This window comes from Melanerpes formicivorus, unplaced genomic scaffold, assembly GCF_026170545.1.
Source record: "Melanerpes formicivorus ecotype bairdi unplaced genomic scaffold, bMelFor1.0.p_v2 SCAF_39, whole genome shotgun sequence".
NCBI lineage: Eukaryota > Metazoa > Chordata > Aves > Piciformes > Picidae > Melanerpes > Melanerpes formicivorus.
Window position 1 is genome coordinate 6,016,046 of NW_027142391.1, and position 102,855 is coordinate 6,118,900.

Below are 102,855 nucleotides of genomic sequence, written 5' to 3' on the forward strand. Positions count from 1 at the left end.
GACACACACTTAGGTAGTCAGACTTAAAACTTCTGAGGTAGGCAAACACTGGAAATATCTGCTTGGCAGGTCAGGGTGCACCTGGGAATTATGCAGCTTGCCCCGGGTCACACAGGACATCTATGGAAAAGCCTGAAATTCAAGTCAGGAGCCCTCAGTTCACTCCTTTAACCACAGGGCCTTCCTTGAGAGGCTTCATTCCGGCATCCTCCAGTTGGCTTTGCTACTTTCCTGTGCTGCAATTACATCAATTCCTCTTTTAGCAGTGCTCCAGTACGTCTCGACTCCATTACTGTGCCTAGTGCCGCACACTGCATCTGGCACAGGAATGCAGTGCTGCTCTTTCTAGGCTGTCAAAGAGAATATATCATTACAAAAATAAATAATGTCTATCTGCTGCTGGCATTTCAGTCCAAGCAGTATTTAGCACTTTGGGCTGATCAGTGCCTGATTCAACGTCCCTAAAAAACAAGGGGTACATTCCCAGTTGAATTCAACGTGCATTTAATCAGGTCTCAGCAAACTGTGCTTCCAAACTTCACATTTCATGAGTGCTACAGTACTGTCTTTTCTATTTTTAGAGCATTATTCCCCTTACTTCACTGTGCACATTGATACAATGGATTTTCATCTGCATGGATTATGTCAGTGGATATGTTTGTACAAGCAGGCTCCAGTTTTAGTTCTAGATTTAGTTCATTCCCAATGTGGCGCTGCCTACGTGCATGGCAATCTGGGATTAATGCTAAAAATATAGATATATTTTATCAGAAATGAACAAAAATATTCAGAAAGACAATTAAATGTCATGCATGAGTTCAGTGATAGAATCTCCCTCTGTTCCAACTGCCTGCTCTTCTGACCGAGCACTCCTCTGCAGGTGAAATAAGACAGACAGCTTTCTTGGGCCCAGCACAGAACTTCCAGACAGAAGTCCTGGGTGGCCTTTAACAATAAAACACTGCTCCACAGCTTGCTCCTTCCCTCATGCAAGTTGGGAACAACTTCAGCAAGGGATGTAAAGTGAAGAAAGGGAAGAAAGCTTCCATTAAATGTCCATAACTTTTAGTTCTTCGAAGTATATTTAGGTTCCCCATTCAAGAAGCTGAAATTAAACCAGTAGCAGTCTGTGATTGCAGCTCCTCAGAAGAGAGGGGACAAAGTATGTCCAGGGTGTGATGTGCTGCCTCTCAGCTGAGACAGCCTACAGACACTTGGGAAACAAAAATTACATCTTAAAACTATGAGTAGATTTAACAGTTGAACTCTAAAGAATTAAACATCATATATAAACATTTCACACTTCTTGTTTTCTTTCCAAGGGTCCATAGTCTAGTCATTCAATCCTGTGCAAAGGTCATGTTACTATGGATATGACCTGCAAGAAATGTGTTGCCTCAGAGCAGTGCAAGTCACATGAACAGGCTAAAAGCCAAGCCTGCTGATTCACAGTCTTGTCAGGATTTCATGCTTGTGTTGGTTTCACTGAAGAATAGTCCTCGTACCACCAAGTCTATGTTCGTCCTTTAAAAGTGTTCATGCAGGTGTAGCTCCCAGAAAACTTGTGGATTTCTTCAAGTGCTGCTTGAGGGAGAATGCTGCAGGAGAAGCAGAAAGAAAATAAGCAGAGAAGACAAACCTCTTAGTCTGTTCCAATAAGAGGATGTGTAAATACACATTTATCTACACACAGACACATGCACACTGTCTCCAAAATGAGCTAGGGAGAGTGCACAGACAAAAGGTGTCAGAATCCTGCTGTCAGTAAGCCTCAAGAGGGAGAAAGTTACATCCAGTCACTCCTTCTCTGCAGAAATATTTATCCAAGAAGGTCTGTAAAACTGTAACTGAGAAGACACCATCATGTTTTCTTCCTCCCCAAGACTGTGCAGAATCTGAAATACCCAAATTTAAGCTGAGTTCTCTGGTTAATTTGCCATCTATTTGTGCTAAGTGTGTGACCTCCTTATCATAAGGTATGGCTATAAATCTGATCTCCTGACAGCTACTGTAATGGAAAAGGAATTATTCATCCTTACAGCAGAGGAGAAGAAGAGGAGCCCTTTTCCAGGCTGTAAAATTTCTGGGAACCTTTGAAAGTATCCCGACTTTCCCAGTCAGAGCAAAGTATTAATCATGAATTGTTTGTCCTTGTCTGAAATGCAGTATTGTAATTCTTTTCCACAGAAATCTCATGGCCTTGTTTCAGTTCCTGGCTGAAGCAGGTTTGCCAAAGCTTTAGTGCAAACTCTGAAGGACACATGATTTTCAATGTTCTTTCTCTTTGTTGTTTCAGGATATGAAGCTATGGCTTCCCTTCCTCAGGGACTTTAAAATTCCTGTCCTAATCATACACACAAATATTTTGGAAACAGTTTCATTGCTTTCCCAGAAGCAGTGCTCTCTAAATACAGCTGGGCTGTACACACCTTATTGTAAAGAAATCCCTTACAACATAAAGCCCTGAGTCCAAAGAGTGGCTTACTAAAGAAAAATAAACTATGTTCATATGTCATTTCCTAGACATTTCCTAGATACAAACACCAGTTCTGACCTCAGGAATCCATGTTTTGGGAGCAAAAGTGGTTTCATAAAGGTGTTATAGCCAGAGAACACATCTGCAAAGGGAATCTCAATGTTTTCTCCCTTTTGCTCCTGTGAGTGGCTTTCAGGAGGAGATGAACCAATGTGATCCTGGACACTGGGTTACACTCAAGCTGAGGTTTGCCTTGGTGGACAGACACAGAGCCCCATAAGCCAATCCTGCCTAACTGACCAGGCTGTTGCTGGGCAAAGGAGATATTTACCTTTTTAGGATGACAAGAACATGCATTGTCCATGGAAGGAGCAGGAAGGCTTGATTCATCTGAACTGCTTCTACTGTCCTCCTAGCCACTGTCTCTGGCTTGAGAGGAGGAAAAAGATTAGGGAACCTGAATAAATAAAGTAAAAAAACAAATAAATTATTTGTTAACCAAACTCCTTTAAGGTATCACTGTCCAAATGCTGTTACTCACTAAGCTATTGCTGGTTACCGGCATTCCAACATGCCCCAAAGCACATTTCAGTTCCAGCCAGAAAACTGGAAAGCAGAAAGCCCAGTTCCAACCAGCACTACTGGGTTAGCTAAATGGTTAAGAATGTACATGCTGGTGCCTTCAGGGAGAATGGCAAAGTACATTCAGAACCTTGATTGGGGGATTTTCTTAAACCATATGCAAACCAGTACCACAATGCTGTCTCTTCAGTGTTGTGTTTTTCCCTCTTCTTCACTGTTGCACTTTGCTTGATTCAAATTCCTGACAGGTGAAAGACAAATATTTCCCCCTGTTGCTTTAGATAGCAAACAAAGCTTTTCTCAGCTCCAGCAATAGCTTGAGGCTGCATATTTTCTGGGCTAAGAGAACAGGAACTATATTCATACATTATTTTGTCTGTTGTAAAAGATTAATTTGGTCAGCCATTAGTCTTTGAATTTAGCCTGTTCTCTTAGAGATGTAAAAAGGAGGTAAGTGGCTGTCATTCCTTTCAGTGGGAAATAATTAAGTGTTTCAGTGAATAAAGAAGGAATTTGTACTGTTAATTCTCAAGTAATTCGTAGACTGCTCCTTTTGAATGGCCTCCATTTTCAGACTGCCTCCCCTCCCTCTCTGGTGGCTGCATATGGCCCAAATACACTCAGGGAAAAACAGCATTCCCTTTTCTCTGGAGAAGCAAATGTCTCCTCCAGTACAGGCAGGCTGCATGAATATGCCAGCAACTGAGGGAACCAGTCTGATGAGTCCTGGGTGGCCTAGAGTGACCCTCTGTTCCCAGGCAGCCAAATGAGACATCAAATTCTCTTAACTAAATGAAGCATTAATTAGGAGTGTATTCTGATGATTCATTTAAAATGAGATGCTTTATTCTAGTTCCCCTGGACTGACCTGATTCTCATGCCCTGAAACATCTCTGTGCTGGTGTGGAAGGGCAGGACTGTTGTGGCATTCACTCCCGGACAGTCCAGCAGCCCCAGGGTCAGGCTCTCCATAAAGGCAAAGGACGAGGCTTTGGAGGTGCAATAGTCAATGGCACCAGGGATGGCTGACAAGGCCAGCACAGAGTTCAGGCAAACAATGTGTCCTTTCTGCAACTCCAGCATCCTTGGCAGGAATGCTTTGGTGGTCTGAAGGAAAAAAAAAAGGAAAAAAGAAAAGGTTTGCTTAGCAGAGATACAAGAAAAACAATAGTTACTGAGAAAAATAAGGTGACATGGAGCCAGGGAGCCAAGGGAGAGCACCTTATGGCTTTGGCATCTCCTGAAAGACTCTAGGCAGACAAAGTTTCTGTGGAAACAAAGCAAAAATCTTTCCTAGCGTGCAAGTAAGCAGCACCCACAGATAAAGGCCATGAACAGGATGCTTTGTGTGTTTAAGAACTCCTACAAGATAAAGTATTCAAAGTGATGAAATCATATGAAGCTCTTTTTTTATGCTAACATCTGATACAAAATGGAACGAGTTTCACACCAGCTTCCTTCCCTGAGCAACGCAGTCTCATGATCCTCTGATGTATCATACACATCACAGTACAGAAAACTCTCCTCTGTCAGCTCAGGCTTTCTCAAAAGAAACCAAATGTTCTGCTGGAAATCAGAGAATGGGGATACAAGAGCATCAAATACTGTGTTGCTACTGGAAAAACTAAATGGCTTTTAGACTTCTTCCCTCTGGCCTTTGCCCCTCACATTGCTTTTTCTGTCTCCTTTTCAGTTAGACTGATTTTACACAGCATCCTTTAGAAAAACCTAGTAGCAGCCAAGTGTTTACTGGCTGTAATCTGTCACTCTCATTCCCAGTTCTGAATGTGTGTGATACAAGATCTTATCTTACCCAGAACTGCCCCAGGGTGTTTATGTGCTGTGATTTGAGCAGTGCATCATCATCACTGTCCATCAGGCTCTTTCCATGGACCACAGCAGCATTGTTCACCAGGATAGTGATATCACCCACCTGCAAAAAACCCCAAAGTCTTGTTACAAGCAATATCTCTCCCTGTGAATCAGCAGCCACCACTACATCTGAACATCTAATGTTGCCTGAATACATTATTGTTTTCATAGCTTTTGGCATTCTTACCTATAGGCCTTGTGATCACAGGACAACATAGAATCACAGAGCAGTTTGGGTTGGAAGGGACTTTATAGATCATCTAGTCCAACTCCCCTGCCATGGGAGGGACACCTCCTATTAGACCAGGCTGCTCACCTCTCTTTTTTCCCACTTTGCCAACAAATTTGATTTGTTTCTCATTAAGCATGGGCTGTTCCTAACTCCTGCCCACAAAGTGTTTCCACAGCCACTAACCTTTTCCCGCACGGCTTTCGCTTGCCGGTAGACCTCCTCTCGATTTCCTACATCACAGATGAAATAATGACATTCTGTCCCCATCATCCTGATTTCCTCTGTGGTCTCCTTCAGGCATTTCTCAGTTCGACCCCACAGGATGATCTGCAGCAAGAAACATTGGTTAGATTCAAACTGCTTCTGCTTCAGATCCAAAATAATTAAAGTATGCTTCCAACTTCCCCAGGCTGATGATTATCTTTGATGTGTTTTCACTGCCAGCCTCTTTGCATTGTTTCATTTAAAGCTAAGAATGATTTTCCATTACATGGGGATGGGACTTGAGTATCCTGGTGGTAGCTGTATCACAGTATCACAGTATAACTTAGGTTGGAAAGGACCTCGAGGATCCTCGAGTCCAACCTATCAACACCGACCCCATGACTAGACCATGGCACCAAGTGCCACATCCAATCTCCTCTTGAACGCCTCCAGGGTCGATGACTCAACCACCTCCCTGGGCAGCACATTCCAATGATGAACGACTTGCTCGGTGAAGAACTTCCTCCTCACCTCGAGTCTAAACCTCCCCTGGCACAGCTTGAGACTGTGTCCCCTTGTTCTGGTGCTGGTTGCCTGGGAGAAGAGACCAACCCCTTCCCAGCCACAACCACCCCTCGGGTAGTTGTAGAGGGCAATGAGGTCACCCCTGAGCCTCCTCTTCTCCAGGCTAAACAATCCCAGCTCCCTCAGCCTCTCCTCATAGGGCTTGTGTTCAAGGCCTCTCCCCAGCCTTGTTGCCCTTCTCTGGACACGCTCAAGTGTTTCGATGTCCTTCTTAAACTGAGGGGCCCAGAACTGGACACAGGACTCAAGGTGCGGCCTAACCAAAGCAGAGCACAGGGCACAAGGACTTCCCTGCTCCTGCTGGCCACACTATTCCTAATGCAGGCCAGGATGCCATTGGCCCTCTTGGCCACCTGGGCACACTGCTGGCTCATATTCAGGTGGCTGTCAATCAGCACCCCCAGGTCCCTCTCTGTTTGGGAGCTCTCCAGCCACTCCGACCCCACTGCCCTCGCTACTCCATGTACAGGTTCTCTGCCAGCAACACGAGAGCTAACACAAAAAATCAGATCTTTAGCCTGACATGACAGATAGATGAAACACTTGGCAAACTTCCTGTGTCATGAGATTTCAAACCTATCCCTGCTTTTGCTACAGACCAAGATAAATTTATTCTAAAATCACAGACTTCCTGCATATCTGCTATGTTGACTGCTTCTTGTCCTACATCTGGACATAGTTTCTGCTCTGCAGCCAAACGTTTTTCAGCATATCAAGCGTAACTATCTGCCATGCTGTTTGCAGGCTGCTGTCCTAGGTGCATTTCAAAACAGAGGTTCATCCTAATACAGACATTGGAAGTGAGAAATTCTAAGCATCAATTTAGTCTGCAACTAATGTTATGAGTGGTGAGTTTCTTGTCATTCTGCAAAAAAATGACTCTACTGACTGGAGTGTGCTACTGACAACAGCTGACTGCTCCATGAGCCAAGCAACGAGCTCCAAGAGGGTACTTGGTGCCATGGGTTAGCTGTTTGGGTGGGTTGGTTGATGGGTTGGACGCGATGATCTTGAAGGTCTCTTCCAACCTGGTTTGGTTTATTCTAAATAAGGTTTATTCTAAAAAATAAGAGGGAAAGAAGGAAAGGTTCTCACTGCTCTCAATTTGTGTTGATAATGCAAACTTACTGTTTAGCACTAAGCAATAAATGAGGACATGCACACAGTCAAATGCAGCTTTACTCTAAGCAGGGAACTGGGAAAATTGGCTTTGAAGATGGAAGCAGCTTTGTTCTCTCAGAAGGGTGCTGTTCCCAAGCAGCGGTCCAGGATTACAGCTGCCTCCCATACCACTGTGTATCAAGGATGGATCTGACTGGGATATTGATTTTTTTACTGGTTAACTATAAGCACACTTAAAGACACAAGAACCTTCGAGCTTTCCAAAAGCTGAAAGAGCAGGAGGGGAAAAGTCCAAATTGTATTGACTGAATTAACTCAGTAACTGCAAGACAAACATAAAAATTTAGGACCTGCAGTATTCCCTCTCCACAACAAATCTCTTGCAGGGAGCTTAAACACGATTATTTTTAAGGACTAGTTAAGCTTATCTCATAACTGCTACTAAAACTAATCTCTGGGAGGGTCAAAGAGCTCTTCCAGTGTGACTAAGCAAGACTTAAATGCAGAACTACCTGAGTCCTCAACCATTTCCTAAGTGAGCTACAGTCACAATTAATCCCAGTGGCACATCTGGAACCCGCCCAACCTTATACTCTCCAAACCACCAAAGGACTAACGAGTTGGTTAACCAGAAGCTTCAGAGCATTTATAAACTCACCAGAGATTTCATGGGAAATCTCGTCTCAGGGGAACCAATTTTCAAGGAAAAAGCTGTGATCAGCCTTAAAAACTGGAAGAAAGCATATGGCTAAAAAAGGGCCTTGTGTATTGGCCTGTCTTTGAATGTCTCAGCACATCACCCTTGGCCATCAGGCTTTGGCATCTTACAAAGCTTGTAAAGCTGATGGATATTCACTTGCTTCTGAACTCAGGGCTAGACTGGATGATATTTCTTATGGATGATATTTCTTATGTCAGCTCTGCAGATTCAGAGGGAAATCAAGAACATGTGAGAAATTTCATAAGCTTTCAGGAAATGTTTACCAAATACTGTTCAACTATAAGCATACACACTTACTTGCCCTCTCTCTCACAACCTACAGCTCTGTGGAAAAAAAAAACCAAAACACTACCAAATGTCAGCTGTAAGCATCAAATTTGATACCCACAGTTTGCATCAGTGTGAACTTCAGCCTCTGAGCAGGATTGGACCAGTCAAGTGCAGCTGACAAGCTGAAGAGTGATGGAAGGTGGGAGAGGAAGAGAGGAAGAGAAATAAGGTGTCAGACAAGAGGAGTAAGCAAGAAACTCGACATCTCCTACCCAGAACTCCAGGGTTTCACACTGCTATTGCAAAAGTAGATTCCTCACTCTTCGCTTTAATCTGTTTCAAACATCCATACACAGCCTCCCATTCCCAAGAGCTGCCACTGATGCATTGAATGTCAGGAAATATACATGGAAGAGCAGTTAAGCAAAGGATGACCTGTCAAAGGAACATCTGTCTGTGATGCAACTCTTGGACATAACATTTTTTATGCCCCAACAGTTACTTTGGGACCTTCAATATCCCACAGGCAAGTTTTGCAAGGTGACCCCATTAAAATCTGGGCCATCTGGGGAAGACAGAATTTGCTGGTTATCCTGCTGACAGCATCAGCTTCAGGACTGATTTTTTTTCCATGGGAAGTTTTAAGTCTTTGATACTGCTCACACTCAGGTGAAGGCTTCAGCCTGTGTAAGAGAAAAGCAGTAAATAAAAGACCATTCTTTCGTCAAGGTGAAAGTTCCCTGACGACACAGCGGGAGGCAAGGGGTCCTGCCGGCATTCCTGCTGCTCCTTACTGACTGATAAAACTCAAAACTCAATACAACATGCTTGGGGTCCACATTCAAGCTTGACTGCTCCTGGAGGATCATATGAGACTTTCAATTTCTCTCTTACATCTGGCCAAATTAAATTGGCACAGGCCTCCCTCTGGCCTCCCAGGATATCAGATCTTTCAGAGACAAGACTTTCACTTGCTGCATGAGCCTCATAGTTGAGACTTCTGTTGCTCCTCCTTTACAGAGGGCTTTGGTTTAGTGTTTCTGTGTAGGCAACGCTTTTCTTGCTTGCAGCAGTTTCACCAGTATTGTTCCAAGTCTAAGTTTACCCTGTTGACTCCTGAGATCTACAAACCTACTCATCAGTTTTTGCTCTCCTGGATTCAACTCCTGCAAAATCTACCATGTGACAGTGTGCTGCTTGGCACTCATGAGGTTGTGTTACTGGTAACCTTCTCACTGAACCATTCAACTAGACAGCTCAGGAGTCAGGCATAACCATGCATGTTCTCGATGCTCCTGGGAAAACCTTTTGCTCACTGTTGCACTGGTGAACAACTGAGGGCCTGAGCCTGTGTTTTGCTGATGCTCCATGAGCTCTGGGTAGCCTAAAGCTGTGCAGCTGGCACTTCCCATTACATGCAAGCAAGCATGTAAGGAACCCTCATATGATTCTTTGCTCAGTCACTGTCATTTAGCTTTGTCCTGTCCTAGTTAGGATTTGAGGGCTCTGCATTTGTCAAGAATCTAGATCTGCAGTTTAGGAAATGGTCCATTTTATTAGGAAGCACAATGTTCAAAATGTAGCCATGGGGCTCAGAGTCTGCTCTCCATCTTCTCGCCTTTTTAAGTTTAATTCTAAATTGGCAATGAGCGTTTCCCAACTGGAGGCCAGGTCCTAGAGAGACTGGAGGCTAAGTCCTGGAAAGAATGACTCTTGCAGACACAGAAGTTCCTGTCTGGGACAGAGGAATAAAGGGGAAGACAGACGTGGTGTTCCGTATTACACAGCCTGTCAGGATGTTGCACAGCCACCCCTTCACGGTAATTTAATGATGGACAGAGGAATATTTAATCTGTGGTTTGGATATGTTCTTGGACAGACAGTTTTCCGTCCTGGAAAGAATCCAGCCCCTAATTCTTCTCCCCCTCCACCTCTCGTCATCCCTCCGCTGCCCCTCCCTGCGGCACCAGACACGCTCCTTTCACAGAGTTACTGACCAGAAAATTGCCGAGGGCAGGAGCCCAGCGAGGCGGTTAATCCCCGCTGGCTGCCCGCTCCTGGAGGCTTCCTGCCCCGGCCTTACCTCTGGGTGACCCCAGGGCTGGCAGGCAGGAGGCAGGTGGAATGTTAAAGCAATCGCTTGTGCTGGAAGAGGCGCGGAGCCCGCAGCAGCCGGGCAGGAGCCTTCCTCGCCCTGGCCATGCGAGAGGCTGGATTTATGGTAGCAGAGGAACCTCTCCCGCCCTCCCCGGAACGAGCTGTGAAGCAGGCAGAGGCGGTGACATCACGGCTCGGGGCAGATTTTCCCAGGGTTTATTCATGAGCAGAGTTTTGCAAAACAGACCTTATCTCGAGATCTTCTGCCTTCTGGCAAGTGACCCACCTCCTTATCTGGCCCTAGGAAAACCATTTCAGCTGGAGGCAGCAGACCCTGCACCCTCTGCTCCTAGGGGACTCGTTAACTCCGGCCTTAATCTGCTAATGAGACCTGCCCTGAGGGCGGGGGGACAGCAGCGAGGGCTGAGCACCAAGGCAGGACTTTAACGGAGTCTGCACTGGCGGCTTGCTCAAAGCCCCACACCCGAGCACAGGTCCAATCCTGATTTTCACCCTAGCACAGCTAGGAGTTATGCTTTTGACCACCACAAAATCAGATAAAGCCGCTAATTTATATAAACTGCCCTAGACTGGAGCTGCTATCAACCACAATATACAAACACTTAAGCCCAGAGATTTAAGTATGTTATTGGTGTAGGAGATGAGGTCAGAGCTAATTTTCCATCATTTACAAGGCTATTTAACTTGTTTGGTCCGATTTTATTGCCAGCATAGCTCAAGAGCAGCAGTTAAGGAGCTGTGTCAAACCTGCTGTGACAGACTTTATCCCTCCAGTGAACTAGACTAGAATGGGAAGGGTGTCCCACAATAAAAGCATTTCTGGACTGAAGATGTGCTATTTCTTGATCCTCCCCTTGGATTATCTGAGTTGTTTTTTTTTTTCTAGCACATTGTGGTCAGTAGACAAAACTCCTATTGCAAAAGTTTCTGCATTTTACGATTCATGAAGCAATTCTCTGTATCAGTTTGTAGACACTGAAAGATTCAAGTGTTGCAGATCAGGCCCTTCCTGCCTGATCTCATTATTGCTGCCTCCACAAATCAACCACAACTCCTCACCACAGATCAGCAGAGATAGGAAGTAGTTGGTAGGTCAAGACATTTCATTCCCCTTTCCAACCTCCTTCCCAGTCCGGTGAAACAAAAGTTGCTCTGTTTGAGTTGATACCTGTCATTGCACAGACTGCTACCTTTGTTCAAACAGTGAAAGCCTTTCTGCACCCAACACTGAAAGTTTCTGCATACTTTTAGGAAGTACAAAGTGTAGATAATCCACTGAAGTATGTCACTCTTATCCCCATATATTTACAAAGCCTGCTAGCACCAACTCACAGTTGGTCTTCCGAAGAAAAGCATTCCAGTGTATCCCATAATACCGGCAGAGTTTTGCATATCATGAGAACAAGAGGCTAAATCCCACAGCCTCAAAAGTGTTCATGTATTTTGCCTGTCAATGGCACAAGGGTTTTCTCCTCCAGCCCTTCCCCTCTCTTGCCCCCAGGGCAAAGTCAGACAAGTTCTTTCAGGAGCTCTCCATGGGAGAGGCCCGCTAAAGACAGATTACTGGAAGAGTGAAAGGTGTGGCCCTTCAGTGTGAAAAGCCAATCTTTGCTTTAGAAAGGAAAAAAAAAAGAACCTTTTGATGCCTGAAGTAGGTCAAAATACTTAACCCAGCCCCTTAGTGACACTTGTATAAAAGTAAGCAAACAAAGCCGGCCAGTGGCAAAATTTCCCCAATTCCCACAGTTGGAAAGTGAATATCAAAGCTGCAAGAGATGGGAAGAAGAATGATTACAGACAAGCATGGTGGAGTCCACGGAGTAAGTCCATTTACCAATTTTGCACACAAGCTTTTCCAAGGTAGTATTTAGAAGTTGTCAAGACGTGAGACTATAAGAATTTCATTTACATGTAATCCTGCCACCGTGGTGAACACAAAACACAGACTTTGTTATACACTGGTTCGAGTTAAGGGCAGGAGTAATGTACAGTAATGAGATTAGAAGTTAGGTCGAAAGAGACTTCAGGAGGAGATTTACAAGAGGGAATTGCAATGCCTTTAGTCTAGAGACAGAACTTCTATTACTTTATATGTTGACTTAGCACTCAATGGGATTAACGTTATTCACCTAAACCACAGTCATTTCCAACTCTATCTCAGTCATCCCTTGTATTCTCTGAAAGAAACAAAGCAGCACCTACAAAATCATAGAGAGTATGTAAACACCTGTCTCCTATTCAACAGAGGCTTCTTTGGGAAGAAAATTGGTAATTTTCTGTCTGCATACAGGCATTTAAGACCAGCTCCCTCTAAAGAAGTGAACAAATGCCTACTGTTCTCAGTCAGGACTATTTAAGGACAGGTGGCCCCACGCTGACTTTTTTCCAGTGGTTTTTCCAATTGCTTTCGTCTGCAACATGAACTGCGACTCCAGACTGCCTTGGGAGCAACACTTTTCAGCTCTGTTGTACAGAACGGTTGAGGAAGGGGAAGGGTGAGGGTTGTTTGCAAGAAGAGGTCACGCAGGAGTCAGCCTTTACAATCCTATTAACGCTGGGACAGGGTCAAATGGAGTGCACGTTCCAACAAAAGCACCAAGTGGCCACAAGCTGTCAACCTGCGAAGGTTCAGGGAAGCATTTGGGGGTGGAGGGGAACCGACAGATTTTTAATGGTGAATGTCTGCCACACCATGTGTTAGAACCGGCCTCTGCTCCAGGGAACCAAAGCACACAAAGAACTATCCAGCAATAAAATCCTCTGGCTGCAAAGCAGAAAGCGGTGTACCTGGGGGGGTGCGGAGAGGGGTAAAGTTTTCAAGGGATGTATTTGAGGTAAGGCTTTGTAGATATCTACCAACAGAAATATCATACTGCATCCTGTGAAAAATAACGAGGGCTCTGCCGCCTCCACGCCTTGGCATGCCATCCCTGGGAGCCAGGCTCACATAAAAATGTCCACAGAGATCTGAGGAAATTGTGGGGAGAGTAAATATGCAGGTGCAGAAAGCCCTTCTGTACTGCAAGCCCAGCAGACAGGATGAAGGGATAGAAAGTCTGTAAATAACATTTCGGGGGGAGGGGAGAGGGAGGGGTGGAATTAAAGAAAATGGCTGGATCTGCTTGACAGCAATGTTGTGGCCCAACAGAGCAACATAGCTGAAGGTTTGCTGTGTGCACATTTTCCTTCCAAAAGGCTTCATTATTATTTTTACTTATTACACAGACCTCGCAGGGTAAAGGGTTCTTAGCATGTGGCAGGTTAAATGTTCCTGTAATATAGTTAAACAGTTACCATGATAGAAAGTCATGGTGACCCTGAACTGCAGGAGTGTTTGGGTTTGGAAAGCTAAACCCAAAGCTTTAGATTACAGGGCAGTGTTAGAAGTAAAGGACCTGTGAAATTAAGAACGTGGATCCAACGCAGTGTTGTTTCCATCACCTGACTGGCTCAAAGTAACTCCTAAAATTGCCTGGTTGAACCAACAGTTAGCTGAAAAGTCACCTGCTTTGTGGCTAACAATGTGGAAACCTCAGACCTAACGTAGATGTATGGGAAAGAAGGATTAAAAAGACACAAGGTGGGTGCCAAGAGAGCAGTGCTCTTTTTTTCCCCCAGTGTGTGTCTGTATGAGATGAATGAACAGTGCCTAATCTGGAAATGCTGAGGGGTTTTCACTGCATCACCACCTTGCAGACAGCATGCACAGACTCCTAGGGCTAAGTTCCTTCCATTCCTTCCAAACGGATCAATTATGCTGGGTTACCAGGTAAGAGCAAAAAATTGTCAGCTTTGATTCAAGCATCTTTAGTTTTGCTTTAAGCTAAATCCTTCTAAGTACTTCATCAGCACTTTATTTATTTGAGGGAATATATATTAAATTCCACTACAAGCTCTATTAACAGAGTTAAAACATTTCTCAGTCAGATGCTATACTCAAAAGGTAACTTAATTAGCTTCTGCTGCTGGGTCTGTTCTGAGCTCTGTCAGTAATCCATGACCTGTGAAGTGCAGCTAAGTTTGCTCCACATTGTCATGTAGATCTGGGATATATCACTGCAGTGCTGTTACCAGCCACGGCGACTTTGCATCTTGCTGTGCTGTCACATTCACAGAATGGAAAAATAAGCTGGACAAAATGGGAAGTTTATTATCAGAAGCTCTGAAAAATGAGGAAAGCCACAAGGAATGTTTACAAGCCAGAGGAGGACACAGGCAGACAGACAACCCCAGCTCTTGTAGGAATATCATAGAAGGCGACTGGGGGAAGTGTTTAAATGTAGTAAACTACAAGAAGGCTTCCTACAAAACCAGACATGGAAACATAAGGACTAATAACATTTCTAACACTGTCATTATAAACCACTCTCCAGAAAGGCCTAAAATATGTTCCAGACCAGCCATGTGCATAATATGGTTGCAGTTCTTGACTGAAAAAATGCTTTCTCCCATGAGGCTGCTGAAGAAGTCTTGAGTTAAAACAGCCTACATTAAATTCGGAGCTGAACTGCACACTAGCAACAGCTCCAGGCAAGCTCCTCTACAAGCCTCCTTGGTATTCCTCCAGAAACACAAAAAAGAGAATGGCTACCATTTTCAAGCTATCTGAAAGGTGTCAAAAGGTGCTTTTCTTGTATGTATTTTAGTGAAACAAATCAAGGATGTGGCTTAGAAAAAAGCCCCAATATTTAAATGCCTAACGGCTCTCCTGCCTCTGTATGTACATTTCCAACTGCTCGGTTTTGATGGTGGCTGTTGCTATGCAACAGGGCAGCATTTCTAAAATCTCTTCATCTGTTGCACAAATGAGAGTTTTCAGGACATATTTAACTCTCTCAGCCTATCCATTCAAAGAAGGAGGATGGGAATTGGAGGGCTGTAAGCTCCCAGAGCATCCCCAAAGGGGTACAGCATGGCCAAAAAGGGTCTTTCACTGACTATAACATGAGATAAGCTTTACTTCCCTGTATTGAGTAATGTGGTCAGTACCTGAGATTTAGCTGAGGGGCAGTAATATAATATTGAGTACTTAACATGTTCAAAGTGGGTAACAAACCCACCATGAGAGTGGTGAAACCCTGGAATGTGTTGTCCAGGGAGGTGGTCGAGGCCCCGTCCCTGGGGGTGTTTAAGAGCAGGCTGGATGAGGCTCTGTCCAGCCTGATCTAGTGTGGGGTGTCCCTGCCCATGGCAGGGGGGTTGGAACTAAATGATCCTTGTGGTCCCTTCCAACCCTGAATGAAACTATGAAACACAGCTCTGTGCCATGAGGGTTTTCTACCTACCCAAAGACTGCAGAGCACTGGGGACCTGTAAATTGCTTCTGTGAAGTGTGTGAAATTGAGCCCTAAAAACCAGCCCATTTGTGGCTGACTCACATTCACTGCAGAACAGCCTTTAGTTCCTCTGGAAAATCTGTACAGGTACACAAAAAGCCAAACCCAACTGCAGTAACTGACGTGATCTGCATCAGTGGAAATTCTCTTGTCATCAGTGAAACTGCACTTAGAGCCTAGATCCTGAAACACTGTGGACTTAGAGGATTGTTTGGGTTGGAAAAGGTCTCTAAGATCATCAAGATCACCAACACACCACCACCATGGCCATTAAACCATGTCCCAAAGTGCCATGTCCACACATTTCTTGAACACCTCCAGGGATGGGGACTCCACCACCTCCATGGGCAGACTGTTCCAATCCCTGACCTGAAATTTTCCCCAATATCCAATCAAAACCTCCCCTGGTACAATTTCAGGCCATTTTCTCTCATCCTGACTCTAGAGAGGCCTAAATCCGTGATGCAAAAGCAAATCAAAAGTATTTTAACTGTTTTTTACTGATTCCAGTGGCTGAAGAAGCCATTGGGATGGACTGCCCTTACTATTCTTACTATTTCAATGGGATTTTCTACCATTTATTGTCCCTATTAACTCAGGGAAAGAAACTAGTATCACTTCACAGGAGTAAGATGCGTTGCTAAATGTCTGATTTTGCGAATGTTCTGGACCGAAATAAGACAATGAGAGTGGTCAAACCCAGCAGCATAGCACTTCCTCTGTGTGAGCAGTAAACAAGTGTAATGATGTCATTAGGAGCTGGCTGACCCACTGATGAACTCTGGGCTGTAAAGGAGATGTGAGGTGCCAGATCACCAGGCACACACACACACACTTATCCCCACACATACACACACTGTGCACACGCTGGTTCTTCCAGCCTGAAAGGTGTCACAGAGCAATCTACAGCCATGGGACAACACCACCTAGGGAAATGAAACCCTGGAGACCCCCTTTGATGGCTAAACGTTTTGCTTTTAAAGAGGTGAACCTCCATAAAGCACACATTCAAATATAAACACAACACAGACAATGGTCTCTAAGGGGCCTGGATTAAAATCAAATAACAAGCAACACAAAGAACACTACAACATTGCACAATCAGCCTATCTCAGCCCCCCAAATCAAACAGCTCGCTTCAGTGAGACAGGGCTCCTGTCTCTCCCAAGAGCCTTGGAAATGTTCTTACATCATTTCTGACAGCTCACTGTAGTCAGAGCCAGCCCTGTTCTATGACCACTTTGGGAAAAAGAAGTACTTGTACCAGCTGGATGTCTTTAATATTCCACTTGGAAGCGTGACCTCTTCTCTTTAAGGCAGCAGAGCTGAGTTTTGTCCTTACTGGCAAGGGATTTTTCAGGACCTAGGGCACAGGGAATTTGAGTCTGTAGACAACATAAAGCCAAGCTGCTGAAAGTGAATGTCAGGATTTCCCATTCCTTCTCCACATTGCTATGACCACGTCTTGCCCTGATCAGAGACAAGGAGTCTCTGTTTACTGCTAGCAAGGAGATTAAAATGACAGATCTAAGACAAACACCAATTCAATCTTCATGTAGAAAATATCTGATTATCCACTGTTATTGTTGATCCATTCTTTTTAAGGGCACAGAAAGGTGACCTGTACAATCTTTGCAACAATATCTCCCACTCCCATTCATTTATTTTAAGTCTAATATATCTGAGGCTGTTCTTAAGGTCCAGCACCCAGAGTTAAAAGATTATCCGCTGCCGTCAGTTAAAGTGGGACAAGTTTGTCCACTCCTTAGTTATGGAGAGAATCTTGGAAATATAATGTGGGTGTCCTCAGTGATTTGAAGGGCAAAACCTAAATCCACAATTCCAATTACTTAAAATATCTTGCCTTTTGTTTTGTCTTGCATAGTAACTCCTGATTTCTTCTCATAGGCCTAGCTACACAAGAGACATTTGCTGCTCAGCGAAGCTGATAAGAAACCCTGAAGTAAGATTCTGTTCAGTGTTTGAAGTTTTCACCTTCTGATAGAAGTCAGCACCCAAGGAACTCTAGCAGTGTCAGTCCAGGACTTCCTGGCAAAGAGAATGCTCCTAAAAGACAAACAGTACCTATGGATACAGCTGGTGCAAGCTGATATCTACACTGACTATGAGAAGGAACATGAATTGAAGGAGAAGTCAAACCTATTTGAAATGGCTGCTTCATTTAGATAAGGGATGAAATACATTAGTCAGCTCATACCAACTGCCACCCCATTTGATACAGACTCTTTCTAACCTCTGGCTAAAAATATGCCCTACTACATGACAATCACAGCCCAGAAAATTTCCAGGTATCATTTTTATGCTACCTGAAAGTATGTATAATTTTGTGCCTTTAAGTGTACTCCACTGATTGCCTACTGAGAGGCAGATTTCTCTCACAGCCACATAGCTAAAGCATAACTGGTTTCAGCAGAGCTGCATTTGTGCTTTCAAGCACAGTTTTATGTCCTTAAGTGGAGCACTGACACGTTTGCTCAGGCAGTGTCCCTATGTTAATCAAAACAAGCTCTGTAGCACTGGATTCAATAAATTGTAATTAAGAAGGTGGCAACATAAGGGTGGCTGTCCACAAAATCCTTTGGTAATTATGCATAGTTTATGGCTAAGCTAATAGGATGAACAATTTAAATTAGTTACAAACTCTGCCAAGGTACCCATCTATTCCCAAGTCTATTAATTAGAATCAATTTAATCCCCACTGGGATAGAGGTCAAACAACATGCATTTGACCCTCTTCTACTGGCGTCAGTGTTATCAGCCAATGGATCTGGCAGCGCCTGGGTCTGACTTGTTCTCCTCTTCAGCATGTTGACATGATGCTTTGAAGAACAGAGGCTGGGCCCAGCTAAAAAGATCTCTCTAATAATTCCTGCTTTATATTCCTGATAAGCACACAGGTTTCACAATCCCAGTTTGCTCTCTCTCTCTCTCTCTCGGTGGGCTGCAGTTCTCCGTCGTTCAGATTGCTCATTTTCAGCCTCTGTGCAGGGCCTATGGCCAATCTTAAAGCAAACTGCTGTGCCAGACTAATTAGACCTTAGCTCAAGAGCATGTTTAATTCATTTTAAAATGCAGTAAAAAATACCTATATGTCAATGCTTCAGATAGAAATAGTTCTGCTAATCTGAGACAACTTTTTCCTAGCCTGCGCCAGACTCACGACACAAAAGCAAACAGAAGTACACAGCAGCAGCTTTTACAAGTCACTGTAGGTGCTGAAACCACACAAATAAATATGGAGATGAATCACTTCAGGTAGGTAGGGTGAAACATCATAGACCAAAACCATCTTGTGAATCATGACATTCAGAAAAGCAGTCTTTTTCCTTTCTTTGCTACATCTAAGACTAAGATCCCAGAATCATAGAATGGTTGAGGCTGGATGGAACTGCTGGAGGTCATCTGGTCCAACCCCCCTGCTCAAGATCATAGCCCTCATCTACAGCTTTGAGCAGGTCAACTCTCCTTCTGAATTTCACTGCCTCCTCTTCAAACTTTCCAGATCTGAGCCTCTGTATTCACTTTGAAGGCCACTATCCCCATGTCACCACTCACCTTGCAGTTAGCATCAGACCACCTACTGCAGCCTTTATGTCCCAGCACTGATTTTTCAAAAGCCTTTGGGTTTTGTACCATCCCTCTGTAGACATTCTCTAAAGCTCTTTAGTGTTGCTCTCCAAATCTCACCTTAAAACTTCCATTGCTGTGATGCCTTTCTAGAAACTTAGAAACTGAGTAGATGAGTGGTGCTGAAATCACTTATTTCACAACCCCCATCAGTGTAGCCTGCTGTTGTGTTTTGGTTTGCATCTATGTTGTAACCCCTGACCTAGACAGCCTCTTTTCTCTTGTCTTCATACAGCACATTCAGCATCTTTATGCTAAATAATTTCTGGTGCATGAGTAGCTTTCTAGGCACTGTAACAACATTTATAACCTCATCTTTCAAACTTCCTTCAGCCTGCTCTATCTGTGGATGTCCCTGCTTACTGCATTGGGGTTGTACTTAATGACCTTTAAAGGTCCCTTCCAGCCTTGTGTATTCTATGATTCATTCCATGGTTTTATGGTTTCCTACAGCACTGACCCAATCCTTCTATTTTGTGGGAAGCTCATTTAACTGCCTCGGTGCCAGTCCTTAAGTGATTTAAAAAGTGCTAGATTTTGGTGTGCCAACACACCACAGTCTCACTGGGGCAGTATTTTCACATGACATCAGTGTATCCTGACGTGAGATGACAAGCCTGTTCCACTTCTTGTTAACATTATTTATTCTCCTTACAACATCCCCAGTAACAAAAGACAGGTATGTTCTGAATTATAAGCGAAAGCGGCTCCAGCCGGAACGCTGCTGCACAGACATCAACAGATCTGATATCTGATAAATCCTGGCTGTGCCTGCCAACCAGAGACACTTACTCAGCATGTTATTCCATCTGCTGCCCTTGGCACTAGCACACAGAACAGGCTTAATGCCATCTAAGCCTGGGACTCGAAACAAGGGTTCTTCGGCCCATCCTTAAATTCAACCAACAAGGAAGCCAACTGCCAACAGGAAGCCATTAAACAAAGTTGCTGTCAGTATATAATCTTTAGAGAGAGAGGGGGGAAGGAAAGCCTTTCCAGAGACCATAAAGCAGCTCAGGCAGATCTCTGTGCTCTCACAATTTGCCAAAAGTCCTAAATTCATATATTATTTGGTGTGACATGGAAAAACATTCCCTCCCCAATTCTTTTCACATCCTTCTTGTTACTGCCGAGTTCTGACATGCTCTAATAGTTTGCTGTAAGATTAAGTGCTTAAATATAATTAAGATTAAAGTAACCATCATTAAAAAGATGCCTGAAACTCTTCAGTTTCTATGTGGGAACTGAACAGTTCGTTTTTCCAATGCACAGCAGGAGAGATTAATTACCTAGAAGCTGATATTTGCACTCTGGGTAAATATTCTCGTCACACAGCAATAGCTGCAACATGGAAAACGCCAAAGTTCCTTCCCACTTTGAGCCCTGTCAGACTGACTTTCCAGAATGTTTAATTACTCATTTGCATTTGAACATTACTACAGAGATATCCATGGACTCAATGTCGTTCTGGCATCTCCACAGGGCACAAAAAGTGTTCAGGATGTGGACAGATGCTCTCTTAGTACTGGAATCTAAAAAGACAGATGCAAGTTTTACACTGAGCCAGGCCAACTCCACATCTGGTTGAGCTGTGCTTTTGCATACTGCATTTGCATTGGGTGAAGCACATCAGAACTTCAAGCTCTTTCATAAACACAATTTTAAAGGCTTTATGATTTCACTAGGTTAGATCATGGTGCCTGTTAAAAACAAGTACTTGGTGATTAATCATATTGTATGGAAAACCAGTTCTCTCAGTGCTGAAATGATGTAATTTAAAATCAGCTCCTTTCCTTCTATCAGAACTAATCTCCTCTGGGGTGGCCAGATCAGGTCTATTCATGTTCTGAACTCAAGGAGGAGTTGCAAAATACAGTTTCAGAAATCAGTTATTACTTCTGGATGACTGGCCCAGCTGCCAGTAAGGGGTCTGGAGCACAAATTCTGTGAGGAGAAGCTGAGGGAACTGGGGTTGTTCAGCCTGGAGAAAAGGAGGCTGAGGGGAAGCATTCCTCCTTTCTACAACTCCCTGAAAGGAGGGTGGAGGAAGGTGGGTGGTGGCATCTTGTAAGTACTAAGTGACAGGACAAGAGGAAACAGCCTCAAGTTGCACCAGGGGAGGATTAGGTTGGATATTAGGAAAAATATCTTCCTTGAAAGAGTTGTCAAGCCCTGGAGCAGGCTGTCCAGTGCAGTGGTGGAGTCCCCATCCCTGGAGGGGTTTAAAAGATGTGGAGATGTGGTTCTGAGGCCATGGTTTAGCAGTCAGCTTGGTAGTGTTAGGTTAATGGTTGGACAAAATGATCTTAAAGGTCTCTTCTACAATTCTATGCTGTAAAATCTGACAAGCAACAGGCAGGACTTACTGAGTTTACTTCAGATATGCTGTCTCATCCCTTCCCCAGTCCTCCAGCACATTATCAGCAATGGCACAACTCTTTACATGACAATGTTTTTTAGGTTTAGAACACTACAGCTCTTCTGGGTGGAACTCTGTGGCAGATTAAAACTCCTGTGTTAAGAATTTGATGTCAGGGTCTTCTTTAGAGAGGAGCTAACTTCAAATACAGTTTAGTAAGAGTATTCTGCAGGTTCTGAAAGTGAAATCAGAGATGAATGTTGGAGAATGTGTTCTTTGAGTTTAAGAGCTCTTACTGAAATCCATACAAGATACTGAGAGCTTTTGTCCTTTCTACACCTTAAAAAAGGTCACAGCCCTGAATGACTCAGCATCAGCTTCAGTGTTTTGCCCTCACTCCAGGAGAGGAGTATTCATTTCATTTCCAGCTCTAAGTACAAAACAGTTAATCCTGTATCATATAGCATTGGCATATGTTATAAAGAAGTGTTTAAAAGGTTTGTACTAATTCATACAGCCCAGGACAATCATATCTCACCAAAAGTCATGAAGACCAAAGTTTCCTAGAACTACAGAGGCAGTTTGTGGAGCTGATGTGGGAGGAGCATGCCATTGTGAAAACTCATTTCAAAACTTGCCAAATTTTCCATTACTGGGAATGCAAGGCTAAATTCTAAGACCTGAGACCATTTTTTTACATAACCTCTCTGCAGTACTCTCATCCTAGACACAATTTATAGCCTGAAATCTCATGCAGCTAAAACTCTCTAAATTATACAAGGCTCTTTGGCACCTGAAATTCCTCTGAGGTTTTCAGTTCTGTTGAATTTAGTGGAAAATAAGGGAAACTGGTTCCAGGTTTCAGCAGCAGTGTGGATTTTCACAGCTCCCATCCCTTCCTTGGTGCTCCTTCCTCCACTGGCTTCTTACCACCATCCTAATTATAATTGAACTGAAAGAGGAGAGCATGCTCAAGAGAAAAAGACATCTTCCTGAATGAAGACATTAAGGTCTGACTTTGAAAATGTTGGGAAATAATGATGGAAAGAGCAGCTGAGATGTCAGGTTTGAAGTTCCTTTCTTTGCAGCCTGAATAAACCAGGAGCCATATAAGCAAAATACAACCCAACACAAGAACAAGCAAAAATCTCTGATTGGTTTTCAAAGCAAAAGTTTTCAAGGAGTGCACTATCCCATAATAATCACTGTATTCCTGCCTTTGTGGCATTCTACAGCTGCCCATTATGTTGCCAGCCTGTTCCAAGTACCTTGCAGACAGAATTGTCTAGACTCCAGTGCTGACAGAGGGAGGTCATGGCTATCAAGTGGTGCATTCCATGCAGCAGTGAGGTTTCCGTTTCTTGTTTGTCTTGGTGATCCTTGCTCCTTGCCATCTAGGGAAGGCTCCTGTCTGTCCTGGTGTTCCAGACTGCTTACCTCACCCTCAGCACAAGCATGTGAACCTCTGAGTTGCAGAGTCTGCTGCAATCCAGGAAGTGAATGTCCAGAGGACACATCAGTGAAAGGAGAGATGTTTTGGTGGATTTCTGAGGTCATTTGCACAGTGATGAATGTGAAGAATTCTCCACAAGGTTAATGGGAACTGTTCAACTCTCCTCTGCAGTGCTGTCACACTAACACAAGGCCAGGGCTGCCCCTAACCCATTTGGTATTTTGGAGACATCTCTCATGCCAAAACACTCCTGATTCCCTAGAAGCCCTCTTGGTCATTCATCAATAGCTACAGTTACCAAAAAGGCAAACATACCACAGCTGGAGGGAGGCAGGGGAACAAGCAAAACAGGAGGGCAAAATATACATACTTTGAAAGAAACTGAGGTCACAGAAATTATCACAAAGCAGCACTAGAAAAGCACTGCTGTACAAGTTCCCTATAGCTATGCTACTGAAGATCCCTGTTGCTGATTTCTAAGCCCAGAGAACTCAATGTAAATAGAAAACCTAATGAAAATCAATGGCTTTCGAACCAATCTCCCAACGGGAAAGGCCTAAGAAACAGTTCCCAAGTCACTGCCAGATAACCCTGAATACTGAAATGCATAGTACAGGCAGAGAATCTGTTTCTATCCTGTAACTGTATCCTTTTCAGTTACTTTCATTAGGTTTTGGTGACATTTAATAATTCAGAATGTCTAAGAATCAATCATCTCTTTCCCGTCAATCAGACTTCAGCTAAACAATCTGAGAACAAAGTGAATTTCAATCACAGGGAAAAAATGTAGACATGAAGGAAATGCCCTGTAAGGAAACCTACCAAAGAGCAAGACATACAAATGACATATGAATTGCTGGGGATCATCAAAACCAGAGCTGACAACTCTCTGGCAAGGGCACTATGATAGAAGATGTTGTAGGAAAAGCAAATGGCTTCAAGAAAACCAAAAGCATTTTCTAACACTAACCACCAGTGAATGAACCCATTCAGCCCCTACATGCCCCTGACCACTCACATATGTAAAGGGTTGTTCTTTCACACAAGAAATATTGTTCAAGGGGCCCAGTTTTCCCAGTATTAGCTTGATTATACAGTATACTCTTTGCAAAACACCATCAGACTTTGGAAGTCGTAGGCATTAAATCATAAACTCATAAAAATCTCTCCTTCTCCTGTTTCATTAACACAGATACACTCTGCCAGTTTGGCTAACCACAGAACATCAAAAGCCTTAACAAAGCTACCAGTGTGTGAGACTGAGGCAGAGGTGATGCTTTACTGGTCAAATACTTTCAAGGTCTAGCCAAAATTCTCAAGAGTTAAAGCCAACAACAGCGAAAACTTTGACTTTTGCAAGCAGCTAAGAGGAACCCCAAGCACAAAGGCACATTTCCCTGGCAATTCAGCAGCAGCAAAGTAACTCCTCAGCTGCCACTTCAGAATCTGGACACATCTCTGAGGAACAGCAAGAAAGTTGGGTTACAATACTTGAGTACTCCCAGAGAAAATGCAGTGCTATTCATCCCTCATCGTAACCCTAGCGTGTCCAGTATCAGCTGTAAACCACTCTTCTCTGCACGCAGCACACTGAGATGTTTTGGGGTTTTCTGGAAGTGCTGCAGGAGCCACTGAAACCCAGAGGCAGCAAGTAGTTTTGGAAAAGTTCCACCTGAAAGCATGGATTCTTTGACCTCTCAGTGTACACCTGAACAGATGGATGATCTATTGATTTTTCCCCAGTACATGACACTTGTGAGACTGCACCCTGAGTACTGGGTTCAGTTTTGGGCCCCTCATTCCGAGAAGGACATTGAGGTGCTGAAACAGGTCCAGAGAAAGTCAAGGAAGATGGTGAAGGGTATAGAGAACAGGGCTGGGGAGAAGCAGCTGAGGTGGTTCAGTCTGGAGAAAAGAAGGCTCAGAGGAGAACTTCTAGTTCTCTACAACTGCCTGAAAGGAGGTTGGAGCCAGGTGGGAGCTCCAACTAGTGAGTAATAGGAAGAGAGGAAATGGCCTCAAGTTGCATTGGGGAAGGTTTAGGTTGGATATTAGGACAAGTTTCTTTGCTGCTTTAGGCTTGTCAAGCCCTGGAACAGCCTGCCCAGGGGAGTGGTTGAATCATCCTTCCTGGAGGTATTTAAAAGACATGTAGATGTGATGCTGAGGGACATGGTTTAGCAGTGGACTTGGTAGCGGTTGGACTCGATCTTAAAGGTCTTTTTCAGCCTAAACAATTCTGTGGTTATATGATTGAAGTCTCTCATTGTCTAAAAGTCCCTGGTGGTCCTAACTGGAAACCTCAGAAGATACACACTTGTGTAACTGAAAATACAACTGATGCCACTTTGTCCCCTTACTGGTCATTTCATCAGAAAGGCCAACAAACAACCATGAGAAAAGAAACATCACCTTAGAAGAAAATGTTTCCTGGACATTTATCTGTCCAGCTCATGTCTGATGGACAGTAGCAGAGCATGGACTTAGAGGAGTGGAGGAAGAGAATGGGAATCAGGACGGATTTATGCCATCACGCCCAAGAGACTTCTGCTGGATTGAGAATTTCAGTCTCCAGGCTCACCTATGAAGCAGAAGACACCACATTTCCATTTGCATAAACCCTCTTTTGATTTATTTCTTGCCATGTTCCTAGCTTTAAATGCAAGATCGAATTGTACAGTGAAAAAGTTGCAGATGTGACAATCTGTAACCTCACTGAGATGCAACACTTGTCATCTCACGGGGAAGCTGCGCAGACACATCTCATTTTGTGACTCACACAACCAGCCCCTGAAAATAAAGATGAAGTGTAAGATGAGATCCAACCCAGTGTAATTATCAGAGGAAATTTCCTGTACCACCAGCCTCAACTAACCTATCTTGGAGAAGATTCTAATCTCAAAAATATGGTTATATATCGCCGCCTACCTCCAAAACTCCGCCACTATGTCTGTGTGCGCAGGCGCTCTGGTGACTCTCCCAAGATATACACTGCACACCCACTAGACATGTCACTATAGGTTTCCATTCACCTCTGTGGAACACTCTGCTCAGCCTCAGAATGTCAGGCCTCTGGTGAAAGTGTCTCTCTAAACTTGGAGTATCGCCACCTGCTAAGCAGAATCTGCTCTGAATTATTCATTCTGATCAATACTTCAAGCTTCGCACATAATGGTTAAGACAATTAACTAAGGAAGACAACAGGGAAACAGAAGAGTTGTTTTTCACAAACCTTACTGCAAGATGACTTGCTAGTCACTTGAAACATTTGTTTTATCCTTTTTGATTGTCTAAGGAAAAGCAGAGAATCAAAGAGCAGTGCCAAGCAGAGGTCTTGCATTCTGTGTGGAGGCTGCATTGAATTCTCAAAGTTAGGGTTGAGCAGAGAAGGCAGGAAAGAAAGAACATCTTACAGCAAAGGGAATGGAAACTACCACATCTAGGTAGCAATTCTGCAATTAAAAATGTTAAGGAAGAACAGAATAAGCCTACTGTAGTGTTGCAAGGAAAATGTGCCACTACCAGAGAGGATGCAAACTTGCTGAGTGCCATCTTTGACCTACTGCACAGCCATGAGAGAACTGAAAGGAGAATCCAGTTCAGATTCACTAAAAGCAAAAACTGAAACACCTTGATGACAGACATGAAAAAAAGCCAAACCCACAAGGCAAAACTCTCCAAAGTTCTAAACAATAACTAGGAACCACACAGGATTTCCAAATGTCATGTGAGTCCAGTACAAAGGTTCACAGCAATCATTCTCATTTATTCTTCCCTTTTCAGATATGTAGAGATTTGGTAGATAAGACACACAAATGAGCTAGAGGCTGTGACTGTTTACAGTCATTTCATCCTCAGCTCTACCTCTTAGGCAGCTCCCTCTCCTTGTGGCCCATGTCACCTGGTTCATTCGGGCTGGCTGCCATTGTTCGGCTTCCAGCTCAACTGCAGCTCAGCAGCTCTTGAATTAGCTGTAGAAATGGTGGCACTTCAATAGCAGAGCTCAGCATAGCAACCAAGGACGAAATAAATAAATAATGCAGCAGGGTATTCTAGCAGATAACATAAATACACTTTCAGCCAATTGCTTGGGTCCAAAGGGCAGTCAATTTGTTTGCTCTGTTTCCAAGAATTTGTAAATCTCAACAGGGTGTTTCAACACAAGCATATACAAACATCAAAGTTCAGTGCTGGCATATTTTACACCTCCAAGTTGTGTGCCAGCATAGCTCTATACCACACATGAAAACTGCAATGCATGTGTAAGGAAGTGACAAAATACTACCCCAAACTAAATGCAAATTCTTCCTTAAATATCCTTTCATTCCGTGTCTTTCTTCTTTCTTCTCTGTTTACTCCCATTCATCCTCTCTCACACGGAGATTTATGGAGCTGTCTGATTTCATGATTCCTCCCTTTCATTACTCATAAAGGGGGAGAGGAAACTTTAAATCTCAAGCCACATCCCAAATGTGGGGGGTTTGTATTCCTGACTGATTTACTCATATGGAGACACCTGTACTTAGGAAAACCCAACCTTGCAAGGTAAACCACCAGTTCCTGAATTTGAGAATGGGCACACCAGCTGCACTGGCATTTCTAGGCTGCTGTGCAGACAGACCAGTCTCTCAGCCTCTCTCCCCTTCCCTCTTTCCTAATGGGAAGGTGCAAACAGTCTCCCAGCTCCTACTCATGTTGTGCTTTTCTTCTTTGCTGAGCTCTCATTTATCTTACCTTTGAACAGTATAGGGCTGGCCAAAAGCAAATACAAGGGACTTCAGAAAGCACAAGAAATCAATGTGTGAATGGCAAATCACCGGGGTGGAGCTGGACTCTCCTCCCTACTTCCCCGACAGAATGCATTACTACGACCGAGATCCAGAGCCCTCCTGCACGCAGCACTCGCCCCTTTCCCAACCGAGCCCCTCTCCTCTGGGGTGACACTTGTGACAGAGGCAGGCTGGCTGTGCCTAAGGAGAGCTGGAGATGTGCTCAGCCTGAAGAGCTGGAGCCAGCAGCCAGCTGCCCCTCTTGTTTGTACACAGTCCCAGCAACCAGCGCTGCCAGGAAGCAGCCTCGTAAACAGAAATGCAAGTGAGCGCTAGCTTCACGCTGGGAAGCACACAGCTCTCCTCTCCCTGCCACAGGAAACCTCGGCTGGAGCGTAAACCTCTCCTTTGTCACCAGAGGAGACTTCCCGAGGGGCCCCTTTCTCACCTTCACGTTTTCTTGGATGAGATGGGGAGAGACAGGACGCAGGGAAGGAAGAATGGGCAACTTCGGACATTAAGTCAAGGTAATGGCTCAGCACGGCAGAGATTTTCCAAATGAGTGCCCCTTCTCCCCTTCCCGAAGCGATCCCATCAATCCCACCCAGAGGGGAGGGCAGAGGCTTTTCAGTCCCGAGCCGGAGCGCTCTCCTGTGCAGCAGCAGCAGGTGGGAGCTTTCTCCCCCTCCCCGTCACGCCGGTGCTCACCTTTCGGGCTCCTCGTTTAGCAAACTCCCTGGCCAGATGACGACCGATGCCTCTGCCCCCGCCGGTGACCAGGACGTTGTCCCCGGACAGGTCTCGGAGCTTGGACGGCAGCACCATGCACACAGCAGCTTTCACCACCAGATAAACCATCTGCACGGGGAAGAGCAACAAAGCGCCCAGCCACTTCCAAATCATCCTCTTGTTCCAGGCAAGTCAGGAAGGCAAAATTCTCTTCCAACCTTTCACAAAACCAAGTTAACAGAGACAAAAAAAGCCAATTCCCTTCATGCACCCCCAGATGGGTGACAAGTCTTCAACCCCCTTCCAGAACTTGGGGGCCAGCGATCCTTGGACTGGAAAAATCCTTCTTCCCCCCTAAGAAAAATCGGGGTAGGAGTAAAGTAGTGCAGAAGACCAAGTCACTCCCCTGCTTCTTGCTCGGTGTCCTCTGGGATTGTCACATGCAGGTAAAACGGTTTCCTTGCTTTTTAACTGGAAGGCAGGTTTTTTTTTTTTAATTAAAAGAGAGAGGGGGGAAAAAAAAAGTCAAAATTAAAAGCAACCATACATCCCTCTGCTTCAAAGGCCGACAGAAAAATCCAGTATCCAAATGGAAGGATTTTATACTTGGAAAAATAAAATCAAGCAGCCTATGTCTCCAAATTTCAGCCTGCAGTGCCTTCCAGGCAGCTCATTGCTATTCTTAGACTCAGGAAATTGCTTAAATAAGACAGAATTGCCAGGACCTTCTTTTTAAGAAAGGCTCTATTCAGGGCAAGATTGTTGGGTTTTTTTTGTTTTAATATCTATAAATATCTATAGACGTTCTGTCCTGAGCCGGCTGCAGAGGCTGAGCTGATAATCGCCTCTCTCTCCCCCTCTCCTGTTTTTTTTTCACTTGGAGTGCCTGTGATCACAGAGCAGGAATGATGCCGTGCACTATTTCAGCTCTGGCTCTTACTCATTTCTGCCTATTGCTCCCTCTGCCTATCACAGCCGCGGCGCTGGGGAGTTTTTATACCCCATTAAGCCTGATTGACAGTTAAAGTGTTGGGGAGATTTCAACTACTGTTTCTGTGAGTGGCTGGCGCTGCTCTCCCCTCCCCCAGGGCGCTCTGGGAGCCGCCGCAAACACACACAGCACACAGCACACAGCGACAGTCACACTCTCACACACACACCAGTGACACACACAGAGAGCACACAGCGACAGTCACACTCACACACACACACACCAGTGACACACACACACAGCGACAGTCACGCTGACACACAGAGAGCACACACTGACACACACCAGTGACACACAGAGCACACAGTGAGTCTCACGCACACACCAGTGACACGCACACAGAGCACACAGTGGCAGTCAGTCTCTCTCACACACAGGGCACACACTGGCACACACATCACACGTGTGCACCACACACTGACACCATCATACACTGACCCTCCCTCCCCCCAGACACACTCAGTGTCAATCACACACACACTCATACAGTCACACCCAATCACTCACACGCATTCACACACACAGACGTGCACACATGCTCTCACTCACACACATGCACACTCTCTCACGCACTCACACACACTCCTCTCACAGAATCACACAATCACTCACTCCCACACTCCCACTTGCAAGGCTGAGGCTGTGCTTTCCCTGTGCTGCAGGCTGGGGCTCGCTCTGGGCCTGCAGCTGGAGCTGAGGGCAATGGGAGCAGCCAGGCAGCCCCTGCTCCTGCCCAGCACACCCACAGCAGAGAGCAGGGGCTGTGGTCTGCCCTGAGCCCAGGAGGAAGCAGTTCCAGGAACAGTCAGGGTTAAGGCTGAGTTCAAGGAGCCAGCTCTGCCTCTTGGGGCTCTGGCAGAGAACTGCTTGCCCAAGATAAGCTGCTGTGGAAGGCAAAACTTCTGTCAGTCCTAGATTGCTGGGTTGGATCTAGCCTGGGCTGATAATCACCAAAATCCATTACCATTGGAACAATTTTTATAGACAATATGACAAGTCATGGATTTCCCAAGCTGGAAGACACATGCATTGCTGCAAACTGGTGATTTAATGGTGGGGCAATAAAGCAGGCAGGAGGACAGCTCTCACAACAAAGGCTTGGGTTTTCCCTCTCCTTTTCCAAGACATTTTTTCCCTGTTATGAGGGCAGAGTGGCAGCACAAGGTGGTCTTCATAGCATGTTAAACTATGGCACTTTAAACTATGTTGTAACAGGAGAAAGGGCAAAGTGTATTGCCAACTAGGTCCCCTTAGTCGTTGTTTGCACTGTTAGCCATTAGGTAGGTAAGTTCTCTTTGCAGTTCCACTGATGAAGCATTTCTGAGGAAGATCCAACTGCACCTTGGACTGAGAGCTGTTCATGCACAGTTAGCTGTGGCAGCAAGCAGAAATATACTAATATGCAAAGCCTCGAGGTTGTTAGAAGATACTCAGGGACATCAAACCTCACATTGCTGTCTTCTCAGCTGAGCTGGGAAGACCCTTGGCTTTACGCCTATAGGTATCATCAAGAAGTGCCAAAACGACTCCAAGCCCACGTTAACGCCGGAGGCCTGGAGCTGTATCCACTATCCTGGGAAGCCATCTAGTGGTGCAAACCAGAATGGCCGAGAAATCACAAACTCAACACCGCCGACTTCTTCACCCCTCGATTTACTAAAAGCACCGCTGCAATGGAAGTGTACGAGTCCAGGCATCTGTACGCAGGCAGCCAAGCTATCCTGCACACCCAGTGTTAGTGAGTTAGGAAGCTGGATCCCTTTGAAAACTAATTCCATGTTATGCTTTGGGAGCAAACAGGTATTTTTTACAACAGGTGTTGGTCCAAGCAGCCACATGGTTAACAGTGTTCAGGGGTCATTTGGTTGCAAAAAAGAAGAGCAAGTGAGTTTCTGCTGCCACCTACTTCTAAACCCTCTATCACAGAATTTTTTCAACACTAAATATGAACAATGTCTCAGTCCTTGAACTTCAGATCTGGTAAAAGTTTCACAAAACTTAGCAAGAAACCTGCAGAGTTCTTACCTTTAAATGCCAGGTTCCCTCACATGAAATAAGCCACATGACTCTCACTGCATCATCACAGAGGATCAGAAGAAAGCTTTTTCAAGAGAAGAAGTGAAGTGTTCTAACCAGAAACGGTAAGTCCAAACACAGTGTTGGAATCAGGTGGTATTCCCTTAGCATAGCTGCATCTGAAGGCACCAGGGCTCAGAGAATTTCCATTCCTGCCTGGCAGCATTTAGCACCTCTGTGTGTTTTTACAGTAATACCTTTAGAAATGGAGCTAGGGGAGCCACCTGGCAGTACAATTTCCCTCTCAGTCCAAAAAGTCTGTCGGGGAGACAGAAATTACACAGAGAGCTCAGTGTCTGGTTTGAACAAGAATGACTCAAGTGTCTGGACTGGGAACAAACATAACAACTTTCTGGTGTGGAAATAAGGAGCAGTGTTAAAAATCTATGAAGTTCATCAAAATAAATTTGATTTTTGTGTGTGTGTGTGTGTGTGTGTTTTGTTTGTTCCTGAGTTTAGTCTCTTTATGCCTAAATCATCACAGACACATCTAAAATAGAAAGGTCAGCGATATTACAGGTCCCTTCCAATATGCAGCATGCTGGGGTTCTGGCATTCTGTAACAAGTAGTACCTCATTCAGTCTTGGCCTCCACTTATCTCTTTAAATTCCTGGATTTGTATTTCTTACCAAAAGTGCAATATATCTTTATGTCTATTCTGAATGGATAGGTTTAAATGTAGACTGTCCCTGAATGACCCATTCCGGGGACCCCAGTCAAAAGATGTGTTTATGGTCTCTGAATATTCAACCACAATAGTGCCTAACTGTGGTAGTCCAGCTTAAAACTAAATCTGTTGCTCATATTTAGGTGCAGCCTCCCTGGGCAACCTATTCCAGAGTCTCACCACCCTCACACTGAAGGCTCAAGTTAAGTTTCTAAATGCTTAGATCTTGAAGTTGCACCTACATCTATTGGCAGAACACAAAATTTGTTTGCAGCCAACTTCCAGCAAACTTGCAACTCTGTTCATGCAAATGAAGTTGCTAAGTTGCAAGAACTTCTGAAAGGAAAAGGAGCTGGAGATTAGAACTGTTCTCAAGGCATATCTGAAGGCTGTTTTGGCAAACAATTCTGTATTTTCAACTTAAAAAAACCCACCACCACCCAAAGATATGCAGTATATTGGTAAGCAAATGTGAAAAACCTGGGAACTCAGAGCAGCACTGTTACACAATGGCAAGTCTGTGTTACTGGAGCCTGGAGTAAACCCACTTTTTTACTTCAGTGCAGGGTTCTTGACCATGGACAATCTATCACAAGCACAGATTAAAACTAAACCCCCTTTAGAAAAAGCAACCCTTTTGCCAAGCTGATCTGGTTATTGTTACACAAAGTACTGCTGTCAGATTTGGATAAATCAAGAGCTAAATTTTTGTGCTTCTTGATTTCATTCTTCCCTTGAGTTCCCATTTTCCATTTGAAAGGATTCCCAGGGGTTCTATGATTTCACACTGCCCTTCTATATACTATTAAGTCTAGTCTGATACTGTTGCCCTATAAGTGGAGTTTTGCCATGGACTAGGCTCAAAGGGACCAGGTTTCTGTTTAACTTCCAGCCTTGACAGAAAACAGTCTGTGTCCAGCCTTGTCTGAGAAGCTACACTTGGATGTCTTACTGTTTTCCCAGGACCTCACAATGAATCAGTATCATGAATAAAGACAGAACAAAGGTCCTACTAAGTCAAAATTCTAGATGGGACCCATCTCTAGATTCAGTATGTGCAAAAATAATTGTCTTTCTAAGCAGAAGTGCAGTGTTGTCAAAGTGCTACCTGGAATTCAGACAAAGGGATGCAACATTCAGCATGTGGCACTTCCCGCGAATGCTTTGTCATTTAGTGTTAGTCTGACACTTGTACCAGCTGCCCTTCCTTATCCTCACCTAGCTTTAATCACAAGCCAAATCTGTCTCAATCTGTTAGCCTGCTTCTTCATCTGGAAGAGAGAACAATGACACAATACCACATGTAAACGGGAATGGAGTGACTACCTTTTGTCACACTGGCTCATCTTACATTGTCTTTAGTACCTTTTCCTCACTTTTATGCCAGTCAATATTTACCATTCCTTCTGACTAATTACTTGGTCCTGACAGAATGTCATAGACACACCAGGAACTAGGGAGGCAGAAGCAGTAAGCCTGTAAGGCCCTCAAAATAAGAGAGGCTTATTGTTACAAGAGTCTAAACTGAAATCCTACTAAACCAATGTGACAGGGATTTCAACAGAAACAGAACAGTAGGCTAAAGCCTGTATTAAGTTTGCACTGGAAGCTTGTGAACTAGCTCAGGGAAAGCCCTCTAGATGTGTTCCCTGAATCCTCTCTACCAATGCCTTTTTGAAGAACTCAGTGCATGCAGCTAAAATTTCTTTGCAGAGTTATTGGTTCACTAGCACATAGAGGCAAAATTCCTCTAACTGTCATAAATTTCCTCAACTTATGTTCTAAGGAATCAAAAAAGAGGAGGAATGGTAGGAAGAGAATGTTGCTGTCAGAGGCAAGCTTTTCTAGCTGGAAGGCAAGGGTGGATCAGCTTTAAGTATATGAATTGATGTGGAGGAGATCACATAAACTGGTGATGGAAAGGCAAGACCTCTGGAGAGATTCAGCTGAGCTAAGAGGAGGTGCAGAGGGATGCTGGGTTCTTCATTCAAACAGAACCCACCACATTTTTGATGATGGTCAGTGTGAGGCTAAGGTTTGGATTGCTAATAATTGATCTTGGTATTTCTAGAACTTGACCCACTGTAGCAGAAGAGACACAAACTGATGCATTAGCTTCATGTAGAGATAATTCCTTGAGATGAAGCATTTCAGCTGGTGCTGGCAGGTGCTGAATCACTTGCCATTACCCTAGATATTGGTATCACTAATCTTTCAAGGGAAGAGCAGTTCTGGAGGAGGAAAAGGACAAGCAGGAGCAAGAAGATGAACAGGAGAACAGCAGGAGAAAAAGGAAGACAAACAGGAAAGAGGCTTCCAAAGGCCAGCTGATTCTTAACTCATTTATGGGGACTGCTGCCTTTTAAAAAGGTATTTTATCTTTCCTGGCAGGTACAATGGCACAGGGCAGTGAAGATCGGCTCATTTCTTTGGAGGAAGAAAGGTCTGTTATAACTATAGCATCCAGATGTTTCCTAGAAGCTAGCCTGTAAAATAGATGAGATGCTTTCTCATAACACTCATCCCTCTCCCCCAATTAAATTTGTCCAACATTATTTGATAAAAATAAAATCCCCTAAACCAACCAACCATAAAGGCCAAGAACCTCTCTTCCCAGGATTACCTCCCCTCCAGCCTCTCATTAGATGCTTGGGTTCTGGTCTGAAAGTCTTAACATCACATCTTAACTGTGTCTATTGGGAGCTCCCAAGTGGAGCACTTAAATCCACCACAAAGAGAATTAAAAATTAATAAAGAAGAAATCTCTTTGAACTTTGATTTGTCACACTCAAAAGTATATTTATCTGGGGACATTCAGAACTTAAAACCTATTAATTTGAGGATGGATTAGTAAAAATCATTAAACCTCAAGCAGGTTCTGCTCCTCAGAACACAAAAGTAGCTTTGCTTTAATTTATGTTGGAATTTCAAAATCATTCAGGATGATGTACAGGGCCCCAAAAGTCTGGATGAAGAGGTTGGGAGGGGCTCAGTTACGTGTCCTGCACCTCACAGTGATGAAAGAGATCAATTATTCCCCAGCTTAGTCAAATAATTTGAGTCAGTATTGGAAAGATGCCTAAGATGATCACAAGCTCCAGGCCTGCTGAGTTAAGCTCAGAGTTCCATGTTATAACTTATGTGCATTTCATGGTTTTCTTAACCTTAACATCTATTTCTTTCTTTGTTTATTTATTTCCTTTAACCCACATAATTCAATCAGTTGTTCTGGCTGACTTCCACTGAAGTTAATTCCGTGATGAATCCAGCCTGCCCACTCTTACCATCCGGTACTTTATCTCCTATGACTCACGTTGTTTACTCTCATTCCACACAGCTAAGTATTTGTTTACCCTATTGATAGTTGTTTATCCTATTGATATTTGTTTACCCTATTGATTAACTCTCATTAGGGTTTCTATCTCTGTCCTGTAATGCTTATCTTGCATAAAAGGGATTTTTGTAAGCAGATGTAATTCATAGTTCATCTGCTTCTTTAGAAGTATAAGAAGAGCTAGAAAGGACTCACCTTATTCTAGTCAAGATCCTGCTTTCCAAGGGAATGTCACTGCAGGTTTCTTAGCCAAAGGCAGAATCTTATGGTTCAAAACAAGAAGTATTTCTCTTCTGTGACCACAATTGCAGCTTTTATATGGGGTTTAAAAAGGGATATCTGGGAGATTAGTGGGGATAAAGAAATATTTCAGAGTGTTCAGGGGATAAGCATAGGTTTCACTGATTACATGAAGCTGAGCTGAGGTTTGTTCCCATTTTACTTTTCCCCAAAGAAGTTTTGCCCAGTCAAACAGTGGAGAGAAATCATGGTGTTGTACCTGCTCACTCACTCCTGTACTATCACCACATCTACTGGTACAAGTCATAAGGTCTAATCACAGCCTAGATTGCAACAAAGGATAATGTAGAGTTATCGTGGGGGGAAAACCAGCAAATTATGACATTGCACAGACATCAAAATCCTTTCTCTTGTATGAATCAGAATAGATGGTTAGGACCAAAGATGTCCAAGTTTCCCTCTGATATCACTGGCCAGAGACCCTTTCTGCACACTCAGGTAGGGAGCTTCCAGGTAAAGTGATAACTCTGAGAATCTTTAAAAGCAAAATTCCTTTAGATGTGCTTCAGAACGTATGTTCTAACTGCTTGGGACAGCTGTCTGCCTCAGCAACACAGCAGGGCAAAAAGAGATCAGCACTAAGCAAAAAGCCTTTGAACTGTACTTCAGACCTATTCCATGAGCAGAACCATTAGAGCTGCTGAACACAGAAGCTGGAGTTCAGCGCCACCAATCTTCCATGGGTTCTTAAGCAGAGGGAATATCTTTCATTCCACCAACTAGTACACTTGCTAAAAACCACACATGGCTTTTCAGGCCCACAAAGCAGAACAGAATTAAACCAGATTAAAGGTCATCTGCAATTTTGGAGTATCTAAAATAATGACATGGCCTGGATGTGAGTCTCCTATGTATTAACTTTGCTAGCGCTACGTAAAGCTGTAATCACCGGATGTTTGTCTGCTTCCAGCATCTGGCAGCCTCATCTGTAGGAGGAGGGTGGAGGAACTTTGATATGCAAATTACTTCTCTGTGGAGTCACTCTGGAGCATATAAATACTGACAAAATCATATCACAGTTCTCTAAGAAATTATCCCCACCAAAGGAAAATGGAATCCTTTTATGGCATGGCTTTAATAGCAGGAGCCCTGGTTACTTTTGTACTACTGGGTTTAATTGCAATTTATCATAATTCCTTCAAGGCAGAGATTCCTCCTGATGTTGACCAGCCTCCAAAGCTCCGCCTATATCATTGCATATATGTTCTGATGGAAATCCTGGTGAGTTTATCATGCTCTGTGATACTGTGAATGTCAGGAAAACTTTCAAAACCCTCTAGACATCTGCTGGTACTTTTGGTTCTCTAGGTTAATGTTCACCTCTAGGTTAATGTTCACCTCTAGGTTAATGTTCATCTCTAGGTTAATGCTCATACTTACAAAGTAGCCCTCACAGTGAGGACTTCTCAGGTGCATGATGCTTTGTGCATTGCACAGCTGGACTGAACATAACCTGCTCATTCTGATGAATGCTGCTCTTCTTGTGCCAGTGCTGTGCCTGTTTGTACTGCATGATGCAGTAAAGACCTCTTCTTTTTTTGCAGTACTGGACAATCTTTTCCTCTTTTCTTCCACCTGACTTGCTATCTTAGAAAAGCTGCACCAGCAGGTAACTGTTACCTTCTACAGCATGGGTGTCACGCATACAGCGCTCCTGCTGCACCTCGCCATGTACTCTGTCACAAAGAAGTCAATGACAATCCCACATGGAAGAGACAAAAGAAAGTCTCCAAGCCCACATCCTAGCTGTTGTTTTAATCTGTTCATACAGGTCTTCATTTAGACAAACTGTGCATATTGCACTGGGAGGGAAAGCTTTGATAATGATTATTTCAGCTGGCAAAACATAACACACCCAAGTGGCAGACAGAAAGACTGGCTAATGTAGCCTTAAAGACCACGAAGCTCAAATGGAGTGGCTTTTTGGATAGTTGGTGTGTCATTCCATAATTATTTTAAAAGTGAAAACCTGGTCCCCACACAAAAAGCCACTTTGAGCCAGAATTTAGGTGTTCCAGCAAATAGTTTGTCAAAGACTCTATTTCACAAGAAAAAGTATGCTGGCATACTGACCTGACTCCTTTTCCTCTTTCACATAATCACATTTTAGACACTGGTTTATGTTTCACTTATGAACACTGATCACATCTGCCTAGGAATAGTCAGACCCTCTATTTATTGACTGCACTGCTATTGGTTCTGAAGTATTTTGTAATTATTGATCAAGAAGTTTTTCAACAGAACACCTACCAAATTCCTCGTTCTTCTTCATGACTGCTTTCCCTCTGTGATGCCAGGAGCTTCTAAGATAAGGAAGGGAAAGGGGATATTTACACAGAATGCTGAGGTATAGCTTATCATGTATATTACTATCTGTTATCTGAAAGCTCAGTGAAAACTCAGGGCAGTTAGGAAGCAGAGGTGAGATTAACTAAACACAGTATGGCAATTCTGGCAACTGCAACCATCCCAAAGCATAACTCTTGACAATAAAACCTGACTTAAGTCATGAGAGTTTTGGAAACCTGCTGTGTGGGGAAAGTTATACTGATCCTGTGCTTTCTGCCATGGTTGCCTTGGCTCTTGTATTCATTTTCCCCTTTATCATGATACTTAAACGTGGGTATTTTCAACTATATAGCAAGAACCAGATCTATCCATTTGTCTGTAGGAACTGGGACTTAAACCCCCCAAGCACTGCTGGCAGTTGTGGCATAGAGTGTAATGAAAAAAACTCCAGATCATCTCTGAGTTCAGATCTTTGTTTCTAAATGACTTTCTCTCTCCTCCATGGCCCATGGCGGCTTCTTTTATTATTTCTCACCCAGCTTATTTATTGCAGCCTGGTCTGGCTTATTGGGAAGAGAGAATCTATGTTGTTTGAGAAAGGCCTTGGTGAGGAACTGGATGATGTGACACTCTTGAACTATTTAGTTTCATGTGTAGGTCATAGCTGGGATCATGCCCTAAGAAAGTTCTACCTCTGTCTTACTCTGACATTCTTTCACAGCAAAATTACTGTTTAAGGCCAATATTTGAGTTGTATCTGAGCCAGATAGAGCAGATCTAAATTAAAGCCCAGATGCAGAAGGCTGGAAAGGACAACACACAAAAGCATAGCTGGCCATTAGTTGCTAAGGCATTGAGAGCTGTGTACATGGAGCCTTCTGTTGCTCAGAGGAGAGCAACACAATTTGCAAATTGCTTGTGATGATTATCATCAGTCCAGAAGAATGAATAACAGCAGTCTGTAAGGGCAATTAACTCACCATTTAATAGGAAAGGAAATGCTGTCCCTAGCAGGAAATGCCTCTGTTACACCACGTGCTCAAAAGAAAGCAGGATTCCAGTGTGCACTTGGCTGTCTTCACTATCAGCAGCTGAATGGCCTTGGAGAAGATCACAGAATTGTCAGGGTTGGAAGTGATCCCAAAAATCATCTAGTTTCAAGCCCCTGCCATGGGCAGGGACACCCTCCACTGGATCAGGTTTTGACACATGTAACAAACCTCCCCTGTCTCCAGAAAATGTATTTTCCCTGATTAGATGGAGGAAGCTGACTGCAGAGCCATTTCATGGGTACCTGTGAGATCTGGATAAAGGCAAGAGTTTCACTGGTGGTGGAGGAGCTAAGATTCAGATCCATTTTAATCAGTACTCAGTTAGGCCAGCAGCCCTTCATTATTAATTACAGGCACTAATAATTTTCTTAAAGCTTGCTCTTACTTCCCCTGTGGAATGGAGGTGACCCAAGTCCAGTAAGTCACCAAATTTTTCACACAAACTGGTGTAAGTTTTCTGCTCCCAGTGTACTGAATGCTATCATGCTAGGGACATTTGTATCTCACTGAAATACTTTGATTGAGGCATCTGGAATATACAGCCTCCCTTTATAACCCGTGGAGATGTGAAGAGAGATCTCCAGAGCATGATTTAACACACCTGAAATTGGAACCATCCAAGAAATGCCTCTTTCTCTCCACTGATTAGAAAAGGAGCCTCAGGCCTCATGACTCCTCCCTTCCAACCCGAAGAAAGTGCCTGATGTTACTTGTGGCAAAGCCAGATCACAGACATTAGAAGGTATTTATATTTTATGTGTATGTTTATATATAATACACTCCATGGAACAAGTATTGCAACATTCCTCCAGAAGCAATGGGACCTCAGATCACAGAGATGTGCACTTTCATAACTGAAATCACAAAGTCACTGGAGCTATTTGTGCTAATCCTATGAGGCAGCAACCAACCAACACAGTTATCCTAAATATAGCATAGAAAAAGGTAGCTCATGGCATTTCCAGACTGGGAAGACCTGAATTCCCTATGCTGATGTCTCATTTTTTCCTCTTCTATCTATGTAGGCAAAGAACTTACAAAGTCTGGGCATCTTAGAGGATCACAGACTTCTGAGGTTGATTTTTGATGGGCTCCCAGCATTCAGGGATTCAAAGCTCTTCATAAAGGATCTGCATTTTGATGAGGTGCCAGTGAGGATTTACCTCCCAAGGGAACCATCTGCAAGCAAACGGAGAGGAGTCATCTTCTTCCATGGAGGATGTGGGATCTTTGGAAGCATCAGTAAGGAGCTGGAAAAGAAAATCTTGTTCTTTAGGACTGATAACTATGTATTATTGAAATCTCTCCTGAACTTAAAAAGTGACTGAAGCTTAGTTTGAGAGATAGAGATAGAGATATAGAGATAGAGATAGAGATAGAAAGCTCTTCATGGGGTTTTTTACTTTTTAAATTTCCTAATCCTGCCCTTGTTTAATAGCTAAATCATTTTGCTAGGACACAGCACTCTTTATGGAATATGTATTCCTTACAGTAAGTGGCTGTAGAGAGACTTTTCATAAGGGTGTCTAGCAACAGGACAAGGGGATTGGTTTGAAGCTGAAAGAGAGTAGGTTTAGAATGGATCTTAGGAAGTTCCTCAGCGTGAGGGTGAGACTCTGGAGTAGGTTGCCCCGGGAGGTTGGGGATGAAACTAAATGAAACCAAATCTAAATCTCCTCCCTGGGTGTGCTCAAGGCCAGGTTGGATGAGGCCTTGAGGAGCCAAGTCTGGTTGAGAGGCACCCTGCCCATAGTGGGGAGGTTGGAGTAGATGCTCTCTAAGGTGCCTTCCAACCCAAGTCTAAGACTCCTCATGTCCAACCTAAACCCCCACTGGCACATCCTGAGGCCATTCCCTCTTGTCACTTGCTACCTGGGTGAGGAGACCAACCCCCACCTCACCCCAACCTCCTTTCAGGTAGCTATTTCTAAGCTACAATGTTAATTATATTAATGATATTTATTCTTCAGGAAGCCATGAAAGGATCTGCAGGGCTATAGCCAGCAAATCTGATTCAGTGGTTGTGTCTGTTGGGTAAGTGAGCTGCATCCGGAACGAGACAGTTCTGCTGCTGTATCCCCTGCTTCCCTCACTCCCCTGAACGATGCCAACTCTCTGCTTGCATTTCTTTGAATATGAGAACAGAAACTGAGTTCTGATGTTGTTGATAAATGTAAGAAAATATGTGCCATGAAAGAATGAGAAGTACATGACAGAGGTTTAGAAAGTTACAAAAGTAATATGTATGCCAGCTATTTCCAGAAGAACAAAGAGATTTGGTCACTTTTACATGACTCTCTTCACAGAGAGCATTGCCTTGGTTCAATAAGAAGGGATCATAAGAGGTTTTCCCAGTTTCAGGTTTTAACATTTAGGGGCTTTGGGGATGATCTTGGTAACTCATGATGTATTTAAAGTGAGTCTGAAGTAAGATACTGAGATCATTTTATTCCCTGGTTATTAGGATGTTTACTTTACAAATGCATGGAATTAATTTCACAGCCTGGTGTTAAAACCAGGAAAGCAGAAGCAGTGTGTCTGAGCCAACAGCAAAGGGTTAAATACGCAGTCCTGGGCTTGGTGAGGTTTTCAAATGCCTGGGATGGATTTGAGATGCATTTAAGATGACAGACTCAAGCAATTTATACACCATGTGTCTCTAATAACAGCTGCCCTTGTACCTGGCAGGTATGTGTTATCTCCTGAGCACAAGTACCCAGCCCAGATCCTGGACTGTCTCACTGCCACCCTGCACTTCCTGAAGGCTGCAGAAAACTACGGGGTGGATCCCGAGCGGGTGATAGTCTGTGGGGATAGTGCAGGGGGCACCTTTGCTGCCAGTGTTTGCCAAAACCTAGTGAACAGAAGAGAGGTCCCAAAGATATGTGCCCAGGTACTGATCTATCCCTTTGTCCAAGCACTGAACTTTAATCTGCCATCTTACCAGCAAAATGCTTTCGTTCCCTTCTTGTCCCGAGAGCGCACAGTACATTTCATTCTGAAGTACCTGCAGAAGGATTACTCTCTGAAGGAAGCCATCCTGGCAGGTTCTCACACTCCTGAGAGTATCACTTTGAAATACAGGAAATGGATAAACCCAGATCTTATCCCAGAGACATTTAAACTGGGCTATAAACCACCGCTACCCTCTTCATTTTTACCTCAGGTCTATGAGGAAACAAAAGAACTGTGTAAGACAAGGCTCTCCCCACTGTTAGCAGAAGACGCTGTTGTTTGCTGCCTCCCTGACACTTGTATCATCACCTGTGAGCACGATGTGCTCAGAGATGATGGATTGTTGTACAAGAAACGCCTAGAGGACAACAAGGTAAAAGTGACCTGGCACCACATGAGAGAAGGCTTCCACTGCGTCCTGGCATTTTTTGGTTACGGTATTTTCTCTTTTCCATCGTCCAGTAAAATGGTGAACCACATAGTAACCTTTATAAAAGGCTATTAAAATGTTCCTTTTAATACACTGAACTGGTATGCAGAGAGAGTGTCTTTCAACTGACTATCCACCAGCTGTTTGTACCCAGAAGCCAGGCAAGAAATAATAAGTGAAGATTAGCACGGTCTGCTGAAGTCTCATTTTCAGTTGCTACTGCTTGGGAACACGATGGTTTTCTGGTTTTGGGGTTTTTTTACCCATTAACTGGTGTGCCTGTTTCTTTGTTCTCTTTTTATGGCAAAGAATAAAAACTCACCCTAGCAAAAATCATTTTGAAGCCTGCCATAAATGAGTACTCAGCAATGTGCACATGCCCATGCCTGTCCACGTAACATACACAAAATCAGCATGACAGCACAGATTAGAAGTCCCTCCAATGCCTCTGGAGAATGAAGATGCTCTTTCAGTTCTTCTGAGATAAGTAGTAATCATCATCAGATTATGTGGGTTGGCATCCAGTAGCTTTGGACTTGGTTGTAAAATCTGAAGAAGGGAATTGAGCACTTGTAGAGCTGACTGTAAAGGTAAATGGCTGACACAGAAGGGAGGTACAGAAATGTGAACTGTAGGATATGGCTACCTCCAAGTATCCAAGACTGGCAGTCAAAGATGCAGTGAGGGAGAACCACACAAGCATAACTAATGTTCTCTAAACTGTATTCTCTAAAGTTCCTTTTCAAGAAGCTGTTGGTTGTATTCGGGGAAGACAGACAGTGGGGGTTTGCCTTCTTGTAATCACATCAATAATCAACTTGTTTCCTTGGAACTTAGGAAGAAGCTCTGTGTAAATTTCATGGAAGCTGCCAAGACAATTTCCATAAATATCCAAACCATGAAGGAAATCCAAATGATCTCACTTCAGTTGTTACATTGCTTATTAGGACAGATCCACCTTTGCTAAAGAAAGATGTCAGGGTAATTGCACTGTCTGTCAAAATAGCCAGCCACACAATGCCCAGGAATTGCAACATATTTCGTCATTGTTATGCAACCACCTTGCACTGGTAATACCTCTGCTCACACAAGTGTGGAAAGAGGTGAGGACCTGCTTTTGTTCTCTGACAGCCAAACTGTGAGTAGGAAGAAAGTGGTGGGTTAAATTCTTCGCGTTGTCACCATGCTAATTATAAATGGCAACAAGCTAGCAGTTACATAGCTTCGGAACAACAGGTCCTCACTTGCAGACTCTTGTTCTCCAGCCCCTCTCAGCAAAAAGAAATGATGTTTCTTCATGCTCTGTTTACACAACAGATGTGCTTGGTCCATTGTTCCTATTGCAGGTACTAGCAATTTGCTTTTCAAGCAGAGAAATCCTTCTGCAAGTAAATAACAGGAAAAAGTTCCCAATGTTTCCCTCTTTGAGGGTTACAGGATTTGCCCTGATGATGCAACCTGATGTGAAATTGGGGATTCATTTTGGTCTCTGATCTCATGATGAAGGTGGGCTTACCAGCTTACATGCTGGTACCTGAAGCTAGGCCAGCAGAGCTGGTATCTGCTGCAAAAGCTATGCAAAAAGCCGGACAACAGCGGAAGAGTTACTCCATGCCTGTTCTGACACAGCTGTACTGTTACCTGTCCTTGAGCAAACTGCCTTCCAGTTAGTTTGAGGATGACTTCAGAACTTCAGTGAAATCTCTGAGAGCCATTAAGCTGATCTTTATTCAAGGTAATTTTTATTCATGTATCACTGTTCTTCACATCTGTGTCACCAGGCTTGCTCTTTTGATGATTCTCTGCAGGTACAGCGATGGATGAAAGTGCCAGAACTAAGGATGTTCATACAATGCCACTTAGTCTGCTTTAAGTTAGGAGGTGATCATATATGACCATCCTCATTCCATGCAGAGTCTTCTTGGCAGTTCAGCAACCCAGTGGATGCCCCCTCTCTGGGAGTGCTCAAGGCCAGACTGGATGGGGCCTTGAGCAACCAAATCTAGTTGAGATGCATCCCTGGCAATGGCAGGGAGGTTGGAGCAGATGCTCTCTAAGGTCCCTTCCATTCCATGGTTCTTCTAATTACCCAGTCTCTGGATGTGCTTATGGGCCAATGCCCAAACTGTGCACTGATCTGTACACTGAGATTTTTCCATGCTCCTTTACCTGCAGGTCTTCATTTAGTGCAAACATTAAGAAGCTTATTTTTATGGGATATCAGCAGAATTATTAGCTGTCTTGGACACATGCATTTTCATCTGTATTGAGGGTTATAATATGGTGGTGCAGATGGATGAGCAGAGAACAGCAAGTGCTGAAACAAAATACCCCTTTTTTAGTAATGTCTCCCATGTCTTCTAAAATTTAGAAAGCCACAAGATCTAATTGTCTCCAGGGAACTTCCTGTCCCCTCATTTATTTTAACTAATTACCAATCTGCTGTGTGGCTTGCATTGCTAAGGCAAAATGTTTGTTCATTTGAAGACAGTTTGGAGTTTCCAAAGTGTGGGATTAGTTCCCAAAATTGTGGCTCATTGAAAAGATTTTCCTTTTTTTTTCCTAGGCAAAGCTACAAACTCATTTTTCCTGGCCCCTTTACACAGACACTTCCTGGCAGCATGTTCATCCTGCACCTTGTAGCAATGCCAATCAAGTCCTGCACACAGAACCAAGATCACACTTGCAGTGCACCAACAGAAGTAGATCTTTCCACGAGGAATTATGCACCCAGAGAAATAATCACACCCAGTGTGCACACACGGGTGATAGAACAAACAAACAAACCCAAACAAAGCCATGCACAGAGCTTGCAGTGCTCTGCACACGAGCTCACAGCTCCTGGCAGGCAGAGCTGGTGAGGACTTGGCCGGTTCAAAGCACCAGGTGGCTCTCATGCTCTGCACAACTCGGCTGCTCGGCTCCTGCAGCACCTTCTCTCGGGAACGGTTCCCAGTAGCCAAGTACAGGCACCCGGTCACTCGTGGGGTCTCTGAGGTCCTTGCTGCCACCTGATCGGCACCATGGCTCAGAGAGAGGCTGAGACTCCTTGGGTCCACCTGAAGGCTATGTTTCAACTGGCTCAGTCTCTGTCTCTCCCACCATGTGCAGCTACACAACACAGGAAAAGGTCAAGGCTGCCTACTCAGTACTGCCAGGAGTTCAGGCACTGACATTTAGCTCTTTGCTGGAAATTACTAAGAAAAGTTGTTTGTGGGATAGAAAAAAATGAGATTTTGGCCTCAGGGACTGGTCTGTCCTAGAGGACCAAGAGATAAGGTTAAAAAACCAGAAGAGAGCATACATTTGAAAGGCTGTTTAGGAAATGTTCTCCACTCTGGGACTGGAGCAAGCTCATCAATTGCTGAGTCTATGCTTATAAGACATTAAGTGTTACTCAGTGTACCTGCAGTACCTAAAGAAGAGTTTCTTACTTCAGGAACCAACTAGTTTGCTTCTTTTATGGCTGATATCAGATTCCAGAACATGCAGTCTTTGTGTGGAGCCTCTGGGGTTGGTGGGGGTGCTGTGATGTCTGCACCTAGTTAACATGTCCCCAAAAATCCAAGACCAGCTGTTGGCACACTGGCTACCATACAGTCTTGGTACCAAACACATTTAGAAGACAGATGAACAATAGGTGGTAGAAACCTTAGTGCAACCTGAAACAAGCGTTAGAGGACTCCACAGGTCCCCAGAGGGGCCAAATCTGATAAGCACCCTTAGACCACACCTAACTCATTGGGACAGCACAGTTTACCTGATTACTTTCCCTATGAAACACTAAAGAAGGGAGCTGCAACCATGTTTTATGTAACAGTCTTTCCTAATGACCTTGTCCAGACTATAAGAAAGCTGAAGCCTTACATGCACCTTGGTCCTGAAGGGTTTGAATTCACCACTTCCACTGCCCAGGAGCATGTTCCAATCATCAGGCCACTAGCGTTCCTCATTGAGCTGGGCAGCTGTATCAGGTGCCACAAGGAAAAGTTAACAAAAAGGAACCTGATTTTATACTCAGCATGGAACATACCATCTGTCAAGGGAAGGAGAGAGAATAGGAACATTGGGTAATCAAAACCCTCAGAGCTGTTGGACAAACAAGGAAACAGTCTGGGCAGAGGGACTGGAACAGGGAATCAGCTTCTCACAGAGCATATCACCAGACTTGAAGTTCCTCCTTGTTTATTTTAAACAACCAATAAACTGTTTCTAAAGTCAGGAATCAAGTCTGAGGTCTTCCTATGCAGGCCATGGGTTCTGCATTCCAGAATGGAGTTTCACTTCATTACACATCTCAGGGCCAACTCATCCCTTGCACTCTCTTTGTAATTTATTTGTTCAAGGTAAAAATTGACAGAGTTATTTTACCCATCCTGCTATTTTTCAGAGCAGGAATCTCTTGCCTTCACAGTTTGAGCAGACTGGTAAAGGGATGTCAAAGATGACATCAGGTAAGCTGCAAAAAGAGATATCAAAGATGACATCATGTGAGATGCAAAAACTTTGCTTCACAGATTTTTTGTTTCAGGTTAAATGTTATCACTAGGGATTTGTGCACTAGTGAAAAGTATGTTAGTTCCAGACAAAGGCATGGATCCAAAAGCTCACCATAGAGCATGCAGCAAATAGCAGCCTGGTGACATCTATCCATTGCTACTGGCACTGAAACCCTCAAGTCCAGGTCTAGTTTTCATCAGCTGGAATCATATTCCTACCTTAAATGACACCTGTAAGTAATATATTAATGAGAAGACAGAGACAGCAGTACTGTTAGGCTCAAGCAGGAGGCCATTTAAAAAACAAACCCAAACCCAAACTAACCAAATATAATAGTTTGAACAGGCTTTGCCCTGCTGGAGGAAAGCTATCAAGGAGGATGAAGCTAGGTGCAAAGCATGGACCCTTCAGGCTGCAATACTTCTGGTTCCATTAGAGTCAAAGATGCAACAGCACCACAGTGTACAAAATCTATCATCAGAAGTGATTCAATGCGTTTGCGACACTGAAACCCGGATTTCACTGAAAGTCTGAAGAAGCAAGGTGTGGAGGCACAATAAACCAAGGGACTGAGCAGCTCTGGAGATGATTACTAAGAAATCCCGTTGTGTAAGAACTCCCAAACTCAGAAACACTTGACTGTACTCATAGAGAGACACAAGTTTTTGTCTTCTCATAACACTGATGCTACAAATAATCTATCAAGCACTGGCTCTATGGTAATGGGCACAGACCCAAAACATGCTAGCTGCAATGTAAACCTGCTTATGCAAGTCTCTCCCACAACTAATTGTTACTATCTGCTTAATTGTATGGTTTGATTGCCACATGTTTTCATCTTCCTATAGCATTTTTGAAGCTAGATGACGGGACATGAACAGAATTGCTAACCCTGTGCCTTCACCTTCAGAAATCCTTCAAAAGTCAGAGGGGAAAGGAAGCCACGGCTGGCTTTCCTATTTGGCTCCAAGCAGTACAGCGATGCTACTCCTCCTGGGGATTTTTCTTGCTGTTTTGACCTTCTTTGTGGCCATGGCATTCTATCACGAGCACCCCAAGGCAGAAATCCCTCATGAACTGAGTCAGCGCTGGAGGCTTTACTTTCTCCATTTGTTCTTGAACTTCGGGTTCGGTCTGGTGAGTCAAACTTGATGGAAGTCGGAGTTTCTAATTCAATTTGTGATAGAGGGGTAGTGGATGAGTGAGGTTTCCTCAGAAGCAGTGTTTATATACATTGCAAATGTGCAGCTGGATTAATTTGGTGATGTGAGCACACTGCAGATAGCTTCAGCTCAGCTGGACAGAGCAGACTCTACTGTGTGCTGTACAGCACCAAAGGTGATGGTAGGGAAAAATAACATTCTGCAGCCTGGGTAATTCCCAGGGGTTTTCCTGATGACTTTTCTTTTAGCTTTTCAGTCCTGTTGCCTTAAAACAGTGCTGGAAGGCTTAAGCATATGTGTATTGTGTATGTGGAACTTCTGCTTTGTTAACACTGCTTCTTCAGAGAATGAGCAACTAATGATGTCTGTGATCTGAGACCTATGACTGTGTCACTTTGCTTCTGAGCCATCTGAAAGACAGCTGCCACACTCATCGTCTTTTGCCTTTCAAGATGTCTCAACGACTTTCTTTCTTGAGATAATACACACAATACATCAAAGCTGGTTTTCTGTGTCATTGTTTTTAGCACATTTTTCATGCTCCCTTGTTTTCCATCCTTCTCTTCCAGACTAAAACGTGACTCCCCCTTGTCTTTCTGTTTCATCAGTTATCCCTTCTCACATGAATTGTTGCCTCTGCCATTTAAAAAAAAAACCACCTCTGTGCCACCTAAATTAAGATTTCCTTTCACTTGTTTAAACTGTGAAAAACACCTTTGGTTTCTTTGGGTTCTGCATTACATTTCACTTCAGTTCCACGTTCTAAACTCATTATTTCTTCCTCCCTCTCTTTCCCTGCTACATTGCTTATTAAGTCTTGTTTGAAGTCAGCCAGTAAGCTCCCAAGAATGTGACTCATCGTGTCTCTGGAGAAGCACCCCACCCAGGCCTGAGTGCTGCTCCAATAGCAACAGAAACCAAATTGCATTGTCTTACAACTATTGTCCAACCTGTGGACTTCCACAGCTTCAAAACACCCCTTGAATACTCTTAGAATCACAGAAACATAGAATGGTCTGGGTTGGAGGGGACCTCCAAAGGTCATCTAGTCCAACTCTCTCTGTAGTAAGCAGGGGCATCCTCAACTAGATCAGAGCTCAGAGCCCTGTTAAGTCTCACCTTGAATATCTCCAGATATTCAAGATATTTTGGCTTTATCACAGTATCACTAAGGTTGGATGAGACCTCAAAGATCATTGAGTCCAACCTATCACCACAGACCTCATCCATCAGACCATGTTTTATCTCTGTGGAGATCCCATGTAAAAATCTAAGCTGCAGGATTCAGAAATTCACTGGTGTTTGAGGTAGTTTGCAACTTCTCATCTGAGAACTGTCTGTCTTTCCTGCTGGCCAGCGAGAGGCCAAGGAAAGGCACAGTACCACATCACCTCAAAGCAGCAGGAAGGTAATTTTCACCTAGAGTTATAGAGAAGTTTACATGCAAGTAAAGATCAAGTGACACAGCCACTCCTGGTGCTGCTGTTGGGCCAATTATTTATGCCAAAGTAGCCAAATCCTTTTAAGAGATGACAACACATGATGTCAAAACTGCAGGGAAAATTAAAGTATACTAACACAGCCAGTCTTCAGGTGGGACAAAAGAGGCAGGTGAAAGCATTGGAGACAAACCAGTCTGAAGCAGCTGTGCCTGATCTATTACATTGTATTAAGCTGCCTATGAGGATATATTTAAATAAAACCACCTACATCTTAATGTTACTAAAAGTCCCTCACTGAAAGAGCTATTATGTCCTCCTTTCTCTTTTCATCTAATATTCTTCTTACAGTCTGAAAAATGGACAGATCAGTGAAGGCAAACAGTAGACAGAGGACTTATGACTGATCCTGCCTGAAAAATAGAGGGGTTGGTTAAATTTTGTTGCCTACAGTGATGATAGCTCTGCCAGCTTTTTGTACCCTGTTCTAGGAATGATTCATGTGGAAGGGCTGGCACAAAATGCAGTTCAGATGAGTTCTGGCATGTACATGATAGCCTCTGTACCTGTGCAAAGAGGACAAAGGACCCTAACACCATGGAGAGCACAGCTGCTGTATTCCTCCCACTACACTCCTGTTGCTGCAGGCCCTAGTTCTTTGCTTGAACTTGTATCTGGACTCCCACTTCTAAGCTAACTCAGATCTTCCACAGCTTTGCTGCTGGTGCATGGAAATCTCCATTCCAGCTGTTACTAGCAGGATCAGTTTTCCAGTGTTTCCCTGGGAATGCCAGACACTGTTACACGTGGTGTGGCTGCAGAAGCTGGGCTAGACAATGCTTGAAACAAGGTTGCAGCTCTCTAATCCCATGCTTTGACTGGTTTATGTTACTTGCCAGTGTTTATTACCTTTCAAGCTGTTATGTCAGGTATTGTGTTAGAAGATTCTTGATGAATATTATAACAAACTGGCCAATTACTACAAGCAGTTGCCCCTTAGTTATGGATGTCAAATGTAGGTCATATTGGACTGATCTGGATTTAGATCATACATGAGGAAGAAATTCTTCCCCACAAGGGTTGTGAAGCACTGGAACAGGTTGCCCAGAGAGGCTGTGGAGCTTCCAAGCCTGGAAGTCTCCAAAGCCAGGTTGGATGGGGCTTTGAGGAACCTGGTCTAACATGAGGTGCCCCTGTCCATGGCAGTGGGGTTGGAATTAGATGACCTTTAAAGTCCCTTCCAACCCAAACTATTCTAGGATTCTTGTAGAACTCTTATTGAGAGGAACTGTCCAATCAAAACAATACAATATAAACACATTCACTTGCTTATTAACAAAAATAGCTCTGAAGATTATGCATGATGACAATAATTATGGGTGTCTGCCATAAGGGCAGGTAATCCACAGGAGACACTCACTGCTAACAGTGAAGTAACCAAGAGCAACATAAATAAGTACCAATCTCTGTGGAAGCTCACCCATAACACTGCTGCAGGTCAAAGACTGCCAACACCACACACAGTGACTGCTAAGGACTCCTAATTTTTCTTTCCCCAGTATTTCCAAGAGCAGGATAATCTCCACATTCTGTGCAAACCGTTCAGCTAATTACAGGCTTAATCTGTTACAAAAGTATTAGTGTGAGGAAAGAAAATGTTGGAGAGAACTGAAAGATCAAAGGAACAAAATGTTTTTCCCATGGACATCATCCAGGAGTTCTGCAGTCTCAGTGTGAGACTAAAACCTGGCCACCAGATGATCCTTCTTGCCTGTGGGATCAGCTCCTCAGCCTAAAACAGAATAGCTACAGCACATGTAACAGGACCACATCACTGTGCAACAGGAGGTGTGAGGTGAAAGCCACAAGGCTTAGTATTGGGTTTAAGATACATGCAGCATAAACCTTTGCATATGCAATTCTTTTTGAAGCACATATGCCTCAGTAAGACACAGCAACTTAAATTACTCATTAGAGAAGTCTACTGCTGGAAAAGGAAAGTACAAGATTTAACCCAGTAGCGTGGAAATACAGCAACACTGCCTCTTATTTGTCATCTTGAGCAGGAACAGACTAATCTAGAGCAGACTACAACCAAAACAGCTTAAAGCCATCCAAATGCAATGAAGTAGACTAGCTCAGAGTGACATAAAATCTTCAGGGGGAGTGTTGAAGTAAGAATCACTGAGCTGTGAGAAGATCAAGCTAAGGCTCAAAGCTGTTCTTGTTCAGCAGGCCAGCTGTGGCAGAAGCTATGCAAATTTTTTTTCTGCAAGTTAAGAAGTGGTGCGAGTTGGGAAACTAAAGTGTCAGCCACATTGCTGCATCCAAAGGTAAAGTTTAAACAGCTCTACTTACTTCCTCTCTCATTAAATTTGTTCAGCCACATGGCTAATTAAACACCTGACAAGCACAGAATAATTTTGGTTGGAAAAGACCTTCAAGATAATTGAGTCCAACCATTCTCTAACTCTACCAAGTCTGGTGCTAAACCACGTCCCTCAGCACCACATCTCTGTGTACTGTAAACTCCTCCCCAGGGAGCCTGTTCCAGTCTTTGAGAACCCTTTCAGTGAAGAAGTTTCTTCTAATATCCAACCTAAACGTCCCCTGGTGCAACCTGAGGCCATTTCCTCCCATCCTATCACTTGTTCCTAGGAACAACACATCAACTAAAGATTAGAGACAAGTATTTGACACTTTCTTTTATCTAGCAGTAATAGGTTATTATTTGTTTTCTTCTTTATAAAATTTAATCCAGAATTCCACCACCAGCATGATCTAACATAACCTAAAATTACCACCAAAGCTAATCCCATGTTCTGCTAGAAAGCATTGGGAACAATTTTGCTGGAGCTGCAAGGTGGCATTAGTGAGTCAAGTTACTGTGCTGCTGTGAAAGCACCTCTCAGGCAGACCGTCCCACAGGCTCAAAAGCCTTGCTTTTGGAGAAGCACAGGCACAAGGCAGCTAGAGAAGTCCACCCATTCCTGTCAGCCCTTTGAGCATCCAGTTTTGGTAGCTATTGCATTACAATGCAGATGTATCCAAATCATCCTCGTAACTGCCCACTTCATTGTAAGAACCATCTGGAGACAAAGTTTGAATTGACCATGGAATTTTCACTAGTTCATGATGAGCCTCCAGGTAAGATGGAAATCTGCACTAATTTGTGGTTTCTTTCTGTTTATTAACAGGGAAAATTCCTGGAAAGAATTGGTGTCCTCAAAGACATCTATTTGCTCAGGGCTATAATGGATGGAATACCGCCGTTCAAAGACAAACGTCTTTTGATCAAGGACTTGAGTTTTGAAAAGGTTAAAGTAAGAATTTACCACCCAAAAATGTCCACCACTGGCCAAAGAAGAGGAGTCCTTTATTTTCATGGAGGGGTTGGACAGTTTGGAAGCATTCGTAAGTACTATAAATAATATAGCTGTACCTACAGATCTTGGAATGGTTTGGGTGGGAAAAGGCCAAAGAGATCATCTCATTCCAACCCTCCTTCCACAGGCAGGGATATCTCCTACTAGACCAGGTGGATTTCCACAGCTTTAATACCCCTTGAATACTCTCAGAATCATGGGAACATAGAATGGTCTGGGTTGGAGGGGATCTGGTCCACAGACCAGGTTGTCCAAGCCCCTATCCAACCTTGCTTTGAACACTTCAGGCCTTGGAGCCTTCCCAACCTGATGTAATGTCAGTATTGCTTAAGTGACACAAAGAGTTAGAAGGTTAAGCAACATAAATATCAAAATTAATTTCAGGACAGCAGAAGAATTTTATTTACTTGCAGTAGGCATCAAGTTAAATTGTTCCTTTGCAGGTTGTGCATTTAGAACTTTTACTCTCTGATCATTTTTAATACCTGCCTGCTTCCTTTCTCTCCTTCTGAGAAAAGTTGAAAATCTCAGTAGGAGTTTATTTCTTATTTTAAAAAGCTCACCTGATGTTTGCCTATGTGTGCAAGCTTGGTGTATGTGTGTCTACTGCCCTGTGTCTTTTGAGTGGCAAAACAAGGTAACAGTGTATTTGGGCATCTGAAATGGGTAAGAGATCTCATAAGAGATGAGATGGTGTCTCATGTACAAGAAAAATTCTTGTGCTAGATGTAGCGGGGGGCAGTTGTGTTTGTTTCTTTTTATATAACTTCTCCTCTTCAATACCTCTTCAGAAGTGGCAGCAGTGGCACCTTCTATGAACTAACCTTTCCAAGAGGGGATCGAGTGTGACATTCAAGAGGGGATTGGATGTGGCACTTGGTGCCATGGTTTAGTCATGAGGTCTGTAGTGACAGGTTGGACTTGATGATCTTTGAGCTCTCTTCCAACCTTGGTGATTCTGTGATTCAGGTTTCTTACTGGCAAGAAGACTCACAGATGTAATGAAATTCTGAGCAATCTCCAGATTAGACCATGCCACAGTAAGAGAATTAGAAAGCAGTATGCATCCCAGAATAGAGATGAGAATGTCAGAGTATTTTCATTCAGTACGTTTTTAAGGCAAGCGATAATTCCATTGGTCTCTTTTGTTTTACAGAGGCCTACGAAAGAACTTGTCGCCATTTGGCTTGGAAAAGCAATTCAGTGTTTGTGTCTGTGGGGTAAGTGGAGTCACAGCCACACCACAGGAGAGCCATTTGTGCCTCCTTCTAGGTTTGTAACTCTTTAATGCATAGTCACCGCAAGCCAAGCTCCTTGTAAAGCACAGGCAGTACTTACATTTAACGATCACATGCATTTTGCCAGCACTAATTGCACTTAGCAAGAATTAGTCAACTGCTCTGCACTTGCCTATTTCCAAATAAAATCCATTAGAACAATTTTGTAAGCCACCACTAAGAGGTGAGGATGTTGGTTTCCTAAAGCTGTATCCAAACCACCTTAAGCTGAAAGACAACACCGTGTTTGAAGTGTAACTGTTCTGTGAAAAGCACGGCTGCCCAGACTACTACAAACTCATTTTAGGAGTTCTGAAAAACTCAGGTGGAACCATGTTTAACTTGCAGTCAACCTGGGATGAACATTCCAGATCTTTTGCTGCTGAACTGTAATGTATTTTAAAAGGAGCTAATGTCTAGAAGCTCAGAAGGCATCACCTCAGAAGTCTATGTCCTTATGGTTTCCGGAGCTGAAGTCTCAGAAATGGATTAAAATTGCACTAATCACTATTTACATCCTAAAATACTTGAAGAACTCTCTTAACTCTCACTGATTCTGTTTCTAAAGAACTCAGCACACAGAAAACCTCTGAGAACCCTGCATATTGTCATTATCCATTTTCTATGCTCACATTCTCTAACAATTTCTTGGCAAACACTGACTTCAGTTTCTGACCAGAACTGCTGGTAACTGGTTCTTACCCACCTGCCTCCTCACCTAGTTCTATAAAAACTCAGCAAGTGCCTTCAGTCACCTCAAAGATGGGGAGAGAAGGACTTTGCAAAGACAAAATAGCACTGATTCCCCCAAACATTAACAGTAATACACCACACACACCAATTATAATCAATTCTATTGCTGTCATTATCATCTCAGAGTTTTTTCCTACCTTAAGAAAGCAAGCTATGAATGGAGTACCAACAGGACCATTCCCTGGGCATGACTAAACTCTTTCACTCCTGTTTAGGTATCGCTTAGCTCCTGAGCATCCATATCCAGCCCAGTTTGAGGACTGTGTCACTGCCACCATACACTTTCTGAGGACTGCACAGGATTATGGAGTAGACCCTTCCCGCATCATCATCTGCGGAGACAGCAGTGGAGGAACACTCACTGCTGCCGTTGCCCAAGCGCTGGTGAACAGAAGAGATCTCCCACAGCTGAGAGCACAAATCCTAATATATCCTTTTCTCCAGGGTGTGGACTTTGATTTGCCTTCTTACCAGCAGAATAAGGCAGTCCCCATTCTGCTGAAGGAACGAACCGTTACTTTTGGTCTGAGGTATCTTAACAAAGATGTCAGACTGGCGGAAACACTAGATCGATGGTCTCATATTCCAGAAGACTTGAGACTGAAGTATAAAAAATGGGTAAGTGCTGACCACATCCCTCAGGAGTTTAAAGCCAGAGGCTACCAACCAAGTCCAACACTCCCACTGGCAGAAGAAATCTTTGAGATGCTAAGGCCTCTCCTCAACCCTGTTTTCTCACCACTGCTAGCTGAAGACAGCGTTATTGCTCGGCTTCCTGAGACCTTCATCTTGACCTGTGAATACGATGTGCTTAGAGATGATGGACTGCTCTACAAGAAACGGTTAGAGGATCACGGTATAAAAGTGACCTGGTGCCACCTGCAAGAGGGATTCCATGGAACAATATTCTTGGCAAACTGGGGCAGGCCGGTAGTATTCAGATCTGGAGAAAAAGGCATGGAAAAGCTAGTAAATTTTCTGAGATTGATGTAAAGTTCCATTTCCTGATTTCCTTTCATGATTCCCATCTCTCACTGCTCTCAGAGATTTCTAAAAAGCACCTTCAATTTTCCTCTAATTAAACAATCTTCTTAAATTTCTGCCTTGCATTCGTCTTCTTTTTACCCAACAAACCAATGTGGTGATGTCTTTCGCTTCATTTTCTCTTATGATGGGTCAAATCAGGTGAACTCATCTTTCTTTCCTCTACCACCTCTTCAGAGTTCCTTTTGCACCTATAAAAGATCTGGTGCCCATGGCAAGTGTTTTGCAATACAGTTTGGCTCAATAAACTTCTGGTAACATTGACTCACAAACCACAATTTGAGGATAACACAGGGCAGGTATGAAGGCATTAATCTCCAGGTTAAGTGTATAATGAGCATGGTCAAATGTAGAAGTGCAAATCATTCTTGCATAATTATCAAAGCCTGTGTCTGGTGAAAGCTGAGTTTGAGACTTCAAGAGAATTGAATACAGCAGAAAGGATTTCAGCACGGACATAAAAGAAGGAAGTGGAAGGAAAGGAGAGGAGGGCAGGAAATGGGTTAGGCTAGAACTAGAGCTGGTATAGAATATATTGGTTATGGAATACAGCACCTATTAAAATTAATATGAATAGATTTTTATATATCTAAAGTTAAATGGGAATATAAAGTCACATCAGTCTCTTTCCAAAGAGCCTGCATGAACTGCAGGCCTGCACTGGCTGAAGCAGGAAGCACTTTCTCACAGAGGAACAGTGTCAGCTGGCAGGATCTCACAAATAAAAGGCTTCAGGAACAGATCAGATCAGTACCTGAAAACTAGTAAAAGGCTGGGAAGTTCAGTACAGCTGGGAGGGGTTGACACTAGTTGAACAGCTTTGTGCCACAGGAAGGTGTTGAAATGAAGAAAGGGAAGCAAATTGCTGTGCATCGTTCTGATCGTTAGTAAACAACTGATTTTTAATGCCTGCAGAATAAGGTGACAAACTCTGGGCACAGAATAGGAATAGAATATGAAAGCCATTACAAAAGGTCAGCCTGTGGTTTAGGCTTGAATACTGTTACTGAACTTGTTATGATTTCATAAACTAAAGCTGGATTTTTAACAACCAGGCACGTCTTTAAGCCACCACAACTTTGAAGTCAGATTACCTGTTCTAAAGCAATCTAGTTAAATCCCTCTCCCTGGAGGTGTATAAAAGAGGCAGATATGTGGTGCTGAGTGACATGGTTCAGCCCCAGACTTGGTAGAGTTAGAGAATGGTTGGACTCAATGATCTTAGAGGTTTGTTCCAACCCAAATGACTCTATGATTCTACATCACTGTGGTTTATTACAGCACTCTATATCTTCAGTTATCTCCTGCTTTGCTGTCTTTGCATCCCCTTTTTTGTCCTGGTCTAGTTAAAAGTCAACAGCAAGTATTTTGAAAAATAAGCTGTTAGAAACCATTCCAAATTTGTTAACTTTATTATTTATAAGTAATGTTATTTATTAAAAAGCATCTACTTTACTCTCTCCCTGTGAGGCACATTCTCTTACTGCTCCTGAAAGAAAGAGGCAGAAGCCTGCAAACTATGGCTGCTTTTAGTCCTGTCAATCTTTTTTCTCTGCCTGTCCATTAGCTCCATGATTCACTCTTTGCTGACTCTCATAAGAGTGAGGAAAATGCTAGCCTAAGTATTTGGAGTAATGAGCCTGAAACAGTTCTGGTCACAGTAAATTAAGCCCAATTGCAGTTATTACATATACATTCAAGCTACTCATAGACTTATAAACCTTTGTGTGTCTTATAACACTTGGTGTGGTGAGCTGTCAGGAGATGCCAGGTGGATGTTCCAGAGCATTTTATTTAGACACCATTTCTGTGGAGTTCATCCACTCTGAGGGAACAGAACTACAGAGCTACCAAGACACATCAATCTAGGAGCTCATCCACATTTCAAAGTGCTACAGAACAAACCCCTTCTGCCAAGTCACTTGTCATCTTAAAAATGCACCTGCTCTGAGCTGTACAGCACCAGATCTGAATTCCCCTTGCTGAATGCTGATACACAATTGTTAGCATTGGGATCTGATTTTTTTTGTCTCTTTTAAATATAGCACAGCTTTTCACTGCAGAATTTGTTAGCAGATGTTTAAGCCAGGAGTCACTTGGAAAGGACAGACTTCAAGGACAGACTTCGAAAAGAAGTTTAAATAAAGATTTTTACTACATGAAATACAGTGTTCAGTCATGAGTAAGAGCAGAATGCACAGGGAGTAGCTACTAATTTGGGTGGAGAGATGGAGATAAAAAGGGAGGACACTGGAAGGTAGGTAGGAGGCAGGATGAATTATCATAGTATCATAGTATCATTCAGGGTTGGAAGGGACCACAAGGATCAGCTAGTTCCAACCCCCTGCCATGGGCAGGGACACCCCACACTAGATCAGCCTGGCCAGAGCCTCATCCAGCCTGGGCTTAAACACCTCCAGGGATGGGGCCTCGACCACCTCCCTGGACAACCCATTCCAGGGCTTCACCACTCTCATGGTGAAGAACCTCCTCCTCATTATTATGAAGGAGATAGGTCAAGCCCCTTTAAAAACCAGTATCACAGAGCCTGCACGGGGCTGTGATTTCTTAAAGCTTCTTCCTGCCACTGTAAAGGGCAGACTAAATTCATCTTGCAGGTTGGACACTATGGCTTAGAGGTCTGAAGAGGTCTGAAGAGGTCTGAGGTGCTCTCAGTCCTTTGTTTACATAGACACAAGAAAAGAAACGTGATCTGGAGCAGTAATTTTCTGACATGGTGGGAAACCCAAAAGTAGTTAAATTGCACTACAGAGTCAAGTTGTTCTACTGTATAACCTGGAGTAAAAATTCTGTTTATCAGAGTGTTTCATTTCACAATGTACATTAAAAAAAACCCTGTGTATCAGAAGCTGTTTTTCCTGATAATACATTTCCCCCCTGCTTTTACACATTATTACTTTCTCCTGTTTTCTTCCTTTCTGCCTTCCATTTAGCCATTAAGCTTGGCTGTGCCTGCCGGAATCGATATCTCAGTCATTACAGCTGACTACTTCATCACGCTGTAGTTAATCCTTGTACTATTTCCTGTATTACACATAGCTGCTACACAATGCTCAACTATAGGCTCACTGTAGGCTCTCTTTCCTAACACAGCCCACAGTCAGAAGTGACATGTTTTGAAATGGTTCAGAGACAGATATTACAAGCAAAGCAGTAACACGTGATGTTTGCATCACTCATTACCACCAACTACTTTGACACTTCTGCCCTCGCTACTGTTTCATGTGACAGCTGCCTGCCTCTTCTGCCAATGAAAACTGAAGTGGATGAGGTTCGTGCACTCTCAATCCACAAAGAGGTCAGTGATTGCACATCTGCATAAGCCTACAAAAGATGTGGAGAAAACAACAAAGCTCATGTGTTGTTATGCTTCACCTTCCCAACATCACCCTGGCCATTAGAAATATGCTGAAAAAATAATGAAAGAATGAACTTTAGAGATTACCAACTCCAGGAATAAATGGAAGCTCACTGATGAGAAAATGGGAAGAATTTACTGAATTACCATCAATTCTCCAACTCACCAACTGATACATTAAACATGCCAGTATCCAGGAACATTCAGCGCAAACCCTGCATTTAAAAGCTGCAGAGATGTGGTGCTGAGGGACATGGTTTAGTACCAGCCTTGGCAGAGCTAGAGAACGGCTGAACTCAATGATCTTAAAGACCTTTTCCAACCAAAACAATTATTCTATGAATGAAGGATCAATTTAATGAGCTCCAAGTACCTCTCTTTTACAAGACTAAAGATCCATGCACATATTCCTAACACACGTTACAGTGCATGACTCCAAGCTGTGGTCAGTGGAACCTCTTGAATCTTCTTTACTTATTTTAAGGCTGTTCTCATCTAGAGATGAGGAAAGACTTTGTGGGTGCTGGGGTTTTGCAATGAGCTTGCTGAAAGCATAGAAGAATGGACACAGCAGAAGAATAAAAGAATAGATGTAGCAAAAGAATAAAAGATGAATGTAGCAAAACACATCAGCAAGCACCTACAGGGTAAGGAGTTACTACTAGCAGCATTGTATCCAAGCTGGGAATCTATCCACTGCCAGAAAGAGACAAATCCCTGCTGTTTGCAAAGACACAAGGCACTCACCTAGCAGAGTGGATAGGAAGGGAATAAAACATTGTAATGGCAATGTAACACCTCAGCAACAATTGGGAAAAAAAGACCCAAACCCCCACTGCCAGAAAGGTGAGAGGCTGACAGTGCTCACAGGTATTTCTACCCAAACATCTGCAGGGCCAGAAATGGCTGATCAAAGATTTGAAGCATCTCTGAACAAGCATCAGGAAGGAAATGACATGCAGCAATGGGATTACTCGAGTCACATGAGCATTTTGGAATATAAGGCACCAAATATCAGGAAATAGTGGTGATGATGAGCATCCTCAGCAGGCTGAAGTAGCTCTAGGCACGGAATTTGCTTGATGCTGGGAGAAAATGGATAGGGAGAACTGAGATGCTGACACAGTACACTTAGGATATGCTATAATTGAGCACACTCAGAGTATGCTCCAGGAGTAGAATTAAGAGATTAAGAGTAAAATATTAAGACATTACTCTGAGACATTACTTCACCACCATTACTTCACCACCATTTGCTAAACCACAGATGGGCTGCAATGCATAACCGAAAGATTTTTGTTCACGACTCTACAACGGATTCTTGCAGAAGACAACACAACATCAAACACCAAACACACAAAACCACCCGACTGGCCCTTCTCAAAATCTATTGTAAAGTTAAACTGGCAGTAAAGAAATCCTTCTTCCATCTATCAGAGACATCAAAGTTTCAAAACAGAGGAGGCATGTGTGAGGTGTTTTGGTTTTGATTAAAGGTGTTTAACTATTGACTCACTGAACACTGTGAGGACTCCTGTCAGTATGGTGTCAGCAAGGGCTTACACAGCTCCAGCAGAAATACAGGTCCTCTTTGGTAAGAAGCTTTCATAATCTGAGCTGATGTGTTCCCAATATCAGGTATTAAATTGATACTGGCAGCTCTGAAGTGTTCCCTTTACTGCCAGTGCTGTATTAAGTGCCTTTAGGAGTGTACTGTTTTGATTATGGTTCTTTTGAAAACACAGGATTTTCCTCCTCTGAGGATTCAAACGTAAGAAATTGTCAAGAATGCTGACCTCCAGTATTTAAAGCTGATCTCCATGTGGTAACTTACAAGCACATAGTAAGAACCGAGTTGTTCTGCTGTTTTGCTGGGAATATCATAGTATCATAGTATCATAGTATCATAGTATCAGTCAGGGTTGGAAGGGACCACAAGGATCATCTAGTTCCAACCCCCCTGCCATGGGCAGGGACACCCCACACTAGATCAGGCTGGCCAGAGCCTCAGCCAGCCTGGGCTTAAACACCTCCAGGGACGGGGCCTCGACCACCTCCCTGGACAACACATTCCAGGGCTTCACCACTCTCATGGGGAAGAACCTCCTCCTCACATCTAGCCTGAATCTCCCCACCTCCAGCTTCATTCCCCCTAGTCCTATCACTACCTGAGATCCTGAGAAGTCCTTCCTCAGCCTTCCTGTAGGCCCCCTTCAGATACTGGAAGGCCACAATTAGGTCACCTCGGAGCCTTCTCTTCTGCAGACTGAACAGCCCCAACTCCTTCAGTCTGTCCTCATAGGAGAGGTGCTTCAGCCCTCTGATCATCCTTGTGGCCCTTCTCTGGACACGTTCCAGCACCTCCACATCCCTCTTGTGCTAGGGGCTCCAGAACTGGACACAGTACTCCAGGTGGGGTCTCACCAGGGCTGAGTAGAGGGGGAGGATCCCCTCCCTCGACCTGCTGGCCACACTTCTCCTGATGCAGCCCAGGATCTGATTGGCTTTGCGGGCTGCAAGTGCACATTGAGAGCTCATGTTGAGCTTCTTGTCCACAGCCAAAGACATACTAACCCCCTCCCCAGACTGCACACAAACTACTGATCAAGACCACCAGTAGGATGACCCTGCTGTGCTGCAGAAAACGTTGATAAGCTCAGGTCAGAATATTGAGGAGTGTCTGTGTTTGGCTTCAACACTCTACAGCCTGACATTTGTAGCTAACTATTGATGAATTTGCGCTCCACAGAAGGGAAATGTGGCCCCAAATCAGCCAGCCTCAGTGAAGAGCAGCTGATGATTTGCCTCTTTCACAAATATTGATGCAAATTGTTGTTTTATCCCACACTTTCTTATCTCCATGAGCTAATACTGTGTAAATCAGCTGTTTGGACTGCTTTCTTTGAATGCCATAATAAGGACTAATTCAGTATTCAGATTTTAAAAGCCAGGACTGGAAAAGAAGTAGTTTGGGAGCTGTAACTTTAAACATGGTGTGGAAAATGGAATTCTGGTAAGAAGAATGAAAACCAGAAGAAATTACTCTACCAAACAATTGCCACCAAATTTAAGCATCCCTCACTATCTCCCATGTGTTTAAAATGCTACTACATTGAGCCACAAACAAGAACTGCAACGATTACAAAATTCTTAGAGCTTAGAAGCTTAGAAACATGGGGTTTAAAACTACAAACCCACCACCATGTAGTGGGAGAGACCTTAATGTATGTTAAGACTTGCCCTGTCTAGCACTGATGTTATTTGCCTTCCTCCTCCAGTGTGTGGAAACATCTTGGGCAGCTAATGTAATGTAATCCATCACAAAAACACAGCAAATCTTTCTGCCAGGGCGTTATCAGAGGTCACACAGTGAGCAAATGTGACCTTATTTAAATCCAAATTAGAGCAGGAATATGTCTGTGCATTCCAGTATTAAGAAAAGTTTACCTCCAAACATGTGAATTTGAGTATTTCTCCTCTCAGAGCAGTATATACCTTGATGACAAGTGCAAGGAGCCCCACATCACTAAAATGTAATGCTACAAGAGCAATGTCCGTCCATAATGAATCCAACAAGAAGTCAGACACAGGCAGTCTTCATACAAGAACCCTTCAGAATAATCATTTCTCACTGTTAGTGAAGAACTCATGATAGAAATCCTGAGCAACCTCATGTAGTTGTGAGAGGTGTCCCTGCCCATGCCAGGGGGTAGGAACCTGAGGGTGTTCAAGAGGGGATTGGACGTGGCACTTGGTGCCATGGTCTAGTCATGAGGTCTGTGGTGACAGGTTGGACTCGATGATCTTTGAGGTCTCTTCCAACCTTAGTGATACTGTGACACTGTGATATATCATCTTTGAGGTCCCTTCCAACCCAAGCCATTCTAGGATTCAATGATTCTAAGCCAATTTGCTATACTTTGAATTTCATCCTTTGTAAAGGGTAAAAATCCCTCCCCCCCTATTTTTAATATAGCAATTTGCCAATAGTATCATTAGCAAAAGAAGGGTGGAGAAGATTAGGGTATTGCAACATTAATAAACATTTTATTTCTGCTTATGATCTGAGTACTTAGGCTCCTGTGCAGACACCTCAGACACCTGTAAACAAGGCTCAAGGGAGCACAGGGTTTCTTAGGGTTCACTTCTGAAGTGAAATGGGATCTGTCTATACAGCTCTAGCAACAACAGCATTGGTTTTCTTTTCTCCTCTCCTAATACCAGCTCTCTTTTTGGGGGGGTTAGTCTATGACTTTTTCAGTTCAGAACTGCCACCTGGAATCGACCAACCTCTCAAGCTTCGCCTTTTCCATTCCTTGCTGATTACAACCATGATCTGGGTAAGTTAACTTTCTTAAAACTGGGGATTTCACTTTTTATTTTGGTAAGATTATTTGGAAGCTGGAAGATAATGGCTTAAGCAAAAAAAAGCCCACAGCAGCAGCAATTCACCCCTTTGAAGCCTGGAAGCATTGTTATACGAACCAAATCATCTTAAGTTACCTGATAAAGCTCTTAGGACTACTCATAAAAGCTGATTTAGATTTTTCAGTGCATCTGTCCGGCTGCAGCCACTTTACACTGGATGGCTGCTTCACATCAAAATCCCCCCCTTGCCTCTGTGTTTACTGTAGCTATTGCACTGCATGTAGATGTGTTAATGCTGTCTGTTCAGAAGCAAGCCTACATGACTCCTGTTCTTTGGAATTCTTTCTTTTCAACAGGGAAAGATTTTGGAGAAGCTAGGGATCTGCAGTGATTTAAGCTTATTGCGAGTTGTGCTAGACGGAGTACCAGCATGGAGAGATTCAAAACTTCTTATCAAAGATCTCAAAGTAGATGAGGTTCCAGTGAGGATTTATCAGCCCAAATGGCCACCTACTGGCAAAAGAAGAGGAGTTCTGTATTTTCATGGAGGCGCTGGCACATTTGGGAGCATTAGTAAGAAATGGGCAAGTTTTACTTTTCGACTCAAATCCAAACCTTTACATTGTTACCTTCAGATGTGTATCAGTCAATATCTCACCTCTCCCTCCTGATGACACCAGTGTTTGCAATCTCAGTGCTCACGGCAAAGCACTCTGTGGAATCAGTAGTCCTGTGCACGGTCAGGGGGAATCACACTTCTACTTTCTTTGGGCGCCAGGCGAGGTTGATGAAAACAGCTCTTAGCAGACCTCTGGAATGTGATCCAGACCCTAAATCAGCTGTCGGCTAACAGCAGAGGGACTCTGCCCCTCCTCTTGCTGGAGTTGTTCTGATATAGATTCAAATTGCTGGGGCAGAGAATGAGACACCACTGAAACAAACCACACATGCTTAGGTCACTGTGAGGGAGTTCAGCTCACAGGATGTTCTCATGCCTTACCTAATGACTAGATGAAAATAAGATGGAGCAATGGCTCTGGAGGAAGGGTAGGAATTCATGTCACTTCCCCCCTCTGTACTCCATCTTCTCTGTAAATGCAATTTACAATCCTTTTAGGCTGATATGGAACTCAGCTTAGATCTGCTTCCTGGAATAAAGACAGTAGTGTGAAAATGGCAATGCTCTTGCTAAAGTTAATACAGTCTGGCTCCATGCTTTAGAACAATGCTTTGGTTACTTCTCAAGGAGAAATTTCTGGATTCTAGACTAAAATGTTTCATGTAAGCTTGGATAGAGCCTCAAAGGGCAGAATTCAAAACAGACTCCTGTACTCAGCATTTGTGCAGAAACACTACAAAAGTCAGGGGTTTTCAGCTTGCAGTGCAAACATCTAAGGAAAGCTAAAAGATACAACATGGCTCAGAGTTCTTAAGAATTTAAGAATGAAAGACTATACACACATATACATCAACATTAATCTGTAAATATATTTCCATTCATGTAAACAAGGAATGAAAAGGAAGATAAATATAAATAAGAGTCAAAAAAATAACCAGCTTGGGGGAGTTTGATTCTTGTGGTAACCTCATACAGAGTACTCATTTTTTCAGAAAGGGGGACAACCCTTTGATTGTCTCAGTAGCTGCTGGCTCAACCTTCCAGCTCTTCTGGATCCTTCTGAGCAACCAAGTCTATGTGTGCATTGTCTGGAAGCCAAGGAACCTAACATGGAATTCCAGATTCCATTCCAGGGGGCAGAGAGGGAGGTTTGTGGGATTTGAATCCTTTGCTGTTTCAAAGGCTCAATCTCCACTAGCACCAGGTCAGGCTGACTTCAGTGACCTGCAAGTGAGTTTGAGAGCCTGCCTGGCTCCCTTTAGCATGAGGCAGAGAAAATAATGTAATTTCTAGTAGGTTCCATTCTGCACTGTGGCTGGAACAGTCTACCCTTGTTTTAGTGCAGCACTCATTACTCTGGGTGGAGTGATGGCTGACACCTTTTAGTTTGGATGGCAGTGAGGGCTCAAAGAGATAAGCCTCTGCAATCTACCTAAAAGGTGAAATCCTTTTGCTGAAAGACAACCTCCCCCCAGCACACAGTTGCATAGCAGTAGCTGTTGTTCCCCCCAACTGCTGTTGCACAATCAGCACACTGTCAGAGCTGTATCACATCCCATGGATTGATATGACACCCATACCTGCACACTCACTGTGGCATGGGAGCTTTCAGCTGGTATTTGGTAACAGGAAAGCAAATAAAGGGTGATCAGCTTTTAAAAGGACTTGGGCAATCTATGTCCTAGGAAACCTGAAGTCTGCAGCTAGCAAGTTAGCAGGAGCTGCAAAGAACACATCAGTGGACAGATAAATATGACCTGCTCCTTAAAATGCATACAAATGGAAGTCATGCTCCACAAAGCAGAGTAAGCTTTTAAGCCGAGTCAGCAATACACTAATGAAGGAGACTGAGTTGATAAAACCTACTTTGATTTCCAAAAGAGGCTCTGAAAGAGGCAAAAGAACACACACTCATGGCACAAGAAGGGAGGTCTTTCATTAGGACAAAAAGACAGATGGGTTGTGGGAGGCTCCTGTGAGATTCCCACATGGAGATCTGTGCTAATCAATATATTTGAACATAGAGAAGACAGTGAAAGCTGATATGATACTGAGTCCTTCAAGGTGGTAACTGGATGGCTGAAAACTGCAGGAAGTCTTTATGACAGTAAAGGACAAGACAACAAAATGACAGGTGAAATGGCATTCAGAGAAGTCAAACAGATTAAGAGAATGGACCATAAGCAGATTACTCCCTTGCAGGAAGATCTTGGCATTATGGTAGAAAAATTGCCTGCAAATGTTGACTTACTGCACAGTCAAAAAGCAAATAAAATGCTAAGAATTGTTAAGGAAGGACAAACCAGGAAACTTCTTTATGGCATTGTAATAAATGCATTCTGCATCTAAATCTAGGATAGTGCTTTTAATTCTGGCCCCCATACATGGGGAAGGACACAGTAGTACTGGAAAGGCTGAGAGGGGTTGCATAGGTGAGAAGAGTGCTTCTGTACAGGGAGCAACTGAATAACCAGACTATGGCTCTTCAGGCTGGAGAAGACAGATTAAAGTCAGACACACTAAATGTCTGTAAAAGCCTGAGCAGCAAGAGAAGTTAAACAGAGAATGATATCCATCATGTCTCACAGTCCAAGAGTAAATGTCACCAAATGGACACAGAGAATGCCAGGTACAAAATGAGCAAACAAAACCTGTTCCTTACACCTTTGTAAGCAAGCTGTGGAATTCTTCACTGCACAAAGCTGTTAATGGCAAAATCAGAGCTTCAAGAAATGGTCTGAATAATTCAGGGAAGAGACATTCATGCAGGGAAGTATATATAAAGACAATTTCTGTTTCAAAGGAGACTCAACTCTTTCATGCTTCTTATAACTAAATGCTTCTCCTTGACCTTCTCCTATGAAGAAAGACAGAGAACTGGAGCTGTTTAGTCTTTAGAAGGCTGAGAGGAGATCTTATCAACACCTATAAGTATCTGAGGGGTGGGTGTCAAGATGAAGGTGCCAGGCTCCTTTTGGTGGTGCCCAGTGATAGGACGAGGAACAATGGGTACAAGCTAGAACACAGGCACTTCCACCTCAACATGAGCAGGCACTTCTTTGCAGTGAGGGTGACAGAGCACTGGAACAGGCTGCCCAGAGAGGTTGCAGAGTCTCCTTCCACAGAGCTTGTGCTCCAGGATTTGTGTTTTCCATTTCAAAAGGAGGTTTGATTTGTAAAACTCCATTTCTGGTGAACTCTCTTTAGGAGCCTTTGAAAGAGTATGCCGCTACATCGCCAAGAAATGCAACTCGGTGGTTGTGTCTGTTGGGTAAGTGCCACTTTTCCACACAGTATTTGTGCTGCTAGAGCTCAGCTGAAGCACCTCTGGAAAACAAGCTGAAAATGTCACTGCTTTGGATTGTGCTCCCTATTATTTGCTTTAGCTTTCATTTGAGTTAGAAACATCCTTATAGGCAGTGTCCTAAACCAGCCATAACACCACTAGTTTGTCCTTCTCATCTACACCTGTTGAAAACAAACATGATATTTAAAACTGAGAAGGGCAAACATAGGTCCCCTCCTACTGACTCATGAGCAATAGCAAATAAACTGTAATGATCATTAGATCGTAACCACAGTACGGGGCTGTTCAGTCTGGAGAAGAGAAGGCTCCGAAGTGACCCAATTGTGGCCTTCCAGTATCTGAAGGGGGCCTACAGGAAGGCTGGGGATCTCAGGATCTCAGGTAGTGATAGGACTAGGGGGAATGGAATGAAGCTGGAGGTGGGGAGATTCAGGCTGGAGGTGAGGAGAAAGTTGTTCCCCATGAGAGTGGTGAAGCCCTGGAATGGGTTGTCCAGGGAGGTGGTTGAGGCCCCATCCCTGGAGGTGTTTCAGACCAGGCCGGATGAGGCTCTGGGCAGCCTGATCTAGTGTGGGGTGTCCCTGCCCATGGCAGGGGGGTTGGAACTAGATGATCCTTGTGGTCCCTTCCAACCCTGACTGATACTATGATACTATGATACTATTTCAGTTATCGTTTAGCTCCTGAGCATCCGTACCCAGGGCAGTATTTTGACTGTCTCAATGCCACCTTGTACTTCATGAGGAACTTAGAAGAGTATCATGTGGATCCTGGCCTCATTATCATTAGTGGGGACAGCTGTGGAGCCAACTTCGCTACGGTTATCTGCCAGGTACTGCTGAACAGAAGAGATCTCCCGAAAGTCCGTGCTCAGGTCTTACTTTACCCAGGACTGCAGGGGCTGGATTTTCATCTGCCTTCCTATCAGCAGAACGCTTCAGTCCCCATTTTGTTTCGGAAGCTTGTTATCTACTTCTGCTTTCGTTACCTTAAGAAAGAAGGAGTAGCTTTGGAAGATGTCCTACAAAGCCGCCATGTTCCCGAGAGCATGAAGAGGAGGTATAAGAAATGGGTAAGTGCTGACATTATCCCTGACAGGTTTAAGGTTAGAGGCTACACACCACAGAAACCCACTTCGTTCAAACCTGAAGTCCATGAAGCAGTCAAAGAAATTTTAGGAGCAACCTTTTCCCCACTTTTAGCCGAAGACTCCATCATTTGCCAGCTCCCTGAGGCCTGCATTGTGACCTGTGAATTCGATGTGCTTAGGGATGACGGACTGTTATACAAGAAGCGACTGGAGGACAATGGGGTGCAAGTGACCTGGTATCATTCTGAGAGTGGCTTCCATGGGATTTTAGCCTTTTTTGGCTATGGGGTTTTTTCCTTTCCAGCTGCACAAGAGATAATGGATAATATTGTGAATTACATAAACAGTTTATAAAAGGGTTTGTTTTCAGAGCAAAGATGCAAATCTTGCATTATCCTTGGTGAATTTATACCTTGCATTATCCTTGGTGAATTTATACCTGGCAAAGAATGTAAACACTTTGAATTATGTTTTAGATTGAGACTTTCTAACTTCTTCTGCAAGCAACTCTCGGACAAATGTTAAGATTACTCAAAACACCACGACTCTAGAAAACATAACAACACAGCATTACAACTGAGTAGCAAAAGTGAGGCACCTGGCACAAGACTTTCACTTCAGCTCTAGCAGCTCTACCATCTCCACATTAGTACCATAGTATCATTCAGGGTTGGAAGGGACCACAAGGATCATCTAGTTCCAACCCCCCTGCCATGGGCAGGGACACCCCACACTAGATCAGCCTGGCCACAGCCTCATCCAGACTGGGCTTAAACACTTGCAGGGCTGGGGCCTCAACCACCTCCCTGGACAACCCATTCCAGGGTCTCACCACTCTCATGGGGAAGAACCTCCGCCTCACATCTAGCCTGAATCTCCCCACCTCCAGCTTCATTCCATTCCCCCTAGTCCTATCACTACCTGAGACCCTGAGAAGTCCTTCCCCAGCCTTCCTGTAGGCCCCCTTCAGATACTGGAAGGCCACAATTAGGTCACCTCGGAGACTTCTCTTCTGCAGACTGAACAGCCCCAACTCCTTCAGTCTGTCCTCATAGGAGAGGTGCTCCAGCCCTCTGATCATCCTTGTGGCCCTTCTCTGGACACCTTCCAGCACCTCCACATCCCTCTTGTAATAGGGACTCCAGAACTGGACACAGTACTCCAGGTGGGGTCTCACCAGGGCTGAGCAGAGGGGGAGGATCACCTCCCTCGACCTGCTAGCCACACTTCTCCTGATGCAGCCCAGGATCTGATTGGCTTTGCGGGCTGCAAGTGCACATTGAGAGCTCCTGTTGAGCTTTTTGTCCACCAGCACCCCCAAGTCTCTCTCCTCAGGGCTGCTTTCCAGCCAGTCACTGCCCAGCCTGGATTTGTGCCTGGGATTGCCTCGACCCAGATGCAGGACCCTGCACTTGCTCTTATTGAACTTCATGAGGTTGCCTTGTGCCCACCTCTCCAGCCTGTCAAGGTCCCTCTGGATGGCCTCCCTTCCCTCCAGTGTGTCTGCTGCACCACACAGCTTGGTGTCATCAGCAAACTTGCTGAGGGTGCACTCAATGCCACTGTCCATGGCACCCACAAAGATGTTGAACAAGACATCTATGTGTGACTAGCATACATTCGAAGCAAGCAGCAAGAACACCTCTTCCTGAGGATTCTTCCACTGCCCAGAAATGAAGCCAACAACCACTTGCGCCCTAGCAAGAGACAGGAGATGTCTAGGATATGACACAGAGAGAACAATGAGTCAGGTTAAGTCTCATGTCACATGGTGGAATTTCAGATCTGCACTTTGATATCTAGGATGTTTGCACTTCTCTTGAAAAAGTGTAGTCAGAAGAAAGGCTTCTGTGTGGAGCAGAAGTTCTGACCTGGAATTAGTAACTAGAATGGGTTTGACTTTTTGACTTGGGAAATGATGTGTCCTTTTGGAAATGGATTATTAAACTGGAATCCCTAAGCTCTAGGGAGTGTGTACATGTTAGGGAAGTGCAGAGGTGAGATTCCTTTTCCTTTTAGCACTCTCTGTTTTCCTTCAAGATTATCTTACTCTCAAGACCACCTGTCACATCATGGTATGTTTGTTGAAAAAGCTCTGAAGATCACAGATGTAAGAAAGCAGAGGAACACAACACTGTATTATCTTATCTTAGGGCTGTAATGCTGTGGCAATTTTGTGATGCTTTCAAGAAAATAAAACTAAACACTAGCACTTCAGCTACTCCTGTTACCAAAGCCAGTTACATTTGCCAAACACACACTCACTGCTAAACCTCACTGACCACCACACTGCGAAAGGAGCAATGCACAGAGACCACAACCTTCCTATCCCCACCTAGGCAAATTTGTGCTCTGCACGGGAATTAATTCACCAGACAACTGGACTGTCCAAGGCTATCTTATATGATCACATAACTGTGGAAACACAAGGCAACTGAAAGGCCAGAAAAACTATTAGGTAGGCTATTTATTTATTTATAGTCTGGATTTTTGCTGCTTTTAGACACAATTTCTCCTACTACTTCAGAACAGTCCATGATGACCATGTGCCCTATTAAAACCATTCAACTTCTCACTGGAAAAAAAGCAATGAAATTTCATTTTTAATAAAGTTCCCTAACCAAAATGAGATGGCACCTTCCCCCCATCACTTGCAATTTCACTTAGAAATAAAGGACAACATGCTTGCTTAATGAAGTTAGATTTTCACCTCTTTCATTTCCCCAGGAATAGGCAATTTCAACATCATTCTGACACCCTAGTTAATTGAAGAACTGCAGACTCAGAGAAACCATTGAGACCTCAAACACCATTCCAATGAGGGCATTCCTCCATCAGCCCAAGCCCACTCTGCAAAAGAACATCACCATTCCTCCATCAGCCCAAGCCCACTCTGCAAAAGAACATCACCATTCCTCCATCAGCCCAAGCCCACTCTGCAAAAGAACATCACCATTCCTCCATCAGCCCAAGCCCACTCTGCAAAAGAACATCACCATTTCTCCATCAGCCCAAGCCCACTCTGCAAAAGAACATCACCATTCCTCCATCAGCCCAAGCCCATTCTGCAAAAGAACATCACCACTTCTCCATCAGCCCAAGCCCACTCTGCAAAAGACCATCACCATTCCTCCATCAGCCCAAGCCCATTCTGCAAAAGACCATCACCATTCCTCCATCAGCCCAAGCCCATTCTGCAAAAGAACATCACCATTCCTCCATCAGCCCAAGCCCATTCTGCAAAAGAACATCACCATTCCTCCATCAGCCCAAGCCCATTCTGCAAAAGAACATCACCACTTCTCCATCAGCCCAAGCCCACTCTGCAAAAGACCATCACCATTCCTCCATCAGCCCAAGCCCATTCTGCAAAAGACCATCACCATTCCTCCATCAGCCCAAGCCCATTCTGCAAAAGAACATCACCATTCCTCCATCAGCCCAAGCCCATTCTGCAAAAGAACATCACCATTCCTCCATCAGCCCAAGCCCATTCTGCAAAAGAACATCACCACTTCTCCATCAGCCCAAGCCCACTCTGCAAAAGAACATCACCATTCCTCCATCAGCCCAAGCCCATTCTGCAAAAGAACATCACCATTCCTCCATCAGCCCAAGCCCACTCTGCAAAAGAACATCACCACTTCTCCATCAGCCCAAGCCCACTCTGCAAAAGAACATCACCATTCCTCCATTAGCCCAAGCCCACTCTGCAAAAGAACATCACCACTTCTCCATCAGCCCAAGCCCATTCTGCAAAAGACCATCACCATTCCTCCATCAGCCCAAGCCCATTCTGCAAAAGAACAAGATAAAGCAGTCTGATCCGAAACCCTTTAATTGCTGATTAAGTCATTTTGTCCTGTACCTGTTGCACACTGAGAGTTGCTAAAGCTTTCCTGATATGAGGCAACCTGATCACAACCTCCTGAGCTGGTTTTCAACCATGTTCTTCTTTTAGAAGAAAACACAAACTGTACAAAACTTGAAATGGAGGAAATGACACATTTTGAGAGGTGCCCCTTTCCAAAAGAGTTTGGCCCTTCACAGTGACCATCACCATGTGCAGGCTCCTATCTCTGCATAACCCTAGAGAAACTCTTCAGAACAGTGCTTCACAGTGTCCCAGACTCAAAGCACACCATGAGCTGTGCTCATTTTCCATCTCCCATTAATTTAATGTCAATGCACTTTATTCACAACCCTCTTCTCCCAGCTAAGGGCTGGTTTCTTGCAAAAATCCCAACATGATGCTAGCCCAGATCTTTTCATGAATTCAGACTTTGACCAACTTATCTTTTGCGAGACAAAAGGAATGTGGGGAAAGAAAGTAGGAGGAAGAAGGAAGGCTGTTACTGGAGCATTTTTATGACGAACAATCAGGAAGTAGCAAGCCAAAGATATCTGTGAAAGTCAAATCAAAGACAATTCAGACCACTTTGCTGCTCAGCACAATGGCAGTTCTGTGCATGCTGCTGGTGCTGTTCTCAGCAGTTATTGTTGGTGGATTTCTACTGCTGGTCATGGCCGCAATTAACTTTGATTTATCCAACTCAGACATTCCTCCTGGAGTGACTCAGCCTGTAAAGCTCCGAATCCTTCACATCATTTTGATAATCACAGCTGTGGTGGTAAGTCAGCCTGAGTGGGATTTCTAGGGGAAGATTTCTGGGTGAACCTGTAGATTTGAAACTGAGTGCAGTGCTAGAAACCTGCAGGGAATTAATTCTCAGTAGCTATCATACTGCGTGCTGCAGTCAGAAGCTCAGTTTGCCTGAAGAACCTTTGATCAGATTTTTTACACTGTGTTATGCCAGTCCTACCTGGACCTTACGTTAGGCACTTTGTAAATGCTGCCTAGCACCAGCATTTGAAAGTCTGACTGTGCCTCTACAAGGACTGTCTAACTTAGCAATGATTTGATTAATGCCTATACATGGGGGATCATGTTTAGACTGGAGATTAGGAAGAAATTCTTCACAATGAGGGTGGTGAGACACTGGAACAGGTTGCCCAGGGAGGTTGCAGGTGCCCCTTCTCTGCACTTGTTCAAGGCCAGGTTGGATGAGGCCCTAACATACATGACACAGACAGGATAAGCACTCTGCCCATGCAGTTCCATTACTCTGGACAGCACAGAATCTTGAGTGAACTCCCTGTTCTCTTCACCTTCGGACAGGGAAGGATTTTGGAGAACATTGGCATCTGCAGTCGGGTTGGCTTTGTCCGGTACATGCAAGGTAGGACTGGGGGAGCGGACCCGAAGCTCCTCATCAAGGACCTGTGGTTTGAGAAAGTGCCTGTAAGGATTTACCAGCCTAAGGTTCCAGCTGCCAGCCGAAGGAGAGGAGTTATGTTTTTCCACGGAGGAGGATGGATGTTTGGAAGTTTTGGTAAGATATCTAACAGATAAAACCTTGTCATTTACTCAAAGACCTATCTGCTTCATAAAGCTGATCACTGCTTGATCTGTAGCAGTTATGAGGCTCAAGTATAACCACAGACGCATGCTGGGATTTGTCTTAAGGACAGTGAGATACAAGGGGAAGCATACAATAAGCAAATACTGCAGTGGGAAGATGAGGGGGGACCTATGTAGGAAAGAGCAGAGACAAGTGAAATGTGTTTTTTTCTTGCAATTCTTTGACTTATGCAATAGACAACAGGAGTCCTCAAGCAAAAATCCAAACCCAACCCAAATCTCTTTCTTCCAGAGACCCATGAAAAGCTGTGCTGCTGTATTGCCAAAGAAAGTGAATCAGTGGTGATAGCTGTTGGGTGAGTCCTATCTCATGCTGCATTTTTTTCCCCCCTAGAGTGTAAATATCACCTTCTAGCTCCCCTGAGCACGGCTATGACCATTCTCACATAAATGTTTCTGTGGAACTTGTCCAGCAGGTGATTGCCAAATTCCCTCTTCTCATTTGGAGCTACTAAAGGCTGACTCAGGCTAAGTTCTCACTGTCTGGCTGGATCACAAATAATGTTTGGGGATATCTAGCTGGGAAGTGAAGTTTTGTGTCAATGTTTGCAAATTCCAAACTCAAAATTGAAAGTACACAGGCAGTAAACCGTATCACAGAATCACAGAATGGCTATGGTTGGAAGGAACCTTAGAGATCATCTACTCCAACCTCCCTGCCATGGGCAGGGACACTGCACAACTAGACTTGGCTGCTCAAGGCCTCACCCAACCTGGCTTTGAACACCCCCAGGGAGGAGGCATCCACAACCTCCCTACTTACTCTTTATTCAAGGAAACTCTGCTTGATGCCTACAGAAGGATTATGTCAGATACAAGCTAATACCAGCATCAATATACTGACATAATTTGGAGTGTGAGGATATAGTTACAGTATAAGAAAAGACATAAACCAGAAGGATTGTTATTTGTATCTGATCCATGGAAAGCTAAAGCATGCAATGACTAACAGACTGTCAATAAAACCAATACAAAGCTGGCAGCTGAGTACACCTGTGTTGTTCCAACACCTGAGAAGTTCCTTAGACAGTTGATATCTTAAGTTAATCTGCACTGCCTGGCCCAACTGGCCACAATTTGTTTATAATCAGCCTGTGGAGAAAGGGAAAATTCTGATGTAATCAGGGTACTGCCACTTTCAGGAGCCAGTATTTTCAGCAATACATTTAAACCCAGTAATTCCTTCTCTTGTATTTGTCCACCAGAAGGAAAGCCAAGTTGCTGCAGGAAATTTATATTTGGTTATGATCTTAGTGGTCTATTCCAACCAAAACTTCTGTGATTCTATGATTCCCTTCTCTTTTGTTATCTCTTTTTGTGCACTAGGTATCGTTTAGCTCCTGAGCACAAGTACCCTGCTGCCTATGAAGACTGTCTTAATGCCTCCATACACTTCATGAAGAATGCAGAGCACTATGGTGTGGATCCTGCTAATGTAATTGTCTGTGGGGACAGTGCTGGGGGCAATCTAGCAGCAGCTGTTAGCCAGACCCTTGCAGGCAGATCAGACCTCCCCAGACTACGTGCCCAGGTCTTGATCTACCCAGGCCTTCAGGCACTGGACTTCAATTTGCCATCCTATCAGCAGAACCAGGGAGTCCCTCTCTTGCACCGAGAACATGCTGCTTTCTACGTGTTACAGTACCTAAATGGGGATGCAGCAAATATGGAAGAGGTCCTGAAGGGTTCCCATATTCCTATAGATATTAAATTAAAATATAGCAAGTGGCTTAGTCCAGATAATATCCCTGAAAAATTTAAGGTCAGAGGCTACAAACCACATGTGCTTCTTGACTGTACAACTGAAGTTTTTGAGAAAGTTAAAAGATTCTGTGAGCCCAGCCTGTGCCCACTGCTGGCTGAAGATTCCACTGTTCAGCAGCTGCCTGAGTCTTTCATCTTGACCTGTGAGTATGATGTGCTGAGGGATGATGGTTTGCTTTACAAGAAGAGACTGGAGGACAACGGCGTCCAGGTGACCTGGTGCCACCTCGAGGATGGATTCCATGGAATCGTAAATTCATTTAATAATGGCTGGTTGTCATTTCCAGCTGGAAAAAGGGGTCTTGACAATGTTGTGAACTTTCTAAAAAGCTTATAGAAACAAAGTTCTTTCCTTCTGCAAGAACTTTCTGTACGAATTTTCTTTGGTCTTCTACGCTAAATTCCATATAAGAGGTTTAAACATTCCATACAAGAGGTTTAAAATCAGTTAATGAGTAATTATGCCAACCTAACCACTAAAAAGGTATTTCAAGAGTGCTATGAAAGCTTCATTTAGTGCTGTTTGAAGTATTCTGTGTGCAGTCTGCCTCTTTTCATGTTCTATTTGGACTAGGTACTTGCTCCTCTCTCAGTAAATATTAAACATGCAGTAAAATTTTAAATCAACATCTGGTCTCACCCTTTTTATTTGATTATGATCTATGCTTTCATTCTTCCTACAAGGTTAATTGCGTTTTGGTTCAGGTGAAAGACACTGATATGATACTGCTCTAAGGCAGTGCCTATGATATATGGTGCAGGTAGCACCTGAATCCAAGATTCCCAGTCACTGACTTCCAGAAGTTTTTGTGGGGTAGGTAGCTGGTATTGTAGACTTGAAAAAGTGAAGTTAAAACTGCAACTGTCCCAAACAGAGACACTTCATTAACAGCTTTGTCTAAATTACAATGGAAGCAATGCTCTAAGTGATTTCCTCTGTTTATCTAATACACAAGTATTCTGAAAAACTTGTTCCTGTGCTTACATAGGGTAATAAAAACACAAGATGGAGGCATTCACTTTTGCAGAGCATACATCAACTGTTCTGTCCCTCATGTCAATTCCTGTTCTCTTTTCTAAATGTCCTTGTTAAAATAATATATTCCAAACCACTGAAAAAAATGTCCACAATACAGGAAGCAACTTGTGGCTGCAGATCAAATGCAACAGACAATTCAACCTCCACATCAGTTGGCTCTCCTTGCAAATACCAGCCCATCATAAACTGGAGCTTCATTCATACTTAACTGCTATCTCTAACAGTCATTCATATAATTCACCATCCAAGAATACCAGGCCCTGTTATCAGTCCCACAATTAACATGCAGCTAAACAGGAAATCAACCACATTCTCCCCTGCCTCTTCTCCAATGTGATATGTGCTGGCACCTTGCACGACACTTCCAAAGACTTTAAAGTGTGCGACACCCAAGAGATCTGTGGTAGCTTGGGCTGCTCAAAGATTGACTTGTTATCTGAGAAAGCTAAATCAAAGACAGGTGTAAAGTCACCTCACCTTTGGTTACGTGAAATGGAGTCTCTTTATGTACTGCTGATACTGCTGGCGGCTTTTATTGCTTCATTCATAGTAGCAATCGCAGGAGCCATTCAAACTCAGTACTTCAATTTCAGTATCCCTCCTGGAGTCAATCAACCTGGAATGCTTCGACTTCTCTTTGCTTTCATGAGAAGTACATCTGCTCTGGTGAGTGGCACAAACGTGCTCCAAGTGTTGTTTTTGTAAGGTTATATGTGTAAATATCAGAATCCTGCTGGCTGCATTAAGGGTTAAGCAAAAGCTTTCCTTTTGTTTGGGCTGACTTCAGAGAGCCTCAGAGAGCTTCAGTCCCAATGCTCTTCCCTATTCCACAGGGATAAAGACAACTTCAAGAGTTCAAGCTTTATCAGCTGAGCTTCCCTAATTAAGTTTAAACTAATTATTTATAAAAAGTCAGATGGCTTTTTCATGTTTGCTATGCACAGATGACATTTTTAGGGCATTCTTGGGGCCTTCCAATAACACATGCGGAAGGCCAGGTGCTTCCCTGAGCAGATAAAGCAGGGGAGCCATGGGAAGCCCTAAGGGAATGAATTGGGTTGTCAGGCTCTAAATGGTGGGAGGCTGGTATGAAACCGTAGGATTTGGTAATGCTGAGATGGAAACTCCTTTGTATCCAAAGACCTTTCGCCTGCCAGCGCCCGAGTCAGACGTGCGGGCCCCGCCGCTCAGGTGCCTGTTGCCATGGCAGCCACACTGGCGAGGGCGTGCGGCCTTGGAGGGGACAGCCGCCTCTCCATCGCCTCCCGTGCCAGCGTTCTGCTGAGGGGCAAATCAGAGAGGCGAGCGGCTCTGGAGCCGGCTGAACCCCACCAACACGACCCCTGGGTGTCCCTCATGCCTCAGAGCAGCCGGGTGACGGCAGGCACTCGGCCTCCCTCACGGCAACCTGCCTGGCGCCGTGCGCGGCTGCCCGCGGGGCGGCCGCCCTCTGCTCAGCCCTCCTCTGCTCAGCCCTCCTCTGCTCAGCCCTGTGCTCAGCCCTCCTCTGCTCAGCCCTCCTCTGCTCAGCCCTCCTCTGCTCAGCCCTCTGTTCAGCCCTCTGCTCAGCCCTCCTCTGTTCAGCCCTCTGCTCAGCCCTCCTCTGCTCAGCCCTCCTCTGCTCAGCCCTCCTCTGCTCAGCCCTCCTCTCCTCTGCTCTGCTCAGCCCTCCTCTCCTCTGCTCTGCTCAGCCCTCCTCTGCTCAGCCCTCCTCTGCTCTGCTCAGCCCTCCTCTGCTCAGCCCTCCTCTTCCAACAGGGCAAGATTTTGGAAAAGATAGGGGTGTGCAGCCAGATCACCTTCACCCGCTACCTGCACAACGGGAAGAAACTGAGGCCGGACCCGCAGCTCTCGCAGCAGGACGAGCGGTTCGACGGGGTCCCGGTGAGGGTCTACCGGCCCCGGGCGCCTGCTAGCGGCCTGCGGCCAGGCGCCATCTTCCTGCACGGCGGCGGCTGGCTGTACTGCAGCATCGGTAAGGCGGGCCGGGCCCTTTCCCCCCGCGGCTGCCGCTCTTGTCTCCTGGAGACCGAGGAGGGGGATAATTCTGCCCCGACACCTGGCAGAGGGGCTGAAAGCTTGCCGTCATCTCCGGCCAGTTTAGCGCCCTCCGGGAGGCGGCAGGGCCGAGGGGCAAGGGGAGCGAAGGTGGCTGCGGAGGGAAGCAGCTGAGGGAGCTAAGGGGAGACCTCATTGATCTCTACAGCTTCCGGAAAGGAGGTTGCAGCGAGGTGGGGGCTGACCTCTCCCAGATAACAAGCGATAGGAAAGGAAATGGCCTGAAGTTGTTGCACCAGGGGAGGTTTAGAGTGGATATTTATAAAAACTGCCTCATCACAAGGGTCACCAGGCACTGGAACAGGCTGCTCAGGGCAGCAGTGCAGTCACCATCCCTGGAGGTGTTTAAAAGGTGTTTGGAAGAGAAGCTTAGGGACGCGGTCTAACAGTTGTGTACAGGGGGATGTTAGGTTATGGTTGGACTTGGTGATCCTAAGGTCTTTTCCAACCAGGCAATTCTATGATTCTATGTGTGAGGGTCAGGAAGGGCAGGAAAAGGAGGATTTCACCTTCCATTCCATCTGGAAGCAGAGCAGACAGCTAACAACCGCCCACCCTTCTGCAGATTCCCATGAGAAGATATGCCGGTGCATTGCCAAAGGAGGCGAGCTGGTGGTTGTGTCTGTTGGGTGAGTTATGTCAGTGCTACCCTGTGGAAGTCTTTTTTGCTTCTTTTCACTTCTCAGCACCACAGTGTTGCACATCTTGTGGGAACACTCCTGCCTGGGAAACCCGTTTCCCCAGGATCCCAGATGGGCAGACAGGATTTCAGTGGGACAATTTTCATTTCATCCCCCTGCAATCTGTTAATGCACAGCGACTGCAAACAGACTCTAAAGTAAGGTTCATGGATCTCACACCACAGAGCTATGCTGGCACCACACACACAAAAAGGAATGCTTTCCAGAAGAGCTTCCTTAAGTGTTGAGGACTGACTAATAAACTTGCCAGACACTGATTCAGTGATCTGTTAAATTACATGTTACCACCCTGTAAATGTAGAGAGGTTTTCTGTCAGAATCAGAGTACTTTAATATGAACAATACAGGAAAAATATGACTGCCCAGTTATGTAAATAGAGAGCAAGAAATTAATTCTCAAGAGGAAATATCCTTAGTAAAGGTGAGGTGCAAACTGATTAAATCACTCCACTCACAAGCCAGGTGCAGTCTACACCAGAAAAGTACAATGAAGTATCATTCAAGTTCTAGCCAGTGCTGTTCTCAGAAGAACAGTCCAGCTATTCTATAACCTTGCAACTTCATCCTACTGCCTATGGTTTATCTGTGTTAAATTCCTGGTCAAATACCTGTTTGGTGGGTAATGCCATCAGAGTTGTTTTGGGTTGTTTGCAGAAGGAAAAATACTCCACCAGAAGGAAAGCCAAGTTGCTGCAGGAAATTTATATTTGGTTATGATCTTAGTGGTCTATTCCAACCAAAACACTTCTGTGATTCTATGATTCCCTTCTCTTTTGTTGTCTCTTTTTGTGCACTAGGTATCGTTTAGCTCCTGAGCACAAGTACCCTGCTGCCTATGAAGACTGTCTTAATGCCTCCATACACTTCATGAAGAATGCAGAGCACTATGGTGTGGATCCTGCTAATGTAATAGTCTGTGGGGACAGTGCTGGGGGCAATCTAGCAGCAGCTGTTAGCCAGACCCTTGCAGGCAGATCAGACCTCCCCAGACTACGTGCCCAGATCTTGATCTACCCAGGCCTTCAGGCACTGGACTTCAATTTGCCATCCTATCAGCAGAACCAGGGAGTCCCTCCCTTACTCCGAGAACATGCTGCTTTCTTTGCTTTGCAGTACCTAAATGGGGATGCATCAAATGTGCAAGAGATCTTGGAGGGCTCTCATATTCCTCCAGATATGAGGCTCAAGTACAGGAAATGGGTGAATCCAGATAACATCCCTGAGAAATTTAAGGTCAGAGGCTACAAGCCACACAAGCCTGGTGAATTCAAGCCTGAAGTTTATGAGACAGTGAAAAGATTCTGTGAGCCCAGCCTGTGCCCACTGTTGGCTGAAGATGCTCGTATTCAGCAGCTGCCTGAGTCTTTCATCTTCACCTGTGAGTATGATGTGCTGAGGGATGATGGCTTGCTTTACAAGAAGAGACTGGAGGACAATGGTGTCCGGGTGACCTGGTACCACCTTGAAGATGGATTCCATGGAATTTTAAGCCTATATGATAATTATGGTTTCTCATTTCCATCTGGGAAGAAGGGTTTGGACAGAATTGTTGAATTCATAAAAGGCCTGTAAAACCACCTTTCCCTCTTCATGCTTCTTTCACTTTCACTTCATTTAGACTCCCAAACCTCAGGTAGTACTTGCCAGAAAAAAAAGTGATTCCCTTTGATGTGTTAAAATACTCATTTTGAGTCCTGAACTTCAAATGCTGCCTGAACACTGCCTTTGTCCTCATGAGACAACTGACAGTTCAGTCTTTACAGTTGGAATGTCTTCCACTTGCTGTGTTTCAAACCTTCTTCTTTCAAATCAGCATCTGATTGATACTTTGCGTTTAGTTATCTGATGATCCACTTGCAGTCGCTTCAGGAGGGTTGCACTATATGATCTCTAGAGGTCCCTTCCAACCACTACCATTCTGTGATTCCATGTAAATAAAGTCTGTGGAATGCTTTTCATTAAATAACTCTTTGTGATGTCCATTTGATTAGCTCCAAAGCATGACTTTTATTTTGCTCAAAAGGACAAGTTACATACAGAGTGAGCTGGAGGGAAGAGTTAAAGGAAAGCTCTGGAAAAACAGGCAGAGAACAAGGTCTCAGTGAAGGATTGAACATCTTGCAGTGGCAGGCAGGGCAGAACCACATCTGCAAGAGCAGCAGTTAAGGGGGGACGCCTTGCTGGAAGCAAGTAAGGGCTGCAGTGATTTTGAAATCACCATAGCTCTACAAACTATTTCATTTTGGGATGTCCCTGTTATGGCCACTGAAGCTCAGAGTAAGAGACACTGGTTGAGAGGGAACACTGGGCTTTAGAAAGTAAGGATCAGCGATCTGAGCTCCTACCTTTGTATGCTGGAAGGTTTAGCTTAGAGAGAGAGAAAACATGCACCAAAATGTTTTCATGTTCTTTCAGAGTGGTTCTCCAGTATTTTATTTTTGGAATTTGCGCTGTTTCCCTATGTTTCAAGCTTTCTTTAGAGGACAAGGCAGTGCTTGACGTGCTGCCTCATTATACCCTGCCGATGAAAGCAAGGAAGAAAAGATGTGAGTGCACTCTTAAACAGGAATATCGAGGAAATGAAAATCTAAAGGGAAAAAAATAAATCTAATGCTGTCAGCCATGCAGATTTCACAGCGCACCCCCTGCTTTTAGTGCGTTGCAGGCTGCCGCTAGGCAAAGACTCGCTCAATCCAAGGACACCCCACATCATCCTGGCCGTGCACAGAGGAATGCGGCGCACACGCGGCTGCCCTGCAGCCCCTGCGCTGCGGACCGTGCGGCTGTTCGGAGAGGGCGGCAGGAGCCGCAGCACCCCAGCGCCGGCTCTGCGCAACCCCCGGACGCGGGCTGCGGGAGGGAGGCGGCGATGCCGTTGCCCAGCGCGCTGATGCGGCGGGCGCGGGTCACGCCGGGCCTCCTTGAGCGGAGATTACGGCGCGCCTCAAGCCGGCAGCGCGGCCTCCCCCCCGGGGCTCGCTGACCGCCCGCACCATGACCCCGGCGGCGGCTTTGCAGAGCTGTCACAAAGAGCCCGTGACGCCACAGGCCCGGGCCGCGGTAACGGGGCGGGCGGCCGCTGCCGGGCCCCGCCGCGGGCCGGGGGAGCCCCGCCGGGCCGCGGGGCCATGGCGCTGCTGCCCGCACTGCTGCTGCTGCTGCTGCCGCTGGCAGCGCTGGCCGCGGCGCTGGCCGCCGTGCTGCTCGGGCTGCCCAGCTACGATATCCCGCCCGGGGTGAACCAGCCTGCCAAGCTGCGCCTGGTCCTGGCCATGCTGCTGGGCACGGCCGCCCTGGTGAGTCGCGCCTCCGCGTATCGCTTCGGGGAGCGGGGAGCGGAGGAGCCTTTCGGCCAGCGGGGGGTGCCTAACAGGACTGGGCAGGGCCGGGGTCCCGCGGGCGAGGGTCGCACGAAACGCCGGCAAGCCGCGCAGCGCGGTAAGAAGCGGGATTCCGGCTGCAGCTCCGCACGTCCCTGCGGCTCCGCATCCTGGACAGAGCGCCGCGGCGGAGCGCCCTCGGTCAGGACGCTGTCCCTGGTCTGGGCAAACCCATTTTCCCGTTCAGAAGCAGCATGTTCGGGTTTATAGCAGGGATTGCCAAACGGCCCTGGCGATTTCAGCCGCCAGTTCGGAGCGGAGCTGGTGATAACTGATAACTGCCCTGATAACTGCCCTCAGCTTGAGGCGAAGTCACCTTGCACAAGGCGCACTCCAGCCCTTCAACTGCTCTTTCTTGGCTGACATTTATGCTACAGAATCCGGTTAGGGCTGCTTTACTTAATCCCTGGACTCCTTTACACCATTGCATAAACGGCCTTAGAGCTTCCTCCCAAACTCTGTCACTAGCTGCATCTTTTACATTTTTTAAATCTTCACTTTTCTGCTTCAGTCCCTGAGCCACAAGATCACCTTTGCTAGCACACAGACCTTGCTTTCCTCCACACTTCTTACACCATTTATACCCTCCTGATACTTACTGACACAGACACCCAGCTCTGCTGAATCCCTGGCAGGTGACAAGAAGGGAATGGATATAGAAAACCCTGCACTCTGCATTTAAAATTGGGATTTTGATTAGTAGCTGACCTGTAACAGTTCATTTGATTCAATGGATTAATTTGGTTCCCAACTTCTTGTCTGTTCACTTACTACATCAGCTTTAGATTCTAGCTTTCAAGAGCATTGGGAAAAGAAGCTTCTTGATTTTGCTCAATCTGTTGTGTAAAAAAGCAGTAACTAACTCACATTCAGCACTTAAATCTGCAAATGCACAGAGTTTTATGGTCTAATTTAGGAATCTTGGTCTATGCAGTGAAGGACTATTAAAGCTTTTATTGCTCTCTCTATATCTGACAGTTCGCTGCTGTTATCAAGTATAAATGAAACAAGAATGAGCACAAAGGTGAGCAGGGCAATACTGACAATTAAAATGTGTACTGCAAAGGCAGCCAGTTTCAATGGCTTGTATAAGGTTTCTGATGGGGAATTAGAATGACTCTCGATTTGAGTACTGGAAATAAATGTTTTACAGTCTGTGGAGTGTGAGAACTTGGCAAAATTGATTTTCCCAAACCAGAGAGCTTTATTTTAACCAGATGGCAGAGAATGAGTTACTGTACGTGAAGCCTAGATTTCCCAATCTGACTCTTCAGATTTCAGCTGGCACCAGAAAAGGTAGAACTTTTCCTTCTTCATAGAATCATAGAATTGCATTGATTGGAAAAGACCTTTAAGATCATTGAGTCCAACCATTCTCTTAACTCTCTGAAGTCTGATGCTAAATCATATCCCTCAGCACTGCATCTCTGCAGCTTTTAAACACCTTCAGGGATGGGGATTCAACCACCTTCCTATGGAGCTTTGAGAACCCTTTCAGGGGCAAAGTTTCTTTTGTTGCCCAACCTAAACCTCCCCTGGTGCAACTTGAGGCTGTTTCCTCAAACATGAAACTAATGCTGCTTTCTGACTCTGTCCTGAGCTCTCTCAGGACTGGGCACTCCTACCAAGAGAACCAGTAACTGCTCCTCACTGTTTTCCATGGGTTTATCAAGGCTAAACCCACAGACCAACCAGCCTATAGAATGACCAAGTGTACAGGGAGCCACTTAGAGTGTTTGGGAAGTGCCTGCATAACCATTGTCCTCCTCTGACCAGTCCTCCTCCTCCTGCTGTTCCCAGGACTCCTTCTCACAGTACACTTAAGTTTTACAGCAGTGCCATTTGGGTTTTTTTTTTGTAAGCTCTATGTTTCTTTAAAATTTCCCTTGAGTGCAGTTCTATGTATGATGTGACCTTGGCTAACTCAAGACTTTGAAAGAAGCCTCCATTTCTTTCACCTTCACCAGGGAAGGATTTTGGAGAAGACCGGCCTGTGCAGTCAGCTCACTTTTGGCCGATATGTGCGGCAGGGACGGAAGCTCGGGCTGGATCCAAAGCTCTTTATCCAAGATCTGCAGTTTAACAAAGTACCTGTGAGGGTTTATCAGCCTAAAGCTACCCCTAACGGGCGAAGGAGAGGCATCATCTTCTTCCATGGAGGAGGCTGGATGTTTGGAAGCCTTGGTAAGATATTTGCTGGAGGGATTATAATGTAGAAAGAAAGTTCTCATCATATAAAACAGAAGTAAGAAGAGGTTTCAGTGTGTGATTTGGGAGGAAGTCTGAATGCAGATGTTAGTCAGTTAGAGGGTAGAAAGGCTCTGCAGAGGGACCTCGACCGACTGGACAGATGGGCAGAGTCCAGTGGGATGGCATTCAACAAGTCCAAGTGCCAGGTGCTGCACTTTGGCTATGGCAATCCCATGCAGAGCTACAGGCTGGGGTCGGAGTGGCTGAGAGCTGCCAAACAGAGAGGGACCTGGGGGTGCTGATTAACAGCTGCCTGAATATGAGCCAGAAGTGTGCCCAGGTGGCCAGGAGGGCCAATGGCATCCTGGCCTGCATTAGGAATAGTGTGGCCAGCAGGAGCAGGGAGGTCATAGTGCCCCTGTACTCTGCTTTGGTCCAGTCCAGTCCTGTGTCCAGTTCTGGGCCCCTCAGTTTAAGAAGGACATCGAAACACTTGAGCGTGTCCAGAGAAGGGCAACAAGGCTGGGGAGAGGCCTTGAACACAAGCCCTATGAGGAGAGGCTGAGGGAGCTGGGATTGTTTAGCCTGGAGAAGAGGAGGCTCAGGGGTGACCTCATTGCCCTGTACAACTACCTGAAGGGTGGTTGTAGCCAGGAAGGGGTTGGTCTCTTCTCCCAGGCAACCAGCACCAGAACGAGGGGACACAGTCTCAAGCTGTGCCAGGGGAGGTTTAGACTCGAGGTGAGGAGGAAGTTCTTCACTAAGCGAGTCATTCGTCATTGGAACGGGTTGCCCAGGGAGGTGGTGGAGTCATCGACCCTGGAGGCATTCAAGGGGAGATTGGACGTGGCACTTGGTGCCATGGTCTAGTCATGGGGTCTGTGTTGATAGGTTGGACTCGATGATCCTCGAGGTCCTTTCCAACCTAAGGGATACTGTGATACTGTGATACTGTGATACCTTTCTGAAATGAACCTTCCCTAGCTGCCTCAAAGACTGGGACAACAGCAAGTTGAAGGAAAGTGGAAATACTCATTTTGATCTGAAAATGCTAATGAAAGTCTTTTTTCCCCAGATACCTATGAGAAAGTGTGCCGCTACCTCTCCAGAGAAAGCGAATCGGTAGTTGTGTCTGTTCAGTAAGTGAACCCTGCCCAGTTCTGTTCTGTGGAGATCCTTGTTGGTGTGGTGCCACAGCAGAGCTGCACTGGTTTTGGAGATGTTCTGTTTTGCAGTGGAATTTCTGTAGCATTCAGTGAAGTACATAAAGAGACAAAGAGTGATAGCAGAGAGTTCACATCTCTTGACTCATGAACATCTCTTGTTCGTGCCCTGATATGCCCAGAAAAGACCTAGATGGAAATACTTGGCTCTAAGAAAGTCTGTGAAAGCTAATCAAAAACTTAAGTGAAAAAATAAATCTCCCATGTGCTGAACATGTTAATAAGATGCTTGAAGCAATTGTGGTTTACAGAAGTAGTGAGCATATCACTTTTATCTGTCCCTTTTCACACATAGGAAGCAGAGGCACAAAATTATTAAATTGTCCTGTCAAGATCACACAGGGAGATTTCTGCATGGCTGAGAAACATAGACAGTCTTGGTCAGACTCTTAATCAGGAGACAGCCCTACTTTTCAGAGTCCTTGTGATTGAATACACAATTTACAGCTTAGCTGCAATTACTGACTGTGGAGTGCCTGCTGAGGAGGTAATGAATATACTGACCTGGAGGAAAACCACCCCAAAATGATAGGGCTGGATGGGATACCATTTCCTGATTAATACTGCTGATATTTCTTTCTCTTGTCTGTTTTGTGCACTAGGTATCGCTTAGCTCCTGAGCACAAGTACCCTGCTGCATATGAAGACTGTCTTAATGCCACCATACACTTCATGAAGAATATAGAGCACTATGGTGTGGATCCTGCTAATGTAATTGTCTGTGGGGACAGTGCTGGGGGCAATCTAGCAGCAGCTGTAAGCCAGACCCTTGCAGGCAGATCAGACCTCCCCAAGCTACGTGCTCAGATTTTGATCTACCCAGGCCTTCAGGCACTGGACTTCAATTTGCCATCTTACCATCAAAATCGAGGAGTCCCTCTCCTCTTCCGTGAACGTGCTGCTTTCTTTGCTTTGCAGTACCTAAATGGGCATGCACTGCACATGCAAGAGGTCTTGGAGGGCTCCCATATTCCTCCAGATATGAGGCTGAAGTACCGGAAGTGGGTGAGCCCAGATAACATCCCTGAGAAATTTAAGGTCAGAGGTGTGAAGCCACTTAGGCCCACTGATTTTATAGCTGAAGTTTATGAGACAGTGAAAAGATTCTGTGAGCCCAACCTGTGCCCACTGTTGGCTGAAGATGCTGTTGTTCACCAGCTGCCCGAGTCATTCATCTTGACCTGTGAGTACGATGTGCTGAGGGATGATGGTTTGCTTTACAAGAAGAGACTGGAGGACAACGGTGTCCGGGTGACCTGGTACCACCTTGAGGATGGATTCCATGGAATCATTAGCCTGTATGATTATTGTGGCTTCTCATTTCCATCTGGGAAAAGGGGACTGGACAGTGTTGTTAACTTCCTGAAAAGCTTGTAGTAAACTTCTTAGATTCCACGGGTCTCTTCATGCCTCAACCTAGAGAAATATCTTTATAGGATATTTAATATCAGGAGAGGAGTAGTCAATCAAGAGCAGCCATTAACAATGATAAACAAGGCTCATCAGAACCTCATTCCAGCTGTTAGTTGGAACATGGAATGCAAATCTTATACAAGCTTGTACCATGCTGCAAGCCCTTATCTTTAGCCAAGTCAATAAAAAGAACATTACTTTGAACAGACATCTTGGTTTGTCCCATTTGTTTAAAATAGAACCTGACTGACCAGGAAGAGAGACTGTCATGGCAGGTGTGTGTGGTGTGGTGGTGCAGAGGAGTATAGAACCTTAGAATGGTTTCACTTGGGAAAGACCTCTAAGATGTCATCAAGTCCTACCACAGACCTAATATATCATAGTGTTTTGAGCCATTGTGTGCTCTGATTTTGAACTCTTTAAGAGAATAAAACCCAGCTGACTTTGGTGGGTTAGGAGCCACTGTTCTGGCCAGCAGTAACTATGATGCAGCCTAGAACGTGGTTACTGGAACAACAGTCACCATGGGGACTGGAATGGCAGCTACCATGGGGATAGCAAACACAAAGGGAGGAGCAGAAGAAGAGCCTGCCCTAGTTTGTCCCTGAAGGACAGTTCCAACAACCAGGGAGAGTGAGAGAAAGAAATAAGATGGCATCAGGAGAAAATTGGTGGAAAGTTCAACCCAGATACTCATCTGAAGTACTCATTGGAAACTGGCTAGAAGACAGGATAAGGGTAAGATAAGCGTAGAAGTGGGAACAGAGTGGGTCAGAAGCAGTGCTGGGGAGGTCATACACCACTGCAGTCATAAAGTGCAGTGCAGGATCCCCAGAGGTGCCTTCCAAACCCCACCAAGCTGGGATTGTGCAGCTCCATGGCCAGTTTACAGCATCCAGATCACTCTTGTATGTTTGATTCATGCAGGATGCCTTTCAGAGGTAGACAACGCATGCTTTTTGGTACTCTGGCTGTTTCCCAGTCTCTGCCTCAGGGGGTGACCAGGGCACATGAAGAAAATCAGCTTGTTACTACCAGCAAGGACTGGGTGTTGTGTCTTTAGGACATCCATGGGCTACGATATGAGAATCATTTTCATCAGCTTATCTCCAGTTCATAGGAACAAACTCTACTTACTTGAGCCCCAGATCTTTCACAACAATACTTTTCCCACAAGTATCATCTGCAAGGTGCCTTTCCACCCCCAAATATTCTTACCATTCTCTCCTGCCAGACAATTGGAAGGTGGCATGTGTAATGCTAGTGCGCAATGAACCCCTTAAGCAGCACCAGACAATCAGCTTTACATTTGCAGGCATCTTAAATGCATCTGCAAATCCCTGATGCATGTGTTGAAATCAGACTAATCAGATCTCATGACACACAGATGCAGCTGCTAATTTAACTGGGCATTTGCTTTGGCTGAAATGCAAATGCCTTTCTTTTCAGGGATTAAATGGTAAGTGATGTAGGAACTGACAGAAATGTTGTGGTTTTGCTGGTGGTGCTGTCTGGCTCTCAAACATGCTGAGCCATCTGAATGCTGTGGCCAGAGAGGACAGTTTCCTGCACATCTCCTTTCAGGGCCTGCCAATGCAGTGCATCTTCACCCATCACGAGGAGCCAAGAAGCCAGCATTTTGTATCGGAGTACGAGGACGAATACAACAGACGCTGCTACGACCCTGTGGCGCCTCCCCTCCGCACCTGGAATGGAAGCAAGCTTTCCTGGGTTCCTCAGAAATCAGATTTCCCCATTCTTGGTAGATTTTGGCATTATTAATTCGATTAGATGGAACATGGTGCACTGGTCAATATATAGACTTGGAGCCAGGAGCAGTCGCTACATAAACTTAGAGCCAGGAACAATCAATACATAGACCTAGAGCCAGGAACAGTCAATACATAGACCTAGAGCCAGGAACAATCAATACATAGACCTAGAGCCAGGAACAGTCAATACATAGACCCAGAGCCAGGAACAATCAATACATAGACCTAGAGCCAGCTGTTTTACTTCTGAAAATGGATCTTGTGGTGACTTTTGGCTACTTCCTTACCCAGTCAGTAGCTTATTTTTCAGACTGCTAAAGTGGAACTGTTATCCCCACAACAATACTTAAGCAGCACAGGGAGCAGTGAAGGATTGTGTCAATGAGCAGCATTCTTTCCCTTATGCAATAATGCAAGGCACCAGCTGCAAATAAGGAGAGCTGTGAGATCCAACTAGCAGAATTCATGTTTCTGAGTTTAAGTGACATGTGCAGCTCTGCTTTTTTAATGTCAACCAGAGGGACTATGAAGAATCACAGCTCCTTACATCTATGCCCTTGTTGCTGTCTCATCAATATTTGACAATGCCTTTCCCTTCAGCCAGAGGCCAGGCACACATACCCTAGGAACACCAAGATCTGTTTTGTCCTTGTTACGCCGTGAAAAAAGTACAAATATTCCCCAGGACAACTGTGGAGTGAAAACACAAGGACCAAAAATTTAATTCTAATCATTTGTAACATTCAATTATTTCCTGCCTCAGAACCACCCAAAAACTACGGCCTTTATGAGTACCTGTTGAAGAAATGGTTTGAGAAAGATGATGGAGTGATGAAGAGTGTCTACACCATCTCCTATGAAAAGCCACCAGTTTCTGCTCTTGTTACTCGTCACCAGAGACAACCAGCTAAACCTCCTCTCCTTTCCAACCAGGCACAACTTCCCCAACATATTAGTCAGACCCTCGACTATGAAGGGGCTCAGACTCATTTACAAGCCATTGGCCAACTGATGAGAAGCAAAAATGCCAGGGACACCTCCGTGTAAACTGCTTAGGGGGATCTTAAGCACTACTTAATAAAGCTTGCTGCTCACCGACTTAAGAGTGATCTGTTCCTCGCAGAAGGAATGAGAATGAGAATTAGGTTACACAGGCAGAAGGCTGTCAACTAGCTACAAGAGCTGGCTGGGTGACATTCAGACTTGCAGGTGGCTGGGAATATTTCATAGTATCATAGTATCATAGTTTCATAGTTTCATAGTATCATTCAGGGTTGGAAGGGACCACAAGGATCATCTAGTTCCAACCCCCCTGCCATGGGCAGGGACACCCCACACTAGATCAGGCTGCCCAGAGCCTCATCCAGCCTGGGCTTAAACACCTCCAGGGATGGGGCCTCGACCACCTCCCTGGACAACCCATTCCAGGGCTTCACCACTCTCATGGGGAAGAACTTCCTCCTCACATCTAGCCTGAATCTCCCCACCTCCAGCTTCATTCCATTCCCCCTAGTCCTATCACTACCTGAGATCCTGAGAAGTCCTTCCCCAGCCTTCCTGTAGGCCCCCTTCAGATACTGGAAGGCCACAATGAGGTCACCTCGGAGCCTTCTCTTCTCCAGACTGAACAGCCCCAACTCCTTCAGTCTGTCCTCACAGCAGAGCAGCTCCAGCCCTCTGCTCATCCTTGTGGCCCTTCTCTGGACACATTCCAGCACCTCCACATCCCTCTTGTAATAGGGGCTCCAGAACTGGACACAGTACAGAAGATATTAAATCACTGAACCCAAAATTTTCATCTGTTGGTTTCTAGCTGAGAATAGTTGCAGTAAGAAAAAAACAACCAACCAGAGTGGGACTGAACCTGAAAGATATAAATCTCTTACTTGCTTTGCCAGCTGGGGGTTTTAAAATTTTACACAGCTTGCTCTACATTTCTTTGAAGAAAGGGCAGAAAAGAAGCTTCTATTATTCCATAATGGGTCTGAAACACCCAAGAATAAAATAAACATATGAAGGAGCTATATGCCTAAGGACAAGGTGAACCAAGGTTTCCCCTAATGCAGTAAGCAAGCAGACCTTGATTACCCTTGGCTTTACATACTGAATGGTGCTTAATGTAGATAAGCTGCAAAGTGAACTGCATTAGCTGACCTGACATTACCAAACAGTAAACCTAGAAGAAAGAGCTGTGGGTGGCCTTTGTACTGCTGGGTAGGCCTGTGGTACTTTACCAAGTGGAGAGAATATCTGAACAGCCTGTGTAAAAAAGTGCTGGCAGAAATCCAAAGTTTTATGGCACTGAAGTGCAACTTCTGCATTTAAATCACACTTAGTCCAGAGGAGATCTTTGCAAGGCTCTGCTGCTACTGGTCTGAGGCTCAACTATAAACCTGCCCTGGTGAGACCCCACCTGCAGCACTGCAGCCCGTTCTTGTACCCCCAGTACAAGGACATTGAACTATTGGAATGGGTCCAGAGGCCAAGATGATCAGAGCACCTCCCCTGTGGGGACAAGCTAAGAGAGCTGGGGCTGTTCAGCCTGGAAAAGAGAAGGCTGTGAGGAGACCTCAGAGCAGCCTTCCAGTTCCTGAAAGGGGCTACAGGAGAGCTGGGGAGGGACTTTTATACAAGGGCTTGTAGTGACAGGACGAGGGGAAATGGATTGAAGCTTGAGGAGGGGAGATTTAGGCTGGAGAATAGGCAGAAATTATTCACAGTGAGGGTGGTGAGACACTAGAACAGGTTGCCCAGGGAGGTTGTTGATGCCCCCTCCCTCAAGGTGTTCAAGGCCAGGCTGGATGCAACCTGGTCTAGTGGAAGGTGTCCCTGCCCATAGCAGGGGGTTTGAAACTGGATGATCTTTTAAGGTGTTGCTTCAAACCCAAACCATTCTAGTACAAGTTAAAGTCTTAGATTAACTGTACCTGGAATTAATTCAATGCAGATTTCCTTCTTCAGAAGTTTTGCTCTCCAGATTAGCAGCAATATAATTACTTTTAGGAACAAGATGATGCAGATAGCCTTGGCATGGAGAAGCCTCTGGCCATGGTCTGTACATTTTTACCTCTGCACATTCTAGTCCCTGTGATTTAGGTTTGCTTTTTCAAGGTTGGCTTTTCAACTGCATGACACAGAAGGCTGTGTGGAGCAACAGTGGCCCCTATTGGCAAAGTGATCCTTCATTGCTCTGTGAGCCATGAGAAGGCAGGAGGTGCATAGAGCCTCAGCTGGCTGTAGGACTCAGCAGCATTGTTCATGGAATCTTTTAGAGGTGCAAGAGCTCTGATTAATGAGGAATGATATGTGGGGTTTTTGTTGTTGTTTTGTTTTGTTTTTTTCTTCAAAGCCCCAGGCAGATGAAAGGCAATTAGAAAAAACCCAAACAAACCTGAAAGCAAAATAGGTGAAAGTAGTCATTGAAGCACTGCCAGCTGCTAGTGCTTGGAAAAAAAGCCCTTTAAAATAAGCTGTCAAGAAGGTGTGCTGTACAATGGAATGAAAACTGGGGGATAGAGAAATCCTTCTATCCATGAGGAAGTCAGTCCAGATTAATTTACCTGCCCAAATGACTATAAAAAGTGTATTTTTTCTGTTGGTTACCCACATGCTGATGTTTTTAATGCAAACTCCAACCAGGCCTGCATCTTACCGGCTCACAAAGCCCATCTAACATTTACAGTGCAGCCCAGAAAATCCTACAGAGTTGTCTTCATTTCACACAGCTCTACCACTTTGCTTAAAAATCTGGCCCTCAATCATGCCTAAGTATTACATATTTATAGTAACTGAAACTTTTATGGTTATTATCCACTGTGCTTCTAACCCCAGAGCTCATAGATGGGAAGAAACGACCTGCCGTGCTGTGCAGGGAATTACTGAGGTGCGCAAGTCCCGGCCAGGAAATTTGTGTGAAACCATTAAATCCACAGCCATAAACTGACAGGGCAGAGCTCCCCAAGCACAGGTCTGCTTTGTTCAACTCTTCAGCCATTTACAAGTCAAAGATATAACTCCAGCACCCAAAGGAACCAAACACAGCATGCTAGGGCTAATGGATGAAATGCATTTTGATAGAGAGCTGCTTAAGTGGAGAAAAGCACAACTCCACAGGAACTGTCAGTTGTGATTCATAATGCCTGCTAGCAAAGTAGCTGCCTTGAACTGCTTAACTGTTTAGCAGTTTTCTCTTCAGCAATACTACAGCTGCATCACAGATATCTAGCTAGCTTTGTGGTGACTCAAACCTCAAGCTGAACTCGTGACACACACAGCCCAGGCTTCTCCACCTCTTGATCTGAGTTCAGTGAAAGCAGAGTCAAACACCAGCCAGCAACAAAACCGGAATGAACTTCTCTTATCTCAAACACATTGCTCAAATATTCCACACAACACAATTTCAGACAGAACTGCACTGATAATAATAAAGCTCTTCTCCCCTTTTTGTCCTGCAAAATGTGGCTGTACTAGACTATTCCAAACAGAACCCCCTAAACCCATAAAGTTGAGCCATTGCTGAAAGCAGTGCTGCAACCACATGGCTACACCAAGAATACCTCATTTGTATTTCCTTGCTGACCATTTTGCTTGGGTCACAGTCCTAGGTTCTGATCCTGCACATGGTTTATCCATGTTTGGGCTTTATCCATGTTTGGGGTTTTTTGAGGAACTTTTTGTTAGTCTCAGGACCCTTGTGGCCATTTGTGACTGGAAAGCAGGAGTACACCAGTGTCTTCATGGAGCAAATAGAAGTTTTGATACAGCTCTCTGTAATGAAAATGTCCTAGACAGTCTTGACTGCATGAAATCAGCCTCACAGCTGAACTTCTGTGACATTAAAGAGACAAGGTGGTAGTTAGAATTGATGCACATCTTTCAAAGCACGCATGTTTCTTGCCTCGAAGGAGGCTGATGTCAGCCTGGATGAGCTACATAAACAAGAAGAGATTCTTTGGACTGAGAATCCCAGTCAGGGTTGGGGCTTGGACAAGGAACACTGATGCTGGCTGGCAAGTCCTGCAATGACTGGGGAGTGTGGCTGTGAAGCGAGGGTGGTCACAGAGCCTAAATGGCAGGGTTTCAGGGAGAAGAAAAACAGGCTCTTGACAAGAGGTTGTTCGTGTGGTCTGGAGGGCTCTTTCAGAAAGTTATAAATATTCCTTGGAAGGTGCTGCAAAGAGCTACCCAAGGCAGTTCACTACTAAACCAGCTTTGCTGCACTGGATTTGAGCACTGCCAAGCCCTGCTCTCCAAGTCTGCACTGATTTCTTTGAACAGCACCTTTAAGCAGGTATAGCTGCTGGGACTGGCACTCAGACTCACCCTGCTCCTGCAAGAACACAAGAAAGCTTTCTTTGCTGGCTGTTACACAAGGCACACATACCTGGCCAAGCCTGGTGTATATTTAAGCACACATTTTTCATGTTGGTGGTGAAAACATCAGACTGCCATTAGTAACTAGCCTTTTTGTACTGTTTGTTGAACTGAGCTGAACTGATCAGCTCTTAAAAGGTACCATCCCAAACCCAAGCTACTGGTGCTCTTTTTTTTCCCCACAAGTCTACGCAGTCTGAAGAGATTTCATTTGCAGCACACCTTTGATTGCATCAGGTTGGAAGGGACCCTCAGAGGTCATCTTGTCCAGCCCCCCTGCAGTCAGCAGGGACACCTCCAACTACAGCAGGCTGCCCACACCAAGTCAGGTCTTGAATACCTCCAGGGATGGTGCCTCAAGCACATCTCTGGGCAACCTGTTCCAGTGTCCCACCACTCTCATTGTAAAGAACCACTCTTGTAGGAAAGGAATTTTTCCTCATATCCAACCCAGACCTTTCCTGGCACAATTTCAGGCCATTTCCTCTCATCCTACTACCTGATGCTAGGTATTGAAGCACTGCTGTAGAAGAGAATGGTATTTTTCTATATGCAACTGGGAGGTAGCTCCTAAGATTCCTGGTGTAGAGAAGATCTTTGTCCTGACAGAGGAAATGATTTTGCAGTTGCAGTGGTAGGGACATTTGCTCAGGGTGTGGAAGTTCTATTCAATGCTGACCCATAAGGAACTTGTTATATAAATACTATACTCATTGTTTGGGGGCAATAACATTTAGTAAGAAGGGAAAAAAAAACTCTAGGCACAGTTATTTTATAGGGAGCTGCTCTTTATTGTCACATACTTTTATTCTCCCAGTTGCAACCACCCCTAAGGACACCAGCCTCATTGTGCAGCGCTTGGTTGTAAACAGAAAACACCAAGACAGCCCCTGGCCCTGAGAGCTCCCAAATGTGGCATTGTTTGAATGCTCTGTCAGGATTTTATAAAATACATCCAAGAAGCCAGTCCACTTTTTAAAGAGCTCAGGACTGGCTGCATGAATCTGGACCTACCTGCTTCAGGGCTGGAAATATGTAATTGAGGCCGCTGCCTCCTGACATATTTTGTGTCTAATTTAAGGAACAGTATTTGCACAGGAAGGTCTGGATGCCTGTCAGGTAAATATTACAAGCTGTAAATTTTCACAGCAGATTTAGCACTAAATTTAGTTAGCTCTATATATAAAGAGAGCATTGACCTGATGGCAGCCCTCGTCCTTGACAGCGGTTGGCCTGAGAGGTGGGTAAGGATCCCTGAGGAATGCCGCCAAAGTCTCCCTTGAGTTTTAAACAACTACATTCTGACCCTGATATCCTTTTAGATCAGCACTGAGCAGCTTCAGCTGCCATGGAAGCTTAGAGCCTTGTCCTCTTGCTTCACCTCAAGGTGGGGAACACTCATACCAGACAGAAAAGTGCTTATGGAGAAGAGGCTTAGAGGCTAGGCACTGCCTAAGCTGCTTGTGTGCCTCAGCCTAGCAGCCAACAAAGAAAAAATCTTGGATTCTTAAAAATAAAGCCATTTTGAATTCCTACAGAGGCTATAGTTTGGCACATGCTGATAACTGCCCACAGAATCAGCTTTCTAATTTAAACTCTTCACTTTGAGCTATCTGGAGGAATGCTATAAAAAAATCCACTGGTTTGTACAGGCAGGCCTGCATTTGACTGCTGTTCCCTCAACTGCTTGGGCTTTGAAAGGGCCTTTAGCTATGTCAGCACTCTCCCTGGGCTGCCCAGTCTCCCTCCATATTCCTGATGTTCTGTGTTGGCAGCAATTTTACTTCTAACTATAACTTAGCACAATCCAAGTTACTGCTTTTGTAAAGCAGGTGTGGCCATTCTCCAGCACGTGCACCACTGCATACTGGATGGACACTTCTCCTTACTGCTGGTGCTTAGAAATATTGAAAGCAAATCACTTAATCCAGCCTCTTGAGTGTTTCAGGCTTAAATACAGCAACCCCTTGGTAAACACAACCCCAGTAAAACTTCAGCCAGGTCAGAGCAGACCAAGGCTTAGTCCATACGGAAGACAAGGGCACTGTAGATGTGCAGGGAAGCAGCAGGTGGCAGAATTTGCTCTGGTTTAGCTCTCCCTGAGACTGCACCATGGTGCTTTGGGTTCCCCGGCATCTTAACAACTGCTTGTGATGATCTGGCTCCTGGCTTCTGGTCTGTGACACCCTGACCATCTGTGGGTGCTCACTGTATGCTGTACAAAAGCCTGAGTGCAACCACAGCACTGCTGGCAGTGAGAGCTGAGATAGTCCTGAGCGGCTTGGAGCCCTTCCTTGGCTCAAGGGAAATGAGCACCCTCCCTTTCTCACGGGGAAGGAATTTCCACATAGAATATGTTGGGTTGGAAGGGACCTCTAAAGGTCATATAGTCCAACCCTCCTTACAGGGACATCCCCGACTAGATTAGGTTGCTCAGTGCCCCCTCAAGACTGACCTTGAATGTCTCCATGGATGGGGACTCTACCTCCTCCCTGGGCAACCTGTTCCAGTGTTTTGCCACCCTGAGAGTAAAGAAATTCTTCCTAATGTCCAATCTAAATCTACCCTGCTCTAGTTTCAAACCATTGCCCCTTGTCCCAGTGCTGCATGCCCTTGGAAACAGTCCCTCCCCAGTTTCCCTGTAGACCCCTTCAGGTACTGGAAGACCATTCTAAGGTCTCCCCAGAACCTTCTCTCTCCAGGCTGAACAGCCCCAACTCTCTCAGCCTGTCCTTGTGTTGGAGGTGCTCCAGCTCTGCTATCATTTTTGTGGCTTTCTCTTGACCCTCTCCATCAGGTTGATGTCCTTTCTGTGTTGGGGATCTCAGAGCTGGACATAGCACTTGAGGTGAGGTCTCACATGTTCCTTAAAACAGTGCCACATCTCTGCTCAAAGGACACGGCTTTTCCAAATGTTCTGAAACCCCTGGAGATGAAGGATGCTATCTTTACTATTCCTTAGTTCTACTACAGTAGAGATGAGGCCAAAGCAGAGTCAAAAGTGAACTGTGTTTGACTTTATGCAGTCAACACAAAAAGCAGACTCTTGCACAGGTAGCCGCTAAATGGTAGATGGCTGATGGACAAGGTAGAGGTCTTCACTCTCCTCCATGAAGTGTTTCTTTCCCCCTGGAAATAGTCACTACCTTCACTGGAGGGTATGTGGAAGAAGAATGACCTTGATGCAAGGCAGTCCCAGATGACCTGCTGTGTTTTAACAGGACCATTTTGCATGTGATTTACACACTGGCCGCTTTCACCTCTCACACTCCATAACAGAAGTTTTGAAGCCATTGCTCCATCCAAGAAATGTTGCTCCCACAGTTTTCCCGGGAAACCAGCCCTTTGTCAGTGGCCATGTCACAAGGAGGCAAGAGTGCTTTGCCTGCAGCTAGTCAGCAGGAGAGCTGGAGATGCAGCACAAGCATTTGGTTCCTTACTTTCACATTTGAAACACTTGACTAAACTTTCTCCCCACAAAACCTTAGCAGAGACCAAACCGTTCTGCTTGATTGTTCCGACAGGGTTGTCAGCCTGTGTTTACATGATCAGTGCTGGGCAGGGTTGTTGCTCTGTACCTGTTTCCCTGATTAATGAGTCTTCTCTAGCTGGCCATTTCACAGCAACCACTTCTTCTCTATTTATAGGGACTATTTACAAAGCCACCTCAGTCAGCAGCATTGAAATCCCAGAATCAGCAAACTGCTACAGGGAAAAATATGCTCCAATTAATACTAGATGAAAAATGTGCTAATTTTTTCCCCCTTTTTTCCCTATTTCCCCCCCCCCCCCCCAGAGCTGCTAATGAGGAAAATGAAAATAGCATCTTCCAGTGAATTGGTGACAGATCTAAGGTGCTGAAAGTTTAAATGTGAACACAAGGAGAGCACGCTCAGACCCCCCAAATACCAACCCTCTTAATGGGAAAATGTCAGAAATGCCTGGGAGGTTTCAGATGGCCTTTTGCAAAACTGAACACTGGCACCAACCCCCTGAAATAATGGACCAGCTTGTTACCAAGCTGGAATAAATTCCATGTTTTCCTAAGGTGGATGCAGCTTTGGCTGATGGTGCTGGTTTGACAGCCTCAGAGATCACAGTCATCTGCTGCTGCCTCGAGCTAAGACAGCAGGCGCAGAGGCAGGCTGAATTTATGCAGAGTGCTCTAATTTTATTCAGATTTGTTAGAGTAGAAAAGCGTATTTAGCTTCAGACAGTGAGAAATAGCAGCTTTTAAATCATGGCTTTTCCAGCAATTCCTGCTGGGGACTCAAAAAGGGGAGAATTTGCCAGCTTCAGACTTAAAATAACATTTGTCTTTTCTTTAAAAAAATCCTTCAGCCACAGCAAACTTTCAGCCATCTTAAAGGTCTCTTTTTAAAGAGACCCACTATGGCCAATTATTTTCTTCCCTTTAGTATCCTGCAGCACTAATTGCTGCCTTGTTTTCACGTGTATGACAGAATTCCCATGTCAGGAGGCCAACCAATTGCCTATATAAAGTAAATATTGACACGGAGGTTTCCTGTAATATCAGCCACCCTAGGACTAAGCTGAAACACCTAAGCAAAACTCTGCTGTGAGACTACCATTTATCATCACAGTCCTCTCACTCTCTGCTGGAAATGGCATTGTAAGATATATAACACAGCAGGGATCCAGACTGTGTTTCTAGGGGGAAGTGGGGAATTCTGCAGCATTACATACAATGTGGTCCAAAGCAAACTGAAAACAGGGGAAAGATTTCCAACTGTCTGTAAAACATTCCTGGCCAGGCTGTTACTACTTAGAACAGCAGCCCTTGGGATTATAAATAATTCTACTTCTGAAACTGTGATGGCTCACAAGAGATCCCCAGTTGATAGGATGGACGCAATGATCTTGAAGGTCTCTTCCAACCTGGTCCATTCTATTCTATTCTATTCTATTCTATTCTATTCTATTCTATTCTATTCTATTCTATTCTATCCTATTCCATTCCATTCCATTCCATTCCATTCCATTCCATTCCATTCCATTCCATTCCATTCCACTCCACTCCACTCCACTCCATTCCACTCCATTCCATTCCATTCCAGCAAAAATATTTCATTGGGTCAACAAAGAGGGAAAAAAGGCTCGGGAATTTTTGCTGATAATTTTTTCTCCTCTCACTTTAGTGGAACCTAACACTTGGCTGGATGCACTCAGCCAAATGTTCCATGAATTGGGAATCTCCCAAGCTTCTTTTAGTTTAAAGAGCTCTGGATATTCTTTTCCAATAAGTCAGCATTACTGCAGTAAACACTGAGCCTTTCGTAACCTTGCTGTGTGTGATCCCTTCTGAAAGTCACTCTGCAATCAAATGTACTGGGATTTCATAATAGTAATTTGCCACACTGTCAGAAATAGGCTTATCATGCTGCTGTCATTGGTATCATGTGAACATCACTCAGTATGCTGTGCCCTTCAAATGAGAGCCAGTGCTCTGAGCCAGTAGAAGAGAGAGAAAGAGAAAAAAACCCCAACGAAACAACAAAGTGGAGTAGGAGACCATTAACTCTTTAAAGTCAAGTACAGCCTCCAGCTGAAGGAGGAAGCTGCAGGGCTGCTGTCTGTGGTGTGTGCACCTGTTTAAACATCAGTGTTATTGATTGGGTAATGGAGCTGCATTTTTGCCCAGTGCCCCTGAAATCTGATAAAGCTGTTCCTGTTGTCTCTCATTCTAATTGCCAACACCATTCCCAGTGCCCACAGGCCCTTAGCAGAGCTTTAGTTGTTCAGGTTTTAAAAACACCTTTCCATCCTTTTCCTTTTCTGCTTTTTTGCAAGTGCTTTTCTGATGAGTTTCCCACATTTGTCCTGTCAAAAGCCTGAGAGTTCAGAACCCACAAGCAGAGCTTTATCTAAAGAAGGAATAGGTTCTTTAAAAGGAGTCCTCACCTGCACTCACTCAGATGAAACCCTGCTTTTCTCCTCTTTCTCCCATAAAGTCTCACACTCAGTAAACTCTGTGGTTATTTCCATGGTTGTGTCAATGAATCAGGGCAAAAAAGAACCTTTATGTAGCTTAGATTGACCAAAGCAACTTGAATCATGAGGTCTGTGGTGATAGGTTGGACTCGATGCTCCTCGAGGTCTCTTCCAACCTTAGTTATACTGTGATACTGTGAATGATAGACTCCTGAGTGGATTTTTGCACTGACAAGTATCACTGATGTGATTGCTCTTACAGATTATCCAGAAGCCTATTTTTATTGAGTAAACAGAGAAAAAAATATTAGTCTGGTCGATGCCATAAATTCTAGCAACAAGCATGAACTACAAGCTTAATACTGCAGGGCTGTTTGGGCTATGGATTAGGTGCACTGTGCCTGAAGGGGACATATGTTGGTGGATAAAGCTTTAACCTTCATAGCTGCTCAGGGTATTTCTGAACAGCATGGGAAGGGAAAGGAAGAGGAAAAAGAGCTCACTGAGACAACAAAATGCCAAGCCATAATATTGGCTATAGTGTCTCAGGTTACATCTGTAAACGTCTTTCCCTTCAAGAACTCATACAAGCAATCTGGTGTTCAGGTAAGGAGGCAATGCTAAACTTAGGATTGAGGATTTTCAAACATTCTGAAGTGATTTGGATAGCTCCAGTTCTTAGCATTTCCCAGGCAGCAGCTGCTCAGCACTTCACAGGCAAGTTCCTGGGGATTTCTCAAGCTGCACACTTGGAATCAGTAGCTACTTCAGAAAGTGTTTGCTGAAGTCCTTTGGGGGTTTTAAGAATTCATTTAACAATTGATCTGAGACACCCACAGTGATATTTGTTATAGGAATTAATTAATAAATGACCTGAGACACCCACAGTGATATTTAGATGCTTGGGGGGGAGAGGGAGGACATCCCTAAGAATGACTCAGCAATTTAAAACAATCAAACTAATGTATTTCTAATGCCATAGTTGTGACACTCAATTTGGGTGTCTCTTCCAGTAATGCTTTTTGTTTCATTTAGGCCACTCCAGGTTTTCATCTGCAATGTCTAATTTTCTAAGTGACTCTGAAAAAGAGACAATAAACATCTTGTGAGTGTATGATTTGCATCACCTGCAGTAGCTTCGCATCACGTGGAGGTGTGTTCTTAATGACCTTATTTATCTGCAGCCTCAAGAACTTGCCACAATTCAGTCCATGGAAGCTTCAAGCTGTACTGTTCTCCACTCTTTTGTGAAACACACATGGGTGGTGTGAGCTTCTGAGATGGCCCAAAGAAGGAAACAGAACTACACATACAGCCACTTCAACAGAACTGCACTTCCAACACTGCACCTCCACTGCTGTGGAAATGAACAGTAATGGCAGAAATTGTGTGGGGTTTGAACCTGCAAAGCACAGAATCAACCAAGTTGGAAGAGGCCTCCAAGATCAAGTCCAACTGATCACCCAACCCTATCTAATCAACTAGACCATGGCACTAAGTGCCTCATCCAGGCTTTTCTTAAACACCTCCAGGGACACAGACCCTACCACCTCCCTGGGCAGCACATCCCAATGGCCAATCTCTCTTTCTGGGAAGAACTTCTTTGTAAGAT

At 44.6% G+C, this 102,855-nt stretch overlaps 9 protein-coding genes and 1 long non-coding RNA gene across 12 annotated transcripts; 8 read left to right on the plus strand and 2 right to left on the minus strand.

Moving 5' to 3' along the window:
- Positions 1-487: 487 nt before the first annotated feature.
- Positions 488-28,658, minus strand: DHRS3 (dehydrogenase/reductase 3). 2 transcript variants are annotated; one of them, XM_068158480.1, is made up of 6 exons: positions 28,456-28,658; positions 5,346-5,489; positions 4,872-4,991; positions 3,927-4,165; positions 2,808-2,933; positions 488-1,598 (listed from the first exon to the last, which is right to left on the minus strand). In XM_068158480.1, exons 1-6 carry the CDS (start codon positions 28,648-28,650, stop codon positions 1,514-1,516), a joined length of 909 nt encoding a protein of 302 aa, XP_068014581.1. In that variant the 5' UTR covers positions 28,651-28,658; the 3' UTR covers positions 488-1,513. The 2 variants fall into 2 exon arrangements, with proteins under 2 accessions (XP_068014581.1, XP_068014582.1); XM_068158481.1 differs by lacking the exon at positions 28,456-28,658 and adding an exon at positions 28,196-28,349.
- A 190-nt stretch (positions 28,659-28,848) lies between these two features.
- LOC137451184 (arylacetamide deacetylase-like 4) lies at positions 28,849-43,186 on the plus strand. 2 transcript variants are annotated; one of them, XM_068158479.1, is made up of 4 exons: positions 28,849-28,922; positions 40,212-40,428; positions 41,157-41,220; positions 41,875-43,186. In XM_068158479.1, exons 1-4 carry the CDS (start codon positions 28,917-28,919, stop codon positions 42,644-42,646), a joined length of 1,059 nt encoding a protein of 352 aa, XP_068014580.1. In that variant the 5' UTR covers positions 28,849-28,916; the 3' UTR covers positions 42,647-43,186. The 2 variants fall into 2 exon arrangements, with proteins under 2 accessions (XP_068014580.1, XP_068014579.1); XM_068158478.1 differs by lacking the exon at positions 28,849-28,922 and adding an exon at positions 36,740-37,066.
- On the minus strand, positions 38,093-40,348 carry LOC137451186 (uncharacterized). Its single transcript, XR_010989742.1, has 3 exons — positions 40,225-40,348; positions 39,115-39,234; positions 38,093-38,148 (listed from the first exon to the last, which is right to left on the minus strand). It is a non-coding gene; the product is annotated as an uncharacterized lncRNA (long non-coding RNA).
- A 4,530-nt stretch (positions 43,187-47,716) lies between the features above and the next one.
- LOC137451015 (arylacetamide deacetylase-like 4) lies at positions 47,717-57,504 on the plus strand. The gene is made up of 4 exons (XM_068158078.1): positions 47,717-48,208; positions 52,871-53,087; positions 54,216-54,279; positions 55,305-57,504. Exons 1-4 carry the CDS (start codon positions 47,945-47,947, stop codon positions 56,080-56,082), a joined length of 1,323 nt encoding a protein of 440 aa, XP_068014179.1. The 5' UTR covers positions 47,717-47,944; the 3' UTR covers positions 56,083-57,504.
- A 6,095-nt stretch (positions 57,505-63,599) lies between these two features.
- Positions 63,600-71,113, plus strand: LOC137451180 (arylacetamide deacetylase-like 4). The gene is made up of 4 exons (XM_068158473.1): positions 63,600-63,852; positions 64,237-64,453; positions 67,707-67,770; positions 68,476-71,113. The coding sequence occupies exons 1-4, from the start codon at positions 63,670-63,672 to the stop codon at positions 69,248-69,250; spliced, it is 1,239 nt and encodes a 412-aa protein (XP_068014574.1). The 5' UTR covers positions 63,600-63,669; the 3' UTR covers positions 69,251-71,113.
- Positions 71,114-71,713: 600 nt separating this feature from the next.
- Positions 71,714-72,721, plus strand: LOC137450999 (uncharacterized). Its single transcript, XM_068158067.1, has one exon. It carries the CDS (start codon positions 71,714-71,716, stop codon positions 72,719-72,721), a length of 1,008 nt encoding a protein of 335 aa, XP_068014168.1.
- A 616-nt stretch (positions 72,722-73,337) lies between these two features.
- LOC137451181 (arylacetamide deacetylase-like 4) lies at positions 73,338-76,771 on the plus strand. The gene is made up of 4 exons (XM_068158474.1): positions 73,338-73,527; positions 74,076-74,289; positions 74,611-74,674; positions 75,705-76,771. The coding sequence occupies exons 1-4, from the start codon at positions 73,351-73,353 to the stop codon at positions 76,477-76,479; spliced, it is 1,230 nt and encodes a 409-aa protein (XP_068014575.1). The 5' UTR covers positions 73,338-73,350; the 3' UTR covers positions 76,480-76,771.
- Positions 76,772-76,884: 113 nt separating this feature from the next.
- LOC137451183 (arylacetamide deacetylase-like 4) lies at positions 76,885-81,881 on the plus strand. The gene is made up of 4 exons (XM_068158477.1): positions 76,885-77,847; positions 78,940-79,156; positions 79,805-79,868; positions 80,738-81,881. The coding sequence occupies exons 1-4, from the start codon at positions 77,674-77,676 to the stop codon at positions 81,510-81,512; spliced, it is 1,230 nt and encodes a 409-aa protein (XP_068014578.1). The 5' UTR covers positions 76,885-77,673; the 3' UTR covers positions 81,513-81,881.
- A 1,103-nt stretch (positions 81,882-82,984) lies between these two features.
- Positions 82,985-88,367, plus strand: LOC137451182 (arylacetamide deacetylase-like 4). The gene is made up of 4 exons (XM_068158476.1): positions 82,985-83,236; positions 85,288-85,504; positions 86,586-86,649; positions 87,336-88,367. Exons 1-4 carry the CDS (start codon positions 83,069-83,071, stop codon positions 88,108-88,110), a joined length of 1,224 nt encoding a protein of 407 aa, XP_068014577.1. The 5' UTR covers positions 82,985-83,068; the 3' UTR covers positions 88,111-88,367.
- A 266-nt stretch (positions 88,368-88,633) lies between these two features.
- CFAP107 (cilia and flagella associated protein 107) lies at positions 88,634-90,965 on the plus strand. The gene is made up of 3 exons (XM_068158079.1): positions 88,634-88,884; positions 89,731-89,908; positions 90,682-90,965. Exons 1-3 carry the CDS (start codon positions 88,798-88,800, stop codon positions 90,963-90,965), a joined length of 549 nt encoding a protein of 182 aa, XP_068014180.1. The 5' UTR covers positions 88,634-88,797.
- Positions 90,966-102,855: the final 11,890 nt, after the last annotated feature.

Bases quoted from the DNA above. Each gene is read 5' to 3' on its own strand.
- DHRS3 (XM_068158480.1), bottom strand. From the start codon at position 28,650: ATGATTTGGAAGTGGCTGGGCGCTTTGTTGCTCTTCCCCGTGCAGATG. The intron at 4,992-5,345 runs GTTAGTGGCTGT...GGTTTTTTGCAG, and splicing joins CGAAAGCCGTGCGGGAAAAG to GTGGGTGATATCACTATCCT. The intron at 1,599-2,807 runs GTAAATATCTCC...CTTCTCCTGCAG, and splicing joins GTTCTTGTCATCCTAAAAAG to CATTCTCCCTCAAGCAGCAC.
- LOC137451184 (XM_068158478.1), top strand. From the start codon at position 36,896: ATGGAATCCTTTTATGGCATGGCTTTAATAGCAGGAGCCCTGGTTACT. The intron at 37,067-40,211 runs GTGAGTTTATCA...CTATCTATGTAG, and splicing joins ATGTTCTGATGGAAATCCTG to GCAAAGAACTTACAAAGTCT. The intron at 40,429-41,156 runs GTAAGGAGCTGG...TTTATTCTTCAG, and splicing joins TGGGATCTTTGGAAGCATCA to GAAGCCATGAAAGGATCTGC.
- LOC137451015 (XM_068158078.1), top strand. From the start codon at position 47,945: ATGAACAGAATTGCTAACCCTGTGCCTTCACCTTCAGAAATCCTTCAA. The intron at 48,209-52,870 runs GTGAGTCAAACT...GTTTATTAACAG, and splicing joins TGAACTTCGGGTTCGGTCTG to GGAAAATTCCTGGAAAGAAT. The intron at 54,280-55,304 runs GTAAGTGGAGTC...ACTCCTGTTTAG, and splicing joins TCAGTGTTTGTGTCTGTGGG to GTATCGCTTAGCTCCTGAGC.
- LOC137451180 (XM_068158473.1), top strand. From the start codon at position 63,670: ATGGGATCTGTCTATACAGCTCTAGCAACAACAGCATTGGTTTTCTTT. The intron at 64,454-67,706 runs GTAAGAAATGGG...AACTCTCTTTAG, and splicing joins TGGCACATTTGGGAGCATTA to GAGCCTTTGAAAGAGTATGC. The intron at 67,771-68,475 runs GTAAGTGCCACT...ATACTATTTCAG, and splicing joins TCGGTGGTTGTGTCTGTTGG to TTATCGTTTAGCTCCTGAGC.
- LOC137450999 (XM_068158067.1), top strand. From the start codon at position 71,714: ATGAGGGCATTCCTCCATCAGCCCAAGCCCACTCTGCAAAAGAACATC.
- LOC137451181 (XM_068158474.1), top strand. From the start codon at position 73,351: ATGGCAGTTCTGTGCATGCTGCTGGTGCTGTTCTCAGCAGTTATTGTT. The intron at 74,290-74,610 runs GTAAGATATCTA...TCTTTCTTCCAG, and splicing joins ATGGATGTTTGGAAGTTTTG to AGACCCATGAAAAGCTGTGC. The intron at 74,675-75,704 runs GTGAGTCCTATC...TTTGTGCACTAG, and splicing joins TCAGTGGTGATAGCTGTTGG to GTATCGTTTAGCTCCTGAGC.
- LOC137451183 (XM_068158477.1), top strand. From the start codon at position 77,674: ATGGAGTCTCTTTATGTACTGCTGATACTGCTGGCGGCTTTTATTGCT. The intron at 77,848-78,939 runs GTGAGTGGCACA...CTCTTCCAACAG, and splicing joins TGAGAAGTACATCTGCTCTG to GGCAAGATTTTGGAAAAGAT. The intron at 79,869-80,737 runs GTGAGTTATGTC...TTTGTGCACTAG, and splicing joins CTGGTGGTTGTGTCTGTTGG to GTATCGTTTAGCTCCTGAGC.
- LOC137451182 (XM_068158476.1), top strand. From the start codon at position 83,069: ATGGCGCTGCTGCCCGCACTGCTGCTGCTGCTGCTGCCGCTGGCAGCG. The intron at 83,237-85,287 runs GTGAGTCGCGCC...CACCTTCACCAG, and splicing joins TGCTGGGCACGGCCGCCCTG to GGAAGGATTTTGGAGAAGAC. The intron at 85,505-86,585 runs GTAAGATATTTG...TTTTTTCCCCAG, and splicing joins CTGGATGTTTGGAAGCCTTG to ATACCTATGAGAAAGTGTGC.
- CFAP107 (XM_068158079.1), top strand. From the start codon at position 88,798: ATGGCATCAGGAGAAAATTGGTGGAAAGTTCAACCCAGATACTCATCT. The intron at 88,885-89,730 runs GTAAGATAAGCG...ATCTCCTTTCAG, and splicing joins GGCTAGAAGACAGGATAAGG to GGCCTGCCAATGCAGTGCAT. The intron at 89,909-90,681 runs GTAGATTTTGGC...TTCCTGCCTCAG, and splicing joins ATCAGATTTCCCCATTCTTG to AACCACCCAAAAACTACGGC.